Source organism: Nipponia nippon, unplaced genomic scaffold (genome assembly GCF_047370975.1).
Source record: "Nipponia nippon isolate SJK-2023a ecotype South Korea unplaced genomic scaffold, ASM4737097v1 scaffold_9, whole genome shotgun sequence".
Taxonomy (NCBI): domain Eukaryota; kingdom Metazoa; phylum Chordata; class Aves; order Pelecaniformes; family Threskiornithidae; genus Nipponia; species Nipponia nippon.
Window position 1 is genome coordinate 48,601,636 of NW_028262413.1, and position 139,195 is coordinate 48,740,830.

General features: G+C 49.2%; 4 protein-coding genes, 1 long non-coding RNA gene and 1 other non-coding gene across 11 annotated transcripts in view; 2 read left to right on the plus strand and 4 right to left on the minus strand.

Annotated features, from left to right (window-relative positions):
• Positions 1-834, minus strand: part of LOC148050335 (uncharacterized) — a 1,866-nt gene extending 1,032 nt beyond the window's left edge. Inside the window, exon 1 of the long non-coding RNA XR_015701395.1 lies at positions 1-834. This exon is cut by the window's left edge and continues 321 nt beyond it. This is a non-coding gene — a long non-coding RNA (uncharacterized LOC148050335).
• Positions 835-10,776: 9,942 nt separating this feature from the next.
• MORF4L1 (mortality factor 4 like 1) lies at positions 10,777-37,486 on the minus strand. 2 transcript variants are annotated; one of them, XM_087743858.1, is made up of 13 exons: positions 37,342-37,486; positions 32,593-32,639; positions 29,358-29,425; positions 26,962-27,048; positions 26,151-26,231; positions 23,448-23,510; positions 18,012-18,037; positions 17,311-17,399; positions 16,909-17,010; positions 15,212-15,300; positions 13,755-13,927; positions 13,330-13,414; positions 10,777-11,492 (listed from the first exon to the last, which is right to left on the minus strand). In XM_087743858.1, the coding sequence occupies exons 1-13, from the start codon at positions 37,379-37,381 to the stop codon at positions 11,408-11,410; spliced, it is 1,035 nt and encodes a 344-aa protein (XP_087599984.1). In that variant the 5' UTR covers positions 37,382-37,486; the 3' UTR covers positions 10,777-11,407. The 2 variants fall into 2 exon arrangements, with proteins under 2 accessions (XP_087599984.1, XP_087599985.1); XM_087743859.1 differs by lacking the exon at positions 23,448-23,510.
• Positions 37,487-37,675: 189 nt separating this feature from the next.
• TRNAK-CUU (transfer RNA lysine (anticodon CUU)) lies at positions 37,676-37,748 on the minus strand. The gene has a single exon. It is a non-coding gene; the product is annotated as a tRNA-Lys (tRNA).
• A 976-nt stretch (positions 37,749-38,724) lies between these two features.
• Positions 38,725-88,491, plus strand: ADAMTS7 (ADAM metallopeptidase with thrombospondin type 1 motif 7). 4 transcript variants are annotated; one of them, XM_087744521.1, is made up of 24 exons: positions 38,725-38,824; positions 39,348-39,700; positions 44,001-44,172; positions 46,742-46,938; positions 48,108-48,191; positions 48,810-48,934; positions 49,974-50,123; positions 50,854-50,997; positions 54,600-54,744; positions 54,907-54,999; positions 55,875-56,020; positions 58,420-58,589; positions 58,826-58,959; positions 60,941-61,061; positions 61,614-61,858; positions 65,243-65,384; positions 67,681-67,807; positions 68,406-68,619; positions 71,576-73,390; positions 75,182-75,334; positions 75,992-76,165; positions 76,776-76,922; positions 77,148-77,307; positions 86,817-88,491. In XM_087744521.1, exons 1-24 carry the CDS (start codon positions 38,746-38,748, stop codon positions 86,987-86,989), a joined length of 5,463 nt encoding a protein of 1,820 aa, XP_087600647.1. In that variant the 5' UTR covers positions 38,725-38,745; the 3' UTR covers positions 86,990-88,491. The 4 variants fall into 4 exon arrangements, with proteins under 4 accessions (XP_087600647.1, XP_087600648.1, XP_087600649.1 ...); XM_087744522.1 differs by lacking the exon at positions 75,182-75,334; XM_087744523.1 differs by lacking the exons at positions 75,992-76,165; positions 76,776-76,922; positions 77,148-77,307; positions 86,817-88,491 and adding an exon at positions 75,793-75,982.
• Positions 88,492-103,078: 14,587 nt separating this feature from the next.
• CIAO2A (cytosolic iron-sulfur assembly component 2A) lies at positions 103,079-112,266 on the minus strand. Its single transcript, XM_009470003.2, has 5 exons — positions 112,050-112,266; positions 108,315-108,479; positions 106,501-106,550; positions 104,638-104,683; positions 103,079-103,549 (listed from the first exon to the last, which is right to left on the minus strand). The coding sequence occupies exons 1-5, from the start codon at positions 112,174-112,176 to the stop codon at positions 103,452-103,454; spliced, it is 486 nt and encodes a 161-aa protein (XP_009468278.1). The 5' UTR covers positions 112,177-112,266; the 3' UTR covers positions 103,079-103,451.
• Positions 112,267-112,822: 556 nt separating this feature from the next.
• SPG11 (SPG11 vesicle trafficking associated, spatacsin) overlaps positions 112,823-139,195 on the plus strand; it is a 35,702-nt gene continuing 9,329 nt past the window's right edge. Inside the window, exons 1-31 of one of the 2 annotated variants that reach the window (XM_009470002.2) lie at positions 112,823-113,120; positions 114,170-114,354; positions 115,159-115,386; positions 116,186-116,384; positions 116,941-117,078; positions 117,778-118,241; positions 118,495-118,640; positions 119,740-119,872; positions 120,246-120,401; positions 121,687-121,865; positions 122,037-122,213; positions 122,692-122,763; positions 123,182-123,309; positions 123,978-124,156; positions 124,635-124,842; positions 125,356-125,559; positions 126,495-126,601; positions 127,402-127,547; positions 128,419-128,580; positions 129,342-129,408; positions 129,865-130,030; positions 131,185-131,390; positions 132,188-132,296; positions 132,815-132,974; positions 134,157-134,414; positions 134,639-134,839; positions 135,153-135,260; positions 136,361-136,523; positions 136,935-137,149; positions 137,512-138,256; positions 139,133-139,195. The exon at positions 139,133-139,195 is cut by the window's right edge and continues 80 nt beyond it. In XM_009470002.2, the coding sequence (XP_009468277.2) occupies positions 112,909-113,120; positions 114,170-114,354; positions 115,159-115,386; positions 116,186-116,384; positions 116,941-117,078; positions 117,778-118,241; positions 118,495-118,640; positions 119,740-119,872; positions 120,246-120,401; positions 121,687-121,865; positions 122,037-122,213; positions 122,692-122,763; positions 123,182-123,309; positions 123,978-124,156; positions 124,635-124,842; positions 125,356-125,559; positions 126,495-126,601; positions 127,402-127,547; positions 128,419-128,580; positions 129,342-129,408; positions 129,865-130,030; positions 131,185-131,390; positions 132,188-132,296; positions 132,815-132,974; positions 134,157-134,414; positions 134,639-134,839; positions 135,153-135,260; positions 136,361-136,523; positions 136,935-137,149; positions 137,512-138,256; positions 139,133-139,195 (5,884 nt within the window). In that variant the 5' untranslated portion in view covers positions 112,823-112,908. The remainder of the gene's footprint in view (positions 113,121-114,169; positions 114,355-115,158; positions 115,387-116,185; positions 116,385-116,940; positions 117,079-117,777; positions 118,242-118,494; positions 118,641-119,739; positions 119,873-120,245; positions 120,402-121,686; positions 121,866-122,036; positions 122,214-122,691; positions 122,764-123,181; positions 123,310-123,977; positions 124,157-124,634; positions 124,843-125,355; positions 125,560-126,494; positions 126,602-127,401; positions 127,548-128,418; positions 128,581-129,341; positions 129,409-129,864; positions 130,031-131,184; positions 131,391-132,187; positions 132,297-132,814; positions 132,975-134,156; positions 134,415-134,638; positions 134,840-135,152; positions 135,261-136,360; positions 136,524-136,934; positions 137,150-137,511; positions 138,257-139,132) is intronic. The other variant, XM_087743308.1, reaches the window with a different exon arrangement.

The following is a 139,195-nucleotide window of genomic DNA, read 5'->3' on the forward strand; positions in this document are numbered from 1 at the left end:
GGCGTCGGAGCAGCAGTGCTGGGCAGCTGAGAGCGCCAGGAACCTGCCCTGCAGTTCTACAGGACCCGAAGGAGCGAAGGGCCGGCCCGTGCCTTAAGCACCGAGCATCTTCGCGGTCTGGGGAGGGGACACGGCTCGGCAGCTGAGGAAGCCGGTGCGCAGGGGGGTGGCTGGGAGCAGAGCCGGGAGAGACTGCAGAGCCCCCGGGTCCCCACCTGTGGAAACCTGCCCTTCCCCACAGTTTAAAGAAATGGGGACGAGAGAGAGGGGAAGGAAGGAAAAAGAGGATGGAGATGCACATGCCCTCTGTCCAGAGGAGAAGGGAACGTGGATTCCCTTTGTGCTCCAGAGAGCCTTCAGGAGAGGACAAAAAGAAATTCCCTTGCTGCTGCCAGATCTTCGAAAAACAATTCCCCTTCCTTTCTGTTTTTCATGACTCTGTGCGTCGGCTGCGCAAGGCAGAAGCTGTGCCTTCAGCAGGGCTCGCTCCGGCGCCTGACTGCCTCCGATGTCAGAGCAGGGTCCAGGCACGAGTCCTCCGCACTCGCCGCGGTGGCAGGGGCACGGCTCGAGGTACGGCGACAGCTGAGCCGGGCTGCTGCCAGGTACGCGCCCTGGGGAAGCAGCGCTTCACTCCTCGGGTTATTTGTTGCTGGAGCCTCAAGAAGTTAGAGAGTGGGGTTTTTTGCAAGTTGTAACCACGCAGGCAGGAACTCAAGAGCCCCCTTCTGCCCCCTCCAGAGGTGTTTTGAAAGAAACATTTTAAAAGGTTTAAATTGACAGCAGATTTTTCATGAGTTGTTTGTGGGGAAGGGAACGGGAGGGAAATCACTAATTACCTTCCACTGATTAAGACTGAGCTCTTCCAGCAACGCCTGCCCGATGGCTGCCCGGTGGCAGGCGTCCCTCTTCCCCTGCAGGCAGAGCCGCCCGGTGGGACTGGCGGTGGGCCTGGGTCAGGCCGGCAGCACCGCCAGCGGGGACCCTGAGCCGCTTTGGTCCCGACTCGGAGATCATCCTCGGACACGCCGGCCCTGGCCCTGATGAAGCCAGTGCTGCTGGGGCGGCCGTGCGCCTCGCAGGGACGATGCTCAGCCCCTTTCCATGGAGAGCTCAGCAATGAAGATAAGAGACGAGAGAAGGGCGGGAGCGTCATTAGTCCGGAGAGCTGGGCCCTTGAATAATAAATCCCTCGTGTTTGTACAGAAAGGGGACGCCGGGTTTCCACTCTCCACCCAATTAAAAAACAAAAGCAGTGACTGCAGCAGCAGGAGTGTCCGGCTGATAACGCGCCCACAGCTCTGGGGGCGGCTGCCCTGGCCGCAGAGCCAGCAGGCAGCGGGATGCCGCCCAGCCGGTCTCCGCCCTGCCGAAGCCACCTTCCTTTTCCCTCGGGGCGCGCATGAGGGCTGTCGCAGGGCCAGGAGCCGAGGCAGATGCACCGTGCCATCTCCCGGGCATGGGCTCCCGCGTTCAGGTGTGCCCGTACCTTGACGGAGACCTGCAGACCCCCGTCTGCTGTGCTGGGGACCTGATAAAGCCACTGCGGGGCCAACGCACGAGGAAACCGTAGCGAGAGGACAGCAGGCGGGAACGGGGCCGCATTTCATCCCAGAGCTTGGTCTTCCAGGAGTCGCTCCGAGCAGGAGTGACAATCATCAGTGCCCGAGAGACCACGGGCTTGACAGTGACGGCAACAACATCCAGCAGTAACAAATGCAACAACAGGAGAAATAGTGTCAAAACAGCAGCTAGCAGCTTTGCTGGGAACCATCCCCAGTTAGGGACTAGTCGGTGTTTTTGCTCCCAGAGCACACCCTGGCAGCACTTCTGGTCCCCCCGTGCCCCTCTGCCCTGTGTGGCACGGGTGATCCTTGCCCCCCTGTGCCCCGGCCACCAGCTGCCCTTCTCCGGGGCCACGGCACCGCCAGCCCCTGCCCCGTCCCGCGGGAGCTCCCGTCCGACGCCCTTCTAAGCGCTCTTCAGCCGGCGGCACAAACCACCCGGGACGCTGTGGAGCGATTTTCAGCCACAAGCAGCCTTCCCACCGAGCTTCTCCAGCCTCACCTCAACATTCCCGATCCGCCGAGGGCTCCGACTGGGGGGACAGGCAGCTGCGGGCTCTCAGGGTAACATCAGCCCCTCCTTTTATGTCAACATCTGCGCCAGCCCCAGGGAGGCCCATAAGGTGCCTGCCTCTTCCCTGCCTGCTGCCCCCAGTCCTCCCAAACACGTTTCCAGGCAGGAGCAGAACAAGACGGAGAGGGCAGAGACCCAAAGCTGCGGTTGCCCAAGGCGTCGCTCCTGGGGAACCCTGCGCCAGCTGGAAGGAGGGCTGCCCCGCACGGCCTCTGGGCAGGGACGCTCCCTTACCCCCCAGCCCGCACCTTTCCCCGTCCCACGGGGACGCATCCAGGCGCCAGCGGAGCAGCCTCTCCCTCTGGTGTCACCGCAGGAGGCTCGGAGCAGGCAGGCTGGGTGCACTGCACCATCGTCCCCGGCTGAGCCCGCCTGGGCGAGGGGGAGAACCGCGGGGCAGACGAACCAGGTCTACACCGAAACGGCACAGGAACCGATGTGAGAAACCGATGCTGTTTTGAGGGCACAACAGCAGTTTTTGTCTTTTAATCATCTCATTTTGCTATTGAGGGACTCAGGACTTCCTCAGCTGGGTCTGTGTTCACCGACTACGGCTCTAAAACCTCTGGGGCAGAGGGAAGGCAGCCCCTTCCCACGCTCTGGCTTCCTCCAGGGAAAGGGCCCCGAGCCTCCGCGGGTTTGGGTCGACCCTGCCCCGCTCCCCAGCTCCAGCGCGCCCCGGAACACCCCGGCTCTCCCGCCTCTGCCGTGCACGCCGGCTCCCTCCTTCCCGCGGCCGGCGGCTGAATCCAGCACCCAAAATCCGGGTGGAAAATGGTCTGTGTCAGAGCGTGGAGGGCAGCTGCCAGGATACGGCCCAAGCGGCAGCATGCCTGGCACAAACCGTCTGCCTGCCCGCAGAAAAGCTGCAGGCGGCGTGACAGGGCAAACAGACCTTAGCGAAAAGGTACGCGCAGGGACGTCCGGGCACCGGGGCGCTGGCGCAGGCCGCCCCCGGCAGCTGAAGGCCTTTGGGGAGTTGGTGCAGAGCTCCCGGGTGCACCTGAGAGCTCCTATGCGCTGGAGTTAAAACGAGGACGAGCTTGTGCTTCCCAGAGGACAACTGGAGAGAAAACATCTTGGCTCCTCTGCTGGGCCAGCACTGCCTGGGTTTCCGTGTGGGGAGGTACGGGGGGCCGAGCATCTCCCGATGCTCTTGGAGCCTCGTCCCTCTGTGCAAGCACCGTGGCACTATCTCACGCTGCGCCTGGCGAGGTTAGAAGGGCCAAGACCTGCAGTTATTCTGCCCCCAGGCCTTCGCTGGGAGGATGAGGGGTTTCTAAGGAGACTGTTTTGTAGTGACCGGGGGAAGCACTCGGAGCTAGCGGAGGTCTGGGAGCAGTTAGACGTGGCAGGTAGCCACGTGCTGGCTTTTCGCAAAGGAAGAATTTTGGGGTAAAACATTTTTTTTTGCGCAACATTCTCCAAATTTCAAAAACAAAACCAAAAAACCCCCAAACTTCCTAAAACGTTGGTGCCCCCCCACTCCCTGAGGCCGTGCTTTGCTGCAGCTGCCCCACAGGCCCCGGGGAGGTGAGGGAGGCAGGGAGCAGGGCAGGGAAAAAAGAAAAAGGGAGAAGAAAGCCAACAGAGAACTGAAAATCCCACAGCCCCCTATTTCATTTGTGGAATTTGTTCAAACGCACAATTTGCCCATAGCCTTCCACGACATTTCTCACACTTCTTCGCCGAATCCCACGTAGCTCTGGGAGTTAACGTCTGCTCTTACGAACGCTCGTGTCGGGAGCAAGGCGTCATCGCATCCCGGGAGGCAGCGGGGCGGCAGCACGGGCCCCCGCAGCCATGGACACCACCCCACAGGGGCCCGCGCGGCTTCTTTCTAAATGAAGCTCCGGGGGGAAGGAGGGCCGGTCGCCGCCGCCGCTTTCAGCCCGTGACACCGCACGCTGTCACCCAGGCTTTGATCTCCGCAGTCTCCGGGAGATGCGAAGGAGGGGGTGTGCGCTGGGGTTTGGCTTTTTCCAGCTCCTTTAGCTGACCTAACGAAGTAATGACAGCCCTCCGCAGCCCTGGGAGAAGGAAGCGTTGCCAGGATGATTTAGTTGCTCCTGAAAGGCTGCTTTAAAGAATAAACTAATTAGCAAGCAGCCTTCGTTGCTGGATTTAGCAACCCTTCAGTGCAAATTAAAGGTGACAAGCAGCGTCTGAGGCCAGAGCTGCATGGGAGCCTCGCCGCGCCGGGCGCTCCTCACCCTCCTGCGAAGGACGGGTGGTGTTCAGCTCCGGCGGGACTCCCGCCCTCTGCTCGCTCCTGTTGCAGCGGGTGCTGCCCGGCCGGGGGCCCCCAGACCCACCGAGCGGCTGGTGGGGCTCGAGGGTGATGCGAAGCCATTCGGGAAACAAGCCCCAGGCAGCCGGCGCTCACCAGAGCGGTTCTGTGTGTCGCGCACCCCTCCTCTCGCACGCAGGCGAGGAGGCACAGCCAAAGCCTGACACAGGCCAGGGTGCATTCTTAAGAACATTAAACATTGCAGGCCCGTCCATGCATCACCACCCCTGCCTTCCCCGCCTCACAGCGTGAAAACCAAGAAGAAAGGCTGGGATTTTTGCACAGATGCAAGCAGGGGGCCAGGCCCAGCCACGAGGGAGCCAGCCCGAGCCTTACCTGCGGCTGGAGGAGCCAGCCCGAGCCTTACCTCCAGCCGGGACTGCATCGGGGCGCCGCGGCCCACCTTGTCAGGGAAGCGCCAGCATGGGCTGTGATTTCTCGGGGGAAGGATGCCCTTGAAAAGCCCAGCCCCGTGCAGCCCCGGAGGCGGGGGCCATCCCACGGGCAGCTCCGGGCAGGAGGCGGCAGAGCCCCTCGCCTTTCCTCCGCTCCGGACCCTGCTGGGGGCTTTCGTTCAGCATTAGCTGGAGGAAGCGGCGGAGAAAACCACCCAGGCCATTTATCTGCTGCGCTTTACCTTCCTCCTTTGCTCACTGTAAATCTTTCCTTAAAGATGCCGACTTTGGCTAATGGACTGGGGTTTCCTCGGTGGCTTTTAGGGGTGCCCCTGGGGCCCCCTCCCTTCCCCAGCCGTGGGTGAGCCCCCGCAGATGTCTCAGCCCCCTGGGCAGTAACTCCAAGTCTTTTCCTTTCTCTCCCTCCTGTGCTATGGATCAGTCTCCCTCCTTCACACAGGTATTTAACAGCAGCGGGGAGGTTTGGGCGATGCTTCGCAAACCGGCTCGGAGAGGAGCAGCAGTCTGTTGCCGCAGCTTTTGGCGTAGTGGGCTCCGGATCTGCGGAGCAGGGAGGAAAACCAGGCTTTCCAGAGGGACACAGCGCTCCTTGGAGTATCTGTTCCCCATATACGCTGTGTCTCCAGGGTCTCCTCAGAGCTGGTATGAAATGATGTCAAGGGGGGGAAAAATAAGAAAGGGAATGCCATGGAAATCAAAGCCTAACGGTGCAGTGCCACCCAGCAGCAGCCGCTGGAGGATCCTCGAGGGAGATGCAGTTTCTGGCAGCCCCAGGCACCCCTGCTCCCCCCCGGCCCCAGAGCAGAAACCTGATTTACTTGGAGAGAAGCCGATTGCGGTTTCCTGACACCCAGGAGGGCAACGCAGGCAGCGGACCCCGCGGTGGGGCCGGGAGGCTTCGGAGCCGTGTTTGCCGGGGGGGCACCGGCGGGTCCTTCGGGGCGCTGGGGCAGCGTGCTCTGCGGGTGCTCTCCGCATTTCTCAACCGTTCAACTCGCAAATTCCCCTTCGCGTTACTAGTTAACAGGAGCAAGGAGGGCAAGGCTTTGGCATAATCCCCGTGCGGCATTAGAGCGCGTGTAAAGCCTGGCGAGCACCTGCACGCAAAAGCCTATTGCGGTTAATGGGGAGCCACACGTAGGCTTAATGGACTTTGGCTCAAGCCCCGCAGGGGACCTATTAGCTCTTTACTCCCTGGTGTAAGCTCCTTAGCTCTCGCGGGGAGGCAACACGGGCAGCTCCGGCACCTCCGGCTCCTTCCCTCACCACGGCACATCCCGGTGCTCGCCGGCAGCCAGAGCGGAGAGAGGCGGCTCTGCCACACGAGCACAGCCACCTTCAGTGCCACCGTGCGACACGCCTGCACCCAGAGCCGAGGAACGGTGCCACGCGGCGCATGGCTCTGCGTGCCCAACGCGCCGCGGCGCAGCTCCCCAAGGAGGGCACACGCTGCCCCCGGCACATCCCAAAGCACCAGGGACACCGCGCACGCAGGCCACGGCCAGAGAGGCCCCCGGGAAGCGCTCACCTGTAAGGATGCCATGGCTGGGGTCGGGCAGAGTCGCAGGGAGCATCTGTTGCCTCCTCTCCTCTCCCGTCGAGTCGTCGCGACGGCCGAGGCAGCCGAACTCGCGGAGGAGGGCTCGCCCTGAGGATGGAGGAGCGTTAGGATCTCATTTGACACAAACGCTGCCGTGCTGAGCGGACTCTAAATGGCAGCAGGAAAACAAGGCGAGGATGCACCCAGCCCTGCGCACCCCACGGCGCAGGAAATCGCTCTCAGATTGGAGCAAAGGGAGGAAAAAGGCGAAACAATGCGTGGGGCAGGATCCCCGGCCAAAGCGCCAGCTGCTGCGCAGCACCGCCTTGCAGCCCCGCAGCCGGGGGCAGCCTGGGAAGCGCAGTTAACGATCACTGCTCATCGCCAACCTCAAATAAAATCATTTTCAATGTGCAAAAGCGTTTTCTGCAGGAGGGAACTCAGCCCGTTAAGCTCCTCCAGGCTCGGTCACCCCATGCTGTCTGCCGGGAGGGAGGCAGGGGCTCAGCACGGGGCTTGTGGTGCCCGGCTTCCAAAAGCCTCCCTTCCAGGCCACCCGGTTTGGGCTCCAGCACGCCGCACCTGCAAACGCTTCTTTTCCTTCTCTACAAACGCTGCCCCAGCTCCTCCTGCGGGTACAGCCCTGCCCGGGGCACCAGGGCAGACGAAGCCCTGGCCCTCCGAGCACACAGAACCTCCCCGGGGTCCAGCGCTCTCAGTTCCCCGTCCGCCTCTCCAGGCACACACGAGCCAGACAGACATACGGATACCGGCACGGCTCCACTCACTCGCTCCTTCCCATATCTAGCCCAGAAGAGACTCGGCTGACGAGGGAGAGGAGTCCCCAGCCGCGGCCCGGCCTGGGAGCTGCGGGGTGGCTGTGCCTGGGACAGGCCACGCGTGCCCCACAGCGCCGGGGGGGCTTTGCTTGGAGTGGGTGTTGTAACCCTTCACCTTGAGAGAGACACAGCCCGCACTGCAGCAGGAATTTAACTCCGAGTTTAGCGTGAAATGGCTGTTGGGAAGCAGGTGATTAACGCCTCAGGCCAGGAAGAGTTCATCCTTCCCAGGAGGAGCTGCAAGGAGCAGAGGCTTCCAGCTCAGAGCGGCAACGCCGCACTGGGCGCATCCCCTCCGCGGGGAGGCCGAGCACCGCAGGAGCAAAGCCCCGGCAACCTTCCGCTCCCGCAGCCCAGGCGTCCCTCAGCGAAACAGCCTGGGCCGGGGACAGGGCTGCAGCACTCCCGAAACCTCGATACCGGCCGAGCCTCCGACTGCCTACTGGCCTTGCTTCCCCGCACGGCAACGTGGCGCACTGCACGCAAACACAGCTGGGAAAAGGAGAATTTCTCATGAATTCAGCACAGAAGCAGTAGAAGAAAGCGCAGGAGGCTCCTCCATGTGAGAGGGATGCGTTTGTGACCCTCGCTGGGGTACAGACCTGGCCCCAGGCGGGCTGCAGGCTGGCACCACCCCCAGCTCCCTCTCCCACCCTCATGCTGGCCCTCCTACTCCCGGTTTTCCAGCAGGCTACTGGGGAGCCACCCAAGTAGCCACCAAGGGATCACCAGAAGATCCATACAGGTCTCTGCTGTAAATGCTGTTCTACAAACATGAGCGCACTGACAGCAAAAGGCTCTTTTCACTCCCGGGGCAGTTTGGCAAAGGACAAACCCATTGTTCAGAGTCAGAACGCAATCCCGGCTCTTCGGCTGGGCGACAGCCACGACAAAAGCAGAGCAGTAGCTGATTGGCCTCATGAAGCTGTTCCTCAGAGAGGAGCACCCAGGGGCCGTAAGGATACCAGGCAGCGAGCGGAGCAGGCATCCTCTCGCACCCACCTGCATTTCCCACGCAGCTCCAGGGCTTCTCCTCCCGCCAGCCCGCAGCCGGGCGAGGGGACCCGCAGCCCCCGTGGCGGGGTGCTGCCCCTGCGCTCCTCCGGGCGGGATCCCTAGGGAGGGACCGGAGCACCACGGCCGCTCCGGCACCGCCTCGGTTTCCACAGCAACTTCCACTCCCATCCTCGCTCAATATTGTTCTTTTCCATTTAACGAGAGCCCTGCTGCTCCTGTGGATAGCTGCTTATCGTTTGTGCTGCAGGAGACCGTCCTGCAGCCAGCGCCGCCCTACACAGAGCAGAACCAATTCAGGAGCGCTGGTGCTTGGGTACAGGAGGGCAGGCGGAGGAGGGAGGGTTCTTGCCCAGGCACCCACCTCAGGAGACAGCCACCACGACTGCGGGCCTGCCGCCGCCCTCCCCGGCCCGCTCCTACCCTCACGCGCCAGCAGCTGCTCTGGTGGCGCGGTCTTACGCCCACCGGCAACTAAGCGCCACCCGGCCGCTCGCTCCCCCGCCCCGCTGGAGAGAAGGGGAAGGGTGAAAGTCAGAAAACACGTGGGTTGAGACAAGAACAGGTTAATAATTGAAGTAAAATAAAATAGAATCGTAGTAATAGTAGTAGTAGTACTAATACAATAATAATATACAAAGCAAGTGATAGCTATACAATGGCTCACCACCCGCCGACCGATGCCCAGCCTGTCCCCTAGCAGCGGTTGCTGTCCCCCAGCCAACTCGCCCAGTTTCTATACTGGGCGTGATGCCATACGGCATGGAATAGCCCTGGGGCCAGTCTGGGTCACTGTCCGGGCTGTGCCCCCTCCCAGCTCCTCGTGCACCGGGCAGAGCAGGGGAAGCTGCAAAGTCCTTGCCTGGTGTAAGTGGCACTGAGCAACAACTGAAACATCAGTGTGTTATCGCGTTACTCTCATCCTAAATCCAAACCACAGCACTGTACCAGCTCCTAGGAAGAAAATTAACTCTATCCCAGAAACCAGGACGTCTGGGAAGGGTGCAGCCCACGTTTGGGGAAGCGCCTGGGTGTGGGATGGCCCCGCGGAGCCTCCCTCGGGGCCAGCCGCCGCTGCAGCGAGGGACGGCTCCCCGCCAGCACCGGCCCGGCCCTCTGGCAGAGCAGCTCTCAGAGCCCCAGATCCTGCTGTTTCCTGCAACAACAACTGTGATTAAAACCTGGTATTTTGCCTAGAAATAGCAGCTATTAGACCATAGCCAAGTCACGCAACGCTTTTAATAGACGCGACCGAAAACCTCGTTCTTCATCCCGCGCTCGCCCCAACCAGCACTGCTCTCCTGGCAAAAGGGGCGCAGGGTGCACAGGAGATGGAGTTTAATGCTTTGCTGCCCCAGGAGCTGAAGCTGCTTACAGGGGAACCCCAGATCCCATCCCATGGGCACAGCATCAAGGTGAGAAAGCACGTGCCACGCAAAGCCAACCTGCCGCACCGCGCTCGGCCTAGCCGAGCCCCCTTCGTATTGGGTTGGGGCATCAGCTTCTAAGTAACGAAGCGTGTAGGCACAGTTTACAAACGGAAAGGAGTTACTGTAAAACTGATCCAAATGAGCCGTACCAGAAGGGTTTCTCGACAGGCCTGGGGGCAGGAAGAGACACGGACAGAAGACGTGAACAGGAGATGGCTCCCAGACAGCACTGAGCTGGAATAGCGAGTTCCTAACTTCGCCATGCCCCAGCACAGACAAGCGGCCTTGGGAGCACCCAGGGAAGCAAGGAAAAGAAACAAAAGCTAGACAGGACACGGACTTACACAATAGAGCAAGTCATGTATTACGCAGCTCAGAGATAATTCCACGAGCGACCTTCCCAGAAAAAGCGCGTAAGCTTGCAGGGAACTTGCAACAGCAAGAAGAGATCAGCTTTACGTGCCTGATAGGGGGAGGCCAAAGCCAAGTACAACACAAGTCCGGCTGTGACACTAGCAGGCATGAGGCACCCGCAGCCTCAGGCCCTCCCTCCTGCCAGCGCGGGTCCGCATCTCTCACCACCATTTCTTCACCACCCATTTTGCAGCCACAGCTCTCTTATGGAGGAGACAAGGATCAGGAGCACAGGGAATTCCAACAGCTTCCAGAAAGACACTGAAAACAGCAGCCTGCCCGAGCGGTGCAATTCGCGGCACACCTCCCTTGCCCTCCGCTTTACCATCTGGGATGTCGCTACGTGTGTAAAATCGAATTAGACGGGAAGGCGACTGACAGAAGCCAGCAAAGCCTGCTCTGGGGGCTCAGGCGTTAACCAACAAGCCTTTCAAGTATTCTGCCACAAATGTCGGGAAACTGCATTCTCACTGCTTACAGACTATACAGCGGTCCCAGAGAAAAAGAATCCACTTCACCCACTGGGGTTGGATGCATGGGCTTTAACTACTAGTCCTTAGGGGGAAAAAGAAACACAGCATCTCCAAGTCAATATTGCAGCACTTCATACCACACTTAATACACTTCGCTCATACTCGACAGGACACTGTCATAAGGTAGTGACTGATGCAAATACAAGTATTAGAGACAACACTTGAAATTAAAAAAGTTTATTTGAAGATTTGTAAAACAGCTTTGTGAAAGACTAACATTTCCAAGACACTATGATATGATAATGCATTTTCCTATTGTTAGAATATAAAAATGTCACAGTCCTTCCACTATCTAAATAAAAACATACATTTATGAACCAAACATTTTACTTCCAACACCAAGAACGCAAATGGGTTTGAAAGTCAGACTAATCGATAGCACCAACACTAGGTGACCACAGCCCCGACGGGTCTGAGTGCCTGCGTTTGTCGTTACTACGCAATACAGCGGGTCAGCAAAGCAAATCTTAATGGCACGACAGACCCACGAGCACGGAAGAGTGCGTACAATGAGACCTCGTAACGCATTCTTTGTACGTTCCACTGATGCAAACAACAGTAGCAAGCCAGAAACACCAAAGAGTTCCCGTTAAACTCCAAGCTTCCATTTGGGGACAAGAAAATCTTCAGAACTTACAAATGCCAGTTCCATTTTAAACACACAACTTTATTCACTTTACGTTTACATAATTTGTGCAAGAGAGATGTGCAATAGGAAGGTGAAGAACAAGATGTAGAAGTGGACAGTATTACAAGGATCCAATTATCACTTCGCTGCAAAGCAGCACAGTATTATACTGCTTTCCGATGATACTCAGGAGGGGCTACTTCATAGTCACTGGCGCTAAACAATGCGGAGGAATTCTTTGCTAAATACCTGTGAAAAATAATGAAAAGATTAAATTACCTTCTTGCCTGAAGTCTCTGTTGGTTAGCATCACGAGTGAATCGTTAGGTGCTTGCTGAGACCATAAAACATGATTGCAACAGTACAAATCTAACATGTAGCTACTAAAAAGTCAGCTGTGTAGAGCAAGTCAGGATTTGACAGCTCATGCCAGAAAAAATCAATTCCAAACAAGTTGTTGAGCAACTCTGGCTCCAAGTGAGCACAGGGAGCTTAAGATCAGCAGGATGAAACCGTTGACGTTTGAGGTTCAGTCAGCAGCTGGACCGAGAACCGATATACTACCGATGGTACTCAGCGGGGTAGGGACAAGGAGCAGGACACGATGAAGTTCTGTCTGCACAAACACGGAACTCAAATGGCTAAATGAGCATGGCTGGAGCAAAACGAGCAGTGGTCAACTAAGGGCGGCAGCAGAAGGTAAGCGTTATATGCCATTACTCCTCGTCGAATGGACGCAGGGATTTCTGGCCAATGCACCGCCTTAACAATTCTATCTTCACAGCTGGAAGCTCTCGAGCACCTGCGTTTACTTCAGGCTGACCCACAAGACTATGATCTGCTCAAGCCTCTAGGACTATTCCAAGGCAAGTTTGCCCTGAAGTCAGGCTGATCCATTTCTAGTTCTACTACAGAGCTGTCCTGGATTTGCTGAGGGTTTTCTTTCAACTTCCGATAGCTTACCCCATCACACTGAGGTAAAAGCTGCTATTTACTGGCAAAACAGCTTAATGCTTTGTTACCTTAAGTATTTACAAATCGGTTACTTGCAAACACTATCAGCAGACTACTAAAGCCTTGTATGAAAATACACAGAACATTTCTCTTCTCCACGAGATAATCACAAATGGAAGTTTACAGCTTTAGTAAATTTGACCAAGAAGATCTGCCAGCACAGCAAAAGCTAAGAGCTGCAGCGACGCTGCGAGCTGGCACACGGGTTCATACCACACGCCGGTCCCTGCCTATGTGTATAAATAAATTGCAGAAGCATAACGCTACGTTCCTCCAGTGCAGTACGGACGCACGGAAGCTGCTGAAGTCACGCTCACATGTGCATATGGGGGAATACAGGTATGACACAGGCACGAAACTGAAGTTTACTTCTATTTAGCATCTCACATTCAGGAAATGTTTACAGGTGAACTAAGCAGCAAGTGACTCCATAGTTCCTTGGAGCAGTGAGGAAGTACTTCATCACCTGCCTGAAATCAAATATCCAATTTTTTTTTTTAAGAAACATTTCACATTAAAGTCTTGTATTTAGGGTGAGGTTTTCATCCTAAAGATAACATGTCTACAGCACCACAGCGTAGTACAGTGCACTAAAGCTACAATGACAGTTTATCCCAGAAATAACACGAGTAAGGTTCATCAGTTTTTAACATTTGCTCAATTGTTGTTGAGTAACCATTGTGCAATTCAATAGTTTGGTGTAATTGGCGTCTACTTTTTATAGCAACTACAAATAAATGCTTCAACATTGATTTTTAAACAAGTAGCAGACTTGGACAGTTTAAAAGTGCAGACTAATAGATACTAAACACACGTTTAACTAGCAATAACCTTAGTATAACTGGAGAGAAGTTAAAGCCGGTCTTACCCACGTTACTGTACCGCACGGCTTGAGAAAGCTTCGCGGCAGTCTTTGATGAACACGTCATGCACAAGCCCAAGATACAGATATATATACATATATATATATGTATATATCTGTAACAATTGTTCACTGAAAATAGGCCACATTACAATAGCCTGTGCTTACTTAACTTTTTCTTTCTTGCTGAAAGACTTAAAAGGTACTTACTTTAAGAAGTCATGCAAATAGTTTAAGAGCAAAGCCAGACTCTTCTCATCCAGAGGAGTGTAAGCAAGCATAGCTCCAATTCGCACTGTTTCAAAAGAAGTAGCACTTGTTAGTTATAAACAACAACTTTAACAAGTATTTCAGTACTGCCGAAAACCTTACAGTAGCGTATAAAAGCAGCCCGGGAATCTATTTCAATACATAAAGCCCACCTAAAATACCTAGGCTGTTCAAATCCATTTCCATTCTAAATCCCGGAGTGGCTCTGAACATTTTAGGTACGTGGAATAAGGAAAGAACGAAACCGTATGTTTCATAGCTGCTGGTCAGGTTTCTGCAGTGCACACCCCCAGACTCAAGAGAGGGAGGGGAAGCATTTGGAGACTTCTGACTGCTCAGCTTCGGTCTCGGGAGGCCATACTCACCAAATAACCTCAGCAGGTGTGGGGCACCATAGACTTGGGACATCGGAGCATCTGGGTGATCTGCTAAAATTTCAGCATATTGGGGCCTCTCAAACTTGTACAGTAGTTGAGTTCCCAGCATGACATTGAAGTATTCCTTAATTCCAGCCACGACTTCATTGACTGCATACTCCCTGGTAAACAGAGGAAACACTGCAAGTCTTGTTCAAGTGACTGGGTGGACACAAGATGAGAGTTGGCTTGGCGAGGCCATCAAGATCGTAAAGATCTTTTACCAGCCTTCAGATTTTTCAAGGAAATTTCTCTGGAGGCCTTAAAATGTACGGCCGCAGGGAGTGATGCACTTCAAGACCTCCTTTAAAAACGGAGTGTTCTGAACTCAGTAAGATTTAGGCAAACCAAAAAAAAGCCTTGCTTTCAGTCATCTACTGACATAAAGACGTTAACTCTTAGAGCAGTCCTTTCAAAGCAACAGTATTTCTAAGGACACTTACCAGCTCTCGTGTTTTCAACCAAAGTGAACCCCAACTCACATCAGCTTAAGAGTACAATACTCTAAGTAATCAGACTGAACTCCTGCTTAACAGAAAGGGACAGCCACCCAACGCTGCAGGCAACCACCCCTTTCTAACTAGGCCTCTCAATGCCATACTCCTGCAGGCCTCCAACTTCACAACTAATTGGAGAATAACTGTGTAGGAATTAGCAGTGACACTGCAAGTCTGAGAAGTACAACCCTCACTCCACCCTGCAAACAAATTTAGAACAGACATTAGGACAATTACATAAAAGAATGTTAAAACACCCTGACAAGTCAATAGTATGCTTCCTCTTGAATGGAAGGAAACAACTTCACATTTCTAGTTTCTCTCCCTTTAAAACAGGAGGCCTTTGTTCAAGAATAAACACACCTTGTTTGTTGTCAGGGCTGGACTGCTGGGCTAATTACAAATAAGAATCTTCAAAGCTATCACCTAAGGTAATTAGCTCTGCCCATCTGATTCCTTCAAAAGTCATCGTCTACCTCCCTGTCCCCCACCCCTCTACCTCCACGGGAGAGTCCACCCATACAGCAACGCTTTGCTCATCTGCTAGGCAGCTTTTTTGATAGCTTGTTCATCTCGCGCCTAGCAAGTGCCACTGAATTTATTCACCCAACGCAGGAAGCCTGAGCTAGAACAAAGGGCCGGAGAACTGTTCACTCAGCTTATATCAGCTTCCTTTAGGAAAAGGCTTAGGGAAAGCGAGGGAAGCAGAAATAATATCCAGAAAGCAGGACTGCATTCTTGAATTACCTCCTCAAAGATTTCTAAACTCCTTGATCACCTTGGTCTTGGAACACAAAGCTGGACATAGGGCTGGGACACGTGCAAAAACCTTACTAAGTCTTCCATGAAATACAAGTCCAACAACAGCAGCAAAAGAAGTATTTAAGGTTTGAAATGACCACTGCTTACTTGTTATCAGTATTTCCTCGTGATTTTTTGTAGTTTGCATAATCCTCTAAAATGGAGTCAACATTCTTCTTGGCAGGAAGATAGAAGAGCTACACAAGAAGCAAAACCAAACAAATACAAGTTGTCCAATTTATGCAGGCATTTATATCTGCACGCTAAAATTAAATCAACATACATAAGGGCATTTATAGAATAAAATTAACAGGTTAAGATGTTAAGTGTGATTAAAGGAACACTCAACTGGTTTAGCTGTGCACACCAAAAAACCGTAACAGTTGTGCTGCTCAACAGCAACCTGACGATGAACGGCTGAAGTCACCCTAAGAGGCAAAGGTACGCAGCAAAGCGCACACGTGCCCCTGCAGACCTGCCTACGCCAGGCCACGCAGCAGGTACAAAAGCAACGGTGACCGTTTTGCCTATCCTTCTGTCTGCTCCTCTTCTTGCACCCACAGCTCAGCACCTAGCCCTGCAATTGCTGCGAAGCAAATAAGCCTGCCAAGCACCTGCCGGGAAGTTCCAGTGCCTGCACAGTCTGGAGAGTACCAGACCTACATCAGAGCTTAGAGAATTGAAGACAAATTCTCCCAGCCATGATTCACCAAGAATTAACTTCCATCTTCGATACCGTACACAGATCATCTGCACCCACAGACCCTAGTTCAGTCGTATACGGCAAGGCTCAGCGAATTCACATACTTGGGGTTTTTTTTGAGGCACGGGCCCCAGTTTGCTTATCTATTTCCTTTCACAAGATCAGTACAGTCTGAAGGCATTCGGGGGGGGGGGAAAAAAAATAATTCTCCAGAACTGAAGACAGTGTAACACACAGTGATGCTTAAGCACCTTTACTGCTGGTGCAAGTTTAAGATTTGTATTCACCAAGAAAAGTCAGCCTTATCCACGCAGGACTTGTTCAAGATTTTTACACGTCTGGGATTGCAAGAACAGAGACGGCACCTCAGAGTAGCAGTAAGTTACAGCACGCAAGTGCAACCTACCGAACAACAGCAAGCAGTTTTCAACAGGATCTTTTCTATGCTCCTCACCAATTTTAGTAAGCAGTTTCACACAAGAAACAAGTCATGATTCATTATTAAGTTTTAAGTTCATGAAAATGTTTTATACTTTTAAAATGGAAAGCAAAGTTTAATTTACTGTATCAGGAAGCTTTATATGGATCCACCCTGGCAGAAGTTAAGAATCACTATCCTAAGCAACAGCTTTCTGTCAGAGCTGTAGAACAACTTAAGATGCTTGCAGAACTTGGCAGTGAGTGACGTGTGAAAAAGGCAGGAAGGAGCTGAGATAAAATATGCATCACATGTGACGTTCCTACAGACCAATTCTCTACCAACTAAGTAAACTCGTCAAAAGATACCAGCAGGCCAAGCATGTGTAGAGTTAACACCACACTTAAAGCTTAAATAAGTTTTTTTAAAATTATTTGCCTTTCTAGCCATGCTTGATTAGACCGAGCCTATTCTACAAATTCACATGCAACGCTGCTGAGCCACAGTCCTCCTCACAGGTGACCGTTGGTTAAAATCCAACCAGAATGAGAACTGTCAAGTAAGCCATCAAGCTGCTGTCAAACTCTCCAAGAGATTTCACTACACTGCATTGGAAGAGGAGATGAAATGCTAGTTTTAGTGTCCTCGCCTATACCTGGCCAGATTGTTCTTTTGACTAATTACCTGCTTTTGCCTGGTGATCAAGTCCCAGTCATCTACCAGCCATGGTTTCAGCTCTTCTGGGATTTTCACCTTTACTTCAACTCTGTTCATAAATGTTTCTTCCTAAAAAAAAGTGAAGCCAGACCAATTACTTTCAGGTAACTATCCAAGCTAAGAGTCACCCACATTCCTTGTTTTTACAACTGAAATACACCACTGGACTGAGGAATTACTACTGTAACTCCTCTAGGCTCCACAGGGAACAAGGAAATAGCTTAGTTTTTTCAAGGCCACTTGGGAACCTTGGTTTTGCAAGTTGTAACATTTCACACTGCCCTACTGCAGGACAGAGTACTGCTGTCTGTATTTCTGAGCAAAGAAATGTTTTCTATCAAAAATCCTGCGCGGATCAGAAATACCTACACTTTCAACCGTTGGGTCTACTCGAGCCCTCTTCTTCCTAGGAGGCTGAGGAGTCTCACTGGTACTGCTCCCTTCTCCAATTCCTGGAGCTGTACAGGAAAAAAAAAAAAAGACATTATGCCACTTAAGAAATCTGGTAAGTCAGTAAGAATACCAGTAAAAAAGATTTAGAAAGATTTAAAAGTAAGGCTCAGATTCGTCTCAGGTCACCTTTTCACTTTGTTTTTGGTTTAAATATTACTTGTATTCTGGAAGTTGCCCATAATTTATAACAGTTTAAACTGCTATATTTACACTTATCTGAAGATGGCAGTTCCTGCATTAAAAACAAACGAATACATCAGTATCTTTCGGAAGAATCTTTGGAACCATCGACTCAGCTTTGCAGATATGTCACATCTCCATCTCAGTAAGAAAACATAAGTTTCACCTATTAAATTGTTTCAACAGCTCCATGGAGATATCACTTTGCTTTTAATTTGCAAGAGGTCAAGATCATGACAGACTGAAACAAGTAGCTTGTGTACAAACCAGAAGAGTATGCAGTCCTCCTGACCAAGAGGAAGGGACATCCGAAGGCCAAGAGGAACAACACAAGGTGATAGTAAGTAAACTTAGTTGAGGCAGATTTAAGGTCCTATTCCAGCTAAGAATCCTTCACTAAGGATATCCGCTTATATACAAAATAAAGACATACTTACTTTTCTGTTTGTTCTTTTTTGTTTTCCTGCAAGAAGAACACAAATTATTGCAAATATAAAGATAGTGGTACTTAAAGAATCAAAAGTAGAAAGCCAGAAGAGTTGTCCATTACATTCAGAACAACGAGCGAATACTCAGTGGCCTATGGAGTAGTTGCATAAAAGCACATGTAAGAACTGCCAGATATGATTTAACATCACAGTTAGGATACTACAAGATTTTTTTCATTTAGCAGGTTATCATTCACCATTTTTGGGGAGGAATTGCTAACTTAAACCTACAAAACCTCAGAAGGCATGCCAAGAACACACAAGTATTTAAAAACAGTACTGACTGACACTTATGCAAGTAATATCTAGAGATGTTTCATACTTTCCAAGTGCTCTTGGAAAACTACACTAGATTTGTAGGTTTTATTTCTGTATTTCAGGGATCACTTAGAGACAGAATATGGTACAAGGAAACAGGAGTGCTAGGAATTATTGGATAAATCTTCCAGTAAAGTAGTGAAAAAAAAACAGTTTTACCACTACAGCAGTAGAGGGAAGCTTAAATACCAGCAGACATAAATGCTTATGCTTAAATAGCACTATCAGAATGACGTGCGTGAAGCTGCATGGACTGTCTACAACTCCACCATCATCTTTTAGAGGAGATCGCAATTACACTTGCCACTTACTAGGAACATTTGGAACTGTACTAAATGGCCTTCTCCCTAATATTTATCTTCTTCCAAATGCTTCTCTGAACACTTACTGTTTCTAATTTATACACTTCACGCTTCTCTAAAGTCTCTATCCTTAGCCCTTATTTTTATTCCAAAGGAAAAGCTGTACTTCCAAAATTTTAAAAGACACCTGAAATACAATGCACACGACATGTAAGTATTCAGGTAGGTCAAGAGTATCAATGACAAAATTAAACCATCCTGGCAGGTATTTTTGTTATTATCTTAACTTTGTATATTTACTAACCATTTTCAGAAAATTTTAATTAAGAGTACTACTAGTCATGTTTCAATTTGCTCACTATTAATAGGAGTCCAGTTAAACCTCTCCAAAAATTGCAGATTGTGTGGATAAAACTCTTTACCAGTACAAGGTTATTTCCTTGGAAATTCACCGCTATCTCAAGTGACTCTCGTATTCAGGCTTTGAACTGGTTTTATCTGGCTCAGGAAGTAGGCAGAGTTTCTAGGAAGGTCTGAAGATAGGAAGAGTAAGGCTTTTTTCAAGCTTCAAGTCAAACAAGCATTAGGCTTAAACTGTGGGCAGAATAAAGATCATCTCTCTCCAGGAAGAAGGAACAATTGCCAAGTCAAGCCACTGATAACGGACTTGTGCATTGAAGAGAAAGTCTTTTCTTCCAAACCTAGAGTAAACAAGGAGGAACAGGGAGTTCTTTCCAGAATTAAAATCACAAGATAAAAATAATGTTAAGCATTAGTCTAGAAGCAGAGTCTTACAAAATTGGAACAGACAGGCAATATAAATGACCTAAAGAACTACTGCAATTAAGACAGTAAACCCCATTGATGTTACTGAAGCAGAGTCTAGCATAAACCATTCTAGGCAGCTGCTTGTGCGCTCCCACCTCGTTCCTTATATTTCCTGATTCCTTACATTCAAGTCATATGCCTCTCCTTCAAGTCAAAGCAGCCATCTGTTTGCAAAGTCTAAAAGACAAATCTGAGTTAGGGAACAAACAGAAAGAGCTAAGGTTAGAGAGAAAACATTAGCGTTTGGCAGATTTTGACAGACTGTCTGGAATAATACTCTTCACTAGGTGAAGGCAGCTGTGCGAGGTGAAGCACTGCTGTCGTGTGCAGTAATTGAAGCATGCAGCTCACTCAGTCCAGGAGAAAGATGGGGCATCTGTATCGCAGAGGTTAGACAGCCCTGCTGATAAAAGTTGTAGCCAGAGATGAGCAGCACATCTTCGATAGCTAGATTCCATTAATCAGACCAAGCAGGCTCTCATTTTGAGACACAGAGCTGAAGAACACTGTGCGTGTTCCTCATGATGGCAAATAATCCCTTCCTGCAAGGACAAAGGGAACGCAAGTCCTGAAGCAACGCAAAAAGATGAAACACCTCTAGGATAGATTAAAACCCATCCTTTTGTGCCACTTCACAGCTACACTATGAACAGCAAGCCCTATACTGCTGTATAAAAGCAGTATAAAAGCTTTCATTGACTTCTCTTTATACAGCAAGTACAGCCCAACCGCTATTCTTCATTCACATATTTCTCTATTGACTGGCATTTTTCACTGAAAACCAACAACAAAACTAAAAAGCAGCACCAACGTTTCAAGGGAGCTTCTGTGAAAAGAGTTTAATTTAGGACCGAAGAGAGCTGCAAGGTGCTGAAGATGTCACAGTTCAAACTTAAAGGATGCGTCCCCCTGTAGTCAGCCATTACCGCCTCAAAGCAGCAGGGCCAGCCGTCAGTTCTGGTGAGGAGCTAACCCAGCCCTCACTGCAGGGTTTTATTTTAGCTGAACAAGAACACGCAGCTGTAACAAGAATAGTCAAGTACAGGGGATCAAAACGTGGGGCTGAATTAGAAAGCCAAAAGTAAATGAACTACTGACATAACCATCAGGAATTGTGTAGAAACAAGATAATCAGCAGAAACCAAACAGTATTACAGCTTCCAGAACAACTCACAACAATGAAATGCTATATATCAAAGGTGACAGACTCGGAAGAAAAATAAGTAGTCCATGCCACAGGAGCGTAATACTGAACTTCCAACCTCAGCATCCGAAACAGGACTGTGTTCACGATCAAATGGCGAGACTAAAGAGGATGCCATAGAAGACAACATACTGGAAGACCGCACTGCGCCTTTCTACAGACATTCAGCAGAAGAAAGATAATGAACTATCTGTCACAGAGCCTTGGGTGCCACCTCAAGAAGCCAGCAATCTGTGCGCAAAGGAGTTGGTGTGAATGCTCAGAGCTCTAAACTGGAGTGTCTTCTGGGATGTGTCTAGAAAACTGTCAGTAGAAAATAAAAATAGCTTAGAAAATAGAATTCAACACAGACAAATGACATCAGGAAAAAAACAAGACTTTGGAAAGTTTAATTACTCCACAACAGTTAGGAGTCCATGACCAGGTAGATAAAAATGTTGTGGACAATTACAAGCATTTTACTTTCCCCAAATCCATGTGCCTTTTGAAGGGACTTAGAGGTCTGTTAGAACCTCCCTGCCATTGTTGGTTAAGATATGAGCAGCAGAGAATGAAGGCAGCTGCCACTTGGTCTCAGGCACTTGAGTTCAATACATTTGTAAGTGCCAGAAAGAGGAGATTAGGTGCCAGTTTACTGATAGAACAACAGTTGTAACGAAGCTATAAGAAATCATAAAGTCTCTCCTAATACAAGGTGACTAGTAATAAAAAAGTAAATGGAAGGATTCAAGTGTGAAAAATAAGTATGTTGGAAAAAAGTATGAAATCAGCCACTATTGCTCGAGCAGCTTGGTCACTAACTTCGCTGTGAGAAGCAGCATTCCGATCAAGATTCAATTAAACCATCAAACATTATCAGCAAGAGGATAAAAACCAAAGTCCGGATTATACACACACATGTCTCCTGTGCCTGGTCAGGCAACCTGACCTTAGAAGGCACACAATAAAACTAGAAGAGGTAAAGAGAACGAAGAACAGTTGGTAGTGTACAACAGCTTCTATACGAGGAGTAACCAGGCAGACAAGGGCCTTCTCAAGCTGCCAACTGGGCAGGAAGAAGGGAAATGTGGCAGAGGTATCACCAGCGACAAAACGTGAAGCTTGAAGAACTAATCAATCTTTCCTCAAGGTAGATGGAAAAGATCAAAAAACCAAAGCAGCAGACATTAAAGAGACAGGAGGAGTCATCCTCTTCCCTCCCCTTTCAGCACAGTACTGAATTAAAACGAGAACACGCTGCCACAAGATGATGGGGATGCCAGAAGTCCAAATGGTTCAGAAGTTGTTAGATAAATATAAGCCAGTCCTACACAGGGCTATTAAACCCATCACCTGGATACAGCCTACAGCTCCGAAGTCCCTTAATCACAGGCTGCTAGAAGCCAAAAGGGTATTTGGGGGAGAAGAGCGTTCCAGACTTGACTGACTCACTATCCCTAAGCACATGTTACTGGTGACCATCAGAGAGCAGAGGAGGTTAGGAAAATCTCCGGCTTGAGCCGGTGTAGCCATTCCAACGTTGTTACGGCCCTAGACAACTGGCATGTAAGCAGTGCTCACATGCCGCTTGACATTTAGAGGATGTGAAGTAGCTTGTGGGAGAGCTACTAGCTGTGCCAAAGATAGCAGAGGATGCCACAGGAGACATGCAGCAGGAGCATATGCCTTTGCGTAGTATGTTCAGATTAAGAACAAGACTTCTATTAGAAGAAAAAACAATAACTCCCAAGTTGAGATACTGTTTTGAGAGCATCTCCGATGAGACTGCTTGCATACATCTCATTTAAAAACAGATGCTGTTCTCAAATTTGTTATTCAGTGCCATATCTTCCCTCCAGAACACTCTCAGCTGCCCTTCTTATTTTCCAAGCACCCGTTAACTCTTGATTGTTCACTGATTTTTTGCAAGTTAATCATTAGGCCCACCAAAGGTAGCATAAACTCTTAGGAGCTGGAATTCAGCAGAGCTACATCTAAAACAGTCTGGAGAAGCCAGTATCTGTAGCATTATATTTCATTTTTGGCAACCTGCTATAACCATACAAAATTTCTTTCTATGATAGCTTCTAGTTATCATAAGATGAACAATTATTTGAAAAACAAGTGTATACAACCTGTGTTTCATGCATATTTCTATTCAATGAAATACTGCTTACATACGGTTTCGAAAGCTTTTTGAACGAGTTGCTGCAGTTTACAGAAACAGTTATTCTGAACAGACTCAAGCCAACAATAAAAATACAGCGCATTAAGGAGCGGGTTCAAACCTCACATTTCTAACACCATCTGTCGTAGCAGCCTCGCTCCCAAGGCTTCGAGAAGACAGTGCAGTTTGTTACTGATTTCCATGGAAGCAGAACTCCAGCTACGGTAAGCATGCAGACCAAGTGTAATCTAGAACTATGCAGTTTCAAAAATCTGAAGTCAGTTGTCCTCCACTTCGTTTTAAACAGTGGACACACTGAATGGATTTGACTACTCATATTGTACCCTTTCCCAACTGAAAAGGTGTACATTTCAGAGAAACTAAAAACTGGTAGTCCATACAGGCTTAAAAAAACCCAAAAAACCAAAATGATATACCGCAGCACCTGTAATCGTTAACTGAACTGCTACCAAAGCTTACATTATTGCAACTGAGGACTTTAAGAGTCTCTAAAAGAAATCTAAGAAAGCAAGGAGATTTGGATTTCAGGATGAAAATCCTGGTTTGACAATCCATCCTTAACTCACCGCGTCGATATTGTAGGGGTCTCCAAACAGCAAACAGTATGCGCTCCATCTCGTCTGAAAAATCTAGGCACAATGGGGGTTGAGTTAAGGAAAGAATGTCAGACCTCGTGTTTAGCCTTAAAGAGAATCTATTTAAGATTCAAAAATTTACCTTTTTAGCAGCATATTATAGTCTTACTGAACATTCCTGGAGGATAAGTTGTGCTTAGATTGTGATTTCCTTTCCATTATTGTTTGGCTATCTGAAGAATAAGTTTCAAAATATAGGTTACCTTTCCCTCTGTTCAATCCTCCAAGAATGCTACAAAAGGTAAATTTTGAGGCCCAAATAGGTTGACAGTGTTACCCTTTTAGAATAGTTGCGTGATCAGTTTCTCCCCCTCCCCACCACCAGTACTTTACGTATCTGCAATGACCTTAGATTTACAACGAGGGAACAATCCAGAAGTTTTATTTTTTGAACTGTATTTTGAGATTTTTTTCAGAAGCCATCTTGCCTTTAGCTGTAAGCAGGATCTGAGAAGCAGTAGTTTGGTCAATAACAAATCACTATCACAACCCTGCATCGCTGCTAGGGTCAGGCAAAGTATTTCCTCTTCCTCAGCCTCCAAACAGGGAAGAAAAACAGGGAGACTTTGTTGAAAGAAGCACAGGTCTAATTTAGAAGGATGCATTGGATGCTGGTAATGGCTAGAGACTAGGAGCAAGATCAGTGCAACGAGCATATGGGACCCTGTAGTAAGTAACTTTCATAATGCAAGACTGCTGTTCTAATGACAATAGTTTTCCTTCTTCCCCTTTACAACTCTGAAAATCCACCATCGAGGAATTAATTTTTCCAATCAACATGAAACAGAAGTTTCAGAGAATTAGCTTACTGTCTGTTTTGCTATGCTGGAAACAACCACCCATGCCGAGGACAGCAGTGACAGCAAAAAGCAAAGCCACTCCCTTTCCCCAACTGGTTTCAACCAGAGAGTAAAGACAGACCCGGTAACATGCTTTCAAGCTTTGGAGTTACACAGAGACTTAAGATGAAGTCATTTTTGCTGTGCGGGTCTCCCTTGGATGCAACATTATTATGTGTGGTCGAGAGGATTAAGCCAACTTTGATTTCAAGCGCAGGTTAACATTTAGCATTTACTCAGCCAGAGAGAGCAACTCATCCCACTGCAATCAGCCTGCACTATCAAGATGAGTAAAGCTGACGGTATGGGGAACCTAATCCTGAAGTTACTGTTGGGATGTTCTCTGTAATGCAAATCGTAGACATTTACAATTGAGTCATCGCTACCTGTGTCAAAGCTACACATGAAACTAATTCTACTCCCACGGACTAAAACACAAGACGACTCAGGTGTAACAACCCCTTAAGCAGCCGAATTAGTAATGGTCATAATTTAGATCTGTTTTAATTAGATTTTTAATGACATCCACGAGGAACTGTCCAAACAGACATTTGGCTTGGGGTTTATTTCACCCCCAAATGAAGACAAACGGGTGACTAGGTCCCTGCCAGAGGTCCGTCCTGAGCTGACAGAGCACACCAAACCAGTGGCGTTAAAGCACCTGGGAATCTACTGCAACAGACCACAAGAGAGCATGCGTGCAGCGTTATGGCCAGATCCATCGGACTCCCCATTCCAGAGCCCAAGAGCCAATTTACAGCCTTGGCTAGGCTTTGACTAATCCCAAAGTGAAATCCGCATTCAGGATCTAGAGAAAAAAACCTGTACCCACTACCGCTGCACTTCTCAAATCAATGACACCTATTTCATGACATAAAGTTGCCCATAAATGAGACATGAAATCTGAGGCTGCTGCCAAATGCTCTTCTTAGGAATTGATGTCATTTCAGCAGCTTCCTCATGAAGACTAGAATCATAAATGAAGTCAGGAGTTCAAAACATCACATTAGTAATGACCATCTTCATAATTAAGTGAAGTACTACCCCAAAGAGAAGAGTTTCATGGCACATGAGCAAAGCAGTAGAGCTGTACTGAGTGTATGAGAATCTAAACATAACACCACACAAGCCTATTCTCAAAAACAAAAAGGATGGAATGAAAGAAATCCGACAGTTACATCCTGAAATTATTTTTTCTAATAAATGTCTGAGCTTGCTTCTGGTCTCTTAAGATGCAAAACCATTTTTAATAGCATATGGGTTTCGTTTTGTCAACAACAGCAGAACAAAGACTCCTGAAATGCAGTTTTAACAATTGTACAGGAAGAAGGCAAGGCATTTTAAGGATTTTATTCAAAAGTGCTTGCACAGCTTGGAAGAACTGTACAATTCTATACAGAAACCGATTTCACTGAGATACACGAGTCTTACAGGGACTCACCACTTTTTGAGTGTCAGTTCACTAGCTTAAGAGGATCAGAGTGCAAAAAAGTACAGAGTGTTAGTGTCTACTCAGTACCTCGATTCCGTATTAAACACTGCACAATCTAAGAAGGCAGTTTTAATAAAATACTTCAACAAAGGCCTTTTTGATACTCCAAAAGTGAAACACAACTTTCGTATGGGTTGTGTCAGAAGTACTGTAGTTTAGCCTGCAGAACCATTCTAAGAAAATTACTATTTAAAGATCAATAGTAAAACTGACAAGCAAAAGTTTGGGAGGTTTGTTGGGTGGTTTTTGTTTTGGTTTGGGGTTTTTTTTTTGTTTGTTTGTTTGTAATAAAAAGCTTCTTACACTTCAACATTTTTCTGCTGCAGACCAGAAGTCTTCTTGCCTGGAGCAGCACCTCTCATCTTCCCCTCTGCATATTGTTCCCTTTAAAAAAGAGTAAATTTGTAAATAAGACTTTAATGGAAAAAGAAGCTTGTTTTCCCTCAAAGGGTAACGGGTTATGCAAAACATTTAGAGAATGTCTAGTAAATGGCTTTGTGAATCAGTATGCGTCATGAGCAGGAACAACTCAATATCAAGAAGATTTAGGCTTCTTCATACAACACTTAGCAGGATGAACACCCGTTTCCTCCCCCTCCCACCATCCTTGTTATTCTGAATCACATGGAAGCAGCACGCTGCTTCTGAAAAATATAAAACAACTTCTCAATAAAAGCATTTCCAGTAAAGAAATACAAGATTAGCGTTCATAAAAATCGAAGTATTTGTAGGCATCCTGAAGCTGTCTGAGAAGATCCGTACCACTTAACAATATATTTTAAGGACACTGCAGAAGGGTCACTTTTAGCCACCTAATTTCCACGTTACAGGATGTACTGCAGTCAGTCAGGCTCCCTCTCCATTTCATCAACCTACTCTTCCTTAAAACCTCAAGTCACCATTTTAAAACTAAGTAGCAGCTTGCTCTTTCTAAACTGCTAGAGGATGAAGATCAGAACACCTCTGTAAGCCAAAGCATCTCACGAATAAGTGAACATATGAACCCCTCTTGAAGGCTTTTTTTTTTTCAATCACTAACTTTCCTTGATATACAGTTGTTGGATTAAGGCTGTATAAAAAAATATTTACTGACAAAGGACTTAAAAATACTTACTGATTGGCCTTTTGAAGTTCTTTTTGTTTCTGCAGATTGGTATCCACGTATTTGAGCACTCTGCTTTCTGGTACCCATTCATCCCAGCTGAAAAAAATAAAAAAAATCTAACGATCATTCAAAAACATTACGTAATTGCATTCTACACACAACAGTCAATTACAAGCTTCAAGGAATCTGAGGCTGAACTCTGCGTTTGTGTCAAGTCATGGACTGGCACAACTGGAAGTGTAAATTATCAAATGCATTCCCCACTGACTGAAGCTGTAACGATTTTTCTAGGGAATTGTAATCCTCAGTCATTTCCAGAGAGTCTCCCAAACTTGAAGTATGGGCAATTTAGGAGGGAGGGGAGTGTCTTAAATTTAAAAGCAGCATCTCAGGGAAAAAAAAAATTCTACACTTACTAAATTATGGGACACCTGTAGCCATAACTATATTATGACGCAAGTTTCCTTTATCTATTCCAACATTTTATAGGTTAACAAATTCAGCAATAAGATCTTACTGTAAGAAGAAGAGCTCTGATTTCTGTCTGTGAAGGAAACCAAGATGGCATGAATATTTGAAGAATCTGAAGTGAACGATTTAAGAGAACAGGTGTTGGGGAAATTCCCATTACGAGCAAGAATTCCACTTTGACAAAGAGTGGATTATCTGAGCAATCTGACAACTTATTTCAAATAAAACACATTAAAAGTGGCCAAGTTATTCTAAAGTATCCAAGTTAAAGCTCTCTATATAAAGAGCTCTGTGTCATTTTCATTTCATGGCTATAGCTGCCAATCTTAGAACATCAAGGTGTCAAACCCAATACTACTACAGGAGTACAAGGTCTTCAAGAGCGTTAAGACAAGGCAAGCTTAGCATCCAAAAGTTAGAGAAACACACATCCAGCTGTACGCATACTAAGACTATGTTTTTAGGATCGTGCTTTGGTCAGATATTTAAGCCACTTATCTTACTCCTGCCTGTACAGCTGCAAGAGACCTTCAAAAGAAGTGCTATATAACTGTGCGGCACATTATACTGTATGATGAAGAAACTTTTTTGGTATCCTAACTGTTGATATTTGCAAAAGAAAAAATTAAGTAGTCGAGCAATTAACAAGTAACAAAGGACCATAATTACAGAAACCAAATTTAAGGAGTTATATTGCCCCAGTTGTCTAGATCTTGCAGCAACGCCACTTTTAATGTAGTTAATTGGAAGCTTGAAGGCAAAAAACTCAAACAGCACAAGCAAGAAAAGCAGGAGTCACGACATCACTTATGGCACCCTTCATCAGAGATAAACAAGGAGAGGAAGTATCAGATTTACGCTGCCTCATTAATATACAGCAGCCACCAGAAGAACCAATTACGCTCCCTGTAACTGTCAGTGTTTACAATAAAACATTTATCTGGCCACTTGGCAGGGAGGGTGTGCGGGCGCATTTAAGAAAGTTACATATTAAAACATGAAGTTCAGCTTTTAGTCACATCAGTGAGATCAAGATACTAGTGACTAAGAGTCTTCACTCTAGAGTCTGCAGCACTGAAATGAAACAAAAAACAAAAGAGGAAAAAGTGCTCTCTGAAAGACTTCTGGAGTCTGAAGAGCTGAAGCTTTTAATCGCTAAGAAAAAAATTCCACTCTTCCTGAATTCAAAACCTAGTGACAGAACAGAATTCAAATGAAAGAAAAAAAAGACAATTATGTAAATGTGATAATCTCAAAGTATTCACCTTTAATAGGCTGAACATTTATTTCATGGAGACATCTTTATTCTTCAGAAGTCTCTCACCTAGAATCCTACCATTTTTGCAGAAGGGAACAGTATCTCTAACTTTACCTTAGCACGAGAGGCAAGAACTGAAATACAGGCTAAACCTGCTCCAGTGAAGGACTAAAACAGACAGCCTTTCCCATTCTGAACACAGCCTCCACTAAGGCGTGCTTCTCCAAGTCTTTGCTGCCAAAAGTGGTATAAAAGTAAAGTACACTGCGTGTTTGAGTAGAGAGTTTTGCTCCACCTCAGCAGGGGTTGCCTCTCCTACCAACACATAACAAGGAAGTTTTTGTACTAGCTATTTCTGCCAGGGAGGAATTACAGTAACTATTTTCAAACTTGAACAAACAGAATGCTATAAAGCATTCCCCTTAGTCTACTGACGCCCTAAGCTAGTCTGGCAACACAACCAAAGCTCTGAAGGAAACGGTTGGTTAGATCATGTTTTGTGTTACTCTAAATCATTGGCTTAGGTATAAAAACCATTTAGGTCGATTTCAGAAACAATCTCCTAAGGACACAGGCATGGTAGCGCTAGGCCATCACGCTCGCACCCACACTGACAAAGCTTGCATTTTCCCATAAGGGAAAATGAAATACTGCTTTCATTTTATGCAATACTTACTTTTTATTCCAACCGCTGTAATGGATAAAGTATTTCACTTGCTTGTCCTTTATGGCAACCTTTACACACTGGAACAGAGAAGAAAGTTCAGTCAGTACCAGTGAGAACAAAGAGATCTGGATGAGTTTTGCTTTTTTTAGCTTTCAGGGTTTAAACATGCAGAGATTTCCATGCAAGCAACTGAAATACCAGCAGCTATTTCGCAGCAGAAAGTAAGTTCTCTAACACAAGTTACTGCCTATTGACCGATTTGGAAGGGCTAGGCAAACAAGCGACTCTGCTCAGCTATCCAAAGGGACACCTTCATTCACGAGAAGGATCAGAAACCCCTGAGGACGACCAGAAAAGTGAACAAGCATCACGTCACTACCCCCAGGTTAGCCAAAAGCCATTCACTAGAGAGCTGGTTCACATGCAGGCCCCTACCTCACAGACAGGCAAGCTGGCTGAAGTAGAGGAGTCTTCAAAAGTAAAATAAATAATATGGATCTCTACAGCCACAGAGAGAGCATTATGTTCGGTAGAAAGAGTTGCAGTAAGGGCTTTTTCTAGGTTAAGAATGTATACACGAGGTAAATAAAAACAGTTATTTCCATCAAAAGACTGGCCTATGAATACAGTAACTTCCTCATATACTGATATTAAGGCAAGACCATTAAAAGAGGGAACGCATACATAACACGGTTGCTCCAACCACTCCACAATATCACCAGGATTCAGAAGCGTCCCTTGCAAACTTTTCTGCCTCCTGGTTCAGCACAGCCCTACTCGCAGCCTGCAAGACCCTGCCTCAGCCCATCCAGAGGAATGTGTTCAGGTGAGCTGCAACAACTGTGCACGCTGCCCGATAACGCAACCTCCTCCTGCCCCCGCAGCCTGGCACCTAAGAGCTCAAGCTACCACATCTATATAAAAGAAAACATAGCCAGAGACATGCCTTTTCCTGCAAAAGCACAGCCCAGAACAGAAACTACATAACCCACCTCGTGTATCTCAACTTCTTAGCTATACCACATTAAATCCACCAACTTCGGCTCGAATAAGGCACTTTTCATCCAGAAAGATATCAAGTCTTGTTCCAGATACACAGAGATACTGATGCCACTGTACCGCTTTAACGGCAAAATAATGAGGGTGGTGTAAAACATGAAGAATCACCCTCTTCGGCTCTAGCTTTTAGTCCCTTTTTAAGGATTTTTTCCCATTGAAGTAAAAAATGACTCGTAAAAGTCATAATTGCTATTTCATTTCCATGCTAATTGGGTTACCTCTTAAGTATTTGAGAGGGCAGAGCCTTCTGCTGTACAGCATTTTCTCAAGACCTTTGTGGTGACTCCTTCCTGTACCCTCTCCAATTAAGAAAAATTTAATTGTCAACATAGAGAGGAACATCATATTTCAGTGCTAATCTCCAAAATGCCACATACTGAACTTAAACTCAGTCTCACCTAGACCTGCAACTAGGAGTAAGGATATCCTAATCTTGTTTGATATACTACTGCACCAGTGGCTCATTTTGACAGTCCTGGAGTTAAAGCCAGCCAAATACAGACTGTGTGCTTAAGAAGTGTCTTCTTGTTTTGAAGAATACAAGAACCGAGCATGAAGTAAAAGAAGACTCATATTTCTGTACCAAAATATCTTCCTTCCTGCTGGAGGTTAGGAGTGTCTAAGTGAATCTCATGTAACTCTGCATTGTACAGAGATGTACAAACGGTTACTGTTTGTCATAATTTTTCACACTACTCTAACACAAACAAGTGCTTCTCTGATCACCTTGCTACAGGAAGCCAAGGATATGGTCATCAGGAACAAAATAACTTACGCATTGAGAATCACAGAAGAAAAACAGATCAAAGGAGGAAAGCTAAGGTTATTATTCATTACTACCTACAGAGCATCTTTGTAAAATTAAATCCCGTTCCTTCTGCCATTTCAGGAGCCCAGAAGGATCCAGACTCTCAATATAAATAGCCAGCCAAAAGCTGTCTTGCCACCTGGGAAATGCCTTCTAGCACACCAAGCTGGCAGAGGCAGTTCCTACAACACTCATCCCACCCTTGCGTAAAGGAGAAGAGGGGCACAGCACAGAGAAGCACACTGCTGTAGCAGCTCTGGGCTGTTTAACTGACCAAAGAGTTAAGACTGTTGCTAACAGAGATCTGTTTCCACAAAACCAGAAGCCTTGATTCCTCTCTGTACTACCACCTGGGCAGGCACTGGCAGAAGACAACACACTGAGCATACATTCACAAGGAACTTGTCCTCCAGTTCTAGAGCAAGGGAGAGAACAGAGCAGAATCACTGATGTGAAAATGGTTTAGACAAGCACATCCCCTGTCAATGCTCTGGATGTTATTTTTACATTAGAATGACTATTTCCTGATAGCATGAAAAGAGATGTCAGGTATTTCTAGCTGCCTCCCTACCACCACCTCTCTGAAGTTGCCCCATCAGTTAACATTTACTGACACTAAAACCTAATGGATTTAAATCTCTGTTTAAGGTGCGCCAGGAACTTCTGCAAGTCTTCTAATCCACACAGCTACAAAAGCCCTTTGTTTCAATTTCAGAGGAACTGGAAACAGGCAGCCAGAATAGGAGCTATACCATCAGTAAAACAGATGGCACGGCAGCGACATCTGCTTAAGGCCCACAGGAAAAGCCCATCGTTGAACGTGCTGCAGCAGAGGCCTGCAACTGAAGCAGCAGGGATACTCCTCCAAGTCACAAATTCGCAATGCACGGTTTCTGCGGTTAAAAAGCCAGAATGGAGAGTGCCACTTCCTTTGTCACTTCAATCCAGCATTGTCTTCTGCAGCGTTGTCCCATTTGAAGACCACCGATTGTACTCAGCCACCTACACCTCTGAGGAAGCTCAAACTGCAGCTAACTTACTAGCTCATGCATTAGCACCAGCACCAAGTCCTATGGGCACAAACGCTTTTCAGTGTTCTGGGGACGCAAGTGTATCAGGTGTTCAACACACAAGACCACCCAGCCTCTAGTAGTTTACCAGAATAGCTCCATAGTACCATTGGGTTTTCTGGGATTTTTCTATAACATAGAGCTCCAGGATTTAAAACTAATGAATTTCATACATTACCAGGTTTTCCTTCATTTTCGTTTCAGTCCTTAATCCTATCTAGTGAGGCACAGCAGGTAAACTAATACAATTCCTTATTTTCTTGGGGAACAGTCAGAAGTGTCTGCAGCAATAAGCAACCACGCATACCTTTGCTTCATAAAGGAGAGGTCCATGGAAACAAAGCACTCGTTCACCTGAAAGAAAGTTGCAGATAAACATGTTAGAACACCACCAATGCACCATTTCTGTAAAATACGTCATCAAGCACAACATAGAATGAATCAAGTGTCAACCTGGAAAGAAATTCAAAGGCAGATACTGGTTTGAGATGCAGGCTGGTAGCAAATTCACTCTCATACAAAAGAGGATCAGAGCTGTGATTATTTAAGGCCACGAAGGAAAGATTCCCGAGGACCTCCCTGAAGGGCACTCACGCAAGGGTAGCTGCATGCAAACCATGTCCAAACCTGCCCACAGTTTCGCAAAATGGCTGGTGACTTCAGCACCAAAACTTACAGCCCTACGCATACTCCCAGCCTCTGCCAACTCAAGTTACGGACACCCTTGCATCCCGTTGCAAGGCTGGCACAGGGAACTCCTTCAAAGCCCTGAATTTCAGGTGCAGACACCAAAACACGCTGGCTCGATACAAATGGACTACTTCAGCCTAAGTACTCAAGTAGTAAGCAGGTAAAACTGCCTTACTGTAAGGGATTCTTTCGTCTCCATGACATTGCATTCGGATTCAGAGCAGGAAGTCAGCTCTCATAAGAGACGTCACCTCTGCGTCTTAAGCTTCCAAAACGAATGAAAGCAAGTGCTACTAGCGCTCCTTTTCCTGCAGGAAGGCCACCACCTGGTATTTCTAGTTCAATGGAGTCAGGAAGAGAGAGACCCTGGCATTGTTTCCCCATTTGACTTGTGGGACAGAAGAATGTCATGTTCGCACAACAGCAAGAAAAATTGTTCACTTTGTGGTTTTTAAGTAGGAGGAGATTGTTCTTCAGTCTGGTTTTTTTTCCCTTAATGGCAAGGTCTTACTTTGTGGTTACGTTGTGGGAATTTGAATGTACTTCGCACAGGATATCTGAGCACAGATGTTTCCTTCTTGAAAGCTGCAGCACCTCACATTTTCAGAGAGATGAGCTGCGTGATACACTCCAGGGTGTAGCACACATCCAGTTCTTGTCACTGTTTCCAGGGCATACGGGACAGAAGAGAGCTGTCGCGGTCACCGCGCGCATGCTGTGCAGTACACATACGCAGGTATTTCTTCAGTCCCCAGGCTGGGCTGGGAAGGAGGGGTGCAGAAGCGGGCTGTCCCATCAGTAACACAGCTCTGGATGCCACCTTCTTGTCAGCAGCTCGGGAACAACTAGGGTGGGGGAAGGACCAGTTCACGGGCTATAGTACCCTCCACTGTAAATTTTACTCTGCTCTTCAAAACGCCTTTCTGCATATTCAAGTGATAAATACGGTCAGTGGCACATCGTACCGTTAACTCTGACCCTCTTGAACCCTGTACAGTTCTGGCTTTACCCCACAGACGTACAACTCGACATTAACGAAACTTTTAACCAGATGGGCTCTAAACAGACACTCATTCTGCACACAGAAATTGAATGTCCCCGCCTCTCAAATTTTTTTTTTGGTGAGGGGGCAGAGCAGTTGTCGCACTCATTCCCAGAACACACTGCTGGCAGGGTCAGGGCAGTTACACAGTCTGTCGGGTGGCTGATGACAAACCACCCGATTTTCCTTGAAGAAAATTCCTTCTGACGTGCCATTTCACCACCAAGACTGGGAGACAAGCAGATACAGCAACGGCCTCTTCAACCAGCACAGCTACCACCACATTTCATCTAATGCATCCAGACTCTGATGGAACAAGATGCAACTATAAATTTACTATTCCATTCCTACACTGACTAGAAAGAACTGCTCATGTTTTAAGACTTCACTATAACCCAATCTGTAGGACCCTATGCTCTCCATAGAACTGAAACAAGTATCCGCAGCAAAGTCTAAGAGCACAAAACTAGGTCAGAAATGTATTTTAGCTGGTAAAATGCTTTATATATATATATATAAAGAAAGAAATAAAAAGATTTAGAAAGGTTCTCACGGAAGTGCCTATTTTGATACATTTGATACACTTATTTAAAAAAAAAAGAAAATGTCTTCATAATCAGGGCTAACAATCAGAAATCAGATTATTATCCTGATGAGTCACAGTGCTCGCTAGTGCTACTGGAAAACATATCTCTATTTCAATTATTGCGCAAGGTCTTTCTAGGTAAGATGTCCACAGCTACCAGGAGTTATTTTATTTATTTTTAAAAACCACAACATGAATCTCCGTTTTGCAGAAAGCGTTCTTCTGTTTTCACGATAACCTAAAAGGCTCTCGCTCCTTCCCAGCTTACTGCAGACATGCACAAGGCCTCTCCTCTGAATCTATATTCTCTTCCACACGTTGCCACCGCCACAGCGGAACACCCACACCTATTCCTTATCCCAAAGGCAGTATTCATAGGAGAACAGCTCTGTAGCTGGTGGAAAATATCGGAGCATGCTCTGTTAACACCCCTGAATGCCAAGCTACACGGAGCGGTTCTGTTGCGTACAAACGGTTGCCACGCTGGCCAGCGCGTGCCGCGCAGACGTCCGTCAGGCTCCGAAGGGGCACGCCTTCTGGCCTCACCGCGCCGTCAACAGCTTCACGGGAGGAAAAGCTCCTGGAAGTCAGAATTCAACCGCCCGCTCCTTCGGGTGTTTTACATGCAGCAACAAGAGATGCTGCATCTGTGGATCAAGGATACAACTACCGATGAAGTCTCCCCGTTGATGTCAGAGCAGCAGGCTAACCAGCATCTTCAGAACAGACCAGCAAACACAGAAATCTCATCAACATCGGCAGAAGAAAAAAAAAATCTGCCTTAAGCGACTCAAAATTGAATCTGACATCTGAGACTCTTCTGTATTTGCTTTAAAAAAGTCAGCGTCGAGATGCAGAACACCTTAAGTACCCACAACTCTTAATTCATAGCTGCCCCAATGCTGATCTCGTTTCTCATGCCTGCATAGACACATCAGCCCCTTCATTTCAAGGGGCATACTCGTGCTTCTAGCTTGACATTTAGGTTTTCCTAGCTCTTACAGATTTTCACAATAAATTCAGTCTCCTCCTCACCCTTTGCTTTGTGAAAGATGCCAATATGGATAACTGCTAAGGCTACCTACCACTCTCCAGTGTACATTTAGCTTGAAAATCTACAATTAAAATAATTGTCATTTGTCATGCTGTGAAGGGCCACAATAAAGCATTTAAGTTTTAGGCCTGCAGGAAGCTTTATTCACAGCACTGTTCTCCCTTTTAATGTTACAGCTGAGATCACAAACACATTTACATTGTGGAAAAAAGCCTAAAAATTTTAACTTCCATACTAAATTTAGGTTGCTCATATTCCTACAGCTGTGAACATAATTTCAGCCTGGAATTCTACTTAAGTTTTAGTTTCTGCAGTTCACTTGATTTCACATTAATTATTATAATGTGAATCATACATTAAAGTCTTGATTATTTCTGCAGGTTAATATTACCATCGGTATTAACGCATGGCATGGAATGCCGATGCACGACGGAACACGTTCCGACACAAGCAGCCATGAAGCACGTACAATTACAGTGTTGTTTAAGCTACCCAGAATGGCCGGATCCAGTCATTCTTCTGCAAACGGCGCTTTTAAAGATAAATCACAGTCATGTGGAAAGTCCTGCTTAGAAGCCAAAGTGAGGGACAGGTAGAGAGGAGAGGGTGAAGTCATTTTTTATTTACCGTTGTCTAGCATTTTCATTTACCTATATTAGTAACAACCAGAACCGTTACCTAAAAATCAAAATGTATGCAAAATAAGTCTCAGAAAAAAGCATAATCATCATCCTTATTCACCTAAAACACCAAAATCCAGTGCTTTGCTGTAAGTACAGACTCCACCACAACTGCTAGCTGTAGGCCAAACACTGCCCCGTGCCTCCTGCTGCATGAGCATCCCTAACTGAGCTCCCTTTCAAGGAAGAGAAAATAATAAGCATGCTTCAAACTCGAGAAGATTAAAATTCTGACAGGATAGGAGACTTCAGCAGTTTTAATGCCAACGAATATTCACGCCTGCGAGAAAATGAAGCATATTTAGAATAACAGGGGATAGGAAAGCCCCACATCTTATTGGTAGGAAAGACGAGGAACAGGAAGGCAAAGACTACAGGAATTCGCTTTTTCCCCACATCTTCCCACACTGTTAGGGCTGAGCAGTGAAAGCTAAAAACCAAATAATCCCCTGCGCTGAGGGGCCATAAACACTGGAGGCCAAGCGCGGTCCTGCTGAAGGCCTTACCGAAAGGCAGCCTCCCAGCCCCGGACGGCGGGGCTGCCATCACCCCCTGCCCCGTCCCCAGGGGAGCCCGGGCCGAGGGCAGGGCCGCCTGCAGCGGGGGCCGGCCCGCCAGCCCCGCTGGGCGAGGGGCAGCCCTGGGCCTGGCAGCAGCCCGCCCGCAGAGGCCCGCTCGTCAGAAACAGCGGCCGCATTTATCCCCCCCCGCCCCAAATCGCTTCCTTTGTCTCTTTTCGGCCCACCCACCGCCGCCAAGCCGGGGAAACAACGGGTTTCAAGCCCGGCCTTCCAGCGAGCGCTGCGGGATGCGGCAGCGGGAACCAGCGGGGCCGGCCCCGGGCCTGCACTGCCACCACCGCCACCGCCGCCGCCGCCGCCGCCCCGGGACCCCGCTCCCCACAGCCCCGCCGCCCGCTCCCGACCAGGCCTCCACCCCCTCACCTCCCCTCGGGCCTCCCCGCCCCAGCCTTCACCCCACCTCCGCCGCCCCCCAGCACTCACCCTCCTGGAATTTGGGCTTGGGGTCCTGCTTGGGCGCCATTTATAAGTAACTCTCCCTCCTCCCGCCCCCTCCCCGCGGGGGCCTCACCACCTCCGCCGCATTATGCGCGGCCGCCCCGGCCCCCGCCGCCCCGCGCAGGCGCCCTGCGCCCCGCCGCGGCCCCCGCGGCCTGCTGGGACTTGTAGTCTGGGGCGGAGCGCCCCGCACCCAGGTCCCCCACTGCGGGAGGATAAAGCCCGTCCATTGCTGGCTGCGGGGGCCGTGAGCAGCGCGAGTGGAAGCAAAAAAAAAGGTGGTAAAAAGAAAACAACAAGGCGGATAGGAAAATGCATGCGCCCAACGTGGGGCTCGAACCCACGACCCTGGGATTAAGAGTCCCATGCTCTACCGACTGAGCTAGCCGGGCGCCCTGTAAGGGGCCTTAGCGCCGCCATACTCGGCAGCGGGCCCGCCGTTCCCCGGCGCGGCCGCCAGGGGGCGTCGCTCGCGCGGGCGCGGGGCGGGAGCGCGCTGCCCCAGTCCATTTGCATAATTAACATTATCACTTAAATAATAAACTACCCCCACCCCACCCAAAGCCAGCAGGATGGAGCCGCAGCAGGCGCAACCGTCCGGGAAAGCTGCGGGGCTGTCAGCGTTGTGCGGGCCGCGAGCAGCCCCCGGCCCACTGTGCTGCGCGCGGGGACGAGGAAATGCATTTATTCTGCTTTTCTACGTCTCTTTTGCTTTTCTACATCTGCTCCGCTCCCTCTGCCCGGGGGGACGCGGGGGCTCGGGGAGCAGCTGGAGGCCGTCACCCCGTGCCCCCCGGCTGCGCCCTCATCCTGTAGCGATGCACGGGGCGGTGCGTGGGGCCGAGGCGGGCGCAGACGCGGGGGTTGCGGAGCCGCACCCGATCGTGCAGAAAGCGCCCGAGCTCCGGGTAAGCCGGGCCGGGGCGCCCGCAGCCTGGCTCTGCTAGACCTCGCCCACCAGTCGCCCTTCAGCAGCGGCTCAGGGGAAGCCAGCCCCCCCCCCGTTTGCTGCTCTTCAAACGTTTTTCCTTTCTGTGCAGACGGAGCGAGGCGGGAAGGGACGCGGGGGCCGCGCTCCCGCAGCAACCCCCGCCGCGCCGCGGGAGGACGGGGTTATTTCAACGCCCCCAAGTTACCCCGGCGGCGCGTTTCCCCGCCTCGGGAACGCACCCGTTTCCCTTTTTCACCGAAATTTTGTATTTTGCAGCGGGGACGGGGGGGGGGGAGCCGCTGGCGGCGGCCACGAGGGGGCGCCCTCGGGGCGGCGGGGGCTCGCGCTGCCGGCCCCGCCCGCGCCCCGCCCGCCGCCGCCGCCACCGCCCCCTCGCGCCGCGCCGCGCCGCGCCGTTATTCCCCGCCGCCGCCGCCGCCGCGGAGCCGCCCGCAGCCATGCGGGCCCCCGCCGGCCTCCCCGTCCTCCTGGCCGCCGCGCTGGCGCTGCCCGCGGGCGGAGGAACGGGGCGGACAGGTCGGCGGGGGGGGGGCGGAGGGCCGCGGGGCAGCCGCCGGTGCCGGGCAGCCCGGTGCCGCCGCCGCTGCAGCCCCGCGCTGGGGAAGCCCCGGGGGTGCTTTGCCCCCAGAGGCGGCTTCCAAACACCGTTTCAAAACTGGGATTTGGGTTTGGGGGGGGGATTTTTTTGTTTGTTTGTTTGTTTTCCTCCGCCGGCGGCTGTAATTAAACAGCGGCAACGTGTGCGTGGAACGCGGGAGCGGCCCGCAGCCGCACGGCCCCCCCTTACCCGCCTCCAGCCCCCCCACCCTGACCTTAAGCCTCTCCCGCGGAAAACCCCGGCCGCTGCCCCCCCCCCCCGCCGAGGGCAGGAGGGGCAGCGTGGGGTCCCTGCCCTTCCCTGCTCCCAGTTACCCCATCCAACTGGTGTTTGGGGACCTGACCCCGCTGGGCTGCCTCGGGAGTTCAGCATCCAGCCGAAGGGGTAGGAGAGGGAAGGTGATCAACCCCAAAGCTAACCACTGAACCCCTTTCTTCCCAGAGCCTGCTCTGCCACGCTCCAGCAGCGACATCGTTCATCCCATCAAGGTTGACGAGAGCGGATCCTTCCTGTCCTACGATCTGTCCCACCGAGCACTTCACCGGAGGTCTCCTTCCTCCAGGAGCAAGTTTCTCGCCTTCTATGAACTGCATTACAAAGGACAACCCCTGAAATTCAACCTGAGCCTCAACCGCAACCTCCTGGCGCCCGGGTTCGTCAGCGAGCGGCGATACGGGGGGATCGCTAACGCCAAGATCCAGTCCCACGCGTACAACTCCTGCCATATGATCGGGGAGGTTCGGAGCCGGGCGCTGACGGGAGGTCTGGCCGCGCTCAGCACGTGTGACGGCCTGGTAAGTGCGGAGATTTTTAGTCAATAAGGAAAGAGCAGAAGCTGTGCGAAATCCTTTTTTCTGCGATAGCAGCAGAGTCGGGATCTCACTGCATAGGTTTGATGTGGCCGTGGATGAGCTGACTGTAAGTTTCCCATGGATTCCAGTGGTTTGGGAACTCTCCGGGACTGTGTTTACTTGTTTGTGTCCAAATTCCCAAAGAGAGCAATTCTCATGTCGCCTCCGTCTTCTAGTACATGAATGTAGGATTATGAGAAGCACCTCTGAAAAGAAGTGTTTGAAACCTGGAGGCGTTCGTGATAACGCAGCTGGTGTATAGCGAAACTTCTTTATGTTTTGTGAACACCTCCCCTGCCTTATTCCACTGCAAATATTTTCGAAGGCGAGAGCGACCTGTAAGAGTGTAAGTTTCGCTGAAAGGCAAAGCGACACTTTCACAAATAAGACTTCTTGTGTCGGCACTCAGCAAGGCAAACTCAGGACTTGAGCAAAACGTAGCAGCTGGTGCAGGTCCCAGCTCCCCCCAGGGTTTAAAACCTCTTGCAGAAGCGTTGCCATATAACTTGGGAGCCCCCGTCATGCGCAGAGCCCCGTTCCCGAGCAGGGGCCGGGGGATGACGGAGGCTGGGGCTCCCCGGAGGCGGTGGGTGTAGGGGGGCCCCCTTCGTAGGGGCTGATCCCAGGAAAACCGCCCGTGTCCCCAGCGCGGGCACAGGGCAGAGGGAGGCACCGCTGCAGAGGGAGGGCTCGCCAGCCGCGCTCGCGCCCGGCATCTCTGGGTTTGGAGGGACGGTAACTCCGTCGGATCATCGGTCTGCTGGCTGCCGCAGGTGGCTTCGTTCGGCTGGGGGCTGCGTTGGCATTTTAAGCTTTCTGTGTTCAAATAAAGGTAGTGAGTGTCCGTACGCTGAGTTAGCCCGGTAGAGCGGGGTGGCTTTTAAATGGAAGGTCTGCAGAGGCCACCCGCATCCCTGCGCTTTGTCTGGCGGCGCGAGAGCGAGCTGCTGGATTTCAGGGAGAGGAGCATGGCGTGTGGCGGGGAGCATCGCTGCTGCGTCTCCATCGCCTGCAGCTGCAAGAAGAGAGCTCAGCCTTTCCCCGCCGTGGCTGGCGGCAGGGCAGGATTGGCAGGACAGGAGCTGGGCATGGCCTGGAAGGTGTTGGTTGCTCTTTTCCTACTAAATTTAACAGCAGCTAAGGGCGTTCGGCACCCTGCGCTTCGTGCAGCACCCCAGTCTCCAGGGGGATGAAGGCTGCAGAAAATAGCCATGCCCATCATTCGGATAAAAAAATAGATCAATGCACCTGGGAGGACCCCACAAGCTTTTGATTTATTTTTTTGTGAATGTTTCTATGAGAGAAACAGTGATGGCTGCAGCGCGCACAGAAGCAGAAAGGGTCGTGAACGCTCCCGTGAATGTCTATTTACACATGGACACCCCTGGTAATATATGGTGGTTCTGGGAATGTTTGCGTGGCCTCATCCTGCCGGTGAGCTGAAATCTGCTGTCAGACTTAGAAATCCAGTCTCGCAGCGTGAGTCAGGCAAAACCGAGCTGCTAGCAGTGAACGGGCTGAAGGATGTTCACCCGGGTCATCTGCAATACGTTCCGGTTAAGAGAATTAAACTTCTCTTTGTGAATTAACCACAGACGGGAGAGCAAAAAAAGAAGTTACTCATTAAATAATTTGTCATCCACATAATGTCTCACCTGAAAACACCCATTTCGTAGTGGTGTTTGGCAAACCCCGTCATTAAGGCCTGTACAGCGTGTTGAAAATGAACAGTGTCATGCAAATGCTATGGATTAGTATTATTTTTTAAGAAGCAGAAAAAATTGTTAGTTCACAAAAGACATTCGCACAATGTTGCGAGGGGGTCTGCAGTCCATAAACTGCGAGTGGTGAGCAAAACTTGGCCTGAAGTTGCTTTAAACCTTCTCTACTCAGCCTTAAAATAACCCCGGCTTTTTGTCAGACAGATGCTAAATGACGGAAAGCCGCACTTAGCAATGTGTTGCATGGCTCACGATTATTACGGAAAGTAAAGTGTGGTCTGTGCTACTGCTCCGTTACAGGGAATTACTCACACGCCGCTTGTAAGCATGGTTGGTACTACGGGGTGTAACGAGGAACATACTACTGGCGTGGGAAAGCACAGAGCTGTAGGCTGGGGCAGTACATCACATTTGTACGGGCCATGTGCTGGTGATGCCTTGTATTTCAAGCCCAGCGTTGCTGCCCTGGAAGCCCTCTGCCATTCCCAGTGGGAAAGCACGGAGGGGCTGTCCCAAAATTCCTGCTTGTGGCAGCCTCACGTGTTGAACCGAATCGCGTCAGCGCCTCGAAGGGCCGAGTTCCCCGTTACCGTCATCGGCACGGCCCCTGCTCCAGCATTTGGTACTGGTGTAGTGCACAGTCGTCGTACCGTGGTTGACACCTTTGGCCAGCCCCTGAGATCCCTGTTCCCATGCCCAGGCTTCGCCTTTCTTACAACGCTACTACAAGACTTTAAACTCCTCCTGTCAATGATTTAAAAATAAGAGTCGTAAGAGCTGGGTTCTGCTCTCTCTTGGGTAGTTTTGCCAGTGCAATTTCATCTTCTCCAAGGCTATTTCTCGCTCTCGTTGCAGACTGCGGTGAGGGAGCAGGAGAGAGGGGTTAGGGATGCTGGCGCTGCTTACTGGGGTGAACTGGGACACCCAAGGTGCAGAACGGTTAACCAGGTGTGTTTTAAACAGAGAGAACCGGACCTCCCCGCGGGCAGCAAATGCCACTCGGTGCTACCACAGGACCAGCCGGTGGTGGAGTGTGGCCCCTGTGCGGGGCATCCTGGGCAGATTTTGGCCAGGGCAGCGATCTCTGTCCCCTTCCTGGCTCAGGAAAACCCGCATCAGGAAACAGAGAAGGAATCATCTCTGTGGCCTCCTTCCCTTCCTTCCCCATCACCATGGTGCTTGCCCCTTGTTATTTTACATTTGCAAGGAGTTAATTAGGGAGGAAGCTGCTTTCTCTTCCCTGGCACCGCACGAGCGGTGAGAAAGCATCGCCAGTAGGCTCAGTCCTGTTGTATCTCAGAAACATTGGAAGCAGCTGTAGAGGCATGTTTTGATCTTGTCTCTTTGTCCCTGCCCTGTCCTGGGGTGTGAAAGTGAGAAATATGTCCGAGCAAAAGTGTGGTAAGCAAAGCTGAGTCTGAACAGGCTCCCGAGTAAGTGTAGGACACCTCAGCCTGCTCCAGACACCGTAAGGCTGCTCTGAAGCAACCAAGAGCAGATGGAGTTGCCCTATGGCACAAAATACATTTAGAAAACGCTCCTCACGGCAGCACCCCGACTGGCCGAGTGACGCTGCAGGCTCCCACAGCAGCTCCCGTGCCTTGGGACGGCGCTGCCCATCCAAGGAGCTCCCTGTGCAGCGGATGCGGCTGGTTGTGTTTGAGGTGCAGCGTGGAGGCTGGGGAGTCCTGGGTGAGTCCATAGCGACGTGTGGTGGCTGGGCCAGGTCAGGGGGGTCGTAGTTAACCGAAGAAAGTTTTAGGGTGTCGTTTCCTGCTAAAGGAGAGATGCCAATAACGCATCTTCCCGTTGTTGCGTGGAGGGGCCGTGCTCCTTGCCCTGGGGCTGCCTGCCTTTGGTTGGAGTTCCTGCCGTGGTCAAGTGCTCCTGAAGGTTCCTCTTCCCTGGAGGTTTTCTGGTCTTTGACCGCAGGAATTCTGTAACCCGGTGGTTCACAACGGTGGTGCTTAGGCGGTGCAAAAGGCCAGAAGCAACTGGCTGCATCTGACGAGGATATCCTTGGAAAAACACCTCCGTTTGTGCAACACTTACTCAAACCGCTGGTGCTGCACCATGGTCAAAGCCGTCCTGCGGGCTGTCTGCCTGGGCTCCCCAGGGCCTCTCCAGGAAGGTCAGAGAGAGGTGGTGTGAGCACAGTCTGAGACCGTACATGTGCCGATTCCTGGTGCGCTCTGGTTCTCCGGAGAAGGCATTTCTCTGTCTCGGCATCCCTGCAGTCCCTGAGCTCCTCACTATCACACGCCCATTGGGTTCACCACCCGTCTGCACTTTGTGATGGGTTCTCTTTAGCTTTTTGTGTTCTTAACGATCACTCTGTGCTAGCTTGTTCTCTTTTGTCTGGGAGTTTAGAGCTCAAAATATCCATAAAAACAGTTTCTTTAGAGAAGACCTGTTTCTGCCTGGAAAATCTTGCAAACCCTCTCCCATTCCCAGGTTCTTCAGTGTGAGTCTGTGCTAGGTGCAGATGGCTTCACGGTGACAACTTTGTCTCTCCCTGCCAGAAAGGCGTGTTTCAGCTCATGAACGAGGACTATTTCATCGAACCAGTGTCCACCAGCTTTCGGGAGGACGGAGCGGCCCAGCCCCACAGGATATACAAGCGCCAGGTGCCCGAGCATGGGGCAGAGCAAGGCAGGAGGCCACCAGCTCCCCGGGAAACCTGCGGCGTGCAAGGTATGGTCCCCTTTCTCTTGCATTTTGTCATGAGCCAGTAGCTCATCCCAGGACTGGTATCTTCAGTTCTGTAGGTTTGAAGGACATGGTAGAAACATAGAGAGCAGTGCCAGTCCTTAGCCCCCTGCATTCGGTTCCCGTGGTAAGCTCCCAGCACCCATCAGTGACGCCGATTGCTCTTAGTTTGAGTTTCGCAAGTTGGGCTGGCGGTCCCTCTTGCCACGTAGGCTGGCGAGAAAGAAAACCCTTGGACCAAAAAACTGAACAAGCCGCGGGGAGGGGATGGACCGTGGGCCGTGCAGCGGCGTCCTGCTGCGGGGGGGGGGCATTCGGCATGGGAGGCGCACGGTCGGCAGCGCCGCGATGCCGCTGGTGGGCGTCCGACGGCCTGGAGCTGCTTGCTGGGGGAGAGCCTCGTGGCCCCAGGGGTGCCCACGCAACCGTTCCCACAAGCGTTTTCATTACAGGGAAGCTCGTGCAAATTGCTAGTCAGGAGAGCTCGCTTGCTGAGCGCCAGGCAGTGGGTTTGTGGCATGAATGGCTGGAACCCACAAGTCACGGGAATCACGGCAGAGCACAGGGTTGGGTTTTTTCTCCCGCCAGTTTTTCTGTATTTGCTTATGTTTCTCACGTGCACAACTCAATGTGTGCCGAACCTCAGGCTTCTCGCTCTTATCTTTTCCTTGCGGCCCTGCTGCAAGCGATTTGTGATGTGGAGACCGAGTATTTGTTTTCATTTCCTTGCGAACATTGCTTTCTGACCTGCCGGGGCATTGGACTTTTGCAGTGAAACCCGGTCGCTGCCCCAGGAGTCTCTGCTGCGGGGCAGGCAGTGCATGCCGGTTCCTTCTCCTCTATCTAGAGCAGATGGGTTGGAAAAACTTCCAAACCCAAGATTTCAAGTAATGAGGAATTTAGTGCATCCCCAGCAGCTCACAGGCGCTTTACTCCTCGTCTGCATCAGTGAAGCTGCATCTTCCAGGCGGTGCATCCTGTTTTGCGTGTTTCCTACAGCTCTCTGCTTTTGGAAACTTTTTTTTGTTCTGTAATATGGTTATCTTTAGACATTCTTCTGTTAATCTAAATTAATTATTTAATCTATGGTAATAATCGCAATGGCTCCTTCTAGACTTTGAAGCCTGTTCATTGTAAATGAATTTCACCGGGTGTGATATGGCCCGTGTGTAATGCATGTGGATCTCTCCTGCGATTTGGGCTAGCAAAGTGGATGTGATGTGTACGCCCTGGAAAGGAAACCAAAAGTCTGGAGGACTTTAATTACTGCAAGCCTTTCATTTTCTACTGATGTATTGCCGGGTTTCTTTGCAAAACACCTCACAGCCAGATGGTGTGAGGCTGTGAGGTGTTATTTAGCTTCTGTCAATCCAGAGTGTGGCCTGTGTGTACAGCTGGGCAAGTGTTTAAGGGGAGTCTCAAGGGGAAAATGCCATGGGAGCCCTCCCTGGGATCCTGGGAGCCCTCCGCACCCATCCTCTCTGCAGTACCTTCACGTCCCGGCTGGATGCTTAGCAGAAAGGACACAATGGAAAAAAGCTCCAAGGAAGCTGTTGCGATTAAACTGTCGCAGTGGTATTAGCAATTCATCAAATTATCCAGATACTTGGGATTTTTCAGGCTGGGGGATAAAACGCTCTTTCACAGCTAAAGTACAGTATAGTCCATAAAATGTAAAAGTCCATTGTTAACAAAGTAAGGCTGAGCCCTTAGAAACTGGTTGTAAAGGCAATTCCCACTGTGTGGGATGTGGTTTGTAAAGTCGTTACCCAGCTTGGGGCTGACCCTGACCTTGATCTTGGAGCAGCGTCACAGGAAAAGTCTCCGCATGAGAATTCCCAGTTGCTGGTGTGCGTGAGGAGCATCCGAGCTCTCCTCCGCCTCCTGTCTCTTTGCAGCCCAATGAATGTTCCCGTTGTTTCTCCCGGGGAAGGAGCAGAGTTCAGTCTCCATGTGGCCGAGGAAATCTGTGTGCGGTCCTGCAATATCTCGGTCTTGCCCAGGACGCTGATGATCTGCGGGATTTGGCTCAAGACATCAGTCCAGCTTTGGGGGAACAGAGTTTATCATGTTGGGGAACTGTGTCTCTCTGCAAAACACAGATTTCTGATGATAATCAGAAATGTTGAGCCACCAGGGTTGTTTCTCAGTGGTACATGCCCAAACATCTCTGCAGGGTTGCCTATAAATCCGTATGTCGATACAAACCCTAAGCGCTCTGCTCTGGGAGGCTCCGTGTTCCTCCTGGAATATTGCAAACCTTGTTCTAGTCAAAGAAATTACTTCAAATGCTTTATTTTATTTTTTTTTCGATCATGCTAATGCTGCTGTGCAAGACTGAGGTCAAAGTCTTCAACACCCAGTGATTTTTTTGGAGCATACAGCACAGCAAAATATGCATACGTTATGGGTGTAAGTGTGGGCCACTGCCTCAATACCAAAAGGTTATTTCTTTGAATTTAAGAAAAAAAAAAAAAAAAAGGCCTTGATGATATTTTACCAAAGTTGCAGACATTTTACAAAAAAAGTCTCTTTTGCCCCTTTGATCCCTCAGAATCTCAGGAAAGCCTGGAGAGGTCTGAGAAGCGGAGGGAAAGATGGGAACAGAAGCAGCACAGGAAGAGAAGAATAAAGCAGCGCTCCATCAGCAAGGAGAAGTGGGTGGAAACGCTGGTGGTGGCAGACACCAAGATGGTCGAATACCACGGGAGCGAGCACATAGAGAAGTACGTGCTGACCGTGATGAACATGGTGAGTCCCGGTCCTCCCAACGGCAGAGCCGCCAGGTCCCTGGGGACGCGGCTGTGAGACATAAAGACCACTGGGCTTGCCAGGACTCATCCCTGGTGGGACCTCAGCAAACCTCTCACCAGACAGGCTGTTCCCACCCACACGTTGGCTTTTCTGCCTTGCTCAGTGCTCCATCTACCACAGGAGGATGGGTCGGTGTGAGCAAGCCCGAGGCCAAAATCTCTGTGCAGGCAGGAGCAGCTCAGCCTGCAGCGGTTTCACCGTCCCCATGGGCTCAAGGGCTGTTCCCTTCTCCTTCCCGCCGTAGGGATGGATAACGTGGCCTCCCAGGGAGATACCCCAAGGGCAGGGCTGCTCCTCCTGCACCCCTGCTCTGGGGAAGGGAGGTGGTGGGTGCTGCCCACGGTCGCTCTCCCCAGGCAGGAGCGCAGGCAGCTTGGGTACGGGGATGCAGCTGAAACTGAAACCACCCCGAAGACTGCACGAGGGCTGCCCACTGCCCTTTGTGTGATAAGGAAACCTCCTCGCAGGAGGAGAGACATTAGCCTGGTTAGCAGGAGAGACATGAACGGCTTTCCTGGGAAGGTGCCACTGAGGACAGTGAAGGGAAGGAGCACCAGACCGTGGTGGTCTCCACTGGGAATCTGGGGGGCAGTTACTGGTGCCATAAAACAAGCAGATAAGTCAGTGTGAGTTGGTTTAGTCTGTTCACTCTTCTGCTGCCGTGGTAGCACCTATTTGCGTTTCAGAAGAGGGCTTCGGTTGAGGGCCAGAAAAGAGGGGGGGATTGGGCTGAGGACCTCAAGGTAACACCCCTGGGTTTCTGGGGGCTGGTGAAGGCACCCAGAGAGCACAGGCGTCCTTTGAGATGTTAAACACATCTATTAGGAGTGAAGGCAGAGGTGTTTCCCCGGGGCATTTCTGGTTGAGTTTCAATGTGCTACACAGATTATATCAATTTTAAATGGATCTCATCGCACTCCGAATGCTTTAGTCCAGGTCTGCATCTGGCCTTGTCTTTCGTTTTGGGGAATTCCCCGAGATGTTGTCAACAACCTTCAGTAGCTTCCCCTCCAGCTCGTGTTCCCCTGCAGATGTACTTACCAGGAGCAGTGTCAAAGGGCAAGACCTTTTTTGGGCTTTATTTTTTTGGCTTGTGCCTGTTGCAGGTGGCGGGTCTGTTCCACCACGCCAGCATCGGGAACCCCATCAACATTGCGATAGTGCGACTCATCCTGCTGGAGGACGAGGAGGTAAAAAGAAAACACGGTGACTCAGCCTCCCCTCCTGGCAGCCAGGCTGGGGCGCTCGGGGAGCTGCCCTTGGAAGCCCGTAAGCGCGCTCTTGCGCTGTTTTCATGGCCTGGATGAATTTGCGTAAGATAAATGCAGGCGCCCATGCCTTGCTTCTTTGTCTTCTGTGTAAAGTCAGGGGGACGGCACCGTCAGAGCCTGATTCTTATAATAATTTATGGTAACTTAGCGTCACCGCCGGTAGCGGAGGGCTGTGAATCGCTGGTTGTTTGTGCTCCCAGCTGCAGCGGTGGCTCTCAGGGAGCCTGACGCCGCTCAGACGGGCTCTCCAGCTGCATCCTTCGCCATCAGCCAGGGCGGGATATTTTTCCACAGTGTTTCTTAACCCCCAGTATCAGATGATTTAATGTTTTGATTGAATCACAGATTAAAAGAAAACAGAAAAGGACTGTATTCCCACCCAGCCTACAACCTATAGATATGGAGCAATTCCTTCTGGATGGCAGTTACTGCCAATTTCACTCTGATGTGTCTGAGATCAGACCCCTCCCCACCGCATCCTACAAACCAAACAGATTCGGCAGCAATATGACAGCAGACTTTTAATTATGTTGGCAGGAGGATCTGAAAATCTCCCACCACGCAGACAACACCTTGAAAAGCTTTTGCAAATGGCAGAAGAGCATCAACGTTAAAGGAGATTCCCATCCCCTGCATCACGACGTCGCAGTCCTGCTCACAAGGTATTGTGCCCATGTGCTAATTTTATGCTGTAGGTGCTATGCTGGCAGCTGGAAACACAGCTGCCGGCTGCAGGCAGCGGGGCAGGCAGGCGGCCAGAGGAACATCTCGGTGGGAGCTGTTAAAATCTCACTCTCCGTGCCTGAGCCCTGCCTGGAGACACCTGCACGTAAGATATGTGACATGAAATCTGAAGATAACCTGGTCCTAATGGCTGGAACGGGTCTCAAATCTCAGGTTTAAACCTGGAGACAGCTCCCAGTTGACTAGCAGTTGAGGTTCCCAAACCAGGTTTTCACCATGGCCCTGTTGCCAAGCCCCAGAATGGCTGGATGCTCCCAGGAGATGTAGACAGGGATTAACTCTCCTTTTTCCCTTGGAGGCTAATGCTGGGATTGGCAGAGGAGCCTCCAAGAAGGCCCCTGACCTCCCATGAAGCTCGCAGGAATTCATGCCTCTGGCCAAGTTTATATACCTTGCAATCAAAATGTAGTTTGATGGCTTCAGGCTGCAGCAGCTTGGCTGTTGGCAGTATCGTGGCAGTTTGTGTAATGATTCACAACCCACAACAGTTTTATCTTCTTTAGGAAATTTGCTTTGTAGCAGAAATAAGGCACTTAAGGCCATGTACTTCAGTGGAGTTGTTCTTCCTGGGCGGCTGGAGCTACTCTGCCCTGGACCACAGCACCCCTGGGATGTGCTTCCCCAAGCAATGTAGTAATTGCTTAATTATTCCCAGCATCAGCTTTATTTATCCAATGGAATAAACGTAGCCAGGTTGGCTAGCAGTTCCCATTAATCAGGCTTAATAATAAGCCGGGGATACTGGGAGAGTAAAGGGGAAAGGAAAGGTTGTAAATCTTTCCATTGCAAAAAGATGTTGGAAGTCTCCATTCTCGCTTCTGTTTGGCTGGCGTCCGCGCGCCTTCCTCCGTGGTCTGGGACACGTCCCGTGCTCCTTCTGCGCCTCGCGTTGGGTCCTGCCCTTTCAAACCCCCTCTTTGCTCTGTGTCTGTGCGTTCCTTGTCTCCGTCGCCCAAGGAAGGACATCTGCGCGGCGATGAACAGACCCTGCGAGACCCTGGGTCTGTCCCACGTGGCAGGGATGTGCCAGCCCCACAGGAGCTGCAACATCAACGAGGACACGGGCCTGCCCCTGGCCTTCACCGTGGCCCATGAGCTCGGACACAGGTACCACCGGCTTCCTCCTCCTCTCCTCTGACCTCTGTCCTCTGCGCCGCTCAGTCAGGGCTTGAGAAGGCACGGGTGGAGGTTGGGAGAAGATTGCCGAGCGGTTCCTCACTGGTGCAGACCTCCCTCTGCTTCTGGGGGTATTTACCCCGGGAGTTTCATTTCAGAGTTAAGCTTTCGGTTGCCCCAGGTTCAATGAAAGTCACATAATCCAAGGCAACCTGGCCAAATTGCGTTTGTGTATTATTATCCTGCGTTGCTGATGCTGAAGGTTTTGGAGAAGAGGGTTGCCCGTTAAGAAGTTCTAAAATAGGGTCTGCGTATAGAATCAGCGGCAGAATTTTGCTTGCCATAATTTCAATTAAATTTTGACAAGATCACTTGAACGTTATAGTTCATAATAGATATCTTTGTATGGCAAAACCACATACCCAGCAAGTTTAATGAACTTGACCTTGTTCAATATTCTCATTACTTTTTTCTTGGCTGAGCTTTCAGTAAGAAAGCTGAAATAAAAGCATGGGACAAAGTTTGGGGCAGTGTCCCTGCTATCACTAAAACGTCCCACAGGGCCAGATACCCCAGTGCCTGTTAATGACCGAGTCCCCGCCGAGCTGGGACGGTTTGCGATGTCCGGCGTCGCGTGTCGTTGTGCTGGAAAGCAGAGAGGCTGCGCGGTTGTAGCGGCGTGCGGCTCACCTCTCCTTTGTGGGACTGTGCTCTTACACAGTTTTGGGATTCAGCATGATGGAAGCAGCAATGACTGTGAGCCAGTTGGGAAAAGACCTTTCATCATGTCTCCACAGCTCCTGTATGACACGTCCCCACTCACCTGGTCCCGCTGCAGCCGGGAGTACATCACACGATTCCTCGAGTAAGTCCTCCCTTCCTCCTCTTCCTCGCTCGCGGGGTGCTGGGGGTGGCTCGGGGCTTGGGTCTGCAGCCAGGGACTGACCCGGCCGATGGCGCCCAGCAGTCAGCCCCAGGGCACGTGGGGATGCTTTTATCTCACTCGGTCGCCTCCGTCCTTGCTGTGAAAGATGGGAATTTGAACACAAAAGCAGCACGAGCGTTTGGGCGGCAGCACAGGGGTTGTGGCTTGAACAAATAAAGCCGGAGGGGTTTTCTTCGAGGCTCTGTGCAGTTTTCTCTGGTGCTCTGCGAGGGGCAGATGATGTTTGCCTGTAGGCAGGAGGCATCACGTGAGGAAATGAGACCGAGCCAAATTCTTCCGTGCGTTTGTTTATTTTTAGCACCCTGTGGCTGATTTTTCAGCCTGTTGTTATGAAGTTCCTAGGAACACAGCCCAGAGATTTACATTTGTCAGCCAGTGGCTTGCACTGGAGAAACATTTTCCTTCCTTGCTACGGGAAGGTTAGAAAACAGTGAGAGCATCGGCAAGAAACGGCGACGGGGAGAGCCGGGCGAGGGACCGGCAGCTCCGTGGCAGGGAGGCTGCCTGGGGCTGAGCTCCCATTTCTAAATCCCAGCCCGGAACGTGTGGGCTTGGCCCCCACGCAGGGTGAATTACTGTTGATTTATGGCTTTCGGTGGAATGGAGCTTTCTCGTATCCGCAGCGTTCTTGGCCCTCTGCTTTTAACCTTCACTTTTGGATTAAGAATTTCCTGCTTGCCCTGACCTTGGGCTGCTACGAGCTGCAACAGGGAAGAAACAGAGCAGCTGGATGCTTCTCCAGTTGGGTTTTGGTCTCTGTGCTCCCCGCAGAAGGGGCAGCTCTTCCTTAAGAGTGGAGCAGGGCCCGGCAGGCGTCTTTCACCGGCTGCAACATCCCCCAGGCGAGGGAGAGGCCCGTTGCCAGCACAGACATAAGTGCATTATAATACGATGTTGGCAGGAGAACAGGAAGGAGTGAGCCAGAAAACGAGACCCTGCTGACCTGGGGTTGCTGGATGTGCTTGCAACAGAGCTCATGTTTTAAAAAAAAAAAAAAAAAAGCACCCTCAGATGATGGTTATTATTGTACAAAAAGTTATTATTTTACAAATGCTGCTGAACGTTTAAGCATCTGAAAATGATTCTCGTCATTGCCAGCAGCACGGCCCTGGTGCTTTGGGTCAGGCCCGGCTGGTGGAACACCCTTGTAAAACAGGGTCCGGTGTCTCGTGGATGCCCTGCCTGCACCACGAGCCCACGGTGGCATGGAGCAGCCTCCCTCCACCTCAGCAGCAGCCTTGGCACAGCTGCAGGTTGTCTCTTCTCCCTTCCCTCTTGTCTCTAGATCAGACAACCAGTTTTTCAGCCTCCTTGCACAGTGCTGGAGGTCTCCTTCTATCATCCTCCCATGGGCTCCTTCCAGCCGATCCCCACCTTCCCGGAGCCTGGGGACGGCTGGTCCGCCCCTGCCTGTGCAGCCCTGCTCCGCCGGCTGCATCGCTCCTCTGCCAGTTCTGCCAGATCCCCTGTTTGTGCAGCTGATTCTTCCCAAGCTCCAATCCTTGCCTTTGTTTTTATTGAATTCCGTCCTGGCTTTTTGGACCCTTCCTCCAGTTCTCCGAGAGCTTTTGGAATTTTAATCCTGCTCTCAAATGTATCTGCAGATCCTCCCAGCCTGCTCACATATGGGGATTTAATCATCATACCATCTACTCCATCATCCAGCTCATTAGCGAACGGACTGCAATAGGCAGACGCAGCGCAGACCCCTGTGCATTTTTACTGCAGAGTGTGGTTTATTGCATATCCCTGCAAAGCCAGAGGGAAACTCATGCCAATTTTTGCTGGCTCGGTAATGTGTTTTGGCCAATTGAAGAGACCGGTAGGACGACTATAAAATATTTAACGAAGAAATAGAGTTTGAACATAGCACTGGAAAGCTGACAGCAAATCTAAATCACCCCCCATACTGGGACAGAGACCTCTCCTGTAAGCTGGGGCAAGACAGAAAGTGCCTTGAGCTCATGCAGGAGCCCAGTGCTTAAGCCTGGGCTTTCCCCAGTAAGGATACCATTCTTTCCATTTTTAAAGAAAACACTCTTTTTAACTGTTTTCTACCAGCAGGTGAAGAAAACACCTCTGGAGGTGCAATGCAGTGACCTCTGTGCATGCCTGAAACAGGCTGCACCATGGTACTGTGTCCAGCTGCCTAATCCACGCTTAATTCATCCCAGCTCAGGCCTGCGTCGCCCGCAGCAATCCTTCCCTCCCCGCCGGGCTGGGACAGGCAGGATGCTCCCGCTGTTGTGGGCTTGGGAACAGAGACTTTGGAGCCCCTGGGCTGCTGAAAGCAGCCTGTTTACTGATTTTTCCAATAGGGAAGCTTCTTATAAAAATATATATATACACATGGTATTTTAAGGGGCTGTCTCCATCCAAGTGAGCTGTTTGCAGGTGTCCAGTGTGGACCTCACTGGGGTGGGATGGGAAAGGGATGAGGGGGTGCCGGTTCTGCCGAGCATCGCCCCGCAGCACCGCCGGCACCCTGGAGCAGGAGCTCTCCCGTGCTGCTGGCCTTTGTTTCTGTGTTGGGTTAAAAAGGAATCTTGTTTCAAGTTAATTTAGACCTGTTCCCAATCACAACAAGCTGAAGTAATCTAATCTGTTGAGAAACCCTCGCCGGAGACTTTGCCTTGCTGGAAACAAGTTTGTTTAAATCAACACTGAAAGCTAAACTAGTGACAATTTCTTGTGTGTTTGTGAAGTTTCGTAGCAAAAGCACTGGGAGCAGAGAGAGGCGGCCAGGAACGTCCCTCGCGGCTCCTGCAGCCTGGCTGCTGGCCACTGGCCGCCTTGATGGCTCGGTTTTAATATCTCTTTTCTAAAGTCATCCTGTCCAGCACAGCCTGAGCACTATTTGTAGCAGCAACTATGAGGGTGAGCGCGTTTTGCTGCTGACAATCTACTTTATTTCTATCAGCAGGGCATTGACATGCAGGTTGCGGTGTCCGCAGGGACGTTTCTGGGGTCAGCGTGATGTATGAACGCGGGGACAGCATCTGTTTCTCAGCAATGAGATGTTTGTTCAATGAAACCCTTCACCTTGAGTGGCGGAAGCTGGGTCCCAACTGAGGACTGAGCTGATGACGTGTTCACAAAGCAAAAAATCAGGGGATTATTCCCAGGGAAAATAACATTTCTGGCTTTCCGTCAGGGGGACAGGCGCATCTCGGGGAAAAGAGGGGAGAGTGCAAGGCACCAGCCCAGCAGCTGCACAGAGAAGCCGCTGCTGCCTTTGCCCCTTCACCTTCCCCATAACCCGCTGTGCCCGGGGGCCGTGGGGCAATCGCTCTGGGAGCGGGCACCCACCCCAAAAAGCAGGTACCCACATGTGCCCGTCGGCCTGCTGGAGCAGCTCCAGGGTGGATTGCAGAGCCAGGGTCACATCAGCTAGAAATGCTCATTGCCTCTCATCGCGGTGGGACATTAATGAGCTGTTCAGTTCCTCTGTTAGCAGCTGCTGGGGCGTTGTTCGGGTGTGCCGGGCCAGTGGCGATGCCGCTCTGACCTCTCTCTTTCAGCCGGGGCTGGGGGCTGTGCCTGGATGACCCCCCTGCCCGGGAGGTGCTGGACTACCCCTTGGTGCCCCCGGGCGTCCTCTACGACGTGGGCCACCAGTGCCGGCTGCAGTACGGCGCTTACTCCACCTTCTGCGACGACATGGACGTAAGCCAGGGTCCCCCTGGTATAACACGGGCTCGTGTGGCTCTGAGGGGCTCTGTGGGGGTGGGGGGCATTGCACGGGCCATCCTCTCCCTCCGAGTTAAATTTGTCCCGATGGGTTGGCCAGTGCATTAACTGTCTCCTGCGCAACCGTGTTTTCTGCAGAGTGTCTGCAACACGCTGTGGTGCACGGTGGGGAACACGTGCCACTCCAAGCTGGACGCTGCCGTTGACGGCACGGCGTGCGGGGAGAACAAGGTAATGGGGAACAGTCCCCTCCGTGGCTGCAGAGACTCCGTGCCCTGCACGCAGGGCAGTTTCACAGGCTCCGGCAGACGGGGACGGGCTCGGTTCACTGCCCTCACTCTGGCCAAACACCAGCCGCTGCTGGGGAGGGACTGCTTCAGTGAAGCTGAAAATGCCTCAGGAAGGTGAAAGCCGCAGTTAATTACCACGGCAGGAGCGCACAAGGCTTGTTCTGCTCTCCGTCTGCTGCGGCGGCAGACGCTCGCCTGCTCGGGGGGTCCAGCAGCGCCTGCAGCAGCTGGGCGGGTGCTGCAGTGGGCACAGGGTGCGGAGGGAACCGGCTGCCTGCAGCCAGCTCCGGTCGCCCTTGCATGGGTGACGTACCAGAACAGGGTTTTCCTGCTCAAGGTAGCATAAAACTATAGAGTTATAAAAATATCTGTAGACGTCTCTCCTCGCTAGGTTTAGTGTCCCCTCCTGAAGCCCTGGCCCCAGAGCACTGGGGATGACCCCGGGCTTAGCCGCCGCTCCCTGAGAAACCTCCCGCCGTGCCTTTGTCCGTGGCTATGCCTCACTGACTTCCCTCTGGGCCGAGGTCAGGCTATGAATCCTGGTGCTGAGGGGTCTCGGTGGAGGTTTGGGTATGTTGCTTCGGACAAATCCTCAAACAGCCCAACATCTCTGAGTTTCCCATCGCTTAGAGGTGTACTGGGGTCTGGCAGAGCTCAGCTGATCCCCAGGCACCTCCATGCGAGCAAAGCATGGATTTTCACGGGACAATATGGGTGCTGGGCTTCAGTGCTCTCCGCAGCCGGGCTCTCTGACTCAACGTCAATTATTGCATCCTTAAACCTTGTTTTCTCTTCTTCTGGCCTGTCCCTTTGCAGTGGTGCTTCAATGGTGAGTGCGTGCCCGTGGGTTACCGTCCCGATGCGATCGACGGCGGCTGGGGCTCCTGGAGCTCGTGGGCTGCCTGCTCACGCAGCTGTGGCGCGGGCGTGCAGAGCGCGGAGAGGCAGTGCAGCAACCCCACGTAAGCAAACCCTCGCTCCCCCAGAGCTCGTCCGGACCCCATTTAGGAGAGGAACCCAATGCTTCCTTATCGCCCTGTAAAGCTGGGGACCATCATCTGGCCACTGTGGTCCTACCCCTGTCTGCATCTCGCGGCAAAACTGTGCCATTGTGCAGTTATCAGTCCGAGCAACGCGCTTTTGAAACACTCGGGGGATTAATTTCATGGGGTTATCCAGCCGCCTGGGCAGCGAAAGCCTCTGGAGGGGCAGAGGTTGCTGTCTTCTTCCACATAGAAGTCGCTCCTGCTCTGTGCATGCAGAGAGCAGTTGCGATATGACTCAAACAAAGCACAAAGGCTCCACGCCTGTAGATGTAAAACATAGCCAGTGTCTAATGACAGAAAAGAAAAACAGGCGTTCTTTGAGCCTGATTCAGAGTTGTTTTGAAAAAATCCTGCTGCTGTTTATCACCCCATTGCATTCCATGAGTGATTTTTGATCTGTGCCCGGCCGGAGGCTGCCTCCCCCCAGCCCGCGGTGCCGCAGCCAGCGCCGCCTCTCGCCTGGAAGTGTCCGGGAGACACTGATGGAGCAGCGGCCTTGTCCATCCCATGATTTCTGGGCCGACCCATCTGCTCCCCAGATGTCCCTTTGGTCACCAAATCGCTGTTGTGCTGGATTCAGCCAGAGCCCCCAGCTGACCCGGGTGTCAGAGCACCCTGGGATGGGAGAGAAAAGGGCTTTGTGAGCGGTGTTCCAGTGGCAGTCGCTTTTCAATGGCTTGAGGACTTCTGAAAGCTACGGGAACAAACTCTCTAACGAGCCCAGATGTGCTTTCTGCCCAGCTTCTTCCTTGGGCACATTGTTTTTGCACATGCCATTGAGCTGTTTAAAGCAGCGCTGTGTAATCTTGGTCCCAGGTCAAGAGCTGGGTTTATGTTTGACATGAGTTTTGTGGCAGAAGTGCAATTGTAGTTTATGGAGTGTTTTAAACACAGCTGCGGGCGGGCAGGGGAGCAAGCACTGGAAAAGCAGGAGAATTTCCCCGGGCAGTTGTTTGCTTTGGCCACTGGAGGTAAATCTTCAGCTTTGCCTTTTGGATGGAGTGAACAAATGTGAGCGCTGGGCAGTCCTCCTCCCGCAGGCATTTCCTTGGGGTAGGGTATGTAAACACAACCCTAAAATAATAATTAACTTTCTCTTCAGTGAAGTGTGCCCAGACTTAACTGATCAGGGGAAAAGTCTTTTTTATGAGGCCGTGGGGACGTGGGCCATGGAGAGTGCTGTGACCACAGGAAAAGGCAAGCGTCAGGAGATGGTGGCAGTATTTTGAGAGTCTGTTGGCATCTGAGAAAAAACTGTTGTTGCGTCTAAAGTCCCTCTTACTTTAAAAAGTCCAGCAGCAGCTTTGCCGTTCCCTTGGACAGTAGAGGAGCAGAGCTGGAAGCGCATCCCGGGCGGGAGGGAGAGCAGCTCCTCCGGAGCGGCCGCAGAAGGGGCACCTGGCTGACCTGGCTCGCGGGAGCGCTGGCACCTCGTCAGCCGTGGGAGCTGGGATGGTGAAGGAGATGTTTTACCCCCGGGGAAGGGTGCCCAGCTGCAGAAGGTGGAGGGGCTTCAGACATGCACACTGCCAGTGACGCCTGACTTTTTAAAAACTTTTTATAACATCATACACTAGGCCTGTAAAACCGGCCATAATGGCAACATTAAGGAGAGACTGTCCAGAGGGACAAGACCCAAGATGTAGCTCATCCAGCTTGAGAGCTGTCACTCAGCAAAACCTTTGGTCCATGGTCTATGGACCTGTAGGGCAGCCCAGCGGCCACAGCAGCAGCAGGGAGCTGGTGCAGGAGGGACTTGGAGAAGAAGGACGTGGGCCATGGTTTCCACACGTTTCCCCAGCTTGCTCTGTGGAGTGGGGATCCTTCTGGAGAAGCTGTTGGGTTCATAGCCAGCTCCCTTACACGGACATCGCAGCAGAGCGATGTGTGTGGGCCATAACTGGGAGAGCTCCCTGCTGGTTCCAGGTGGTCTCAGGCTTGACCCAACCTCATGAGATCAAATCTTAGCAGCAGGTACAAAACCACCCTCCCTTAGCTGTGAATAAAAAGGGAGTTTCCTCTCGTGTGTGGTAGGTCTTTATTTCATAGGACAGAGGATAACAGGTTTAAACTGAAAGAGGGTGGATTTAGATTGGACATAAGGAAGAAATTTTTTATCATGAGGGTGGTGAGGCACTGGAACAGGTTGCCCAGAGAAGCTGTGGATGCCCCATCCCTGGAAGTGTTCAAGGTCAGCTTGGAGCAACCTGATCTAGTGGAAGGTGTCCCTGGCAGGGGGGTTGGCTGGGATGATCTTTAGGGTCCCTTCCAACCCAAACCCTTCGGTGATTTTCCCTTTTCCCTCCCGCGGACAGGCCGAAGTACGGGGGCAGGTACTGCCTGGGGGAGCGGAAGCGGTTCCGGATTTGCAACATCAGGCCGTGTCCCCCCGACAAGCCCTCCTTCCGCCAAGTCCAGTGCAGCCAGTTCAACCCCATGCTCTACAAAGGGAAGCTCTACAGGTGGACGCCGGTGCCCAACAACAGTGAGTCAAGGGCAAAGCCCACTGCCGGGTTTCTGCCTGCAGCCCCAATGAAAATCCTGAAACACAGTCTTGATAACAGCTTGATTTTGCTGTTCGTGTCTGTAAGATTTGCCTTGCAGCGTGTTTATGCCGTGTTTTAAATTATGGCTGGGCTTGCAGGGATAATTTATGTTTTCGGAGATGGTTACATGGCCCCCAGCTGCTCGGGTTTAGTTTCTGCCTGTTGGGCTCCCCAGTTAACCCCTGCGAGCTGCACTGCCGGCCAGAGGACGAATACTTCGCAGAAAAGCTGCGGGATGCCGTCATCGACGGGACGCCGTGCTACGAGATGAACGCCAGCCGCGACATGTGCATCAATGGCATCTGCAAGGTGGGTCCCGCACCCAGGCCCTGTGGGGAGGGAGCCCAAGGACCCCCCGTGCTCGGGGAAACGCAGGTGGGTGCTGTGACCCATCCTTAGGTGAGCCTGTTCCCCTCTCACGCATGCCCCGACGGGCCGAGCTTACTCGTTTTGTCATTCGCCTCTCGGAAAGCTTTCCTTATTTCCACATATTTCAGCCTCTGGGCTGGCTTCAAGGAAATAGAGCACCAACCCAAGGAAATAAAGGAAGAACAGTTTCACTTGAAAATAAGGTCAGGGATACGAAAGGGTGCGTAGAGAGGACGCCCAGCCCAGCCCTGAACCCGGTGCTGGCAGCCGCGGGTCTGCCCTGCAGCGGTAAGGATGCCTGCCCTGGCTTGGCAGCCTCTCCCAGCACTGGGATTTGTCCTTCCTTTTGGGTCGTTATTTTAATTTCTTGGAAGCTCCCTACAAACGAGCTGTGATGTGCCGCAGTGTTGCTCTGGCTGCTGGCCGGGGAGGGCGTCTCCTGGCGCGGGAGGCCCAGGAATCTGGTGGAGATGGCGCGGTCGGCGCTGTGAATCACCTGGGAGATGCTGGCGTGGCTGGGGAGGCTTCGCCAAGCTGTGCCCTGGGTCTTCCAGCTGCCGTCGGTGGCAGCGAGACGGTCCCTTCCTTCACACCTTCCCTTTCCCTGGGGAAGCAGTCCTGAGGTTTAGGATAGAGTAAGCCCACATGCAGGACATTGGATTGCTGTTAAATTAGGGAATGGGTGGTGATCTGAGCTGCCGTGGTCTGTGGGGCAGATTCCAACCATGGGATGTACCAAAGCCACGCTGCCGCAAAGCTGATGGCCGTGTCTCACCAGGGCCGCACGCAAGCGGGCAGGACACGGGTCTGCCGTAGCGTTAGGTAAAGGCGCTCTCTGAAAGGCTTCTTGGGAAAACAGGCTTTTTGGAAAAAAGCTTTTTGAACAGCACAAAGAACAGCAGGAAACAGGGAAAATAATCAGTCAACGAGTTTCCTTGCAGCCTCTTATATAAAAACCACTTGTGGAAACTTCCCCCCCTCGCTGGCCGTGCCGCTGGCAGCAGCGGGCAGGGGCCCGACGGCAACTGGTGGCTGTGGGAAGGTCCCGTTTCCTCCCGTAACAGGCTGTAAGTGACTTCAGAGGCTGCGGCGCGCCGATGCGCAGGCACGGGCTGGAGGGAGAGCGCAGGGGTCAGGATTTTTGCTTGGCACGTGCAACAGGGTGCGATCCAGCGGCTCGCTGCAGGTGACAGCGCGTTTAACCAGAGCTCGTTGCACACAAAATCCTTGTCGCCGCTGAGCCTGCTGCTGGCTGCGACACCAGAGTTACACCTGGCTCACTACAGACTGTCGCAGTAGGTAAAGCGGTGCTGCTTCTGCCGTAGGTGTGTGCCGGCGGTGCCCGGGCACCTCCTCGGGCAGCGAAGGCTGAAGGCTCCCCGTTGGCACGGGACCCAGCGGCTCCCTTTGGGGTCTTGGCTGCGGCTTTTATGGTGCAAAATCACAGGGAGGCTCTCGCTCTGCACAGGTCAAGCACTTTGGCACGAGATGTGGAGAGCTTCAGCAGAACATAAAAACAGTCTTCAGGAAGTGTTTTGAAACAGGATTAGCGGGGCCAAGGACCAAGGGGCTTTCCCAGCTTGGCTCGGCATGTAACATGTGCCGACAGGCTCTGCTGCCTGGGGACTCGGGTAGGAAAAGGCGAAAATGAGATGTGGGTCGTGCTCCTCGCTGCGTATCAACAGGACAGCAGGACCACAAGGATATGTTAGAGAAATCCGTATTGCAGCCGAGGTGTCTGTATCGCCGCCCATCCTGCAAAAAGACCCCAGCTCGCCCCACTCTCCCATCCACGTTCCTTATTTCCCACCATTTAGGACCATTGTGTCTCTCCCTTGTTCCTCCCGTGTCGGCAGCCGATGGCGCGGTGCGAGGCCGGGGGCGTGCAGGGGCGCGGGCGACTGACGGGGCTGCCTTGCAGAACGTGGGCTGCGACTACGAGATCGACTCCAACGCGGTGGAGGACCGGTGCGGCGTCTGCCATGGGGACGGCTCCACCTGCCACACCGTCAAGAAGACCTTCGAGGACAGCGAGGGGCTGGGTAAGGGCGCTCGGCTCCGTCCCCAAAACACCAGGTGCCTGTTCTGCTCGGAGCTGGGCTCGCCGCTGCTCCTCATTTGCAGTGTGGTTTTAAATCACGACTTGGCAATTTGGATGGGATAAGACCTGAGTAGCAGCATGGGGAGATGTGGCATTGCTGTTGCACTTCTTGCTTCTCGGAAGAAAAATATCCCCTTACTGCTCTTTGTGTCTGAAGGCCTGAAAACAAATCTGTGCACGCTGGAGCCAATTTGGAGAGGTTTAAGGGGATTTGGTGGGTTGACAAGGACATGTTGAAAGTGTGGTAAATGCCTCGCCAGCGCCCGTACGGGAAATGTCTCGCTCTGCGATGGGCTCTCCCAGCAGGGAACGCAGCTGGGCTCAAGGTGGGGTTTGGTGCCTGTGGTGCCTTACAGAGGTGTAAGGAATGGCGTGATGCTGGCACCGAGGGACGCTAGTGCCTACCCAAGGGACACTAGCACCCACCTGAGGGCGCGGATCATCTCTGCCATGTCTTTAACTCCCCGAGAGTGATGCTTGGTTCCGTTCCCAGGTTACGTTGATATTGGGATTATTCCCGTGGGAGCCCGGGAGATCCGGATTGAAGAAGTCGCAGAAGCTGGGAATTTTCTGGCGCTGCGGAGCGAGGACCCGGAGAAGTATTTCCTGAACGGCGGCTGGACCATCCAGTGGAACGGGGACTACAGGGTGGCAGGGACCACCTTCACCTACAAGAGGACGGGGAACTGGGAGAACCTCACCTCCCCGGGGCCCACCGTGGAGCCCGTGTGGATCCAGGTACAGTCCAGGCTCTGCTGGTGGTCGGGGTGCACGACGGGGAGGACAGAGCTGCCGGCCTCCTGCCTTCCTGTGCCGGGCTGAGCTGCCGTGGTCTGTCCTGGCACTTCCCTGCCATCCGAGGGATGGGGCCGCGTTTCTCTGGGAGCCAACGTCAGGAGCAGCTGAACATGTGCTGCCGGCCCGGGGAGCATTTCCAGCCCACACTGCTTCCAGCTGAGCCTTGTCCCCTTTGCAGCATTCCTCAAAATATTTACACAGCAGAGAGAGCATGAGGAGAAAGAGCCCCTTTCCTGAGGCCTTTCCCATATCTTATCAAAAGCAGGGGAAGAGCCCGTGGTGCTTCTGGCAGGGCTGGAGCAGCCGGCGGAGGAGGCAGGAGCTGGGAGCCGTCACGGTGCCGTGCGTGGTGGCAGAGGGTGGCCCGCCAGCACCCCTCGGCAGTGCCATGCTCCCGCCGGCGCCGTGCCCCCCTCTGCACCGCCTGATGCTGTGGCGAGGAGCTTGGCCCGTGGGGTCATGCTCCATGGTCCAAACCCAGGTGATGCCTCCCAGCGTGCTGCAGGTCAGGCTCCGCTTCCAAAAAGGATCATTTAAAATCCTCTGAAACAGCTAGAAATGTCAAGTTTTCCTCTTTTTTGCATGTGGGAATTTCTGTAAAGCTACTTCCCTTCCCAGAATAAGTCGTTGTTTTCCATCAGACCCCCAAGGCTTTGAGGGTGAGCCCCGTCGTGGAGCGATGCTGCCTGGCATCAGCCGCAGCTCCCATGGCAGGAGAGGGCACCTGGGACCTGCCACTCTGCCTGCCTGGATCTGGGCAGAAGAGGTTACAATTAACCACGTAGTCCCAAAAAAACCCAAAAAACATTTAAAAAAAATTGCCTTGCAGCAGTGGCTGAGTTGCGGGCAGAAGGAGAGCATCTGCCCATCTCCTGCTGCTGTCAGGCATTGCCTCCAGCAGATAGCCTTTGTGCAGAGCCGGCAGTGGGGGAGCAGACTTAGCAGATAATGAACTTCAGGGATTATTTATTTCTACGTGACCTGCTCACCCTAATGATCCTTTTGCCTCCGGATCAGCAGGAGAGTCTCGGCCTTTGCCCCAGTGACGGGAGCACAAAGTTGCGTCCCCAAGCTTGTGCGGCTGCCCCATGGCTGGTGCAGGTGGTCCAAGCCCCCGGCCACTGCCCCTGCTCCCCGGGAAGCCCCTTCTCCAATTCATGCATCCTGCAACACTTTTAACCCGAGCCCAACTCGACCGTTGCTAATGCCCTCCACTGCAGCACCGGCAGCTCTAGCACTTACCTGGAAATTGCCTTATTTTACAAACTGATCCCACTCTATTAATTTTCACCTTGTTTCCATGGAAAAATGCTGCCTGGGGGATTACTTTTCAGCACAGCTTTGTATTTTAACAAGCTTTGCACCACTTTGCAGGGGTTATGACTGTCGGTGGGAAGGCAGCGTGGCGCGGGGGGCTCGGGGCCGTCCCTGCCAGGCAGGTTCCTTGGAGCTGCCCGCTGCTGCTGTGCCAGGCTCTGCGATTCCTTCCCCCGGGAATGGCCACCAGGATGGTCAGTAGTGAGGGATCTGCCAGTTTAATGCAAAGCTGTCAGGAGCCAACATCCTTGTGCCTGCGAGGCCAAGCTTTCCGAGGAGAAGCCGGTGGGAATCGTCCCGTGGGTGACGGCACAGCCGGCACCAGGCTGAAATGGCTCGTGGTGTGAAGTGTGGCGCGGGGGCAGTGGCCCCCACGAGGGTACGTCCCACGGACCCCGGCAACCCCCCAGCAACCGCGGCTCAGCCCGATGCACTCATCCCGAGCATCAGCCCCTTTGCAGAGGCTCGCCCCGGAGCCCGGCCACACCGAGCAGCCAAAGTCTTCGCCTTGTGCATCTCTTTCAGCAGAGGCTCAGGAGGAAATGTGAGCGGGATCCTGGGCTCCTCTGCCGCCGAGTGCTGCTCTTAACGGGAACACTGGCGTGCTCGGCACCAGCAAATCGCTTTCTGGGATTCGCAACCTAATTAAAACCTTTTGACAAAAATGTTTCAATGTTCATGAAGAGGTTTTGGAAAGATGCCCTCGCTCCCGCCAAAGCTCCAAGAACAACAAAGCTTTGGCAATAATGGGAGCACTTAGGCTAAGAAAAACACGGTTAAACTCCCAGCCTTTGCCGAGCGCTGGTGCGGGAGGTGCTTTGGGCAGGATTTGTGTCAACCGCAGGAGCTGCTTTGTGCGTGTTGGGAGCAACGGGAACCCCTTCCAAGTGGGGAGCAATTAAAGCTTTAGGTGCGTGTCACCATCAGCCATTGCTGGCATTTGCTGCCGGCGGCTCCCTCCTGTTTGCCACAGCCTGTTCTTGCACCGCGCGAGGCGGGGGTCACGCCGGGGCGGGTGCCCCCAGCCGCTCTGTGCGGTGCACGGGGCACATCAGGCCGCAGCCCCAACGCAGTTGAGCCCCTCGCCTGGTGCTGCCCAGGGCGCATCGCTGGCAGGTTGGAGGCGCAAACAGGGAAGGACGCAGGTAGCCGACATCTCGAGCCGGGATGTACTGCGGTGCTTCCCCAGGGCAGTTGCTGGAGCAGTTGCAGCTCTCTGGGACATGTGGAGGCGAGGAGATTTGATTCCTCCTTTTTGGGGCTGGGCTTTTGCTGCTGTCCCCTGCTGCCGCCATCCCAAAGGACAGGTCACTGTGACTGACGTTCATCTGAGTGTCCGTCCGTCCGGGCCAGCCACTGTCAGTCCAGCACACGGGGCTGGGAGCAGTCAGAGCTCCCTCCAGCCATAACATCCCTTGCTGAGAGGTCAGGGAGGGTGATGGAGGGAGGCAGACGTGGCTCAGTGTGCTCCTGACTGCATCCGTCCTTGTGGGGAGGGTCATTCCTGCCCCACGTGCCGCAGACTCCGAGCTGGGCTGGGGCTGGTGGGGGCACACGCAAAACCTCCTCCCCAGCTCCAGCTGTGGGGAAGGGGACGTCTGGCCGTCCTGGGCCCTTCAGCATGCTGAACCTCGAGAAAGTCCTTGGATGAGGCTGCATTTGGCAGTGGGACTGGACAGGATCATCAGGGCAAACATAAAATCAAAGTCCTGGTGGTTCTCAAGGCTCTCACTGTTATTTTTTGTTATTACCTGACATTTCCACAAGCCCAATGCTCTGAGCTGGGGCAGCTCCTCTGCTCCTATGCTGCTTCAGCCATTTGCTACCCCTGTTTCTGAAATGGTCATGTGCTGCTCCTGGGGTACAGGTAATGCAGCCCTGGTACGGAGCCAGATGGAGAATGACATCTTTATGGCTGTGCTGGGCAGGTTGTTACCTCCTGAAAAGCCCCTGGGGTGCAATGGCCACCCCTGGCCATGTCCCTGACCGCCCGTTGTCTCCCCCCAGCTGCTGTTTCAGGAGACCAACCCCGGCGTGCGGTACCAGTACACCATCCAGCGCCCGGCAGACAGCGAGAACGAGATCGAGCAGGCGGAGTTCCTCTGGCGCTTCGGCTCCTGGACCATGTGCACCGCCACGTGTGGGACCGGTGAGTCTGGCTCCCGCGGGACCCTGGGGCTCGGCCACCCACGGTGGAGGAGCAGAGCCCGCAGAGCATCCCTGTACCACGGGAATGCCTTAGAAATTCCCCGGTCTTTGGTTTCAGGAGGTCTTGGGGGGAAAAAAAAGTGACATCTGCTGAGGTCACTGTTTGCTGGTGCCCCTGGCATGGACCCCGTGCTTTATCAGCACTTTGCTCCTTGCTCGGTGTCCTGTTACTGCGCCGGGTGTTCCTTGGCGTCAGGGTGATGGAGACAAAAGAGCTTTAGAGAAATCCAGGGAGTGTCGAAGGGCCGGTGTCCCGCCTGGCTGGGCCTCTCCAAGGGGGATTGTTTCCAGGGTTTTACGGAGAGCACATGGGAGGGTGCCCGGCGCGGGCAGAGCCCAGGGGTCCTGCGCTGCCCCGTGGTGTTGGACACTTGCTTCCCCCCTCCTGCCCCACTGCACCGCCAGCCGGGAGTCCCGGGGTCCCTGGGGCAGCTTTTGGGGTGGCTGATGGAGGGGAACGGTCAGGGCACACTGCAAGGGGGGAGGCTGAGACCAGCAAGCACATCCTTGAGAGCGGCTGCCACTGAAAAAAAGGGAATTCAAGGACACTCGTGCTTTCTAGGTAGTCCAGAGTGCCAGGAGATGTTTCCTGCCTGTTCCTGGGAGATAGGTGTGGATTCCTGCTTGGAGCAGGAGGGTCGTGGTGCGGCAGGAGCTGCGGGGTGTTTTACCTACATTTATGCTGAGAGCTCTTTGCTGTGGGTTTGCAAGGGCCCTGCAGCGTGGGGAGTCAAGGAGGACGGGAGCTGAGGGCACTTCCCTTTGCAAGCTTTGAGTGCTTGGCTCCCAGAACAGAAGGGAAATACAGGAGCAGGTCTGGCAGGAGTCGGGTGAGGATGCTCACCCTGTCCGGCCACAGGTGAGTGGCTGGAGGAGGGCTGAGCCCCTCTCCCTGGGCTGCACGACAGTGTGAGCTGAGACATGGATTTGGGAGAGCTCAGGCTGAGCCTCTTCTGCGGGGGCCAGCCCCAGGGCCCCAGCCCCGCCGGCCCCATAAGCTCCCGAGCGCTTGAGCCAGAGCGCAGCTCAGCAGCTTCAGCAGGGTCGTATCAATCTCAGCTGATTGCGGTGGTTAATATTTATAGCTCTCCCAAGTCATGGGTCAAGTACGTGTTGCAAAAAGGAGGGCAAAAGCAGGCAGCGAGGCAGCGCGTTGAGGGTGAGGTCATCCTGAAAAACGTCATCCCGTGAGCGCTGCAGACTGGGGGCAAGAGGCTTCGGCGGGTGATTTATCCATGAGCTGCGGCTGGGGCAGAAGGCTGCCAAAAAAGAGTTGTGCTGCTGTCAGCTGGCTCCCCTTCGGACACAGCCTCCCCGAAAGCCTCACTGTGTGCGTGTGTGCATACACACGTGCTCCGACGGCTGGATGTGGCTCTGGCCGGTGGTGCCAGGACGGTGTTCCCCTCGCGAGCTGCAGCATCTCCACTGTTCGCCGGCCTGCGCTGCGTGTGCTCCTCCGCGTGGCTTTGGCAGCCCCAAACACAGGGTGCCTCCTGTGCCGCGGCTGCAGAGGCTTTTCGTAAGGGGAGAGGTGGGGAAAGGCTTTTCCCCCTGGCCAAGAGGTCCCTCCGGCAGCGGGGTGTTTTCTGCGGAGCCTCCATCAGCTGCATCGCTATTAAACCCTGTTAGGCAGCTTGTGGAAGGGCATTTTTCTGCATCTCTTTCATCTCACTGCTGGCTATAAAAGCTGTAGGACAGTAAAGGTTTTACTCCAGAGATCTCTGCTCAGCAGCTCGGCAGGACCGAGGTTTGCCTTGTGCTGGACAGACAGACACTGTGTCCCGCCAGCCCCAGGGAGGAGCCTTGGCTGCGGGCTGCCGCCTGTAATGCCCGGGAGCCCGTGTCCTGGCTGGACTGGTGTTGCTTACTTCCATCCGTCCATCCATCCATCCAGTCCCAGGTGTCCCTGCTTTGCAGCTGCATATCCAGGGTTGCTTTCCAGCCCAGTTAAGCTCCGTAGGTCTCATCACACACGTGTCAGATTGAGACCAGGTGTCCAGCTCTGCTTTTCCCACCTAGGTACACTGGGAGCACTGGTGCTGTTGGGCTCCATGAGGGCATCGGTGCCTCAGTAGAAGTGGGCTCTCAACTTCCAGTTTCAGTGGTGGTTTCATTTTCTTCCCCCTGTTTTTGGTGGCTCAAGTTTACCTTAGGGCCTCCTCTTGCCTGCTGGCAGAGGATGCTCAGTGGTTCGGTTCGATTTTCGTCTCGAGCCAAGCCCTTGCCTGTGTCCGCAGGGGTGCAGCGGCAGATCGTGCACTGCGTGGAGAAGCTGGCCGGCATTGTGGAGGAGCGGTACTGCGACGCGCTCACCCGCCCTGACGACCGGCAGAGGACATGCAGTGAGGAGCCCTGCCCGGCCAGGTCTGCTGGGTTTCCCCTCGCTCCTTCTCAGCAAAGCTTTAATCTCCAAACTGCCCTAAGGGGGTGACCGGAGTCAGGGTGACCTCAGTCGCTGCCGTGCCCGGGTTGCACCAGGACACGTGCAGCTATTTGCACCCCTGGTTTTGCAGCTCTCCTCTCCTGCATGCTTGAGAACGGGTCCCAGACCCTGCCTTGGTCCACGGCATCAAATCCCTGTGGTTGCCCCGCCGCCGCAGCGCGTTGCCTGTCCACAGACCATGAGCTGCACGGGAAGGCACCATCCTGGGAGGGCCAGGAGCTCCTCTCTGCCCCTGTGCAAATAACCATCCCTGCCACAACACGGGGACTAACCCATTCCCGACCCTCGATTCGGGTGCCCTGACCTTGGGCTGAATCATAAGCCGCAGCTGGGATCCTAATTCCCCCTGATCGTTACAGGCTGTCGGAGCCTGCGTGCCTCTCCTGTACCTCTCCTGGCCCCAAAGACCTCTCGCTTGGTGGTGGCTAAAACCCACCGCCCTGCAGTGGTGGGGCGTGGGACAGAGTCTGGCTCGAGGCTGGCTCCGGCTGAGACATTTTCCCTTCCACGTTTCCCCAGGTGGTGGGTCGGCGAGTGGCAGAAATGCTCGGCCACCTGCGGCCAGTCGGGGCTGATGAAGAGGACGGTGCTCTGCATCCAGAGCGTGGGGCTGGACGAGCAGAGGGCCTTGCAGCAAGCAGACTGCCAGCACCTCTCCAAGCCAGACGCCACCGCGCCCTGTCACCGGGAGGTTCCCTGTCCCTCCCAGTGGGCCGTGGGGAACTGGTCCGAGGTAAGAAGGAGCCTCGGGGAGGTCCCAGTGTCTTGCAAAGCTGGCGGGAACTGGGGACAAAGTGCCCCCAGGCATCCTCAGCCTGCCCAAGAGTGATGAGCGTGCTCCTGCTTACAGGGAAAACTCATGGATGTGTTTCTGTGGGCTCACGTTGTAACACCAGCTCACACGGACGGGGATTTCGTGGCACGGGGAGGTCTTGGAGTGAGGAAGCAGCACTGAGCTGCTTGACTCTGCCCCATCCTCTTGGAAGGATGTTCCATGCTTGATTGCAAGGAGGGCAGAAACAAGAAGTTTTCAACCTTTCAGTGTATTTTCCAGCACCACAAGCCTTCGCCTTTGTTTTGGCAGAAGCCTTAAAGATAATTCTTGCCTGCTGAAGCAGGACGTTAGGGGCAGGCCGGGGCCTGGATGCACCGTGCATGTGTGTGCTGGCCGGTGGGCATCTGCTCCCGGCAGCGTGACCTGGCGCTGGGGCGAAGCGGCCCCCGCTCTGCTGCAGGGGTGGGCAGAGACCCCCTCAGCCGTGCTCCCAGGGAACCGGGGGGGCATCACAAACTGTTCAACAAGTTTTTTAAAAAGAGAGAGAGAGATCAAAAAAAAAAAAAACCCATGTCTAAAATGCCATGGTCTGTGGACACCCTGTGTAGCCTTTGTTTATTTTTGCATTTCTGTGGATCAGCTTAACCGCGGGTTGAGGGTTTTAACCAGAAAATTATAACTCCTAATTTAAGCAGTGGTTTCGGAAAGTGTTCAGCGTGAAGACAAGTATCAGGAGGGAAATGAGAGAGCCTGGGAACTGGCCTTGTTGCTAAGAAACAAACGGAATAAAAATGTGAACAGAAAATTTGAAGGCTAAATGAGAGCTATTTAGAAATAGTTTTCTAGGGGCCCACAAAAGCCACAATTGCAGGGCTGAAAAGAAGGCTGCAATCGTTTAAAGGGAAAGCCATGAATTGCCCACGGGTCTGTGCTGTGTGTGGAGCCGGCCCAAGCTGTCACAGCCGTCCTCTGTGGTGTTGGCATCGACGGATCTGTGAGCCCAGGAAAAATGTGCTGAGATTTTGAGATACCTGTAATTTTTCTGTCCTTCTTTCACTTAAAGCAAGAGCCCTCCTTCTTCTCCATTTCCACCACCGCCAGTAAATAGAGACATTTGAGGGGCTTGGAAGCTCCCCAGAAACGTGGTCCTTCTGTCCAGCAATAGCCATAGGAGGTTGTTGGTTTTGTTTGAAGGTGCAGACGCCGGGGCAGGGCAGCACGTCCGCCCGCCTGGCACTGGCAGCGCCCGGGCAGCCCGCAAAGCTGAAGGGTTATTATTTGCGGTTTGGGTAGCCCGACAAAGTGCTTACACACTGGGACTTGGTGCCTTCAGAAGGACCCTAAAGCAATGTATATCCAGCTCTATGGACTTTCCAAAGAAGTTATCGGTGCGCTCAGAAGCACTATTTGTTGTCTGTTAGTACACGAGGGTCTGCCTGCAGGAGCATCTGCCTGCTGCTGGCCAGAGCGCGTCCCCCGCTGCAGTCTGCTGTTGTGCCTCCTGCAGTCGTGGGCTTGATGCTGGCCTCTCCTGCAAGCTCTGGGTGTTCCTCCATGAGGCTCCTAACAGCCGTCATTTCTTATCTGTGTCCCAGAGGCTTTCCTGATAACCAAGCCTTGGCAAATAAGCCCCCTCCTCCCCTCTGCAAGAGCTTCGATACTTGGAATTTATCTCCTGGATGGAGCTGGGGGCATTTGCTGAGAAATTTTAGCTTAAGGTGCACGCTGCAGGAGCTGACCTCTGTTTTCCCTGGTTTGGCTGTCCCAGTAGGGAGAGCAGCTTGCTTGCACCCCTCCTGCAGATCCTGGCCCTTGCGAGGACTGAGCAAAGATGAGAAAGGCTCAAAATAGCGGAGCGTATACTGTTTGAGGAGCACATCTCCCAGCCAGCCCAGCCCAGCCGCTCTGCCTGTCCACCTTAACCTCTTAATTTCCCCATGCTGGTGGCTGTGCATCAAACCCTTGCCTCAGCCCATCTGTTTTCATCCAGATAGCAGGGGTTGCAGCAGAAATCCCCTCTGCTGGGTTTGTTTGCCTTGCTGACCGTTTGTTCTCCTTGGCTGGGTTGTATAAGGCACTTTGATGTATGTGACTAACGCTCTGTGCATCTGTCACCACAAACTGCAGCGGCCTATGGCATGTGCAGCCCACATGTGATGTTAGTAGCACTATGATTTACTTATCCAGCAGAAAATGTTGCCGTCCTTCTTTCCAGCTTGTGGGTTTCTTTTGTACTGAACAATCTGAAAGAGACCATTATGGTGGAGGAGGCGGTGTCCTCAACAAAGCTCTTTGTTGACCCTTGCTTTTTCCCTGCTAGGACAACACCCATGTTGTTATCCCCTGCTTCAAAAAAATTCTCTTCTAGAAGAAGAGATGTAATTCATGGCGATAGGTCACAGAAGAGAGCTATTAGATCATCTTACCCAATGCCCTTCACAACGTTCATCTCCCGGGAAAATTGTTTCTGGCTGGAGTGCAGGTCAAGGATCACCCCGCGCAAAGTAGCCTGCAATACCAACCCTGCACTGGGATGGTCTTTAATGGGGAGACAGCCCTGGAGGCAGACTGGGCCAGTCATAACACTGCTTACCAGTACGGCCGGTACCCCCTGCTCTCCGCCTCTGGTACAGGGGACCCCATGCCCCAGCTGGGACTGGCACAGGAGACATCTTGGGACCCAGGTGGGTGGTGGGAGCACGGCGGAGCAACGTGGAGCCCCTTCTCCCTGTGCCCAAAGCATCGCGGCGCATGGGACGGTCGCGTGACCGCTTTGGTAGCTTGGAGGAGAGCACTGGTGAGGGGCACAGGCACTGCCGTGGCACCGCTGCCGGCCCCTTCCCCGCTCCTCCTGCTGCACCCTGCGTCACCCACGCTCCCGTCCCTAACGTTTGCATCTCTCTTCCTTTCCCAGTGCTCCGCGACGTGTGGAAACGGGACACAGAGGCGCCCTGTTTACTGCAGCAACAGCACCGGAGCGGCTTGTGACCCTGCAGAAAGACCCAGCTCGGAAACGATTTGCTCCTTGCTGCAGTGCCAGGAGAAATTGGACAGCACCAACATGGACTGGTCTGGCAGTGGGTCCTCCAGCAGAGAGATATTTAATGAAATACATTACATCCCCAGCAACCATATCGCTAAGTTTAACCCCTTAATTCCAAATATTCCAGAGTCCAGTGATGTCAATATCATCACTGAGGAGGACTTCTCAGCCAGGAAGGGAAATGTCTTTGTTGATGATTTTTACTACGATTATAATTTTATCAACTTCCACGAGGATCTGTCTTACTATCCCTTCACGGAGAAAGAGACCAAAGGTGAGGGGCATAAGCCAGAGCTGAGCACCAACGACGTGGAGAGGTCCCACGAGATGCCTGCTGATGTCCTGCACACTGTCAAGCCGGGAGGAGGAGCGAGTGAGGACCATCTGGTGACCAGCGAAGCAAACGCTTCTGCTCCTGTGCACGGCAAAGGAGGGATGGAGCCTGGGGGTTTAGCCGTAAATGACCTCCTGAGCATGGTCCCTGAGGATGCGGGGACAGGCACTCCCGAATATGCCATCCCTGACGTCACGGGTGAGGAGGAGGACGCAACGCTTGTGCCCCACTCCGAGGACCACCCACCCACCCAGAGCACCACCAGTCACGACTCTGCAAACAGCCACGACTGCGCGCCCCTGGATGAACCCTGGGGAGCTGTGCCGACGAGGACTGGTCCTGGGCAGGGCGCTCCAGCCCATGGCTTTGCTCCCTGGGCTCCTTACCCAGCTGATACCTCCCCACCACTGCCTGCTGGCAAGGGCAGCGCTGGCACAGCCGACGCATCCGACAGCCTGGGAGAACCAGGGAGCAGCAGTGAGGGGCATACGAGCACTGCTAATGCCAGCAGTGAGGAGCACGACGTGGCTGGATCTGCGGGGAGAGGACGTGAAGACTCAAGGGAAATGGGTCTTGTCATCACCGGTAACGCTAACGGTGCTGCCCCCAAGACCAAGGAGCAGGAAGGGTGGGCAGAAATGCCGGCCGGGATGGCGGGCACGCACGCAATGCCAGCGGCCAACGAGCAAGCCCATGGGACAGAGAGGGCAGATCTTTCCTTCCCCACCCCGCAGGGACGGGGGTGGGAGATGGGAAGGAGTGCTGGCAGCACCCATCCCACTGCGAGTCCCTATCCCATCGGTGCTGACGGGGGCCCCATGGGGCAGGCAGGGCACCAGCCAGAACTCCGCACCCCCATGTCCCTGACCTTGGCCCCCTTGGTGGCCACTACAGCCTTTCCAGCAGCAGTGTCCTTGTCCCCCGCTGTGCCCGGGCCAGCCACCCAGCTCACCTCCAGCGGCCTCACCGAGCAAGATGCCCTGGCACCAGCCATGCCCACAGCCCCAGCTCACAGCCCTCCTGTGCACCCAGCGGGAGCATCGCCCTCTGAGTCCCCCCCGGCGTGGTGGACCGTGGGGATGTCCCAGCACCCAGAGCCGGCATCACCCCGTGCACAGCAGACCTCCTACGGGGCCCCGCTCAGCAGCACCGTGCCAGGGGAGCGCTCGCTGTGGGCACCACCAGGGACATTTGCTTTCAGTGATGGGGAGCACGAGTTGTCCCAGCCCACCCCTGTCCCCCCGCCACTCTGGGAGAAGGAAGAGATGGAGAAGGAGGAAGCTTTGCTTCTGCCATCGACCACCATGGCAGCCACTGTGATCCCCAGCTGGGAGGTTGGGAACTGGAGCGAGGTACGTGTTGAGTCCCATTAAAAGCGTGATGTGGCTGGGATGGAGGTGAGAGACCTGTCCCTCTCCTGGCTGGTTTCTGGGGCCTGGCTCTTTGCATGCAAAAAAAATACGCATGGCTCACACATGCTCCAAGTGCCGCTCCATCCCGTCCTGCTCCCTTGGGCACCGGCCATGGTGGCCGCTCCTTGTGCTCTGCAATGCTTGGCTCAGCCCAGCACATTTGCAATCAGCCCGCTTGCTGCCCTGGCACAGCGCCCTGGTCCAGGAGGGCCGGCTCGCCCATGCACGGCGTTCCCAGGCTCTGCAGGAGGGTCCCGGGCAGCGGGTGCTCGGGCGGTGGTGGCGGTACGCTGCGGGCAGGGAAACGCGCTCCCCAAATCCCTGCCTGCTCTGTGCGAGCAGGCAAGCACAGAGCCTCTGCACCAGGGCTGGGCACCCAGGGAGACCCCCTGGCACGGGAGCAAGCTGCTGCCATTTCATAGGAGAGAGTATCTTACAATATGCCACAAAATGACAGAAATTTGAATGTCAAGTGCAAGGCACATCAAGGCTGCAGATTACCAAAGGGAAGGGGCTGTGGTGAATGCAGCAAATGGGGGATTATCAGCAATTATCAGCTATCGCCTTACAGCCTAGCTGTCCCGGGGCTGCTCTCTGCATTGCATTTGCAGCGACAGCCAAATGGCTGCTGCAATTCACGGTAATGGGCTTTTATCGGAAAGCACAAAAATAACAAGCCTTCAATGTCATCGGGCGCTGGAGACTGAGTGTTGGGGGAGCCTTTTAAGAAGGCTGTACAAAGGACGCAGTAACGGTCAGGACAATACTTAATATTGGTAAAATTGCAGTCCCACGTGTGGGTTTTATAAAAGGGCTTTGAACATTGCTTGAGCCGGGGTGTTGGGGGAGCTCCGCCGCGGGGATGGGGCTGGCGGCAGCGCCGTGATACAGAGGCACACGGATGTGTTTTGAGTGCCCTGCAAAGGCTTTTAAGATGGAAAAGCTGCTACAAAATAAATCAGATCAGTCTGGACAGCGAGGGGTGGATCCAAAAGAGGAGGTGGAGGCGCTGCCTTTCAGGTGGAGAGAAATCTTTACTGGAGCTTTTAACACTGAAAGAGCAGGGGACAGGCAGTGCTTGTGAAAGAAGGGCATGAAACAGAGCCTTATGAGACAGCAGTCAAACGGTTGAAGCCATTAGTGCTAATTAGGAGAGACCTAGCGACAGAAAAGCTCAAGGCACCCCCAGCCGCAGATTCCCGTCACTGCCCCGTTTCCCACCGAGCTGCGGGCAGCCGTGTCTGGGATGCTGGCATGGGGCAATGGCCATCGCTGCTGGGGTCCGGGGTCGCGGCATGAGAATCCTCCTGGAAGCCAAAAGCTGAACAGGGAGAGAAAGGACAGTCCCAGCCAGACCAGAAACAACTGAAATGGGTTATGAAGGAGGGTTTTCCTCCTTCTTTCCCCAAACCGAGGGCTGCCTGATGTGGGACCTGGTTCTGGAGGAGCCTCTGGCTATGGGGAGCTCTCTGCAGGGCTGGGTCCTCTGCCAGGCAGCACTGGGCACAGCCTCGGGGAAAGCTCCTCTCTCTGCATCGTCCCACAGCCCTGCCTCCGCACACCCCAGTTTTACTGATGCCCATGGAGGGGGTGATGAGCCGAGTCCTCAGGGGCCTTTCTGCTGGGCCACTGGGCTCCGTCCTTGGCCAGGGACATCAGGGGCATCAAGGGACAGCCCTGCTGGGGCCGGCGGGAGAGGAGAGGAGCAGGCGTCTCCCTCGTGTGTTGCAGTGCTCGGCCACCTGCGGCGTGGGCGCGATCTGGAGGACCGTGCGCTGCAGCACCGGCAGCGACGACGGCTGCGCCGCTGCCAACAAACCCGTCCCTGCTCGGAGGTGTTCCCTGAGACCGTGTTCGTCGTGGCGTGTGGGGAACTGGAGTAAGGTAAACAGGCGTGCAGTTGGCAGGGAGAGTCCCAAAAAATCCACAGAAAAAGGCAGGCAGGTGGTGGCTGCCCTATGGCTAGAGCATTACCGGCTCTCCGGGCGTGCTCCTGCCCCATGGCTCACAAAGACAGAGGGTAAAGATTTGCACTTGCCACAGAGGTTAAACTACTTCATCCCACAAGAATCTGTTCATTTTTCCTGCTCTTGGGGTGGTTAAAAAGCCAGGAATTTGCAAAAGCTAAAGGAAGAGGAGTTTGAAAGTTTCTGGAAAACATTCTTGCCAATCTACACTGCCAGGGGGTGTTTGCAGTTGGGTTGGGTGAATGCGGTAAGTTCAGTGGGGGGGAGCAACCCTCCTCGCTCTGGGTGGGCACCGCTCCTTGGCTGTGCAGACGGGAGCTCGTCAGTTGTAAGGAAAGACTGTTGCTGTTGTAACTGGAAGCCGATTGCTTTCAGAGAGAAGTTAGTGGCAGATTCAGAGCTGCATGGACTTTTCTCTAGCTTGGACTAAAGAAAAAGGTGAAAAGAGGTTGGGTATCGACTCAATCCAGCCCAAAGCAGAGCGTGTCTCTGGGTCATCTCCCGTTGCTGGAGCGATTCCCCTGCACCGGCCCCTGTCGCCCTTCCCCGGCGTGATGCTCCTGTCATTTCCCAGTGCTCCAGAAGCTGCGGCGGGGGGCTGAAGGTTCGAGACGTGCATTGCATTGACACCAGAGACCAGAGGCTCCTGCGGCCCTTCCACTGCCAGGCTGTCCTCTACAAACCGCCCGCGCAGCTCCCCTGCCAGAGCGCACCGTGCCTGGACTGGTACACCTCCTCCTGGAGAGAGGTGAGGGCTGCTGGGGAGGGGGCTGAGCGGGGCGCGGGGCGCAGCGCTCGAGCCCCGAGCATCGCAGCGGGGCTTCTCTCCTGGCTGGGCGCCGGCAGCGTGCGTGCCTGGGACGGGGTGTTTCACACCCACCGGTATCTTTCCTCTCTCTCTCTGAAAGCATGTTCGGCCAGCGCTTGGCGTTTGCTTGCCCAGAGCAAATGCTCAGTAGCTGCTGCTGGGCAAACACGCGGCCACGGGGGGCTGAGCTGCCTGCGGCCATGCAGACGCTTCGCTGGGGCCCCCCAGATCGCTGCCGGCAGGGAGGCAGCGGGCTCAGCCTGCCCTTTCACACGCCTGCAAAATTTAAGCAGATACTTGCAGCGGGTCTGCTGGATCCTCCTGCCTCTGGGAACCTCCCAGCCAGTTTTGAGCACCGAGAAGGAAACCAGCTGCTAATAGCAGCAGTAGCTGCAAAGTGGGCACTCCACCTGGGACGTGGGTTTTGCAGGTGCTTATGTATTCGTAGGGTGGGTTTGCAGCTTATTTCCTTAAGACACCAACGCATGGAGCGTGTCTGCCTTCCTCTTGCACCGCTGGCTTCCCCTTTTCACCGCTTGTGTCTCGGCAGTGCTCGGAGTCGTGCGGCGGCGGGGAGCAGGAGCGGCTGGTGACGTGCCCAGAGCTGGGCCGCTGCGAGGAGGCACTACGGCCCAACGCCACCCGGCCCTGCAACACGCACCCCTGCACCACCTGGGTGGTGGGCTCCTGGGGAGAGGTGAGCGGGCGCGGGCGGGAGCACGCCGCTCCTCTCGATGGGGCTTTTGCAAGAAACGCAAGGACTGGGAGGGAAAACCCAACCCTCAAAGCCAAACTGGGGGCTGCTGCAATAAAAACCTCCTGGGGTCTGGTGCTGCCGGCACAGCGCGGCATTGCAGGGTGGCTCTGCGGGGCACGGGGACGGGTCCCCCCCGGCGCTGACGGGGCTGCCCCGCTCCCGCAGTGCACGGCTCCCTGCGGCGGGGGCATCCAGCGGCGCCAGGTCAAGTGCATCAACACCAAGACGGGGCTGGCCGAGGAGGACAGCAGCCTCTGCGACCACGAGCCCTGGCCTGAGAGCACCCAGAAGTGCAACCCGCAGGACTGCGAGAGCTCCGAGTCGGGTAAGCAACCATCTTGCCCGTCCTGAAAGCTGCGTGTTTTGTCTTTAGCGTGGTTACGCTCTCCAAGAGCCTGTGTGCGCTGTTTGGGATAAATGCTGTGTTTTGAGGACATGGCGATAATTGTGGAAATCGGTGTGAAAACCCCCCAGGCTCTGAGTTAGAGAATATTACCTGCAGAGCGGGTGGCTCCTCCGTCATCAGTTTTATGGAGGAGCACTGCATTGTCGCCCATCACCATCCTCTGCCATGGTTGGAGACACTTTTGCACCATGCAGCACTGGTCAGGACTGCTGCAGCAACACCCAGTTGGAAACTCAGCTGTGCACAGTTTTGCTACTCGTTGCAGGTCGTGCAGCAACGTGACAAGGCACCGCACGGTGTCACCTGGCCTGCTGTGTGCTTGGGAGGTTTAAGTGGCACCGTGTTAAGAGGCACTGGGTGCGTGCTGCGCGCCGGCTGGGTGGTCTGCTTGGTCTCTTCGAAGCTGTGCTGTGAAACAAAGTAAAGGCCATGTAAGAACATGGCCTCTTTCTGGGTCCAGTAGCTGTAGATGTTTTTTCTAGCCAAGTTTAGACTCACTCTTTATTTTCCTTCTCCCCACCTTTCACTTCTCGGTCCCCCCGGATAGCCTGGAGGAGGGCGCCAGCAATAACTGGCCGTGCTGAAAGACAAGCTACACTCAATTAATTTTTCCAGGGCAGGTCGTGCCCCGCGCTCTCCCAGCTGGCCGGCGGCGCGACGCCATCCTGCTCCCGGGAAGGGACCCCGGGAAGGGCCGTGCAGCCGGCGCGGCAGCGCCCAGGGTGGGACGGGCTGGGTGCCAGGGGCGAGCCGGGGGTCCGGGCACGGGGAAGGGCGATGGGCGCGTGGTGCTGGCGGTGCTGCCGAACTGGGAGCTGGTGCCAACTGCAGCAAGGGGAGTGATGGCGGAGGAAGGAAAAACCAGTCAGCATGCTAAAAAGCAATGTATCCACGGGAAGATGGAGGGGGTGTTTTATACGTGAGTTGTGTAAGGCTAGCTCGGCTAATCGATAATTAAGTGGGAATGTTATAACCTTCTATAAACGTCCAGAGCGTTTGGCTCTCAAGGGGTCGAGTGTGGTTTTACTGGCACAAATGTGAGCTGGGATGGGCTTGTCGGGGGCAGCAGCGTCGCCCAGCAAGGGGACGGCCAGCACCCGCCTGAGCGGCCACGCCGGGGCTGGCACGGGACGAAGGGACCTGGCTCAGAAGTAAGGTGTAATTCAGAAAAAGGAAGCCAGAAGGGAATGCCAAGCAATTAAGCTCTCAGAAAGCTGTTTAGTGATAAAGTCCCAAAACCCAAAACTTTTGAAACAAGCCTGGGCTCACCACTAGAAAGTCAGATAAAAGACTGGTTCTCCAGCATCTTTGGCTATGTCCGAGCAGATGCCCCAGCGAGTCAGTCCCGTTTAACCTGAGCCGTGCAGACTGTCTGCCAGCTTCATCTACCTGCTCTGGCTGCAGCCGCGGTGCTTGGCCGTGCCACAGGCACTCGCTTGGCTTCTCCGCTCTTCACTCATAGAAGTAACTCCCACAGCACCATGCAGTTCTCTGTAAGCCAGAAATCTGTGGGCTGCAAGGGTTAACAGCACTTAAAAGGCAAAGCAATATAATGAGGGGATTAGATGTCATTGATATTAGCATGTTAATCATTAATCAACCTTATCTTTTTCATTTGTCTGGACAAAAAAAAAAAAAAAAAAAAAAAGCCTTTTGTCTGCCCAGAAAGAAACATGAGACCCTGAGGAGGTTCACTGAACAAAGCGAGGGCTGGGAGCCGGAGCGGGTGGGCAGCAGGGCAGCGGGCGGCCGGTGCCCAGGGTCCCCCTCTGCAGCCTGGGACACCCGTTCTCGTCCTTTCGGCTCTTTGTGTTTGTCCTGTATTCAGCCGTGTTTCTCCTAAAACCTGTTCTGGAGAGGGCCGAAGCATTGGCTTTGATTAAGTGGGATTTGGAGACTGTGACCATTGGCCGTTGGGATGCTTTTAGTCATTAAATCCCTCCTTTTCAGCGGCTGCGTGACCCTCCTGCATTTGCAAGTCTATCAGGCAGTTGAACATTTAGGAAATAATTAGTCAGGTTTGTTCAAGAAATGATGTGCGGTTCCGGCTATTTTTGTCAAGGGAAAATTTCCGTGCCAGGCTTGGTGATGAGAGCCGTGGAGCCACGCGGCGTAGCCAAGGTTGTACCAGAATAACCACTTAGATGTGTAGGAAGCGCACAAATAAATGTTAAAATCCTGGATTAGAAGTGAGATAAATGCTCTGGCCGTAGCCCAGAGCAGGAAACGCCTCTTGGAAATACAAACATTTCCTGCCAAACCACGACGAGGAACAAAACTTTCACAGGGCAGGAAAGCACAGATGTGTAAATCCACAGGCAGAGGCTCCCAGAAAAGCCATGAACGTAAACTCCAGCCCTTTCCTGTGTTTTAAAGGATCTTTACTGCACAAGATTAATGCAGGCTGGAGTGATTCGTGTGTTTATGTCAGCGGCACAAGGAGCCTCTATCTCCTCTAGTGCACGGATACCAGAAAAATCATGTATTTGTCTTTGCGAGCAGTTGTATTCTCACTGGACACAAAAATGCAAATAACCCCAGTAGAGTTTAAATGTTAAAACCATTATCAGATGAATTTTTAACAGAGATGGAACAGATCAAACGTAAACAAACATCTCACTGGCAATCAGCTCTCTTCAATTAAAGGAGGTCGGAATTAATTAGAACCAGAATCCTCTTCTGTCACCAGGTTATGAGTTAATTGATGATTACACAGAGGTTATTTTTAAATGTGGCTGTCGTTTTACAGCTGCATCCAGCTGTGAGCAGAGAAGATAAGGTTGGCTGTGTCCTCAGATGGCTCCCGGGGAGCATCGGAGCCCGTCGGGCACCCAGATGCCTCCGTGCGATGGCCCAGACAGGCTGGGGACATTTATCTTACTCCATGCTAAGATGAGGAACTCCAACAAACACGACTCCAGCGCAGGAAAATCTGCACAGGGGCTGAGAGCCGTTGCTCTCCCCGATGTTAGCAGCAGCCGGGAAAGCCCTGCGGCTCCTTGCAGGCATCCGGGGGCGAGGAGGCCACCGCTGTCCTCCCGACAGCATGGCCCGGGCGATAGGAGCGGGAACATTTGCTGGACCTCGGGCAGGGCTGCCGGGGAGATAAGAGCAGCTTCTGGCTCAGGAAAGCCTGTGGCCCTCTGATTTCAACCCTTGCCTAGCTCCAAGCCCGAGGAGCACTCTCACACCCACATCAGCCACTCCTGTTACCGGATCATTTCTTATAACTCAGAAAGCTGGAAAAAAATCCTCACAGCATGTTTATTTCTGTGTTTAAGTATTACACTGTGGTTTATGGCCATCTTGGAAAGGAGCTGAGCGTGAGAGTTCGGAGAAGCCGGCACAAGGTTACGCAGCAGGTCAAAGAGACTTAAACACAAAAGCAGCGATTGCTTTATATTGGAGGAGGATGCTAATGGGCGAGCCGAGCAAAAGTCACCCCGCTGCTGCGAGTGCGGTGGCTGTGCCTGCACGATGGCTTTCGGCCAGACCTCATCCGTGATGGGTGAAACAACCCTGTTCAGGACCGAACGCCTGCAGCCCACGGGATGCTCATCGTGGTAAATGTCGTAAAATTAATAATTCTCCTCATGCCTGTTTCTCTGGATCCGATACTGGGTGGGTCTGCAAGGTCCCCAGATTCACCATGCAGGTGTCAAGCAGGTGATGGGTCTGGTTCTTCGCTCTGGCCAAGGCACTTTAGCAAACACGGCCGTTCCCCACAAGTGTCCCGGGCTTTAAATACCAGCGCGGGAAAGGAATTAAGGTAAAGCATTCAGCTGGCTCGAGAACAAATATGTATAAGCTGGCTGTGGATACAGTTTCTCTTGGAATGGGAAAAAGGTTTCCAGCCAGCGGGAAAGGAGGGAGCGGGATGGAGTTCAGCCTTGTGTCCCGGGAGCAGGCAGCCCAGGGGACCGTGTTTGGTGGGACTGCGAGGGGGCGATGCCGTGGCGGGGACCAAGGGGCGAAGTCCCCCTGCACCAGGGCTGTGCCAGGGCAGATCCCAGACGCCCAGCACCCTCTTCTCCTGCTGCCTTGACAGAGCTCCGGGCTCATTATCCAGGTCTGGTTGTGTTTCTAGTTGCCTCAAGATTAATTGGCAATTAAATGTTATATTCCTTCTCTCTTTGAGTAGGGAAATGAAATTATTCATGGTGCGGCACGTAGCTGAATTTGTCCTCAAGGGATACATACTAGAAATAATTGCAGCAAATTCCAATTTTCTCTGTCATTTGAGCATGTAAGTCTGTATCCAAGCGGCAAGGCAGGGAGGTGCTGCTGAGCCAGTCGTTAAGTGCCCTTTATTTACTGCTAATTAACAGCAGCTGTCGATGGAAAAATGGGTGCTTGGGAAAGGATTCCCTGTTTTTAGTAAATGCAGGTGAAATGAGCGTTATGTATTTTAACCTTACGGAGAAACAGGTTCTCAATGACACGGGCTGGCCGAGGCTGTTCAGGTGTCCCCATATCAGCCCTTCCTACTGAGCGGGTTGATGCAGACGCCAGGTCCGAGCGGTGACGGTGCTGTGCAGCTCCCTGTAGCGCCCAGACGCCCACCCACGCCGTGTCCGTACAGCAGCTCCCGTGAAAACCCGGGCGATGGGAGAAAAACCCATGACAGGCATCAGGCAGGCGGAGCAGGACCCGCGGGTTTCCTCGCCCTGACGAGAACGGGGGGGTTTTCTTGTTGCAGTGCTGCATGCTTTTTGGGTAAATGACCTTGGTTTGACTAGCGGTGGTGGGAGATGCTTCTCCTCCCTCCTTCTTGGCAACCGCTGAGTAGATTTAAGTTTTAGAAAGCGTAAATCGCAATGGATCTCAGTGTCCAGTGCAAGCAATTAGGAAGGTGCAAGAGTCTGCTGCCCATCTGCCTTGGGTGCTGGCACGGGGCACCCAAGGGACCTCTGCCAGGAGCCTCTTGCCACCACCTCCGGTAACATGGCAGGGAGGAGGCAAAGCCTGATCTGCTCAAGCCGGATTGCTTGGTTGGCTGTGGGAAGCTCTGGACACAGCACGTTTAAAGCGGTTTTGGATTTTGGAGAGGAAGGCAGGGGTCATGTGCAGCAGCTCGTTTCAGCAGTTGGCCTTTTCTCCCCCTCCCATGAGAAGGAAGGAGAAGACAACGCGGAGCGCAGGGAGAGCCCTGGTTCTGCCGCAGCTCTTCGGAAATGAGGATTTCTCTCTGTGGGATCGAGAGACTCTAAAAAATTGATAATCCCTCTGGACCTCTTAGAGAGCACTGGCATTTTCCTCCCTCTGGTCGGTAGTCCCCAGGCTGGATGCTCAGGGGGTGTCGATGGGAGCTTCGTGACGGCGCGGGGGCTGAGCGAGACGTGCCGGGAGCAGCAGGGCTGAGACCTGAAAACCGGTGGGGTTTTGTGCTTTTCTCCCAGTTTTCCAAGCTGCGGCCGTGTCGGTGCCTGCCTGCGCAGGCAAACCTGGCAGCTGAGCGTACAGCTGGTACATACTAAACTGGCGACTGCAGCGCTCGTGCTGCCGGCGATGAGATGTGCTGCCTTCGCCAGCGCTCATTCCCAGGGCAGGGCGCCGTGGCCCCGGAGCAGGAGCCTGGGATAATACTTGTGAAATTCGGCGCTGGCTCTGAGAGCATCCCGAAGGCCAGAGGTCAGCAGCTTAATTCTCTGGTTTTGCCAGCTCAGCTCTAAGCTCAACCTTTCCTTGTTTTTACAAAACCTGTTCCAGGAAGTTTATTTTTCCCGAGCATAAAAGTAAACGCTTAGGTCTGTATGGCAGAAGCTTAAATGAAATTTAAAGCAACTTCCACGCCAACTTAAAAAAACAACCAAAAAAAAAAGTGGGGGTTTTCAGTTTGTAATGTGCTGACTTAGCCTGGATTTTAAAAGCCCTGCTTTAAGCTATTTCTTTAGACTAAAATTTGGCACAGACCTGAACACTGGCGCATACGTTCAAATGAAGTGTTAGGATTATATAAAAAAAAATTGTTAATAGAAAAAAATAACAGTAAAAGGATTAAATGAAAATTGGGTCAATTCTGTAGGGACTCTCTCTGAAGAGCTGACAAATTAAGTGCTTATTACAGCTTCCCTTGCCCAAGACCGAATTCCAGGGAGGAATCACGAGCTCAGCCAAGATTTTCAGGCCGGAGCTTGACCCCGCGCACATCCACGCTGAGATGCTGCATCAGACCGAAGCACGGCCCGATCTGGAAAAATGATGAGCGCTCAACACCTCCCATTGACTTCATTTTATTAAAATGCCTTGGAAACCCGGAGCCCTGCCGCGGGGTCTCGTGTAAGGGCGGCAGAGTAGTTGCAGCAGTGCCTCCTGCCCAGGGTGGTGGCTCTTCCCCACCCTCCCCTAAGCCCATCCCAGATTTTATTCCGCAGTAGGCTCATGCCTTTGCAGATAACATGGTGTACAAAGAGAAATAACTCCCGGCAGGAGACCAATGGGCTTATTTATGCCTGTGAACAGCTCTGGGTACTGCAGGTACGGGAATTTCTGCACCCAGGGTGCTGACCCGTTGGAAAGGGGTCAGAAAAGAGCTAAACCATCACCTCTGGTCCTGGAAAGCTACTTCCCAGCAAGAGGCTCCAGAAGCTCAGCCTTTACAGCTCTTTCAAGGGAAGGCAGGAGGCAACTTGGTTGCAATCCATAAATAGCTTTCTAGGAAGACCATTGCGATAAGCAGAACAGAAACGAGCCCCGCAAGGCACAGCGGCAGCGGGCTAAAAATACCGAGGCGCTCGGCGGGGGTCTGCTTCGGCACGGCATCCCCCAGGAGCATTGCCCCGGCGCTGCAGCGCTGACCCTCCGAAATGCCGGTGACATTCCCATCCATCCGTGCAGTATTTTTAACCGAGTTCTTCTAAACGCCCTGGAGTTTTAACTGCTGTTACACTTGCTCCATGCAATGCCCTGAATATTTAACCCCCCGGAGCACGTCAGCCCCTGTCTGTGCCTGCCGGGAGCCGTTGCTGTGTTCTCCATCTCTCCTACTCAACGTTGCTTCCAAAACCAGCAGCTCAAAACACCACGGGAAGCCCGTGTTGGGCAGGAGGGGGTTACCCAGCAGTCGTGCCCTGGTGAAGAGTAAATGATCACCGAATCCTGCACGAGGGGAGCGATGGCTGAGGTTGGCGCGCTAAGCCGGAGCTGGGCACCAGTGCGTTTTCAGGTACAGCTCAGCTGGTGCGCCCCGGTATTGCCGTCGCCAGCCGTTGGGGGCCGGAGGGGGGCTTCTCCAGGCTGACATGCCCTGAGGCTTCTCTCTCTTAACAGACACCGCAGAGGTGTTTGGGATCCCTGCTTGGGACATCCCTGTCCTGCAGCACGTGCAAACGGGAATCCGCATATTCATGTGCTCGAATGTCCCGATGCGAAAGGGCTCTGGGGGCTCGGGGGACGGTGTGCGGAGCCGCGGGGCTGCTCTCAGTGGAGACTGTCCCTGAGACCCCGCTGGAGCATCACACGAGTAAACTGTTCCCCCTGCCCAGCCGGCGCTGGTGCTGTCGCGTAGCGTGGCTGCTCTCGCGGCAGGTCTGGGGCTGTGCGCCGCTCCCGGCCCAGCCCTCTCTGGGCTTCACACCAATTTCTTGTCTGCTCTGCTCAACCAGCAGGAAAAATCCACATTGTCCCGAGCACCTGGGGGCTGGACCAAGCCCCAGCCCGGGAGCGTGATGCGGGACCAGGATCCGGCGCTTGGTCCCGGTCTGTCAGCAGCTGTTGGATCCGACAGCGCCAGCAGGCAGCAGCTTCTGTGTTAAACCATTTCTTCAGGGCACAGAGAGACTATTGCCGGGCAGAAATAGCTGTTGCTCGAGAGGAAGAGAGGAAATACCTCTACTGAAATAGAAAATTAATTTTAGACCAGTATAGGAGGGCTGGGGGGGTGAGGGCTGTGATTGAAATCCCAAATGGGGGAAGAGTCTCTGTTCTGCATCTGCTGCATCCTTTGCATTAACGGCTGCGGGTCGGCTCATCCCTGTGGGAATCGGGGCAGCAGCCTTTCCCCAAGGAAAGCCTTTTGTTTGCAGAGGGGAGATGGCGAGGGGCAATGGTCAGCAAGAGCTCCCTTGGCTCAGTCCTTGTGTTTCCCAGCAGAAAAGTGTCCTGAAAAAGAGAAAAGCCCATTTTCTTTCCCCATTTCTGTGTCTGCTCAGTGTGATCCCGGGGAGAGGCAGCACGGGGGGACCACGGGGTGCCAGCCCTGCGCATCCGCCCTGGGGAGCATCGACTCTGCCCTTTTCCAGAGAAAAGCTGTTGTTTATTTTAATCACTTGTACAGGAGGCAAAATTAGACAGAGCTGATGTAATTTAAATGTCTTACACAACTGGGTGAGATGCTGGAGGCTCAACAAGGCACACGGGTGTTCTGATATAAAGTAGAAAAGGAGGAAATAATTAAAAATGAAAGCAAACCGACTATATATGCTTATAAACAATGCATGTTTGGTGATGGGTCTCTGCCTCTGTAACTAAGCCGAGCTCCAGCCTGTTTGAGCTTGGTCTGGCTGGCGATGGAGCTGGGAGCTGCTGGGGCTGATTTCTGCAACCCCTGCCAATGGCGCAGGGGAGGGCTGTCCCCTCCTCGCCACGTCCCACGCCATCCCGCGGGATGCACGGCACCGTGGTTTGCATGCAGTGGCAAGCGCGAGGGCGTTTTGGGGCGGTGGGATGTTCTGCCCTGTCGCATCCCAAGGGCAAGGTCTGTTCAGGGCAGCACTGGCGTCTCCCCCCACCGCAAACCCGAGTGCTGGCCCAAACGCCCTGACGTGTCGCTCCCGGCCCCAGAGAGGGATTTGTGATTTCCAGACTGTTTGCAGAGAGGAAACGGTTTCTGCAAACAGTTTGCTCAGCCTGGGAGTGACTCAGCCGGGGCGGCTGCTGCTGCAGCTGGGCCCGGGCACCGGCGCTGGAGCAGCGGTTCCCAGAACAAAGCCCGTCCTCGAAGCAACACCGATGTTGTTTTGAGGTTTGCGAGACACCTGCAGGAAGCAAACCAGATGATGCGGGTTCTCAAAACAATGTAAACACAATGCAAAGAAAAATGAATTATCGCCTTTCTGCCGCCTTCTGCTGGCATTGCGGGGAAGGGCTGGGGACTGGGAGGAGATGGTCATTGCGGGGAGGTTTGTCGCTTCTCCCAGGACTCCAGCACGGCGTCCCCAGGAGCGAGCCGGGGGCTCAGCCCCGCTTCCCCAGAGGGTTTTGCCACCCTGGGAAGATGCTGCAGGACTGTAGCCAGCAGCGCAGGTGGTGTTTCTGCTGGCAATTAAAAGAAGGAGGATGCTCGGTACCCAGATGAAGGTGGGCTCTGCATTTGGTGAGCTCTGTCTTTGTCTCTGCCAACCGCATGCCAATTTTCGCATCAAACAGCTGATAACCGCGCCGGTGACACCGGCAATAACACTGTCCTTGCCCTCTCGCCTCCCCTCCAGGCTTCGTCTGCGAGCGCGACCGCTTGACGTTCGGCTTCTGCCAGACCCTGCGGGTCCTGGGAAGGTGCCACCTCCCGACAGTCCACCTCCAGTGCTGCCGAAGCTGCCGCCAGCACGGGCACCACGCAGCGCCCGACCGCGACCGCGGGGACGAGCGGGCCTCCAGGAGGTGACAGGGCCATCCCCGAGGGCGAGAAGCGCCAGGACCCACGGCGGGTCCCAGAGCAGTGTGGCGGCGGAGGACGGAGCTGGGTGACAGCCAGGACTTGCGGCTCTGCCTCGTCCCGCGGCAGCGCCGGACGGTGCCACCCGCGAGCCGCGCGGTGCTCTTTCAAAATATGGGGATGGCTTGATTTCTTTTATTTGTGCTACACTATAATGGTGCTCAAACCATTGGTCTGAAAAAAATGGTCTGGTGCGGGCTGGGTGTGCGGGTCCCGCTGGTCCCACGGGAGATGCCGGGGCAGCCGGGACCCTCCGTCAGGGTCGCGCTGCCACTGGGCGACCGGTGGGGAAACATTTTGGGGAAGGGAAACCAAAAGCAGCAATAATTCGGGGGAGACCTCTCAGAAATGCTTATGGTGCTATTGTTTGACATTTTCAGCCTCTTGATGGTGTTGGCAGGCCAGCACGAAACTCTCGACTTTTATTATTATTTTTTATATATATGAAGTGAGCATCTAGCATTCCACCAGTACAGCCGACCGTTTGGGTTAGGTTTTTTTTCCTTAAGGGACGTGAAGCTGGCAACCCATTTCTGTAATTTTCATTAAAATGTTTATGCATTGAAGCTAAATAGCCATAATTTAAGAAATGGAGACAGGGCAGAGGAATAAAGCATCGGCTTTAGCTCCCCCCACGAGTCCGGGGCTCGCGGTGTGTGCGAAGGCTCCCTACCTTCGTCTCCCCACTGCTGGCTTTGTGTGCCAAAGCCATTGCCCGTATCCCTCTGGGGCAGAGGGGGTGGTCAGGGACACCAAGGCACAAGCGAAACGATGCATTGGTTTGGGAGTCGAACAGTGCATTCCCTCGCATGCGTTTGTGAAGGAGAGGGAAAGCTGTTCGGGCGCCGGTGGTGAGCAGCATCCCCTTCGCTGCGTCCTGCCTGGGAGCAGCCAAGTACTTACACACCTGGATTTCTGTATGCAGTTACGGCGTAGCAGTTTAAGGGTTGGTTAAGGTGTTTTTCTGTGTTCTTACAAGCTAAAAACCTTTTTTTCCTGTTTATATAGACTCCCCTCTGTTAAGGTTAGTTGATTCTTTTAACTAGAATATCCAATATTGTACGGTCCGGGGGTATCGTATGTTAATCGCTCCCTGTCTTAGGGGGGATTTGCTGTTAGGCTGGTCCCCAGAGGAGGGTCAGGAGCATTTTGGTAGGAATTCCTTTCCGTATTACTCTTCAGGCTACGGAGGATGCCCAAAAACTGGGAGACCATGAAGGCAATCCTACTTGCATTCACCGGAGAAAGGCTGGAGCCCAGCATCGGCCGCACGGTGGGTGCAACGCGGTCACACAGCCCAGGGTTCCTCTTCACCGGTGCTGTCGGGAACAACGTTCAGCCCCATAACAGGGGAAATTCCTGTGTGTAATTTGTATGTAAAACACAAGCCATGACTTCACCGTTTGTGGTTTATTCCTTTCCAACGTGGTGTAAATTTTTGTGTTTCAAGAGCCTGTGTTCAGTCCTGTTTTCTTTCTCACCGGCACCAGCCGTCCCATGCTTCCATCAGGCTCCCCGGTTCTGCTAAGGGCTAGCGACTAAATGTCTTGGGGTTTAATGGCTCACGAGCGTGTTAAATTAAACAGTTACCGGAGGAAATGGTAGGGTTTCGTATTTTCTCTTCCCCTTGGGGAATTTTGAGGGATTTTTCACTGAAAACGCAGTTAAGTGGAGACAGTTTAGGTACTGGCAACAGCAGGGGTGTGATTACTCTCTCAGCCGTAGCAGAAAGGGGCGATCAGTTTGCATCTGAAAATCATTCAAGGCTGCCGTTAGCCAGCGGGATTTGTGTGATTCAAATGTGAGCTGGGTCGGTGGGGTAAATGCTGGCAGCCCGCTGGTGACGCGCAGATCGAAAGGCTTCAGCCCCAGGGTTGTGTTGATGCCTACTCCGCTTTTGCAAATGCATTTCAGCGCTACCTCAGCCTGGCCGGCCTCTCCCGCTGTACCTGTCCACGTGCAGGGTCACCTCCGCAGCCAGGACAAGGGCACGGGATGATCCATCCCGCGGGACACCCAGCTAAACCCATTGCACCCTCTGGGCAACGGTGTTGGGAACGCCAGAGAAGCGATTGCAGCCGAGGGGAAGCACGTAACGGCAGCTGCTGTTTCATAAATGCTTCAGCCTGGCCAAACATCAACCTTTGGGAATATGCTGATGAAACAGACCCTAAATCAAAGGCGCTGAGCTTCTGCGAGAGCTCTGTGCACCGCGTGCTGCACAGCAAGCAGGATTTCTTGTTAGCCCAGCAGGGTCGCAGGCACCCTGGGGTTGAGCCGGCCCCTGAGCGTCCCCGGCCGGCACAGCCGCAGCTGCCGGGGCGCGGGAGGGGATTCACGGCCGGAGCACGATGCCCACCAGCGCCTTCGTGTCCCTGCAGCCCTGACTGCATTGGGTCTCTGTGGCACAGGGAACTGCAGCAGCCAGGGACAACCTTTCTGGTTCAACCCAGAAACCTTTCTGTTTCAAGAAGGGCCAACCCCGACACATCTGAAGCCTTGGGGTTTGCAGAGCAGAGGCAGGCGCCCCAGCTCCATGATGACTTTCAGCTGTCACAACACGGCAGCGAGGCCGGGGTGTCCTTCTGGGAAGGGCTGAGCAGAGCCGGTTCCCAAGCACTCGGACCGGGAGCAGCAGGAATTAATGTAAACCAAAAGCGTGGCCAGCCCCCGAGCCCCACGGCTCCCAAACTGCGGAGGTTTCTGGTGGGCGCTGAGGCTGGAGAAGTTTGCATCGCAGCGTGGGAATTTCTACTGGAAAAGCATTTCATCTGGTTTTTAGCCATATAATAACCCAGGCCTCCTACAAGCACATAAATTGCATTATAAGTAATAATCACACAGGTTTTGCTTAAATACTTGCAACGTTTTCTTTCAACGAGACGTCTACAGCTTGGAAAATGGACTGCAGCTGTAGATGAAGAGCTCTCCAGAAGTGGGGCAGTTCGGGCTCCCGGGTCCTGCCGTCGCGAGCCCTGCCGCCTCTGACGGCAGACTCTGCTTGAAGCCCCGTGGGCGCGGGGCTCCTCGCCGCCTCTCGCGGCAGAGCCAGACCCTTCCCGGGAGCAGATCTGGATATTTACTTGCTCAGCTTTCTTAGTATCCATGTGTTTGCTTGCTCCTTGTAACCAAGGAACTAACTAGAAACGCCTTTTTTTCTTCTTTTAAAGACTTTTATTAATGTGTCGACACAAGAAGGATGTTACTTTAGAAATGACTGCTGCAGTAGTGTGGAAAGGAAAGCAGGAAGGTAATTATGAATCAAAAGATGTTTGAAATGGAAAGATGCTTTTCCCTGGGGTATCTAAGGATGGTTTGCCAGGACAGCAAGTTAACCCTTTTTGCTAGGTTAATTAGAGCAGAGTATGACAGAGAAAAGCAAGAATATGTCAGCCCCCCCACCGCAGAGGTCCCTGAGCTCCGCGGCCGGGGTGGCTGCTGTCCTTCAGCCGGGCCCGGCAGAGCAGAAGGAAGCCCAGCACCGCCGGCTTCCCTGCCGGTGATGCACCGGTCATGCCGAGAGCAGGCGTCCGTTTGACCGGAGACACCGGCAGAGCCTTCCCCTCCGAGCCTCCCGAAGAGCCCTGGCTATGACCAGTGCAGGCAGAAGAAAAGCCCTAAATCATGCTTTTCATTAGAGGTACAGGATACATGGTGAGCAGGATGCCTTCGCTTTGTCATTCTAAGATACTTTTGGTTCATTACTTCAGAAAGACCCGATTGGAGGCCAGCGCTGCAGAACTCACATGCTTCATTTGGCACACAGTAAAGGCGGGGATTCCCGCTCACTGGGAACCGTAGCGATGGGGGGGTCGAAGTCCCGCCGACCTTTGGCCGCTCGGTTTTACTTGGCCTGTTTGAAAAACATTTGGTTTCGCTGTCGGAGGCTACGGGGAATTTTGTTCTTGCAGCCTGGTCGCCTCCCAGCACCGGCTGGATGTCTGCACTGGGTTAATGGGAGCAGTGGGCTGGTTTTTAAGGCAGGAATGCACATTTATACAAATCTAGGTAACACCAACTGATACCAGAGCTACAGCTCTTCTTTCAAATCTGTTGTTCTTAAAATTTTGTGTCATTGAAGACTTTTTTTGGGTGCATGGCATAGACTGTGCCTTCCTCTGCAGGCGACTCAGGCTGATGGAGACCTGCTGGCCCCTGTCTCTGCACACACACGTATATAGCTACGTATACATACACATATATAGGTATATATTCAGCAAGACCCCCTGCTGTCACCAGTGCTAGGACAGGGAACTGGGAAAGCACGCGTGGTGTACAGGGTTGGCTTGAGCAGCTGGAGGGTCCCTGGGCTCCACCTGCCGCAGCGCCGGAGGGGGGACCGGGGCTGCAGCTGAGAAGGAGCAGACATCACCAGGACGTTGAGGACGGAGGAAGACACTGCCTGCTTCGGGCAACGTCGTGCAATACCATCCATGGCACAGAGCTGCCGCTCCTCCCGGGCTCGGGGGCTTTCTAGCCCCAGTCTGCCTGGGAGTCATCGGGCTGATTTCTCGGTAAGAATAATTCCTTTTATTTGATAAAAGACAGACACAGAATTTATTTTTATGTTTAAGAGCATTTTCAGGGAAATAATTGGCTCAACCAGCAACAGAAGGCAGATAATTCGCTGCTGTCCTGCACCTCCCTCTTTGGCCTTCGCACGCGAATGCCGCTCGCCCCTTTGCATTCGCTCCCCTGTACTGCTGGCCTGGGAAAAGCCTCTAAATGCACTTTCCCCATGAGCCAAATCTTTGGTAAACGTTCAACTGCGCTGGCGCTGGAAAACAACTGTCCCTTCCTACTCCTATGGCTTCATCCCCAGGGACTTTGGAAGGGGCCCGGGTGGATCCTGCTCCCCCAGCAGCCACGGCTTTTTGGGCAAACGTCGTGAAGCTCTGTCTTAAAATGGTTCCTGTGGATTAGCAAATCCCGGGTGCAGGAACGGCTCCCTGTACTGCCCTGAACTCAAGGGCCCTGTACGTGCCCGAGGAAGATCCGAGAGCATCCCTCTGCAGGGATCTCCAGGTTGGCTACTGATAGCCCAGGGCAGCTACCTTCTGTGCTGCTTCAAAAATCACAACCCAAAAGTGTTTCAGCAGCTTGTGAGGGAGGGAAGAGCTGAGGGGAAGGGGAAGACAAAATTCTGGGAAATGGGAAAAGTCTAAAAAGATAAACCCCAACCCAAATACAGAAAGTTGAAACCAGAAATTTAGGCAAATAAAGCTTCGCAATCACTAGAAACTGCCTTTCCAAAAATTTCCTAAGAGGTTGCACTCAGCTCCTAGATTTCAGGTTTCTCTGCTCCACCCGTTCCCAAAGCAACCCAGAGCCCAAGCTGCCGTGGAAGTCGGGCAGAGCGGCTTTAGCAAAGAGCTGCAGACGCGGTCCGTCCGAGCCGCCCGTCGCCTGCCCCTTTCCCTGCGCCCCAGGGCACCTCGCTGACCCCAGGCCCCCGTACGCCCGGCACCAAGCTCTGACAGACGCTCCTAAGTAGTTTGTTCCTATATTTTCCACAGAGGAAACAGAACAAACAATACATTTTTAAAAGAAGATTTTAGCTAAGTTTCCTGAAATCTATTGTAATCTCCGGCTGGTTAATCACCGAACAGGGAAAGACTTGCTCACAGCTTTCACTTGCCGTCTTGTGGACTGGCAAGAAGGCGGATTTGTAACAAGGGAAAACCCTCGCATTGTGCAGGCTTCATTCCCGAGAAACTGTCGATGACGTTAATTTAAAAAGGAATTTGCTTCTGGAGCCAGTCAGCCCTAACGGGCAAGTTTTAAGTGCTCTGCTCAGGTGTGGTTTGGTAGCCGGCGGCTGTTTGAGCAGCTCGGGGTGCCCGGGGCTGTACAGGCGGCTCAGGCCAAAACAGGAGACAGTTTAAGTTTAGTGGAAACACAGGGTGAACTAACCCCCTTAGCCAGGCCACTGGCTCCTTCAGAGCAATATTTAAACCTGGTCAGTTGACTATTTTCATTGCAGAAATATTGACATGAATAAAAGACCTTTCCTCCCAAATTTTGCTGTTTTCCAGCCTGCAGCTGCAGCTCCCATTCAAACCATCCCGACATTCACGAAACTGAACTTCTAAAGGACTTTGCCTGGTTTTTTTTCAGGACCAATTGTAAATATAAAACCTCCCTGAAATGTTTTCTCTTTCTCTGTAGGCTTTCAGTTTGTGCTTTTATTTATAAACATCCGATTTTGCTACAGGTCAGCCATGCAAACCATTGACATCGAGACACCGTTGAGCCCTGGGGAGGGACCAGGGTCCACAGCTCTTCTCCCACCTCCGTCCAGAGTCGACTTAATCGCCTTTTCTCACACCCCCCCTTATTGGCGGTAGGATTAAATCGGCCCTCTCCGCACCGTGTCCGTCAGGGGAGCTGGATCCAGCCCAGTTTCTGGAGACAGATGTCAGGCGTGATTTAAGAAAAAGTTTTGCAAGATGCGAGAGCTCCCTTTTAGTGGGCAGCGAAGAATGTGGGAAAGCACTGGGCTAGGATCCAGCGGGAAATTTGTGAAGAAGGCTTGTGACTGTAAGAGGAGACCGAGGCCGTGGTGTTAAACCAGGGGCAGAGGAGAGGAGGGTGGTCAGAGCCAGCACCCTGCCCTGCGGCTGCACAGCCCGCATCGTGACGCCCCCATGTTCTGGGCTGCCTGGGCAAGGCTTGTCCCCGTGTGCTGGTGGTGGGACAGGGGAGATCTGGAAAGGTAAGTGCCAAGCAGAACTATCAGTTCTGCGATTGCCCGGGCATTGGGTAGGGTCGTCCTGCAGGGTTTCTTTTTCCAGCAGGAGGGAAGGAATGGGAGTATTTTAACGAGCCACCTCGACGGGGAGATGGGTGACGGGGAGATGGGCGACGGGGAGATGGGTGACGGCGGCAGCGTCCCGGCAATCAGCAGCAGGATGGTGCTCACAAACACTGCGAGACTCCTGCTGGTGGGAGAGCCTGCATGAGGAAGGCGTTAGGGCAGTGACCTGTAGCCCATGTTTTGCTGTTGCTTCTATTTATTCATCGGGATCTCCTGAACGCCTCTCCGAGACGAGCCAGAGGCTTTTGGCTTCAGCTTAGAAATGAGACCTTATGCCTCCCCTGGTCACCTCCAGGCATTTCCAGAGCTGGAGACAGGAAGGAACCGAGAGCGCGTTAATTGGGAAGCAGCAGGCATTTTATGGAGGAGGTTGTTTGTGTCTTGTATTAACAATACCACTTAAAACGCTTCTGCATCTCAAGAAGCAGTTGAGTCACCCTGTCAGAGCACCTGCGTTTTGCAGGCTCTCAAACCTTACCCAAGTGCTTCTGTCCGGACCAGATGACCTCAGCTGGAGTATTTTAATTCCCAAAGAGCCAGAGGGGTCATCAGTCCCTCATCAGCCGCAGCGACCGGTGCGGGACGCGGTCCCGCCGGTGACCCGAGCACGCCAGGAGGCAGCCAAGTCCAGACCGACCAGGAATAGCTCGCGACACCCACCCATGCCTCTTCAGCTGAGAATCAGAGATGGTCTTATTTCCTCTTGTTCTTAAAACCTCTAGCCCTTGTGCTACACAGAAAGGTTTCACGAGCACAGCCTCAAGGGTCAGAAAAGCAAAGGCAGGACAGCAAGAAAAGGATTTGAAGAATTTAGCTCTTTTGTCCTTTTTTTGGCTTTTATATGGCAGCCGATCGCTGCCAGCTGCTCAGGGTGTTGAGCTCGGGCAGGGAAGCAGCCATTCTCCGACTGCTTCGGGGTGCCGAACCCCGGCACCGCCGGCAAGTGCTCCCACAGGTCGTGGCCATCCCAGGGCTGCCTGCTGCAGGGTGGGCAGAGGGACATTCCCAGTGGGAAGTGAAGCCGCAGAAAACAGGAGGAGGAAAGCAAGGGGAGAGAAATAAGCTGCCTCGTTCCTTGGCCGCGTAGCTGGTACCGAGGCGTGGCACGCTTCGCTCGCCCAGAGCAGTCACTTTTGTCGGGAAATTAAAGCAGGCTGTTTCACACGCGTGTCGAAGGGGGGGAGAACGAGAGGCAGGTTCTGCGCAGCCCAAGTCAGAGCTAGCACAGCCACCGCTCGGCCCTGGCACCCCCGGCTGCTGACCCGCATTTGTGCTGTAAGGAAAGCTCAGCATGACTGGGTGTCAATATTTAGAAATATCTATATGCTAAAATAGCTCGCTCTCTATATGGAACTGCTCTGTTGCCATCTGTAGTGACTAAAAGTCACACCCCCATGTAAAGTTTTTGCAGACAAGCCCCGTGATCCGTTTATACAGCCCTGCTGCCACCGAGGCAGGGGCGAGACCTCCCGGCTGAGTGCGGTCAGAGAGGGAGCAAACGGGCCCATTACCTCACGACTTACACCTCGCTTGCAACGGCTTGCAGCCTGGTGATCTGGGATGGGAAATATGATTTCAAATCTGTTATGTCCTGCCTGGGAAAACAAGCTGCTATGAATCCCTTTGCTTGCAACAGGAGCCTACCAAGACGAGCAGCAGGAGCCCAGGGCAGGGATGCTCCTCACCCGCAGACAATTACTGGTTGCAATATCGCTCTGTGGCTGGCTGGTGCCCTCTGCAGTTGTTTCTCTTTATTGTAAATGCAAAATATTAATAATATGAAGGGACAATTTTATTACTTGACAATAGAAAGTGAGGACGGGTGACATGTGCCTGCCTTGCCGGGTTTGGAGAAACATCGTGTGGTCCTCAGGCCCCTAAAATCCTGCCTGATGCGACCCTCCTTGACCTGTTCCTCCACTCGCACGCAGACGGCGTGACCAGCTCGATGCAGTCACCCCGAAACCCGGTGGTGGTGGTGGGAACAAAGCGAAGCCTCTGCCCACCCGGGTCTGCAGGGCTGCAGCAACAGGGATGAACAAGGCTCCCAGCCCCAATTTAATAGGGAATTGCTGAAAAGTGCAGCGGCTCTGGAGCTGCCTCCTGAGCTGCTGGAGCCCAGCCCTGCGGAGCCTCCTCCCAGTTCCCCCCGCAGAGACCCATTCCCTGAGGAACTGGGACTATTCCTGGTTTCAGAGACCTGCTTTCGAGGGCAGGTCCGTTTTACCGAATCGCCACTCTGAAGAGGAACGTTAGCCTCCGTGCTCCAGCGCAAAGCCCTCAGTGCTAACGATCTCAACACGCTGCAGAAGCAGGGAAAGACCTCTCACGGTCACCAAAGCGTCCCATTCCCTGTCCACCACGGGCAAGGCTTTTGCCTGAGGTGGGAACGCCTTCCCCTGGGTGTTTTGCAGCAGGCCCATTTGCTCCAGCTTCACTCAGTTCGTGTCACTGTTGCTGGGCAAAGATGTAAAAGGCAGAATCAGGCTATCTCAGCAAAGAACAACGAACTTCATTTTGTTTTGCAGAGGAGTTTGTTTTCTATATTTATTTTTAAAAAAGCAAATCTAGAATAGAAGCTGTCTTTAGGGTTTTGGGGTTTTAAGTAGACAACTCAAAAGAACAGCTGAACCCCCTGAATCTGATAACCCTTCAGTGGTGCAACCTGAGGCTGTGCACAGGCACCCAGCAAATTACCAGGCAACTCATCCGAGAAGAGGAGCTGCGTATCTCATGGTCGCAGGATTTCACAAAACCTCATTGCTCCCAGCAGATATCTTCATTCTGAAAAGAAAATATCAACCCCCTTGCTGGAAAGCAAAAAAACCCAAGCTCCAGGAAAACAGCTGACAGGTAACGCCAGCGCAGGCTCGCAGGTTCATTTAGCACATCCCTGTGGGGTATTTACCTGCACACAGCAACCCCTTCAAAACAGTAAGGTAATAACGCAGGACGTGGGCCCGCGCTGTGCCGATGCAGTGACGCACACGTGTGCCTTCCCTCGGATTTCGGAGAGCCAGCCAAGCTGCCTGGGCAGTAAATACACTGTGCAGGGATGCTTCTTTCTCCTGGGAGAGAGAGAAGCGGAAGGAGGTGCCTTAAATCTAGTTCTAAGTTAAAAAACAAGCTTGCTTTGCCTGAATTGCTTTTTTTCTGACCCACGGATATGGTTCTTTTTTGATAAAGTCCTTCTCTGGAAGTTTTCCAGGTCTGATAGGCACAGGGGCAATCCCTGCCTGCATCTTCTCCAGCTCTCTCTAGATGGCATTTTCTCACATTTGGTCCACTGCAAATTCATTACTTAAGCAAACGTCTCCTAAGGTCTTGTTAGAAGAACTCATTGCTTCATCTTCTGCCAGCAGCGGGAGGTCTTGCTCACACACCTCGCTTAAGACAGGTCCCCGGCACCTCCAGGCCGCTGCCCGACACACGTGCGCTGTCGGTAACACAAGTCGGTGCTGGCAAGTGGTGAAACCCCATGGGCACACAGCGAAGCTGGTACCCAAACTGACATTATCTCTTTGAAATTACGTTTTGGCGCAGCTACATTTGCTGGCCTGGTATTTTATATATGGTATTTCTAGAAAATTGCATCTTTTGCTCATCTGTCAAGCAAAACATAATCTGGAAAAATCCATTTTAGTCGTTTTAGTAATTCGAAATAGACCTGCGCCTCTCAAGCAGCTAAACAAGCTGCAGGCGTCCGGCTTTTCACTTCATCTGGGTGTCCCTAGCACCAACAAACCCTTGTGTAACACTTTGAAAACCACGGGCTCTTCACAGCTGAAAACCTCCTCCAGGCAGGTGCGTTGTCCTCCTGCAAAAGTCAAGTGGTTTTTAAAAAAATCAGCGCACAAGCTCCGTCGATCACCGCGCCTAAGCAGGAGTTAGCAACGGCAGCTGAAACACAAGCTGGTTCCCGCTTTTATGCAAAACTCTCGGAAACCAAATCCATCCCTGAGGGAAGCTGTAAGGCTTTGCTGGGCTCGTCCGGAGGCAAATAGCCTGCGGGGCCAGCAGCTTCGGGGTGTCCGAAGCAGCTGAAACCACCACTGCCGCTGGAGAAATAATGCTCTGAAGTTCCCTATTGGCATTTAAAAATATTTTAGCCGTCTGTGGCCGAATACCATTAGCAGCGTGAGGGCTGGGGGCTCCAGGGGCCGATGTGCAGAGAGAGGCAGAGCAGCAAACGGTCACCCGCTGCCCTCAGCCTTTCACGTGCAAATCTCACGCTTTCTTCTCTCCTTACAATCCAGAAGCTGTTTATTTGAATTAAAGGCTATCTGAAACGGGTTGAGACTCTGAAAGCATGACTTGGAGCATTTTTGTGTTGGATCAGGAAATGGAATAAGATAACCCTCTTGGGATTAAATTTCTAGAGGAATAAAGTGAACCATTTCCCTCCCCCAGAAAAGCCTTTTCCCCAGGGTATTTCAGGTCTTTTTTATGGTGTTTTGAAGGATACACTTACACTGAAATTGGAACAGAGCTAGCGTAATGTGAGCAGAAATCACCCTCCCGAAGCCTGCTGGGTTTCACGTGAGGCTTTGCTCGTGGTCGATAAGCTCTAAGCGCACAACGCGCACCGGTAATTCTGCAACGCAAACTGCGCGGGTACGGGCCAAGCCCTCCCTCCTGCACACGGACTGTCGTCCCTGGGAAACCAGTTTAGCAGAAGCTTCATTCAAACGAAAACTGATCTGCCCAAAAGCTGTCTAGGCTGTGGCAAAATGGAGTACGGAACAGGAAAAGCAGTTGCACCTTTCAGGGCTGCCATTAATCCCATCCCAGAAACTCCGCAGTGACAGCCCCGGCCATCAAGCAACGCCTTCACGGCTTTCCCTCCGACACGGAGACGCCATTTCCCGTTGTTATTGGATTTAGGAACCCAAGGGACCGGCCAGGGACCTGCTGCTGATTTTGCAGGGAAGTGCTAAGGCGGATCTTTACGGACATCAGCGCGATGACCCTGGTGCAAACCAGGAACGGGATGGAGCCCCCAAGCCCACCGCCGTCGGTGCTATTTCCCTCCTGTAACTATTTTCTGGGGCAGCGGGGGAAGCAGACGGCCCAGATGCGTTACGATTAAAGCTCTGTGTTCATTTCAGTGTAAAGGGACTGAAACTGCTGCCCGTTTCCTTCCTTTTATGAATCCTGACCCGCGGTGTCTCTGCTTACACAGCAGCGGCACGAGGACGCACTTGCCTGACGTAAGGAACATTTAATCAAAACAAAATTCTCTTATTTTTCTCTTGATGCTTTCTATGTGGGAGTCGATCCGTCAGAAAGAAGCTTCAACAGCTCATGGAAATGTCATGAAAATGCTGTATTGTGCTACAAAAAGATTAACTTTCTGGCTTTAAAAAAAAAAAACCAAACTCTTATCAAGTGGAAGAGAAAATCCATGCAGTTTATAGGCCTACTACAGCAGGACATTATTTGATTATTCAGTCAATTTTAAATGGCATCCTGATACGATGCTTAAGGAAGTATTTTCACTAAAATCCACCCAGGACAAGAAATATTCTCATCTAATAAATACCAACCAAAGCAAACAGTTACATTTATATTTCTTGTCCTTATAACATTTTAAAATAATACTTCAAAATACCAGAAAGATTAAAAAAGCCTTGGTTAGAATAACTAATCAAAATTTCTCTTGTCAGTCACCAGCACTTCGATGCAGGTAGCTTTGCCAGAGCGATTTCATCAGCCCCAACAACGAGCAGCGGTAGCAGGAGACCCTCGCACCCGAACAACTCCCAACAGCTGAGGCACTTCACCGCTACGCTCCCGACGTACCGCTGGAGTACGGCTTGCGCCTGCCGACCCGCAGACAGAACCGCTCTAAAATTTGGGTGATACAAATCCAGATCTGTCTTCAATACCTCTCTTACTACAAACGTGTAAGAGGCTTCAGGGCTTTTCTTCTTTGCTTGATTCTCGCACTTGAAAACCGCCCTCTTCCATCTGGTTCCCGGAGCATCGGCATGGAAGATCAGACCCGGGAGCTGTGCTGTGGCAGGAGACAGAGAGAAAAGGCACCTAAGTGCTCTTTTGGGATGTCTGGCTAACAAATAAGTTTTCTCAAGGGATGAACGTTTTCTGAGAAAGTTTCTGCTTAAAGGCCAAAAATGTAAAATGTGGAATTAGAGGATAAAGAGATGGCTCTGAGGGACAACTCCCCAGGCTCTAATGGCGGCTTTAAACCAGTGTAACCTGCACCTCTGATAAAGTCATCTTTGCCCCCGTGTATTTACCTCACTGAACGGCCCACAGGGAGCAAAGACAAACGCAAATCATAGCAGCCTTTCAGCCGTGGTTACCCTCGCCCGTGCCAGAGGCCTGAGGGCTCTCAGCCACCCTCGGCGCCGGCAGCGGGCCAGGACCTGGCACGCAGCCCTCGGAGCGCTCGGCTTCCCTTCCAGGCAAAAAGAACTGATTTTTAAGGAACAAAAAAGGGGAAATAAAAAGAAGGAACATGAGCACAGGTTTTCTGAAAGCTCCTGAACGCAGAGGGTGGGTTCAGAGGAGGGCCAGGAAGGCGATCCGGGGGCTGGAACACCTCTCCTCCGGAGGGAGGCCGAGAGGGCTGGGGGTGTTCAGCCTGGGGGAGACCCTGCAATACGGAAAGGGGGCTGGTCGGGAAGACGGAGAGAGACTTTTGTACCAGGCCCTGAAGGGAGAGGACCAGGGGTAACAGTTATGAACTAAAAGAGGGCAGATTTGGATTAGCTGTAAGGAAGAAATCCTTTAGTAGGAGGGTGGCGAGGCACTGGCACAGGTTGCCCAGAGAAGGCGGGGATGCCCCGGCCCTGGAAGCGTTCGAGGCCAGGCTGGACGGGGCTTCGGGCAACCCAGTCCAGCGGAAGGTGTCCCTGGCAGGGCTTGGATCGTTGAAGGTCCCTTCCAACCAACCCATTCTGTGATTCTGTCGTCTTTTCCCAACGCTCCCTGTCGCAGGAGAACACCTCCAAAGCGTTTCCAGCTCTGCTCCTTTCCTTCTCTCCAGAAATCATTAGTAGTTAAAAGAATCCTTTGCTTTTGTTTTTCTCCTTTTGAAAAGGAAAAAAAAAAAAAAATGACAGAGTGCTTCTAAATAGAAACAAAGTCAGTTTCGATTTAAATTTAAAATGGAAATAGACACTCTTCTATGTGAAGTATTCTTCTCTTTCAAACAGCCTTTGTGCAGACATTGCCTTGAAGCCATTTTGGATACGACGCGCGACAGCAAGTCTGACGGAGCAATAAACAAAACCAGAAGTTGCGAGGAGCAGCACAAGCGTCCCAGTACATCATCATTTAGCAATGCAAAAGTTGTTGGAAGAAGAGTTGTATTAGAAGTGCTGGGCTGACAAGAAGTAACTACAGAGAATAAATCCTTTATATGGAACCGAACTGCTAATTGCATTTCCTGAAACTACAATTTGCAATGGTTACCATCTAACTAGTTTATTAAAGAGTAAACAGTGGGGAAGAAAAACATTGCTCTTGTTCTATACTTCTGTTTTAATGGCATGGCACAGCAAAACCGGGAACCTTATCACAGGGAAACATCTCCACCTCCTTTTCATAGAAAAGAAATTATTTTACAGAAGTAGTTACCATTTAATGAGTCTTCCCAGCTGGGGGGGAAGCAAACAACCGACCAAAAAATCCCAACAGAAAACCTTGCAAAATGCATCTTGTAGGATACTTCATGACAGACCATTCCAGCAGGAGTCTAAATACACCGATTTTAGGTTTTACCCAAAGTAGAATTTTAAAAAAAACTGGTCCGTGGGCTCTTTCTTTATTTTGGAAACAGTACCAAGCTTTTAGTTTCCCATGCAAACATCAAGCAGCTAATTCCCTTCACATTCTGCTGGACACCTGAGGTAGCGGACATAGCAGCGTCCCACATTTAAGCTTACATCTAATTACATTTTTACAGAAGCATCTCTACAAAGTGCTGCTTGAGGACATACATCTTCCCCTCAAGCTAAAGTCAGAGTGAGCAAGGAGGGCACAAAGGCTTTTGAAATTTAACTGAAATTTAATTGAAGCGGAGTAACTAAGTTAAGAAAGTAATTTGCCACACATCCGCTAGAACTGACATTTCTGCAGATGTGCAGTAAGCTATGGAAAAAGAGGATTGTTCTCTACCCCCCCCCCCTTTTTTTTTTAAGATACCTGTGGCAGTGACAGCAGGGAGACGACGAGCTCTTGTTGGCACAGCAGTGACAGGTGTCAGCACGCTGTGTTACAAAGGGAAGCGTTTCCCCCACTGTTCATAATGCACAGCTCCGCTGCAGTCCATTCAGTCGCTTCATGCCTTCAGGAAAGCTTTATGTGGCTTATTTTTAAAACGGTTACAAATCCCTGAAATCTCAACAGATGTTTGCACTGACCCCCCAAGGATTTCCCACCGTTTAGCCAAGCACAAGCGCACCAGAGCAATCGCCGTTCCACGGAGGAACGGCTCCCTATATCTCTCCCCAACCACTGCAGGGGACGACTGCAACGCATTGACCAGACAACACAGCCGGGACACCCGCAGTTTGGCGGGCGCCACGGGGAGGAGATGGGGGGCACCAGCCTTTCTCCCTGCGCAGACATTCACCGCTGAGGCCCTCCTGTGGCTGCCCGGCAGCTGCTGAGCATCACTTCCACTGGGAAACGGACAGCGGCGCGAGAAATATCTGCCTAATTCTTCAGGGAAAGGTAAATCCATGGTCAAATCTACAGCTGCAATGGAAACTAACCCTCGGGAACGTCTCCAGTGAGAAACCATCTGGTAGCGTTACGGGCGCCCCAGAGAAGGTTAGTGAGGGAGCAGCAAAAGGGAACGGGAGAGTGGGAGCCACAGGGATGAAGGGCTGTGGGATTCTCTCACCTTCCACACTGCAGGCAAGTCGCAAGAAAAAGCAGGATCAAACTCGCAAGATCTTGTCTATAGGAAAACTTCACCCCCAGGGTAACAATAAAGCAAAGCCTGCAGAATCAGAAACATGTACTTACAGAGGAAAAAAGCAAATATTTAGCAGGAGTAGTGTCCCAGTTAAAAAAAAAAAAATAAAAATCTACCTTGTTCTAGTCCAGTCTCTTGGTTCCGAATACTTTTCCTGAATTCATTTCAGCTTCAATGTGTTTAACAACAAGCTGAATGAAGTGTTTCCTTCTCTAACAGAAATCTAAACCTAAGCTTAAAGAAGAAAAGCTTCTGCACTCAGAAAGCAGCATTTCAGTACAAGAATCTGTTTTATTTTTACAGTGCAGTGATTGAAACAATGTAGAAATTTTACTTGCAAAACTGAATTTATATCACAATGTCTGTCAGAAGGCAATACTGTGTGTTGTTTTGTTTTTAATCATAAAATATTTCTCTGGACACCAGAAATTACAAACTCTTAACACTAAACACTTCACTTTAGAGACTAATTCGTCATAATTTAAATCTATCTTATAAACAATTTCTTTTTAAAAAACATGTGGAAGATAAAAAGAACTCAAGTATTCAACTCAAGGCCTTGATTACTATTATTTTCTTTCTTTTTTAAACAAAGATATTTTAAGAAATGTATCAAAATGATCACTCTGTGGGTATTCCAGCTACTAGTCAGGCTCTGTAACACACTGCTCCACAATTTCACGCAAGTTTGGATTCTCCATCGCAGCTGCTACTCTCTCTTTGTCATTGATTTGCTTGTTGACTGCAAAACATCACATGAAAAGAGAAGTCAGAAGCGGTTTCCAGCGGTACTTCACACACACGGCATCAGTAACACGACAAACGCCAGATATCAGACTGCAGGGAAGATTTTGCAAGCTTAGTGAATGGCTGGCTCAAAGACTGCGAAGATGCCGCTGTACAGTAACAGTACCTGGTGTCAACTTTCTTTTCCATTTTCTTTTTAGGTGGCAGATCCTATTTGCATAATATCCAGAACTGAAATTCGTACAATAGCCAATAAAGCACTGTACAGGCAGACATTTAAGGTGCATGGCCTAGAATAGGAAGGTTGTGCCAGACGCAACAGAAGGACAACAAGACAAGAAGGATAGGAGGGTGCTCAAGAGCCTGTAGTCAAAGGACAGAGGATTAATAGGAAACTGGGAACAAAGCAAATGAAAGCTCAGTCACAAAAAACCAACCATCAGAAACCAAACATTTTTCTTACTTTTCCAGCTTAGGAAAAGAACGCAAGATGCACTAATGACATGTCTTGAAATCAAGTGTGAAGTCTGTGACAAGTTAGTAGTCCAAGTTCTCCGGGTTCAATTTCTAATCATTTAATCAAAAGAACCCATTTTCCCCAAAGATACCTAATGCTTCAGAACAAAACTGCCTGGGACATTGCCTGGACAAAGGCTTTAGCAGTGTTTAAGCCAGTGATTGGCTACAGCTTTGAAAGAATTTTGATGTCCTGCAAGTCTTGCTTTAAACGTTGACTGAGCAACATATATTTTTGTTATGATGATGTTAAGATAGCGAGACCAACTGGTCGGGAAGTTCTTCGTGTTAATTATTCAGCAGCACAGTAGCAAATTCTTTTGTTATAAACAGCTCAACACCTGCAAGGACTGTGGGGTTTTTTTGTTTAAAAACCCAAAACACCAACAAGCATATATTCACAGTACCAATACAGCTTTTGAAACAGCCTCAACGACATGTGTCGTTTTAAAGCTTTAACAGCGTATTCATTTCTGAAAAGGACAGCAAGGTAGGGGAAGGAAAGGACTTCTCAAAAGGACACAAACACACAGGCTAAAGCTACACTCATTCCTAAGCTCTACTTACTGTCCTCTTCAGTGGAATGTGTACCTTCAGATATGTAGATTTCCAGCTAGAGGAGAGATCGTTAATGTTAGATGCATACATCAACAGTTGAATATATTCATTACTGAAAGAAAAAAATTGTACAATATACATACAATGCAGGTAATTCATGCTTTTAAAAGTGTTCACGGACAACAAAAAGGGATCGATGACAAGAGCTGATCTTAGACCTCACTACAACACAATCACAAGACAATCTCCTCCCCCATTTCAGAGAGGCCCCACTAATCTTCCTTCAAAATTGCGGAGGCATTCATTTCTCACTAATATCAACCGCTCTTGTGAAAAAGTAATTGCAGTTAGGCTACTGGAAACAGAGGGGAGAATTGGCACTACGTTCCCAACAAGTTCTCTGCAGGCCACAATTCAGGAACAATTTGTTTAAAAGTCAGCAGAAACGCAAGTGTCGCTTTCACAAGCTAAGCACTCTTGGAAAGACATCCTTAGGAAGAGATTCCTAATAAGATATTCCTAGTAAGTTTTGCTCAATGATGAGAATCACAGATATTCTATTTGAAAATGGTAGTGTAAGGCAGTATTCATTTCCCGCATGAGAGCAGAGTATAAGACTAGAATCTAAACAGACCTAAATCACCTTAATGCATTTAACAGGCCTGGGAAAAACAACAACAAAAAACCCTTCACGCGTGTTGAGCTGCAAGGAGATCTCATAAAACTGATGTACCAAAGGAAAACCAAGTAAACAAACCCTATCCCTTTTATCTTATCTCGTTGAAGCTAAACCTATTTGTTACCATGTGTCCAGAATAATAAATCACTGTCTACCTAATTTTCTAGAAATGCAAGTCTCACTTTACACTGTTGAACTGGAACGATGAAGCTAGCAACATAAAACCAAAACAACCACCAAAAAAAAAAAAAATCGACACCAGAAATCCTAAGCTAATGAATTTATACTTTAAATTATTTCAGGCAAGTTTCTAAAGGTCTATAAAACACTATATTTGTCATTAAAGTACTCTTGGTTCCTGCCAAGACCCAAACAGCTTTCTTTAAGGACGTATTAACCCCCTGTTTCCTATACAGTTTCTTACACTCCAGCAGCACAGCCAGGGCTGGCCCCTGTTAGGGACAGTACATTGAGCAGGGTCAGGCCCGTATGCCACCTATACAACAGTTCCTAAGACACAGGTCATAAAGAGATTCCCTCAATGCAGTTCCAGTTCTGAATTCTGCAGTTCTTCTAAACTCTAATGAACCTGCTCTGAAGTTTTTACTTCCTAGATGATGCCTACAGAACGTAGCAGAACTCCCCTCAACCGGTTTCTAACTGACAACAGAGTAGTTCTCTTGCTTTCACGGCTCACTCACGGAGGGCTGGTCCACTGGAGACAACTCTCAGATATTCCAAATGGTACAGCAGAGTCAGTAACTATTAATATTTTATATTTATGATGCTTAGATATATTGAAATACTGCAGAAGGCCAAATTAAATTTCTGCGAGGCAAAAGTATGACTTCGATTCTTTGTAACGTTGGATTTGAAAACGCCCTCTCTTCCGCCAAGCAAGACCTCGCGTGACAGCTGGTGGGGAAATCCCTTGAAACACGGTTTATTTCAGAAGTGCAGCAACAAATGCTCTTTTGTAAAGGAAAGGGAGAACCACAGCTCTTCACAGATCCCTTCAGGTGCTACACTGTACTGCAACATTCACTCCCTCCATAGGCAAACTACAAGCTTTAAGACGACCCCATCCTTAATCACAGCTTGCAAGTTACTTGGTCCTGCAGCAGACGCTTTTTTAAAGATAACTTGGCATACATTCATGTAGTTTAAAGCAAGTTCCAGAACAGATACTTTACCTTATGTCTAAAAGGCAAACATCTCTGAAGTTTTATTCTTAAACAAAGGCCTGTTTAAACAAAACAGATAAGAGATTTTCTTGTAAAATTCAAGGTTTGAGGTGCATTTTCAGAGAATCCATATTTAACAATCAAAAAACAGCCGTATAATTGACAACCTTCTCCTTTTGTATTCTGAGCAGCACGAGCCACAGAGGAGACTAAATAATTTGTGGTTTGACCCTTTGGACATAGCTTCTCAGTTAAGCACATACCGGCCTTACAAGCTTAGGAGGTCTCTGGTCTCTAAACACCTCCTAGAAACACTAAACACTGACAAATTCCTCCATTTCCAGCTTTCTTCTATATTTTTGATAGAGCTTCCCGGCTGTCACTGTGGCTGCATTTGTACTCAGAAGAATGCTTGTTCCATTTTCTAATGTTTGTTAAAAACGTCCAACACAAATTGCTTGAAGAACACAAGCCTGCAATGACCTGGGGGCAATTCAAGCCCGTAACTTCACTATTTAACGTCTGACGTACAGACTGAGCAGAGGGGCGTTGTGGTTCATCTTTGGGAGCGAGATCCAGGTTTGGGGACACCCCCACCACTAGCCCACTCCAGTTTCCCCGCAAGGCCTGGTTCGCGAGGAGCTACGCACGGACAAAGCCATGCCGCAGCCCCAGTTTGTCCTCAGGCTGAGCCAGTGGTAACAGCAGTAGAAAATACTCCCAGAAGAACTACCAGCTTAGAGTACTCTGCACAGACAAGGAAGTTTAGGAAAAAAAAAAAGCTGTTTACCACCTACATTCTTACCTATACTACCCAACTATAAAACAGTTACCATAACCCTTTCCTGTAACAACAGCAGGAGGAACTGCGCTTCAGAGGTCACACAATACCAATAATGACGGCACAACCAAGCAGACACCAAAGACCTGGCTGACATTTAAGTGCTGAGAACGTGATTAGCACGAAGTTTAAGATTTGACACGTACATCGTTGATCCTCAGGTCTGAGCCTTAACCCACTGACGTTCCTAACAGGGTCAAACTGTAAACGAATTATTAGTTTGGCATGCTAATGCTTTACTATCTCTACTTTACTTTCTACATAAAGCTGCAAAGGTTTATTCGGGCATAAATACATGTACTTCTTCATTAAACTGAAGACTTACTTTCCCTTAAATCTTTAAAATAGGCTGAGAAATCTTAGTATGGATATAGAAGGGTAAGAGTCGCTAACCTTGGTACATTTAAACAAATCATTTCAGAGACCTCAGACGTGATTTTTCAGGTGTGATCTCACCACAAACAATAAGGAAGAAAAAAAGCAAAATAAGCCAGTGCAGATTCTCAGTCAACTTAATTGCTTTCAAACTTCTAACAGTCCGGCTTTTTTTTGTATTCTTGGATTGCATGCGGGGTTTTTCATACATGTGTGGGAATAGAGAACAGTCCATAAGGTAAGGGAAAGATAAGGGAAACGATCATAAAGTTTTAACATTTTTTTAAAATTTAAGAGCTGACAAAATTTTTAATTTAACATTACTAAAATAATTTGGAAAACAAAGAAGGAATTCTGTACCACTTCCCAGTAGATTTTTGAGAGCTTTTCATTGAAGAGTTTCCCTAACTTGATAAGAACAGATGGATGTCCCCACATTTCATCTGGTTTTTGTTTGTTTGTATTGCTAATAGGGTTCCCAAGATGAAATTCCTGGTCAAACTGCTGGCAAAGCAATACTGAATTTCAACCAAGACCGATGTTATTCGGACAACCTAAAATTAACTTTACACTCATTGTTACAGATTTAACGAAACAGCAGTCTTACCAATGAGAGTAGCCAAAGAGCAATGAGGTACTGTTGGTGTAAACCTGATGATAACCAGATATTCGTCTTCACCTATCTCTTGCACTTCAACACAGCTTTCCGTTACCACTTCCAGTTCTTCTAAAGTATTAGGTTTCTCTGGGTCCCGGATAGTACGGATTATATCTAAAGCAGAAGACAAGTGACCAACAATAAAGCAGCTTTCCTGAATTTAATAAAAGGTACTTTTATTAGAAACCATCTTCCCAGCATTGTTTATTTTGCTCCTCTTCAGCAAAGGCAGAGCTGTAAATATCAGTGCTACATTATCTCACCAACTGCTTCAGAACTGCACAAAGTAGGGCATTTATTGTTCATTGTGCACATATTTTTCCCATTCCAGTTCTAAACTTGCTACTATTTTTACAATCCCATTATAATAAATAGAAATCAAAACATGCCTATTAAAGGATATGTATTATCTTCAGGACTACAGGTCATTTAATATTAACCTACCCGAAAGAGATACATAGATGTAGTATTTCAGATAGGTTTGCTTGCCTTTCAGGTTTTTCGAAATCTAACTTATTAACAAGACAAGCCAGATTTCCTTCTCATCTTCTTCTCTCCACTGCCCAGCCTGGGCCTCACAGATACGATTCTGAAGCCATGTTAAGGAAGGCCAATACAAAAATAATGCACTAATCCATATTTATCTGTATCAAGGGTCACTTCCTTAGCTTGTAAAATGTAGAGATCAACTAGTTTTAATATACCTGTAGAGAAAATGATAAGCAGCGTTGCCTTTTATAGAAGCAACGTGTTCTGGGTTAGCTTAAGGAGGTTTCATCATACAATGAAACAGAATTACATTTATTGTTGCTTTTTCCATAGAGCAAGAGGTTTTAAATTAATATTCAAAAGCTACAATATTTGATTATAGGGCATCGAAAAATAATGCACAAGAGAATATATGAATTCAGTAAGCTTCCTAAGAGCCTGAAAAAATAAGTCTCTGCATGTCAATGTATTTGCTGAGTAATGCAGCACAGAAGGAAAGGCAGTCAGATCTCGAGCCTATCCACATCTGTGCCATGCACCGGCATAACCTGAAGAGACGCTAATTTTGACAGCGAGGGCCAAACCTAGGAAGTTCCCAGCTGTCACCTCTCACTCGCTTCTGCCTTGTGTGCTGTTGTTTGCCCCTTAGAAATGCAAGTACAAGCTTTTCTGGTGTAAATAAGGTAACTAAAGGGATACAGGTTAAGATCCACGACGAGGTATTTTTAGCTAGCTGTAGTGATTTTCTTTTTAGTGTAGCCCTACCCATAGCTCTACTACGATAGCTAACTGACACCAGCCTTCGCTATGGTGAATTACTTCAGTCTATCTTCAGGTACAGACAGACGCACCCAGCTCTCGAGAGCTGCAAAGCCGCTTCCAGTGCGTCCCTGCCATTAAGCCGACGGGCCCAGCCTCTCGGCAGGCATCGCAGGCACAGTACAACATGGCACCAATATTGCTAATATTATTTCCAGGCAGGAAGGAAGCAGGCAGCCAGCAGGCAGGAACGGGAGTTCACGTCTGTCTGGACGCCGTCCGTGCAGGCATACCCTAAAGCCTCTGACCAAGGAGGGAGGAAAAGACTTGGTTTTGTACAGCTATACATGCTTTCGCTCCTGGTACTCACCCCACCTTCTCAGAACCTCTCACCCTCCTGCAAGGGCTACTCAAATTGCTCTCAAAACCTAGGTAATCCTTTCAGCAGGTCTGGGAAACACTTGCTGGCCAAATTAAGTTGTCGTCACTCGTACCATAAAACAAAATTTGGCATGAATGAGAGAACTTAGCCCCATTCCCTAATTTCCAGGGAAGCAGACAATTGCTCGAATCATTCTGAAGCCCCTAGCCTCCGTTCCTCTGTCCGCATCGTAAGGATGTGATGCGGCTGAATCACACACCTAGAAGACACGGTAGATGCCACAAGGCTATTTGTTCTGGGTTCCCAAAGAATCGATAGCTGTCCCCTCAATTACATTAGGGATCATGATGGTAACAAGCAAACAAACTGTCTAGCTTTATTAGGATGTTTTCCAGCAAACAGATTAATAGTCTCATTTGTCAGACTGCTAAAAAGTATTGTCACCTTTTTTCCATTGTTTGGTCTCTAGTATCACTTTTTGCTTGAAGTCTTAGACAACTACAGAAGTCGAGCCAAACAAACCATCTCAACAAAAACAGAAAGACTAAAGACTAACTTAAAGAAAATGTTTTTGATCCTACAGCATCTAACCCCATTTGATTTTAAGCAGGGGAATTCTCACTGAAATGACTTTTGATGTTTTATCCATAAGAATAGAACAGTTCAGTTGGAAGGGACCTACAACGATCCTCTAGTCCAACAGAAATTACTTCATATATACATACAACAGAAGTATCTTCACAGACACATTTCCTTGTGATTTCTGATACACGTCTTCCTGTATTTTTAAATTTTACCCTCTTTCTATGTGAAAAGTCCCACTTAAAGAAGAAATCAATTACTTCACCAAGCAGTGAGAGAAACAGTGAAGTTGATTTAGTTCAGCAGTACTTCATGGATATCTCTGGTCTTTTAAATCTAAATTTTACACAGACAGATGCTTTAGTTCTGCAAAGATCATGCACAAGCACAACCCCATGGATGAACTGAAACCAACAGGACTACTTACATGCTGAAGGCTCATAACCTAAGTTATTAGTTAGAACCACTGGTGTTTTAAAGTACCTAAATTTAAACATCACTCAAGTTTTAAAATTTAGTTTGGTTGACATTGTTTCCTCTTTTATTCTTTTTAGATAAAACTGTGTACAGTGCTGCATGAAATCCTCACACTACTCATAATGGCCTACAGAATAACAGTGGCTTGAAGCTTGACAATGTTTTTGAAATCCTCTAAGAACCTACATGCAGCATTTCCAGAGGTGAAATCTCTCCGTATTTTACAAAAACCTCAGTCATTCAGTAACAGAAATCTCCATTTCGCTGGACTATCTGGCTGACCTTTCTGGAATTACTTGCCTTTCCAGGTGTGTCCAGCTCCTCTTCTCTCTAAGGTGATGAAACACTAAGGGAACTCCCCCCAGCGCAGGGACCGAGCCACCCAGCAGCCACCCAGCCCCTTTGCCAGACGCTCGGGAGCTGGGAAGCAGCAGCATCGCCCACCACTCAGGCGGTGCATTACGACCGCCCTCTCAGCGCACTCAGGACCCTAGCAGTGACCCTGGCACACGCTCCATCCCAAGGTCACAGCATCCACCCCATCTCCAGACGGAGCCTGGGGCTGGCAGTGTGGCTGGGGAAAGCCAACAGGCACCCGGGACAGGCCCTTGCCCTTCCCTTAACACCTCCTGGACTCCCCAGCACCCCAAGGGTAACCCCTCCCCACCCCTCTGGCAGGGATCCCAGTTCTCAAGCAAGCCAGACAGACTCGGGTCCTGCCCCCCACCAAGAGCAGCCACCTTCGCCCCAGCCCCTCAGGGACCCCGCAGTTGCGCCCCCACACGCTCCACCCCAGGGCACAGCTCTCGGACCCCACACGGGCTGGGCAGGGCCTGGCTTCCCCCCCCAACACCCCCAAGGGCACAGCACCAGCGGCCCCCAGGGCCCCTCACAGACCCCCGCCACCCCCGCCCCGCAGACCCTCGCAGGCCCCTCGCGACTCTCGCCCCGCCGAGGGACGACCCTTGACCCCCCAACAACCCCACGACAGTCACCGTAAACCTCGAGCGCCTTCTCCTGCTCCATGGCCTGATTCCGGGGGGCATGGCAACCCCTACGCAGCCCGGAGTACCACAACACCCTGCTCAGCGTGTGCGACAGCAGCCCCAACACCAGCGACATCCTCCCGCTCCGCCATGGGAGAGCGCGAAACGGACCCTGGCGGCCACCGTCCGCCGCCGCCACCAGCGGGAAGCTCCTCGGGGGCGGGGTCAAAAGTGCCGAGGCCCCGCCCAGAGGCGGGAACAGGTTGTTATGGGGCTGTGGGCGGGGCTGTGCTGCGGATGCTCCGCCCAGGGGGCGGGGGGAGAGGGCGTGGTTAACCAGTCCCTCGGCGTTGGCGGGATTTTACCGTTCCTGGGGGTCTCATCGCGCTGCCCGGGGTCGCTGAGCCCCCTCCGAGGGGGCTCAGCGACCCCGGGCAGCGCTGTCGGCTCTGCCTGGGCTCTGTGGAGCTGCCATGGCGCCGGCAGAGGTTGGATAACGGGAATTAGGGATAGATTTTGAGCTTCTTCAGACGGCTCAGCTGTGCGCAGAAGCGCGCCCCCAGGTGCTGTGGTGAACGTAAAGGTCCCCGGAGGCAGCCGCCTTCCTTGATCTCACCGCCCGCAGGGAGCGAAGGTGGCGGCAGCCCGGTCCCCGCCCGCCGCCGCTCACAAAGACTACAGCTCCCAGCGCGCATTGCCTCCCCGCCCGCCGGCGCTGGGCTGCGGTGCCTGCTGGGAGTTGTAGTCGCGCCTCGGTACTGGTCAGCGCTGTCAGCTGACCGGAAGGAAGGGCTGCCCCGTCTAAGATGGCGGCGGGTCGCGGTGCGGGCGGTCGTTAGGCCGGGGGTGGAGGCCCTCCCTGAGGAGAATGGAGGGGGCGAAGCGAGAGCTGCGCGTATTGCTGGCACCCCTCTCGGGGGAGGCGCAGGGCTCCCTGCGGGACGCAGCCCGGGTCCGGCTGAGCAGGGGCCAGGACGCTCTGGGCAGCCTCCTGGTCCCTGGTGGGATCTACCTGGAGTCCCTGGTGCCGAGCGGAGGCGGCCGGGCCCGGGGCAGCGTCCTCCCGGGAGCATGGGCTGAGTAAGTGGCAGGGGGCGAGCAGGGGAAGGGGAGGCCGGGAGGGGTGCCCCGGCGTCGCTGCGCTGTGGTGAGAGGCGCCGGGCGGACCCCAGGGGCTGAGGGCGCGCCCCGAAGGGGAGCAGCCCCGCGCAGGGGAGGGCAGGCCCTGGAAGCTGCCGGAGACTGAGGGGGTCTTCAAACCCTGCCTTGAAATGGGAGGTGCTCCACTTAAAATCCCATTGCTGGAGGGGACGCTGATTTATATCTACTTATTTGTTTAGGTGTGGGTGTGTTCATTACAGTAGATCAAAAAACAAAAAGAAGAAAATTCATCTGGTTTCGTAGAGTTGCCGGCTTATATTTTTGTAGTGTCCTGACTGCTTGACTTCCTTGTCTGCTGGTCAGGGGCAAGCTCTTGTGCGTGACACTCAGCAATCACAAGATGTTTTTAATCTGCTTCAGTAGCTTTTAATGCTGAGTCAAAACCGCAGTCACATTGCATTTCTAAACGTCTGCAATGTCAAGCAATGCCGACACTGTTACGGTGCTCTAGCCTCGTGTTTCACTCTGCCCCATCCTAAGTGGCCTTTTGGCTGTTTCCTCTCTGCCTGCTCCCCTCTCCGTACGCAAGCAGATGTGGAGGCAGACACCTGAAGAGTTTCTCAGCCCGAGCAACGGGGAGGCAAAATATATGGAAATGGGCAATATGCTCTGCTTCTCCCTAGCTGACAGTGCTGGTGTTCCTCCTCCTAAAAGAAGTCCTGAAGCAGAGCATCACTCATGTGGCACGTGTCATGGATGACGAAAGGGAAGAGATGCACAAGGATAGAAAAACCCTGTGTTCTTGAGAGGAGGAGAAGTAGGGATTCCACAAGCGCTGTCTTGTGTTGCAGTCTCTGCTAGGGATGAATTATGTTCTCGTATTGGGAGGGGAGGGGGTGGCGGCAGAATCTTTGCTGCAAAAGTTTAAAATTATACTGTCCATCATTAGCACACTTCCAGAACTGTTCAATGTATGAAATGTGGAAAGAGAATAAGGTCAATAAACATACCGAATGTTGTATCTTCAGCTTCATGTGGGAGAACAGAGAAGATGATGATCCGCAAGCAGACAAGACAAAAATACTGGCTCTTAGTAAAAGTCATGAACTGTTTGTCTATGAATTCACTATAGAAGATGGAAAATACAACCCAATTTCCCTGCACAGTTGTAAGGAAGATACACTTAAAAAGCTCCTTGAAGTTAAAAACATTAGTGAGTAAATTTCAATGTGTGTTCCATATTTGCAATTATTGTAGGTCTAACTCTGCTTCGCCTAGTGAAACAAATCGAGGCAGTAGGATTGAACGCTAGGGAAGTGTCAAATACTTTTACACTGATTGAAAGTGATAAGTAGCAGTGTTAATGAACTTGCAAAATAATAGTGACATTTCTGTATTCAAAGATGACATTCTTAGAGGGAACTAAACTGTCATAGGGTAAGGTGTTCAGAAGATAGAAAGTTAAAAATAGACCTTACTAAAACATATTCATGCAACCCTGCTATCTCAAACTTTCCCTTTAATATTGGAACTGATGGGAAGAGAATGTAGAGATAGGGCTCCTCATTAATCCTGCAAAGACTAATTATGTGTTTAACCTTGTGTTCTATGATTAGCAAACATAGGGTACAGTTGGAATGCACTGTCTTTCCAAGACCTAGAACTTTGATGCTTTACATGTTCTTAAACAGTCTTCGTTGCTGAAGTATTTTTATTTCAAAAAATTGTAGTTTTTATTTTCAGTGCTGACCGAAATACTGTTTTGTGAATATCTTTTGTGTTCTTCATAGTATTGTCCACTTAAAAAGCCTGCACTGTTTTAGGAAACTGTTCTAAAATTAGTGCTACTGACATAGAAAGTGAGATTTAAAACAAAACAAGCCTCCCCCCTTCCCAGTCCCAACTTTTATTAGGATGGTAGCGGAGGCAATGAATTTGGGCTGTAATTTTCTTGAGATATCTTTACAAATCAAAAGTACCAGGTTGCTATAATCCTGAAATATCCTTAAATTTACAGGTCTGTCTTCAATTTTCTCTTTGAGGATACTGTCTTTTGAAAACAACAAATGCATACTTCTGCTCAATAACGTTATTGTTGTGCATCTTACCTTTCCTGGAAAGAACTCACCCTTAGAGACATGTGACTGCTTTACCCTTGATTTGCCTCCGCAAGTTTTGGAAAGAATAACAGACACACACTTCTGCAGGGGGATCCTGTTTCTGTTAGATAGTTCTGGCTGGATTTGTATCCTTTGCAGTCGAGACTAGCTCTCAGTGTAAGTGATCTGGAAGAACAAAGTCGTTTTTCTATTCTGTCGGAGTTAAGCAGAAATTTCTTGACAGACATTCAAGCGCCTGTTTTGAAGATGCTTCCGAGAAAGGGGTCGTGTAGCAAAGTGCTAGTTAACGTAGTAAAACCGCCATAGTTGTGTCAAATGTAGTTTCTCAACGTGCCACTGGAAATCGGTTTTGCACCGGAGTAATGGTTTTCAGCATTTTTGGTATGCGGATCTGTGTATAACAAGCTCGCATCTACTGCCACTAGCCTTTCTTTTCTTAATTAGGTCCTTTAGAAATATCTGCAGATGTGCAGGGAATCACAGCTTGGAAACCAGATAACTGTCTTCTGTGTGCTAATGCCCAGGAGCTCCGACCTGTCAGACTGTTCCACAGGGTCCTCAATTTTAACCTGTTCTTTGTCAATTTTTTCTGACACATATGTTAAAAAATGCGATAAAGTCAGGGTATTTTTTCCTCCTAATTATATAACTGCCAATATATATTTGTCCCAGTTCGCCTCCAAGTATAAATTAACTCTTTTGAGATGGCACAAGTTGTGTGTTTGTACAGCACCGAGCACAGTTCACTTCTGATCCTAGCTGAGTTTAGAATGCTCTTGTAAAACAAACAATTCTAAATGTTTTGTTGTGCAGAGATTGGCTTGGACCACAAAGTTAACAGAAATTCACCCTTTTCCCCTTCTATGTAATTTCTTATTTGTTGGACACTCTGAGGCCTGGTGTTTTCTTTGACGCTGTTTAAAGATGTATTTGACTCTTTCGATGGTGCAAATCTAGCAAACGTCAACGTAGCCCTCTGCCAGGGAGACGTGCCGGCTGAGGACAGGAGTCCCGCCATCACATCGCCACTCACCGCGGTGAAAGTGTCGCACGATCTCAGTGTTGCTGTGATCATCACTTCTTCCAACCATGCCATCTCGGTGGATCTGAACACGTACTTCAGGTACGTTTGCTGCACAGTTCCTAACTGAAAGTTTTGAGTACAACTAACATTAAAAAGTGCCTAATCTTGGTCCTGTAATAGTTGAGATGCTGCCAGCTTTTTATGTTGAGTTCTGGCTCTGTGGTAGAGCAGAAATTTCCTATTTGTTTAAAGATTGCCCATTATTATTTGGTCCACTTTATGCCCTGTCACTTTAACGAACAGAAAATCTTCGTATTGGACTTCATATTTTTTCTAGGAAGGTTAGGATATGTGCTGTCAATTCGTGCCAGTGGTGATTGGTAGCACCTTTTAGAAATACTGTAGGGTATGGGATTGTTAAACTATTCTGATACACCTTTACTGATTCTGCTTGATAAATTAGGACTAGGTTGTAATTTAGAGGTGTTGTCCACCTCAAAGGAAATAGCATCGGGTTTTGATGGCTTACCTGGATACATTTTTGTGGATGCTATTAATCTGAGAGAAAAGTGCTTTGCTGATAGCTCCCAGAGGAGGAAAAAATAATCTTAAATCATCTGAGGGAGGTGAAACTCTAATATTTATTTCTTTACAGACAGTTCCCTGGGCACTTGCTCTGCAAGAGAGATTCTGAAAATCTTCCGGTGAAGCCTCCTGAAGGACTCGACGAGGATGACCTTGCTAGCTCTGACTATAGCATGGAGCTTTTGTCCTTGCCTTTCCGCACGGACAGGTACATAACGAAAATGCTTTCTAAAACAGGCTGGGTTTTGCCTCCTTTGGATCATTGATTAATAAACTGCTGAATTTTTTTAATTGTAGTTGTGGCAAGTAAAATCAGCTCATACTGCTTTAAATCTTTTGAATGTTAGGAAATGGGCTGAGATGACTTTACATATGTCATCAAACAGCTTCCAAATAGTAATTCTGTTTAGGGTGTTGCCTTTAGTTTGAACCAGTATTGACAGATTTTTGTATTCCAGGTACTTTACAGTTTGTTGCTTGTTTAGCACAGATGAGTGCATGTGCACTTCAAAATATTTGTTTTCATAAGAAAATATTTGTGTTCATGTAAAACATTTTAACCCTGTTGTGACCCTTCGTATTAGAGGTATTAAAACTAATAAAATGTGTTAATTATAACTTGATGTAAATTGAATAAATACTAAATTCTGGAATTAATGTCATTCTACTTTCTTTTTTAAAAAAAAGACTGGACGTTGTCAGCTAGTGCAGCTGTGATCATTCAGCTTGGCTGCAAACAGTACTTAGAAATAAACAGGGCATGATAAGGTTAAAGTGCAAGATGCTGGATGGAATCTATAAGCTTAAAATGCATGCTATTTCACTGAGGCAACTTTAAAAATTTATTTATCTGCATTGTTGTTGGAGCAATACCTGGTATTATAGGTAACTTCTTTCTTCGTCCCAGGTCCTGGAAGGCGCACTTATCCTCACTGCGTGATAGAGTAAGGAGAAGACGACCAGGTTCTCCAGATGTGGTGAATGACTTGAATTTACCTTGGTATCAGTTTTTTACCCATCTTGAAGATCATGATCCTGAAATCTATGAAGATTCTGAGAAGATGGTGGCTTTTGTTCCACGGGCTGTTACGTGGGCCCTTTCCAAACCGTTACAAAGCGATGGTACAAACCTCAGCGATGCAAGACGGCGATGGAAACAAATCCCTGTAGAAGCACCACAAGAAGTGGTGAAACTGGAGTGTAAATTGGTAACTGGAGTTAAAGCCCTGTTTGTAGTATTAACAAATGACAAAGGATTGACTCTTGCTCTCTGGGATTTTGAGTCACAAGATGTGACGTGTTACCGCTTTGGCAAAAATAGCGTTTATGTGGATTGCAGCAAAGAGGTGCCAGTATGTCTGCTTCTGACAGGTGAGGGGGGTTTTTACATAATTGTTCTGATGTAGCCCTCTGAGAAAAGCTTTTTTTTTTTTTTGTAGTGCTCTTCTTTCCTGGCTGCCTGGCTGCTGCTGGCTAATTTCTAATGCTTTCTTGCTGAGGTGAAATCCAAATGGAGCCACTGCAGTGTTGTGTCATTATTTTGGAAGAGAGGCAGTAGATAGAAATGTTGGTGTGTAGCAACCTGCTCATGTATTTTTAATTCTGGTTTGATTCTTTTATTTAGAGCATGGTCTCTCCTTAGTTCTGTTTGGTTTAACTCAAGAAGAGTTTCTGAATAGATTGATGATCTATGGCAGCGCTGGAGTCGTAGATTCTGTTTGTCATCTGAATGGATGGGAACGATGTTCAATTCCGATACATGCGCTAGAGGTAAAGAAATCTGTTTCGTGTCTTACAGATGACAAAAATACTTCTTTCAAGTAATGAATGCAGTTTAGCAATGTTAATGCTGTTTTTAGACACGATTAAAAGTATGCCTCAGTAACCTAGGGGCAAAAAGTAGTGGTTTAGTTATTAAATAAACAATAAAAAACACAAGTAACCCAGATGAGTAAAACCCGGGTAACCCAGATGAGTAACCCAAAAGAAGAAATACAGCAACAAAGTTAACACACATTAAAAAAATAAATAATTTTTTTAAACTAAGCAGTGCTCAAAAATCCCTCTTAATTGGACCCAAAAGCATTTTTGCCAGTTTCTGCAGCAGTTTTTGTTCTCTTGCAAAATGTCAAATATTAAAATAAATCCTTGGAACTAGATTTTTGGTTTTATCATACCACTCTTGTAAAGCCAAGAGGAGAACTTCAAGCTACCAAACGTTGCTTGGCGTCCCTTAACAAGAGGTGATAAAATAGTTTTAATGTACCAGACCACAAAACAAATTTGCTTTTGTCTGCAGTTTTCCAGTGCTCTAGTTCTACTTTCAGATGACAGAGATCCTGTTTAAAAATAATATCGTTCCAGAAGCCTGGGGCTCTGTAACAGTTTGTCCACGCCGTCATTCAGTACACTGTCAGTGTACGTTTTCAGTCGTGTTTGGAGGGAGGGGGCTCAGATGGAGACATTTGGTACGGTTCTTTTGGGTTTATTTGAAGGGCATGATGGAAAGTGAATTGATGGGGGGGAGGCTCACAGCAATTTTCAGTTGCTGTAAGCTTGTTCAAGGCCCTGACTCTCACAGTACTTATTTTATATCCCAGATCAAATTCTATAATAAATTGCTGAATTAACATTTTGTCTCTGAAGATACGGGGCAGGGTTTCTGCAAAGCCTGTTAAAGGAGCATAGCAGGTACCGAACAGGTCACCTTGTTATTTCAGACTACACGTATTGCATACGTAGGTTAAATTTCTCCTTTTTTTCTCCATGTATACTTTGTCACTGAGCGTGAAGTAAAAATACTAGCAGTAGGCGTACAATATATATTTTTAGAATACATGCATAATTGTTCTACTGCATGTTTGTCTAGGCAGGTTTGGAAAATCGTCAACTAGACACAGTAGACTTATTTTTAAAAAGCAAAGAAGGTCTTTTCAATCTGTCTGCGCCCTGCTCTGGACCCGAACAGTCTACTGATAGTGCATCCCAGTCTTACCTGAAAAGTAAGTGAAATACTTTCAACTACGCGGCGGTTTAAATTTCATTGCCTTTCTGTTTATGGCTATGTGTTTGTAAAAGCAGATTGAATTGCCTGTGCTCTTGTATGTTTGGACGGTGCTATATTGCAACTACTCTGCTTCTGGGAAATAAGAGAGAAATGGTGCATACTGTGTGGGGGTTTTTGTTGTGTTCTGATACTGGCATACGTTTATAAGCATTTGGATGTGAAGGCAAAGCATGTTACGTGTATTGTTTGACAAATTTTAGAAGATTTTTGTAGCATACCTTTGTGACTTTTAACTTAAATTTTAAATGTATGTGGTCAGTCATATGGTAGAATGCAGATGTTTTAACTTTTTTATGTAAATATTGCAGATTTGGAAGAGCTGAGGCCAGCTTTAAACTTGCTTTGCTCAGCAATCAAAGAAAATGATATGGAGCCTCACAGTAAACACTTTTCTGAGCAGCTGCTAAACCTCACGTTGACTTTTCTTACCAAGCAACTTGAAGAAATTTTTGTGCGCACAGAGGGTAAGATTACTCATTTTGAATCATATGTAGTAATGTAATGTGTCATTGTTTAGGTAAGTAAGAACAATTCGTTTTTTTACTTAAAAGCCTAAATTTGCCTAGAATTAACAAAAAATATGTGCTAGAGTTAAGTGAACGAAAGATGATATTTACGAGAAATTAATTTAATGAGAAATTAATCTGAACACAGTATCTGTGTTAGCCCAAACAGGCTAACAAACAGGGTCAGGCTCTCGGGTCAGACAGGATACTGTCAATGGGATCATTTTGGGATGCATAAGAGTGGCAGAATGGGACTTTCAGGCTATTGCTGGATACTTGACGGCAGTGCAGTTCAGTGGCTTGAGTTTAGCCCTCAGCTGCTTGTTCTTTTCTCAGTGCCGCCACTTGAAATATTCTGGCACAAATATTTATGTGGCTGTGGAATGGAATAGACTAGTTTAAGAAACTGATACAGCTGAAAAAAAATAGCCTACCAGGTTATTTTTTGTCTGGAGCACTTCCCAGTCCGATTTACTGTGTGGGAACAGAGTCGCCCATCCCAGTATAACCGGAGGGGCGGCACAGAAGCAGGAAGCAGTGTCTGATGGGGGCTGCAGACTGGATGTGGCAGTGCACGACTGCTTACGCTGGCACAGTTGCTGAAATGGTGCTCTTTGAACTACAGCCTAAAAGGTGCAAGCATAGAGTAACAGCTGGTATACTAGTGAAGTATTAAAATGACAGAATTCCAGAGGACAGTTTTGTGTTGCTAGAGAAAACTATGGAGAGTGGGGTGACATGTCCCGACATACAGTGTGCTGTCCTGCTGAATTGCTGTCTCAGTGATGCTTTTTAGTGTGTGGACCAAAGGCTTACACGTTAAAGCAGAACCAATTTCTTCTGATAGTAAACTGTTAGTCTTAATCATTTTTTTTTCTACATTATTTTTAGTAGTCTTTGTTTCTTACTACATGAATGTTATGTTTAAAAGTCCCTGCATTTTAAATGGGACTTATCTGACTAATAACTGGTTGTATTAATAAAAAATTTCAGTTCTCAGTTTGAAGGGGAAAACACATCAGTGAGGACAGGGGGGCCACTGTGACTGTATCCTGACAGTGTGCTGGTAGTGGTGGGCAGTATCAGTGCCTGTGCAGGTCACACTGCAATGCAGAGCTGATGTGCTCTTTCCTCTGAGGCCTGTTCTGTTTATTAGTCAGGAGAATGCATTCCACATTGCTAAGCATGAAAAATGCTCTATTGTTCATTTCTGTTTAACTGTTATCTTGCATGCTTTTGACAGAACCTGATAAATTCCTGCAGAAGGGTGCAGATATTTTGACTGATTACATTATTAAACTTAGAAAATTTCTGAGAAAATATCCTCGACCAGAAATAAATACAGTACACACGGGAAGTGATCTTGATGAAGACCTACCTGCATTAGAAGAAAGCCACATGTGGGAAAAACTGACACCAGAGGTAAAAATGAGTAATCCATTTTTTACTATTCTTATTAAATGTATTTAAGGAAATTATTAATACGGAAATGTCTTTAAACTATTGGGGAAAAAAATCAATATAGGGATTATAAAGATAGTAACATTGAAGATTAATGAGATCAGTTTGTTCCGTTCTTTTTTCCCCTTTTAGGAAGTCATTGCTGAGGCCATCTTAAGCAACAAAATGCCAGAGGCCCAGACCTTCTTCCGAATGCATCAGCATCCTGCTCAAAGTCTTCAAGAATTTATTCAGACAGGTTTGAATGTGGTCTATGACCGTCTTCTGAAGGATGACACCAGAGGGGCCTCAGAACTTTTAAGAAATATGGTGAGAGGTGTTCAGTAAGCATGCTGATAGTTTTAACACTTCTTGATGACTAACAAAATAAACGAATACTAAGAGTACGGGGAGCATTTAGGTGTCTTATGGAGGTATTGATTCTACCACATACGTGGTGTATTACAGGGAAAATTAACTTGTTTTAAAGAACGGCTTTGATCGCTAATGTGCCTTCAGAATGCTGAGGGAGCCTATTTATGAATGTGTATTGAGTGATGTCGTGATCAGCAAAGTGTAAAGGTGCTTCTGGCAAGTCAGGTATTAAAGGGTACACATCTTAGGTCCAGACATGCTGGAGACATCGCGCAGATCCCTGGGTTATTATGAAATCTCTATAACTGGCGAAGTGAATATCACAAGCATGCCTGTAAAAGGTTTCTTTGGAAAGAAAGCAGGTGCATTTATTCTGCCATGTACAGCTGCATTTGTACAGTTCGCATACAATGAGTATCTTCTTTTTTATTAGGGCTTTGATGTGAAGGAGGAGTTGCGTAAGATATGTTTCTACACAGTTGATAAGCATGTACGAGACTTGTTGGTAAGTGTAGAAAAGGCTTTTTTTGTCCAGCTGATGTTCTCGGGTCTGAAGCCTGATGTGTATTTGTGCTGAGAGAAAGCATTGTATTGAACACACTTTCAGAATGGGAACAAACCGGTTTTGTCCCTGCATCCTTGCAGTGCGGTTGCTGAAACATGTCACTGACATGCCCACGTTCTGTTGTATTTGCAGTTAAAGTAAAAATTGGTCAAAATGTCGTTTCTTTGTTCTGGCTCTGATCTAGTTCTCATCTGCTTGCACACAGTATGAAGTCCTGGCCCTCTTGTAATTTAAGCGTATCCAGCATTTCTTCCTACAGTTGATTAACTCTTTACACTTGCAGGATCATGTACAACTTTAATATATGATAAGTAGATAAAAATTGTAATTGGAGGTAATACTTTAATTTGAATTAAAGGTGAAAGTTTTACAAGAAGAAAATTGTTTTTCTGAAAAAGAGAAGAAAATGATAGACTTTGTGCATCAGGTTGAAAGCTTTTACTCGGAATCCTTCCAAGAAAATAAAGAGATTCAATCTCTTTCCAGGTAATGTGGGTTATCAGTTTTAATTATTAATTAATAACGTTAATAGGATTTTAAATATGCTGGCTTCTACATTCCATATGATTTACTGCACTAACAAATACAGTCTTCTGTAAAATTTCATTAATTTCTCACCGGTCTTCATTTGCAGAAATAAGGGTCAGTGTGGGAACTGATTACTTTTCTCATTAATGTAACAATTGATCTCATGTTCTTTCCAGACTAAGTCACGATGTATTATCGTCAGTGTAACAGAGGTCTTCTGTTCATGTCATCATCACCATCAATGAAGTATTTTTAATAACAAATGATATGATTAGAATTATTAATCAAATGAAACGTTCAGATGGAATGTTTGCTCTATTTTTGATATATGATACCCATAATATAGCAAACTAAAGTAACCTAGAAAAATAATTTTACAGGTAAATAATTGTAAAAGCATTACAATACTTATCATTTGCTATGTCACTTTTGGAAAAATGAGGGAATTCTTTGCTCATTGCTCTCATATGCACTCTGAAACTTTTAGCTGAAGTAAGTCCCTCTAACACTTCCAGAACTCTCTTCAAAATGGACTAGCATCCCTTTCATCATCTTCCATTTGTTAGATTGTGGACTGTTTTTTAAAAGAATACCAGAAAAGGTCCTAATGCAATACTTCATTGCAGTTTCAAGAACTGGAGAAAGGAACAAGACTTTTCCAGACATACAGCTGTTCTAGACGCGTTGTTGAATTGTGATAGACGTCGGGTTCACAGTAGGAGAGTCAGAGTGATGTTTAACTGGGCTCAGTGGTGGGATGAGCTTATTCAGGAAATGATTCTTCTCCCCAAAAAAACACGCCAAGGCAAGTATGCTGGTACTAAGGACTTAAAAGAAATTGTGAATTAAAAATCTTTGGCGTAGTATATTGCAATTGTGTGGAAGCGGCATTGACGTAACCGAAGTTGTGTGCTGCCACGGTAGGTCACTTATCTTTTGTCAGCGAAAGTGGGTCAACAATGCGTTTTCATCCTCTTGCGTTCTGGCAGGGATCTGTGTTTTTCCTGTAGGGGAAAATTTGGAACTACCTGAAAGGGACTTGTCTAATGCATGGCCACTTGTAAATGTCCTGCTCTGGTGCGTTCTGTGAAGCTTATTACACTGTACTATTACGTTCAGCTTTTCCGACATAAAGCTCTAACAAGCTGTAACAGTGTACTTAATCTCAGCATCATATTTGCAACCGTTCATTAAAAATATGTACGCGTGTAAAGAAATGTCAGTATTTCCGTAAGTAGTGTTTGTTTGTGCTGGTTTCATCAGTTTGCCTTTTTGAAACACAGAACTCAAGACGTGTAATCCTGAGGTTCTTTGGATGCACTTGACAGCCCAGCATGATTGGCCTAATATTTGTTCATGGATTGAAGAATCTGAGCCCAACCAGACTTTGTGTGGACAAGCTAACTGGCCCCCTCTTACTCCAGACATTATTGACCGGAACACGTTATGTAGTAGCTATATGAGAAATGATATATTAAACAAGCTGGCTAGGTATGTGCCCTTAATGCGTTATACTAACTTTCTATCTTACGTGAAGCCAAAATCAGATAGCGATAGAAGTACGTGTTAATAAAATCTTTGATACATATTGATTTTTATATTGTATTTAGTGCCCTTTTTTGGAACAGCACAAGTCCATTAATGAATTTTAATTTTAGTCTTGTACTTGTACTTTCCATTATCTAAAAACAGCAAGAAACGCGAGAGCAATAGAAATCCTCTGTCAGCCCTTTGGTCTTTCATAGTGATTATATTCCTGATGCCCATTTTAATGCAAGGAAGAAAACTCTAAACACGTAGCATTTCACTCCTCACGCCTCATTCTCTGCAGTGAACTTGTTGATATTGTTTGAGCACTCCCAAACGTATTTTGGCATGTCGTGTTTGCCTCAGTAGTAATCCCCTAGAAGGAAAGGTCTGCTTTATAATTTTGAACTGAAAACACCCTTCAGAACTTGTTAAAGAGATAACTGTCTAATCAGTCTGTATGCTTTTTTCTGATAGAAATGGAATTTTTGTCTCTTCTGAGATGGAAGATTTTGAACTTCTGCTCCAAAGACTGTCTTACCTTGGGGGAGTACTGCAAACCCCTCACCCTGTTCCAAAATACAGTGCTGCAAGTGGTTTGGACTTCCATGCTCGTTTTGTCCTTCACTGTTTAGAACATAATTTGCAGTATCTGTTGTACACTTACTTAGACTATTACAGGTATGACTGCTTTTCATCCCTCAAATCTCATGCAGATTTAAATAATGAGACACAACTTTAATAGTTGGCAGTAAGAGTTTTCCACGACCCTTCATGTTTGCCGAGAAAGACTGCTTGGATCACAACAGTGTCATTTAATGAAAAACTGTGGGGCAGCGTGTTAGGTTTCATGCTGTATTTTGAAGCTTTATTCAGGTTGTCTTGTCAATGTTAATTTGTGTGTCAAGTCATCAAAGGAAACAATTATGGTTGTAATTACTATTACGTTATAGGCATTACAATCTTAAATGTGCCAAGACAACTTGTTCTTCAGAAACTCTCTCACTTGAGCACAAGCACATTCTTCATACGTTCACAAATGAAGAATTTGCTGGTTTCCATCTAAATTAGGATTAGTTGGGATTTGAAGAAGAAAGCAATATTAGGTATTGGAACTATAGCAATACTTTCCGCTTAAAGAATACTTTGCAATTAAAATTTCTTAGCCGTAACTCCAACCTAACAGTCTAATTATTAAGAAGGTAAAAGTGGACCAGAAAAAAGCCAACGAATTTTTTTTTGGTTGGTTGGTTGGTTGTATAACCAATTTTAGTTTGCATAAAATATTTAGACTATGCAGAGTGGTATTTGTTAGTCAAGTCCCTTCTTTGGAAAGTGTTTGGGGCTGTCAGGTCTGGAAACTTACTTTGATTTGCAGAAGCAGGCAAGCACAGAAACATAATCTTTAAGAAGGGAACTGTCAGATGCCGTCTCAGCCAAAGCTGCGCATCTTGTAGAGAAGGGTGACGTGATTTGACTCTTTCATAAAAATGGATGAAATAAGTCACTCTAACACCCAGACAGATGCTCTTACTTTTTAATGCAGTGTTATATTGGGGCAGAGGATGGTTATAAATACTGTGTTTTCACTGTGCTGCTACTCGTCTTGTTTCCAGTTTAACTCCTTCAAATTGCCCTATTTTGGATAACAAGGAATTGCATGAAGCGCACCCCTGGTTTGAATTCCTCGTGCGGTGTCGAGGGGTTGCCAGTAGTCCACGAGGTAAGAGGCTGGCCTCGCTTAAGAGGGGGTCCCATGTTTATGCTGCTAGCTCAGTATTTGGCACGGCTGGCTTTAATTCTCTGCTCTGCTGCAAACTTTTTTTTGACCATGGCAAATCATTTACATGTGCATCAGTTCCTCGTCTCTGAAATGTGGATTAGAATTCCTGCTTAAACTGTACGTAAAGATCTGGAGGCTGTAGATATGTGAGAATTATTTTGTGTGCGATCATCAATTGATCCAATTTGATTATATTCCCAACAGGTTGAACAGAAGGAGAAAAAGAAATGAGAAAATGCATAAACTATTAAAAGTAAAGCTTCCTCTAGTTCTTGTGGTGCATTTTGAGTTCTCTGCCCCTTGAATTATGTGTTTGCTTTCTTTTTGTTATTGTCATTGAAAATCAGTAGAATTTGTGCCCTGAACTCAGTTCACTTTTCTTTAAAACACTTCATCTTTTGTAGAGTCACATGTTAACAAATGATAAAAATAAGCCCAAGTGAAGCTTTTTCAGAAAGTGTTATCAGTATAGGATAAAGAGTTGAACCAATACAATGCTAAACTGTAGGACTCAATCCAAAATAATCTGTGTCCGTAAAACCGTGCTTTGGAATGGGGGAAAGCTTGGTAAAATTTGGAACAGCTTATCTGTATTTATAAGTAAATTGAGAAAAATCACTATTAACAACAAAAAAATAGAAAATTCAGCATTTTTCATAGTTGTAGAACAGTTTTAATGCATGATTTAATGACATAATATCGTTTTTGCATGAAATTAAATCTCACTTTTTTCTTTTAAGATCCAAGGATGATTTTTCAGGCTAGTCTAGCAAACGCTCAGATCTTGATTCCTAGTAATCAAGCCAGCGTGAGTAGCATGCTGCTGGAAGGACGTACACTGTTGGCACTTGCTACTACAATGTACGCGCCTGGAGGTATTGATCAGGTACTGTGTGCAACAAATTATCGATAAGCTTTTGGAGAAGTTCTCACATGGTGTTGAAAACTCAAAGGAATACGTTAATAAAAATAAATATATTAACGCCATCATATAATTTCTTATCATATAAAAATGTGTTTTCGGTGTTCAGTGTTTCAGTGTTAGTTGACCAAATGAAGCAGGTAGAGCGGTTCGAGGTTACATGGTTTAGAAATAGCAAGGCACAGCGGCTCTGAGTTGGACTATTTAACTCCTTCGTAACAGTTACAGCGGAGAGTATTTATAGGCACTTGTGTTCCTCAAATAGTTTTAATTTGGAAAAATATTTTCAGTAAACTTTTAAAATGGTGTACCTGTATTTGTTAGACAGCTATCCCCTTTTGTAGTCATTTGTAGTTTTTAAGTAAATGAAGCAATGAGTAACTGGACGGCTCTTCTGCTTGGGTCTGTACAGGAGTTATTCAGCTTCCATATTTTTATTTTTAAAAGCTGAAAATCTGGACACATATCAAAAACTTCAGCTTATTAGTTACATTGTGTTAACCAGCTGCATTGTGTTATAGAGATCCAAAAGCACATTATAAAGGATTATACTTTTAAAAGAGAAATGCTTGGTAAACCACATGTTGCCACAGAATTTATTAATACAGATAGCTTTTTGATACATAGCACAGTAACCTAAGACATCAGGTACTGTTGAAGATATGTCTAATATAACTTAAAAGAATTCTAGAGGAAAAAGTGATACTTTCTGTGTTGTCACTGTATGTCAGATTCCCATGAGGTAGTTTGTTTGGCGCATTCAAAGATTGTTTTATTATTCTCTTAATGCAGTTTCTTCTTCCTAATGAAAGAATTTTGCTTTCTTGCAATGTAGGTTCTTCAGAACGAAGATATGGAAAAACCTCTAAAGAAAGTTGATCCACAGCTCTTAAAAATGGCCTTGACTCCTTACCCCAAACTCAAAGCTGCTCTCTTTCCCCCATGTACTTCTCATGGAATTTTGCCACCTGACATCTCTCTCTACCATCTTGTTCAGGTACACAAAATGCTTCTCAGCAGTGCTTTTTGGCAGAACAAAAGTAAACTAAGAGAAGCTTGTTTTCAGCTAAAGCCTGGAGGGTGGGGACCATATGTTGTTTCCTTCAAATCCTTAATTTGGAGCTAAACTTATAACTTCATTCTGAACAGTTTCTTAAGATGGTGTCTGAATACTGTGAGTCTGGCTTCCCCCCGCTTCCCCAGACAGGTAGAGACATCTGCAGTGTTTGACTTCAGCAGTCCGGGAATGTCAGAGAAGTGATAGTCTTGCAGCCTTCCGTGGGCAGGTTGTTTAGTGTTACAGAAATCAAAATGGTTTTAGTTGTCTAAGGGAAACTGAAATTTAGAATTAAAGGATAGTGTCTCGTGGAACGTCGTGACACATTTCTGGGCAAATGCCTTTTACTTCAGATCTGTGGTATGAGATAAGCTGAAAGTTGGAAGAAATGCTATGAATTATTCATTATTAGGAAAGTGTTAACCTTGCTAAGATCACAGTTTAGCAAAATACTTAAGCATATTCTTTCCCGATTTCCTTAGACCAAAGTCTAAGCCTTTCCTTGCACTTGTTTGCGCTCTGATCCTACGGAGTAGATGAATATGTACCTTTGAGAGAGAACTGCACAAGATACATCACCGCTTGATAGCAGCACAGGCCGTTCCTGACTGTCTGCTGCTACAGCTCCCTAAATATTCTATAGTCTGGTCTGATGTGAAAATCTGAAGCTGTCTCACTGTATTTTGTTTTTAATCTTTCAGTCCTTAGTGCCCTTTGACCCCACTAAATTGTTTGGCTGGCAGTCAACAAATACTCTTGCTGTATCAGGTATGTTACTTTCAAGTTTTATATGCTTTTCTAGCCTGAGCACCTAGGATAAAATACCTTACAGTGGAACGATTTGGCAGATAAACTTATTCAAAAGGCCAGTTCTTCTACAAAAAAAAAAAAAAAGTGTAATTTACTAAAATTTTGTTTTGAAATTAAACCCTAGATAGGTTATCTTTTTCCATTAAGCTCTTCACAGACAGAATTATTTCTAAATGTATTATGAGATAGAAAAGCAGTATTCTCTTTTAAAAGCAAGTTGAGGGCCTAAGAAGTGATCTAGAGTTCTGATTTACAGTGAGAATTGGCATGTCAGTGGGGCTTGGGTATGCAGAGATTGAATTAGAACAAGAGGAGAGGTATTTGATTGGCGTCTCATGTTTTGTAGCTGAAAGGCATTTTCTGTGTTTGATTCAACTGTTTATCAGCTCATAATAATGATGATATTCTTTCTAGATGCATCAAGTGACTTCCCTCATTTTTCATCTCCTGAACTGGTGAACAAATACGCTATAATGGAACGGCTGGACTTTCTGTACTATTTGCACCATGGACGCCCATCATTTGCTTTTGGTACCTTTTTGGTCCAGCAGCTAGTAAAGAGCAAATCCCCCAAACAGTTGTAAGTCTTCTCAAAAATGGCAGTCCGATAGTTCTTTTGAAGTGATAATCTAGCGCGTGGAGCAACATTAATCCTCCCCAACAGCAAACAAGTGGTATGCATTGCATCACTTGAAATTTTAGGTGTCCTGGGAGTCTATTCAGTCTAGCGTCGAGTAGGATAGAAATCAAATATCACCTAAAAGAAGGTGAGCTTTATTTTGAATTACCTAAATAAAATCTGCACTATGAAAGCAAGGAATTAAAAATGTTCCAGTCATATCAAACACAGGTAGGCTTTTCTTCTGGGGACCTGAGCCCCTGGATCACTTTGTAGGAAAAAGATGCTCCTTTTCTTTGACATTTCCAAAGGATGACACTTCTTTAGTTAAATTAATAAGATAAATAACGTACTGGCGATTGAAGGAATTAAATTTTCTGACTGAAGCTACAGAAATGTGTGTTCAGAAGGATACAGTCAAATTACACATCTTGCTTGAACATATTAAATGTACTATTAAGTATATTCAAAATTAGTAGGAGTTACATCAGAACAAATAACTGTTTCTAGAATGTCTTTTTTGTGTATCAGTGACTTTGTTTCTTTTCATCATTTCTATACAAATCAGTTTCTCTTGTGTAAACAGCTAAGATTTGGGCAAAAAGGAAGACATAACGTTAATACAGACTGAAGTACTTAATAGTTTAAAAGACAGTCAAGCATGCATGATTTTTTCAGTTACTAGTCTGGAAAAATTTCGGAGAACCAATGACCCGGCCCCGGTGGAACCCTTTAGGTACCTTTTTTGCTTAGCGCAATCCACAGATCAGGTTCAGGTTCTTGATGCTGCAGTGCTTGGATTGTAAGCTCTGCACTGGGACTTCTGCACTACAACTGCTGACAGGTGCTGTCTATTAACTCTAATGCCAAATGCCTTGGCTTTAGTTTTTGTTAAAGTTTATTCAACTGCAGACTCTGTGCTTACCATGGGTGAGGCTTTATTCTCATAGCTACTTTGTTTTATAAACACGAAACTTTTGGTTTGTAAATATCTTTCATGCTAACCAAGTCTGTGAATTTAGTAAACCCTGGAGGTACTTGTTTACATGGGGAATATTGGTGTTTGAAAATTGGTTAAAAATCCTATGTGTTAACTGGTGTTCTTTTGGTTTCAGGATTCAGCAAGCAGGAAAGGAAGCCTATATTTTAGCTCTTTCTTTCTTCAGCGTACCGTCAGTAGGAGCAGCCTGTGTGTGTTTTCTAGAATTGCTCGGTCTCGACAGCCTCAAACTCAGGGTCGATATTAAAGTTGCAAACATAATTTTCAGCTACAGAACTAGAAAGGAAGAATCTCAGCACAATCAAATAAGAGAATCTTTAGGTAAGGTTGTCTTTTGTTTGTTTTAGAATAGGGTACTCTGTGTTTATGGGGAAGAGAAGCAGAGATGGATTGAAAGATGGTGCCTGACTTCTCAGGAATGCAGTAAAAGCATCCTGTCCTTTGAGGAGCTAAGAATTTTGCTCTTTTATTCCTGCTTCTTACTAATTTTGAAGGTGCATTTTGAACCTGGCACACCAAATAAGGCAGGAAGACTAATATGACATGCAGCCAGAATTGCAGGGGTATCTAACAGACACTGTCCAACAGCTGCCTGAGGCTCAGGGGAATATTTAGTAAGGATCAGCCTAATGTTGTGACAGTATAACTAGAGGATTAAACAAAGGGAGATTACCAAGTCTCTTTTCTCTTTTGTATTTGAAAACTGTCTTACAGCTGCAGTGAAATCAGATGTTCAAAGCTGTAAGGAAATTAAATTTATCCTAGGAATAACTTTAGAAAGTTGAGTTTCTAACTGTAGGTCCACAAGTGTCTTTTTGTCCCAACTAGGAAACTACTGGCATTTATTTATATTTTCCTGATCTAAAAACATGTATGTTATTTAAAAGTATAGGTAGAACTTATTTAAAAAAAAAAAAAAAAAGAAGTTATGTGATTTGAAAGCTGAAATTCTGTTTCAAAAATCGTGTAGCCACTCTGGCGCCAGACTTGGCATAGTTATTGAAACATTTACATTAATAGGATTTGTTCTGCTTGGTGATTCTGGTACTTTTGAAAATATTACCCTTACTCTAATCCCAAATAGCGTCTCAGAAATAGTAATACCTTCTTTTGAACAGTTGAAAAGTTAACAAAATTGGCTGATGGTGAAAAAGCAGCAGCAGCAGCAGTTCTTGTCTCCTTAGAAGAAGCCTTTTGGGATGCAGTTGAGCACCAAGGAATAAAGAAGTGAGTAAAACATGATTTAAAGGATTATGCTGGCAAATTGAGATTAGGCACTGAATTTTACCATTTGTGTATTCAGATGATATTAAAGAGATCCGTGCGTGTTTTATTGCAGTAAACTGAACAACAATATTGGAATTTAGAATATAGTCTTGGTATTTCAAATAGCAGAGGTAATAGATGGATATTGGCAAGAATAAGGAGGTGCAGCCAGCATGTTAGACTCCCTGTTCCACAGAGCTCTTGCAGCACGCTTAGGAGCGAGGATTGTTGACTTCTTTTCAAAGCCAACATTGTCAAGACAGGACAACGTACCTGCCTTGCTGGGTGGGATCGTCCACAGGGTGCAGCATGGAAGCTCCCACGGTGGGATGTGACCTAACCTGTGGCGAAGCCAATGGCAGTGCTGGTGTTGCTGTTTGCAGGCGATGGATGTCAGGCCACATGATGAGTTTATACATTGTTAACACCTGGTATAAATACCAATTAATTACAGCTGAAGCTCTTTAAATCCCATGCAGGACATCTAGTGACTGTAGAAGGCAGTGGTCTTTGGTAATGCAGTTCTGTAAACTCCATAATATCGGACTGAGTACATCCTACCTAAAGGAATGTGCTAAATCCAATGACTGGCTGCAGTTCATCATCCAAACCCAGCTGTACAGCTACCAGCCAGACGAGGTAAGCTATCTGTGTATGATTTTAAATGAAGATAGAGTTTATCAAGAATGTTCTTTGTCTGTGATGGTCAAAAAAAAAGGGAAAAAATAGATTCTTTTAACAAGAGAGTGTCACATTGTGGAGACAACATAAAATTGAAGCCTCATCAGTTTCCAGGGAGTCAGAAGTTGTCTCGGGATGCTTGGTATCCTCTGATTATGATAGCCCTTCTCTCACAGCCGGATTTCCCAACTTTTCTACTTTTGTCTCCCTCTTGGTATGTGAAAAGCTAACACGAGACAAAGGAAATTGACTCCAGAGGGAGCTGACTGTTCAGCAGATATAATGATATGCTTCTGAGAGCATGAAAGCTACCTATTAAAGGAAAAGATTAGGAAAAAAATTCCCTGTTTGAAAAATCCTATGTGATGTTATTGATCAGTAGTAGAGAAAACAATTTTCAGAGAGGAGTGATTTGAGTGTCTCTTTGAAGTGAATTGGACACAAAAGTATTTGCCAAGAAGGGACTTAATTTTCATTTTAAATTTAGTTAAAATTACGGCATACTCATAATGTTTGTAAGTTTAATTTAAAATCATTTAGTTACTGGGGTTTTTTTTTATTGGAGACTTACCATACGTTCAATGTAAGTTTTAATAAAGCCACTCATCTTTCCTTTCAAAACTTACATACTTAAGCTTTTGAGAATCCAATTCTTCCATTTTTGCTTTTGAATGTAACTTAAAAATTAATAAAATATTACCAATATGTAAAAATGAAAAGCAGTTTGGGAAAAGTAATGTGAGGACAGTAACTGGAAGATTCCAGGTAAGACGTTACTTAGCAGGCCTCGGATTTTAACTTGGATCTCTTTGTTGTTTTCTTGAAAAGAAAAATAGGTAATGGCACAACAGCAACTAACTAGTTCATGGTATGCTGTTAGCGGTACGAGAGACACGACAAAACCAAGTGTCTCTAGGAGGCATTTTAGCTTCATGTAAAAGGATGAGCTTCAGTATTTTATTAGAATAATTCATGCCTACAGAACACTTTTTCATCTCTAGGTCTCAAAAAATGTTCTAAAAAATCAAATTTTAAGAAATTTTTTTTTTCTTTTCTGTGTATTTAATGCTTCAGTCCTCCTTCCCCCTCGTTCTCTTTGGATCTCACTCTGTATAGATGCTTTTGGTTCTGTTTTTCTAGGTCATTTCTGTCCTTCAAGATTTCACTCCTGTTTTGCAAGATCACTTGATGTTGGCATTGGAGAAGTTACCGGTTTTGCATCCTGATGCAGGCAGTCCTGAAAACAGTGCCGCCAGCGTGTTCAGGAGCAAATACGCAGATAGTCTTTTTCAAATCCTTTTTCAGTGTCAGGGAAACTCCAACCCTTCACGTTACCTTTTGACTGAAGGATTGAGAGAGCATGCTCCCATTCTGAGTGTTTTAGCAGCATGTTTCCAAGTGAGTATTGATGACGTTATTTATCTTTTAGAGGAATAAGTAATAAAAAAGTGATGGTTATGCATAATTATGTTAAATGGTAGATATGTAGGTTGCATTCATAGGTTTGTGGGGGTGTTTTCCTCAGTTTTTGTAGTAATTGTGACACATCTGGCCAAGTGATATATAACGAGGTGATGTTTGTCTCTGGTTATTGTAAAATTACCATTTTCGTCATTTGACAGGATGCAAACATTATTCATTGTCTCTGTGTTTGGATAATTACTACTGTGGATGATGCTACCAGAGCTGAAGCAACAGACCACATTCAAAGCTCGGCAGAAAATCACGAATGGAATCTCCATGACCTATCAGCTATCTGGAAAGTCCTTTTAAGAAAGCAAAAAAGTAAAACACTTCTGAATGGCTTCCAACTCTTTTTAAAGGTAAGGTAATGTCTTTTTAGTGGTATACTTGAATCTCTCTCAGATCATCTTGGAGAGGAGATGGCCTATAGATTCCCTCTCCGTCTTGCTGTTTGTGGCCTAGATAACCCGGGTGTACTGAAAATCCCAGTCAAGTAAGAAAAATCTTTGCGTGGCAGTTCTTCCAGTCCTTACAAATTTGCAGATCATATATCAACCTTGCATGCAATTTTAATAAATAAGAAGTTTATCGTTCTAGTACTGAGGAAGACAAATTCTACGTTTATTGAGGTACTTTTAGGAAAGAATTATAACCTATTTTTGTGTCTTAAAGGATTCTCCTTTACTGTATATACTGGAGATGTATGAACTATGTATGAACTGTAAAAAATACAATGAAGCTAAAACCAAACTGGACAAGTTTCAGGAAAGTCTCACAAAAGTAAGCAAATTAATTTTCTCTAATTGTCTTTGCCTACATCTTCCCTTATTAGAATGTGATAGGCATCTGGTGTCATATATGAAGTATAATAATGAACAAGAGTATGCTTGGAATGATCCAGGTGCTGATTTGTGAAGCAGTAGGTTTCAGCAGATTCTTTTTATTGCTGGCAGTTGATGGAAAAATGTTTTTGACAATTCAAAACCTGCAGTGCATTTCCCTAAATCATTTTAAGTTGATTTGGGCAGATTGAAGTACAATGTCATCCTCCTCGTGTGAGCAGTTTACTGTTTGAGGGTTGGCATTGCTTCAAGTAGGACCGCTGTTGGTAAACTGAATTATTTGTGGTGAGTAAGTGTGGGATGTTCTCTATTCTGTATTGACCAGGGCAGGTCAATACTGAGCTGATAAACCAGTGACTTACAGGGAATATCCATTTAAGAAAGACAACTTTTCGGAATATGTTTCAAAGTTTCTGATAAAGTCTGTGATACTGCTTTAGTTTTGGTAGTTGTGTAAACTTTTCTTTGACTCAGTGAACTGAATCACACACTTTGATTGAAACACTGATTTAGCAGTTGGTTTTAAGAGGACCAAAGTGTTTTCATGCAGTGTTCCTTGTTTGTCACATACAGATGTTTTCACAAATTATTTCAATTCTTTCCTTTCCACCACAATTTTCTAGTTCCCGGAATAACTTGGTAAGTAACATTCCGTGTCATTAGTGGTTTTCCTTCCTGCAATTCCAGCTAAGGCTGGATCCGTTTCCTTTCTTCTGCGCCACTCACAGAGTGGATATGTGGGTAAAGTATACAGCTGTATGACAGGAGCTATTAATCTAGCAATGTATTTTATCTATCCATTTCTGACCCTTCTTGCATCTTTTCTCTCTTCCACGATTATCAGGAGTAATTGGGGGGCCACCCTGTCATAAATTTACCACTTTCAGATCAAAGTCGAACATACATCAGTGATGGATCAGTGCCTCTTGGGAATGGCAGTTCATTGTTTCTTCAAGAAGGAGCTAGATCTGGTACACCCAGCATATATTTGCAAAAAAAAAGAAAAATCCCAACACTTAAAAATCTTTATCTACACAGCTTAAAACTGAAGATGAACCAGCAGCTTCAGAATTACCTGTGCAGTGGTTGGAATCACAAGCATTGGTTCTTCTTGAATTGATGATGCAGCAATGTAGAACGGAGTATGAGTTAGGAAAGCTCTTACAGCTGTTTGCCGCAGCAGATAATCTTCTACTCGATGGTAAATACAGCTTCCTCTGTTAGATCATATCACTGCTTTAATCTCAAGACCACATACAATGTTTTTGGAGTGACTGAAAATGTTTACTTTAAGTGTATTCATTCTGTTTTGTTTTTGTATAAGAATTTATGTAACCAGAGCTGATCCTCATGGTGAATTGCAGTGGTGAAAATGTAATTGTGTGTGTAAGTCTGTTTGGGAGAATGATTATGTGCAAGTGTTGATGAGAAGTGCACAGCTTATCTGCAGAAGTATTTTGGTTATGGATTTAGAGCTTATTTTCAGTCCCGTGAAAGCTTTAGAGTGCAAAATCTGTGCTTCTCTGGCAGGGTTGCATGCTGAAATAAGTAGCAGAATTTCTTCAGGTTTAAAAAACAGCTGCCTTTAATTGTTTATACCCTTTTAAAACAGCCCCTTACGTGAAGAAACTCTGTGCGCTCAGCGAGGCCCTGAAGGATTCCTCCATATCAATCAGCCGCTCCATGCTCACCAGTTACAATATGGAGGCATTTCAGAGCGAGTGCAGATCGATTCTGGAGCAGCTACAAGAGAAAGGAATGTTCTCGCTGGCTCGGGAGGTAGCAGCGCTAGCTGAACTGCCCGTGGACAACGTAGTGACCCAAGAGGTACAGTGTAGTTAAATAATGATATTCACCTCTTAATACTCCTATCACTGGCAGTATTGAGAATGTTACTTCTCAGTCTTCCTGAAACACAAATTTTTCTTCAAATCGCTTTTTATTTTAAATGCAAGTACATCAAACAAGCTGACTAGAAGTGCTGAGCTGAAAAGGACAGTGTAGCTTTCCTTTTTCTCTTACTGTTTCTACTTGCTATACAATCAGTTTTATCTGGTGAGAAAACCAGATGGATTTGTTGCATATTGAAACACTTAATCTAAATTCAGTTTTTCAGTATTCTAGCCATCCAGTGTGACTTTTTTCTCTTTTGGAAAGATAGTTGTTTAAAACCTTTGTGAATTTTGCAGGTTCTAAGAGATCTACATAATTTAAGAGAGATTGGACAGTGGCATCAAAACCAGAAAAGAACTGAATTCTGGAAAAAATGCAATGACAACTTCATGAAAAATTCAATCTCCAGCAAAGCTGCATCTGATTTTTTTTTAAATCAGGCAAACGTAGTATTGGAATCTTTAGCTCATGAGAAGATAAACACCATTATGGAGAGACACTTGTTGCTCACCCTGGCTGGCCATTGGCTAGCCAAGAATGACTCGGTGTCACTGCACGAATTAGAAGAAATAGAGAAGCAGATCTGGATTTGTCGCATCGCACAACAAACGTTATCCACAGATGAGGGGTCAGGCAAGTCGCGATTTTCCTCCCGTGTTGTAGTGAACGGGGATCTCACCTTTGATAACTTAGCTAAGGAGTTTTCTTTTTCAAAGCTACCTGCTCTGAACACACCAAAGTACTTAAAACTAGAGGGTCTTGCATTCAGGGAGTCTCAACAGACCTTGACTAACGATGAGGAGGAGTCACTCAAGTTTCTGATCGGATGCCTTCTTGATGAAGGAAGCGTGCATGAAGCCAGCCGTGTTTGTCAGTATTTCCATTTCTACAACAGAGACGTTTCAGTGGTATTGCATTGCAGGGCTCTGGCCTCAGGGGAGGCTGATCTAGACAAATTGCACACAGATATTCAGACTCTCCTTGTAGCAAGAGAGAAGGCATCTGAAAGCAGTGCACCTCAGCAAAGCAGAGTCCCAAGCGGTAAGTAACACTAACAGATTCAGCCACTTGACAAGTAATACCGCTGTTGGGGTTCCACTGGATTCTTCCTCTTCTGTTACAGTGTTCATTTCCCCCAAAATTTCTGCAGGAAATAAGGTCTTCCTGACAGCGGGCTGTCTCCTTGGTTCGTAAATCCTCTAGTGAAAGGAATTTGAAGCCTTGTACTATAGATTGCTTGTATGTGCCTCAGACAGGGTGTTTCTGTGTACAGTTTCTCTAGTCTCTTAACCGTTCATTTTTTATAGTTCACAGTTCTGTTCCGGTAAAGTAGCACTGAACTTTACCTATGTTCCTGCTTTTAGAATACACGCTCTAGTAAATCTTGAGTGTGTTTCTGGAGCTGAAACATGGACATGCTTTAATTATATTTTCTCTGAATTCTTTGTACATTATAAAGGGTTTAGTGTTTCTTATTAATATCAAGGCTGATAATGTTTATATATAAAGTACTCTGTGCATATTTATGAAGTCTGAATGAGAAAGCTGTCAGCTGGAACATTGCTTTCTAATACTAACATGCATAAAGCTTAATAGGAATAGAAGAGAATAAATGAAGCCTAAGCCATCAGAAAGGCTGCTGAACCCTTAGGCTCTCTTATGCTTAGGAATTTTACATCCGAGACATTACTGTGGATATTTTGGCTTATTTGTGTTCTGTCGTATTGTTTGTACCCTAAAACTTAAAAAACAAACAAACAACAAAAAAAAACCCCACAGGTATCAAGAGTTCAGTTTTCAAAGACTGAGAAAGTATTCTGTATTTGCTACAGATTGTTGGAGTCTTGCTCCAAGTATAAGGCTTGTTGGTGTTATCTGTCTTTAAGCAAAAGGAATTTATAGTATTTTTGTTTCCAGCATCAAGCTTAGAAGACTGGACACACATTGTGGCTCCATCTCCAGATGATCAGGTTGTTATCA

What these genes read in the sequence shown, in the direction of transcription:
- ADAMTS7 (XM_087744521.1), top strand. Translation starts at nt 38,746, where the DNA reads ATGCGGGCCCCCGCCGGCCTCCCCGTCCTCCTGGCCGCCGCGCTGGCG. An exon ending in AGGCAGTGCAGCAACCCCAC is followed by an intron (nt 56,021 to 58,419) that starts GTAAGCAAACCC and finishes TCCCGCGGACAG; the next exon opens with GCCGAAGTACGGGGGCAGGT. An exon ending in TGGAGCCCGTGTGGATCCAG is followed by an intron (nt 61,859 to 65,242) that starts GTACAGTCCAGG and finishes GTCTCCCCCCAG; the next exon opens with CTGCTGTTTCAGGAGACCAA.
- MORF4L1 (XM_087743858.1), bottom strand. Translation starts at nt 37,381, where the DNA reads ATGGCGCCCAAGCAGGACCCCAAGCCCAAATTCCAGGAGG. An exon ending in GAACTTCAAAAGGCCAATCA is followed by an intron (nt 26,232 to 26,961) that starts GTAAGTATTTTT and finishes TCTTTTTTAAAG; the next exon opens with GGAACAATATGCAGAGGGGA. An exon ending in CAGCAGAAAAATGTTGAAGT is followed by an intron (nt 23,511 to 26,150) that starts GTAAGAAGCTTT and finishes CATTGTGCCTAG; the next exon opens with ATTTTTCAGACGAGATGGAG.
- CIAO2A (XM_009470003.2), bottom strand. Translation starts at nt 112,176, where the DNA reads ATGTCGCTGGTGTTGGGGCTGCTGTCGCACACGCTGAGCAGGGTGTTG. An exon ending in CTCTTTGGCTACTCTCATTG is followed by an intron (nt 106,551 to 108,314) that starts GTAAGACTGCTG and finishes TTGTTTAAACAG; the next exon opens with GCCTTTGTTTAAGAATAAAA. An exon ending in ACATTCCACTGAAGAGGACA is followed by an intron (nt 103,550 to 104,637) that starts GTAAGTAGAGCT and finishes GATGTTTTGCAG; the next exon opens with TCAACAAGCAAATCAATGAC.